Raw genomic sequence first — 135,229 nt, forward strand, 5'->3', positions numbered from 1 at the left:
ACACGCTCATCTACCACACTACAACCCATCACACACACTCACTACCCCGTTAAACCACAACCACCGCAACAAACACACTCACTCATACACCACACTACAACCCATCACACACACTCACTACCCCGTTCAATCACCACCATCACAACAACCACACTCACTCATCCACCACACTACAACCCATCATCACACTCACTACCCCGTTCAATCACCACCATCACAACAACCACACTCACTCATCCACCACACTACAACCCATCACACACACTCACTACCCCGTTCAACCATCACCACCACAACAACACACTCACTCATCCACCACACTACAACCCATCACACACACTCGCTACCCCGTTCAATCACCACCATCACAACAACACACTCACTCATCCACCACACTACAACCCATCACACACACTCACTACCCCATTCAACCACCACCATCACAACAACCACAATCACTCATCCACCACACTACAACCCATCACACACTCTCACTACCCCATTCAACCACCACCACCATCACAACAACACACTCACCCATCCACCACACTACAACCCATCACACTCTCACTACCCCGTTCAACCACCACCATCACAACAACACACTCACTCATCCACCACACAACAACCCATCACACACACTCACCACCCCATTCAACCACCACCACCATCACAACAACACACTCACCCATCCACCACACTACAACCCATCACACTCTCACTACCCCGTTCAACCACCACCATGACAACAAACACACTCACTCATCCACTACACGACAACCCATCACACACTCTCACTACCCCGTTCAACCACCACCATGACAACAAACACACTCACTCATCCACCACCACACTACAACCCATCACACACTCTCACTACCCCGTTCAACCACCACCATGACAACAAACACACTGACTCATCCACCACACGACAACCCATCACACACTCTCACTACCCCGTTCAACCACCACCATGACAACAAACACACTCACTCATCCACTACACTACAACCCATCACACACTCTCACTACCCCGTTCAACCACCACCACCACCATCACAACAACACACTCACTCATCCACCACACTACAACCCATCACACACACTCACTACCCCGTTCAACCACCACCACCACAACAACACACTCACTCATCCATCACACTACAAACCATCACACACACTCACTACCCCGTTCAACCACCACCACCACAACAACCACACTCACTCATCCACCACACTACAACCCATCATCACACTCACTACCCCGTTCAACCACCACCATCACAACAAACACACTCACTCATCCACCACACAACAACCCATCACACACACTCACTACCCCGTTCAACCACCACCACCACAACAACAACACACTCACTCATCCACCGCACTACAACCCATCATCACACTCTCACTACCCCGTTCAACCACCACACTGCAGCTCACAACAAAGATTCCTCGTGTAGCCTGAACAGGCTGTTGGGGAAATTGCTGTGAGCGACCTTCTATGAAGGCCGGCACGACACACGAGGGGCTTGGTGGCCAACACCACGCCCGACCGCCTTTGTCTCCCCAGTGGCGACGTTTACACACCGCACCAGGTACTCATTTGAGGCTGAGTCGACCTAGGGGAGGCCCATGACCGGTTCCGATAATTGCCACAGGTGTTAGCCGTGAGCGGTAATCTTACACGACCGCTCCCCACGCACACTCAAAGTCACCCACTCGCTCACCCACTCACCCACCCACTCACCACCCACTCACCAGCCCACTCACCCACCCACTCACCCACCCACTCACCACTCACCCCGCACTCACCCCCCACTTACCCGCCACTCACCACCCACTCACTCACCCACCCACTCACCACCCACTTACCCACTTACCCACTCACTCACTACTCACCCACTCACCACTCACCACCCAATCACCACTCACCACTCACCACCCACCCACTCACCACTCACTCACCACCCACCCACTCACCACCCACCCACTCACCACCCACCCACTCACCACCCACCCACTCACCACCAACTCACCCACTCACTCACCCACCCATCCACTCACCACACTGCAGCTCACCTCACTTCTCAGTCCGCTTCTTCACTCGCACCGCTCCGCTGTATAATTATTCACACTCCCGTTGTCGTCGTCATCATCGCTGTCTCTTCACACCCCCCGCCGCCGCCCCCAAAACTCTTAACAACAACAATAATTTAGCTCAATTAAAGAAACGCGTTAACGTTTAGCTTCAAAAACTTCACCCCGCCGTGACGATGCCGATTTCTCAAACGTCGGTGGCTTGGCGCTGACGTTGCGAGGGCACTCGGCCATGAGAACCACGGCCACCTGAGTTCGACTACACACCACGGCCACCCGAGTTCGACTACACACCACGGCCACCCGAGTTCGACTACACACCACGGCTACCTGAGTTCCACTACACACCACGGCCACCCGAGTTCGACTCCACACAACGGCCACCTGAGTTCCACTTCACACCACGGCCACCCGAGTTCAACTACACACCACGGCCACCTGAGTTCCACTCCACACCACGGCCACCCGAATTCGACTACACACCACGGCCACCTGAGTTCCACTCCACACCACGGCCACCCAAGTTTGACTACACACCACGGTAGCCGCCATCGAATCGCAAACGTGAGCCGGAGAGGGCTCGATAATTATTGCTTACATTTAAACAACAACATACTCTTTGGCTCTTTCGGTAAAGTCACGTAGGTATAAAATAAATTAAATTAAATCACGACGTTTCGGGCGCAACACAAGCATCCGTCATCGGGTGGGGCAACCACAGCAAGAAACAATTTGCTGAAATTGTTTCAGCAGCCCCCTTGTGCCCACTCCAGCAATTGTTTCTTGCTGTGGTTGTCCCATTATTTTCTACCTACGTGACTTTACCGAAAGAACCAAAGAGTATGGATCCCTGCAATCACGAAAACTTCAAATCTAACATCAACAACAACACAAATCGCATAACGTGTACACAGACACGTACGGAAACAAACGCAGCCGCTTTCTGCATTGATGTGCAATGTGCAGGATATATCTACAGTAGGCACGCTGTATATCAACGTGCATACATTGTGCACGACGAGACGGTGGTGTCGCGGCGAAACACGCCCGGCCGCCTTTGTCTCACCGGTGTTGATTTGCTGACGCACGGCGCCCCCAGGGGCACAACCAAAGGCCCCATGGCGCTCCGGGCGATAATTTGAGTGCCGCGTAAAAGTACAACGCCACATACTCATAGTTCTATCGGTAAAGTCACGTAGGTAAAAAATGAAATTAAAATTAATAAAAATAAAACAATAAAATCACGACGTTTCGGAGGCAACACAAGTCTCCGTCATCAGGTGAGACTTGTGTTGCCTCCGAAACGTCGTGATTTTATTGTTTTATTTTTATCAATTTTAATTGAATTTTTTACCTACGTGACTTTACCGAAAGAACTAGGAGTATGTATCCTTGCAGTCACGAAAGCTTCAAATCTAGAATTACAAGGCCACAACCACAACACGGACTAACAACCACAACGCATCACCCACAACACGGACTAACAACCACAACGCATCACCCACAACACGGATTAACAACCACAACGCATCACCCACAACACGGATTAACAACCACAACGCATCACCCACAACACGGACTAACAACCACAACACATCATCCACAACACGGACTAACAACCACAACACGGACTAACAACCACGCCAACCACAACGTACCCCACTAAGCATTTACCGCAGGTTCACCGCACTGTAAACCAAATCCATCTCATTCGCGAAGCACTCCCCCTTCTTTTGGGTTTTTTTGTTTGTTTAAAAAAAGCGAACCCAAAAATAGGGAGAGGGATGGAATTGGAAACCCCCGGGGAAAAGTCCATCCCGTCAAAGGCCAACGAGAGGATATCATTTCCAAAGTAATTAATGCCACACACACACATCGCCGTTTTACCTCTGACAGATTCCCTGCAGCTATTAAACTACACTGTCAACTTAACTATATTTTTTTATTTTACCAGTTAAAGGCCCACTGAGCTACCATTGTGATTTTTCATAAGCGTCCTGGCTATCACAAATAATAGCTCAACGTGGGTGGCTTATCATGTGTGGATATGTATAGCAGCCAAATACTCTAAAGGCGTGATATCGCTTGTAAATGTGGAGTTTGTTCTTTTAGCTTGGCAAGGTTACAGCGACAATTATTGCTCAGTAGCAGCGCGCGTGGGCAAGTGCAGTGCCCCCGAGCGGGTAATGTATGTGCTGCCAGGAAGGGACATTTTCTAAAACGTCACCTGTTGTAAAAATTTACTTTATTTAATATTTTAAGACCACTGTTATTGACGAATGTATTGACTTTGCGTTGATTTTTTTTTAAGAAGGGTCACTTTGAAGCGATCTCAGATGAAGTTCTGTGACATCTCCTTCCGCGGGCCGTTTTCGCTAACACCGTGTGACGATGGCATTGTTTGCTGCCAGAGTCGCGAACTTACCCCCACCATCCGCGTGACCGTGTTATAGGGTGTTGCCGAGATCACAGCGTTTTCTATAGATGCATGGGAGGAACGGGAGGTGGGGGGTGGGGGGTGTCTATGGGCTTTTGGGGATGCCGGTGAATCGCTCCGCACCCCACCACCTCCACACACGTACACACACGTACACACACGCTAGACCAGCCCGGGTGCATTCCACCCAGCAGCGACGGCACGATCACCGCTGTCGACTCAATCGCTCAACTCCATCCCCTCCCCGTTCTCTCTGCGGTCACAGTCGGTCCCCGAACTCCCACCCGCTCTCGGCGAATGGGCCCTTTGCGCCAGGTTCTCTCGATGGTGCAAGATTCCGAATGACCACACCCCCCCCCCCACATTCCTCCTCTCCCTTAATTCATCCGTAGTCTGGCGTCTCAAGCGTCTCTCCGGTAACCTTTGGCCTCCGTCCCGTGCAGCTGCACCGTCTGCACACTCGACAGCGACCGCCAACTGGGTCTCCATCCAGCGGCAAAAGGGGAATCAAACCGCGAGGGCGATGTGATGAAATGTGTCCAACCCTGGTAAAGGACCATAGCCCGAAACGTTCGTTTTTCCGCAAATAGGTGTACACGTATAGATATATTGTCAATCGTACGTGCGGATCGTGGGGGATTATTATGAATGATTTGCGACTTTCATGGTGGTTTTCTTTAATTCTAGATTTGAAGCTTTCGTGACTGCAAGGATTCATATTCTTAGGTTTTTTCGGTAAAGTCACGTAGGTAAAAATCAAAATTAATAAAAGTAAAATAAAAATCACGATGTTTCGGAGGCAACACAAGCTTCCGTCTTCAGGTGGAACCGTCACAGCACGATTGCTGTATCACTTGATATTTTAATTTAGATTTTTACCTACATGACTTTACCGAAAAAACCTAATAATATGTTTTCTTTAATACAAAAAATCTATACATTTTAGGGACTAGAAAGTGCTGCCCCCGACTGCGTTAACCAGAGGTCACTTGAATGGAACTTCGAAGTAGCTCTGTTATATCCACTTCCGTGGGCCGTTCTCTAACAGGCACAGGGTTACCAAAATTCAGCTCTGGTGACTTGCCAAGCTGCGACGACTTTCTATGTTCACCAATTCACTCCCATTCAAATACAAATTACAGTCGTTTCACGCTTCACGCGCCAGATGATTGTTAAACACGTCTCTGCCACGTGACGTGCTTAAGCAATTAACGCCGGGACACTTTTAAACGCACACACACACGTGGAACACGTGTAGCTACACCCACACGCTGAGATATCAATCTTCATCTGAATCGGGCCCCCTCTAATCGCTTAATAATCATCGTGCGCGTACAGCGTGGAACGATTGTAATTTGCATTTGAACGGAAGTGGATCGGTGAACGGAGAAAGTCGGAGTGGAGTAGTTGGTGTGCGGCTCTCGCAAGCGAAGGGGGAAAGGGGTACCTTGGAGGCCAGGGCATTTCACATCCGTCATACAAACGATGGCAACGTTTCTTAAAATCCACCGGTCACTGTCCCCAGCTGTCTTATTGGGGCAAAACCTCCACCGCAGTTAATCGTCCGTGGGTGGAGTAGGCCAAGTACCCTCTATTAGAGAGGGGGGGGGGGGGCTCTCTACGTGTGTTCTCTACGTGTGTTCTCTACGTGTGTTCTCTACGTGTGTTCTCTACGTGTGTTCTCTACGTGTGCTCTCTACGTGTGCTCTCTACGTGTGCTCTCTACGTGTGCTCTCTACGTGTGCTCTCTACGTGTGCTCTCTACGTGTGCTCTCTACGTGTGCTCTCTACGTGTGCTCTCTACGTGTGGCCCTTCCGCCAGCAGGTGCTTGAGGAAGCAATTGCAGGACTGCGCCTTTCCTTTGTACTGCATCGTAGCGCATAATGAAGGAGCTGTGTTTTGTCGCGTGCAAGTGCCCGGGGCTCATAGGGTCAGCGTCTGTCTTGTGTGAGTGCGAGGCGCCGCCTTTCCATCGTGAATTGAGCGCGAGGCAACGTTTATATCAAAGTCGCGGCCTCGAGACAAACTGGAAATTCCACATTCCTATGACGGGGGTTATAGAGGGGGTGGTAGAGTGCCTCGCCGGAGACAGATATGCAGACGGGCAAGTTCTGAGACTCGGGTTGGACATCGCGGCGGTTTTCCGTGTTGAGCGCAGTGCGCGAATTGGCGAACATCATCAGTTGACGAGCGATGTCTAAACCGGTTCGGAGCGCCGTATCACCGCTCATTCGCCCCCCCCCCCCCCGCAAGTTTGGTCGGACAACCACCGAGGAAGACCCCGCGCGTGTCCGACTACTGGAAGCTCGCTTCATAGCGATGGAAGACGAGCTGCTGCGTGTGCCCATGCGCTTGGCGGTGTCAAATGTAACGGAGGCTGGAGCCAAGGTTGGATCGGAGTTGGGGGGATAACGCTCCCGGACTGGAGGCGGTCAGACCAAAACTAAAACGAAACGCACAGGGTTTGTTGTACTGTACCGCTCTGTTCCCGCGTCTATGCGCGATTTTTCATCAAAAGCTGTCCTGCCCGTCATGGTGAAGTATGGTCAAACGCGACAGCCATCATCATCATACAGAAGTTGATAAAACAGTGGGTTGTTAATTATTAAGTACTGTGTATTTACTTTGGGGGTGGAGGGCATCGCCTGTAACAGACTTGGGGCAAGTGCTGTTAGCGAGCACCTATGAAGGCCGGCACGGCTCACGAGGGGGTGGGTGGCCAACACCACGCCCGACCGCCTTTGTCTTCCCAGTGGTGATATTTCTTTTTTACACCGCACAAGGTACTCAATTGAGGCTGAGTCGACCTAGAGGAGACCCGGGACCGGTTCAGTTAATCGTCACTGGTGTTGGCCGTGGGCGAGAATCGAACTCGGGCCGCCGGGTTCGTAGCACAGCGTGCTAACCGCTACACTACCACTCATTGTCTCGTTTATCCGATTTACGACTATAATGAGCCAAGAATATCGACTTAAAACTTTCGTGACTGCGGGAATTCATACTCTTTGGTTCTTTCGGTAAAGTCGCGTGGATAAAAAAAAATAAAGTGAATAAAAAATATCACGACGTTTCGATCGCAACACAAGCGGTCGTCATCAGGAAAAGGGGTTATCCTCTCTCAAGGCAAACTGTTCATAAAGGTTTGGAGATGGACGTAGCCCAAGTGTATCAGCAGCACCAGCAGCATGGGGCAGCAATGCCAATGCAGCAACAATGCTAATGCAGCAGCAATGCCAATGCAGCAGCAATGCCAATGCAGCAGCAATGCCAATGCAGCAGCAATGCCAATGCAGCAGCAACGCCAATGCAGCAGCAACGCCAATGCAGCAGCAATACCAATGCAGCAGCAACGCCAATGCAGCAGCAACGCCAATGCAGCAGCAACGCCAATGCAGCAGCAATGCCAATGCAGCAGCAATGTCAATTCAGCAGCAATGCCAATGCAGCAGCAATGCCAATGCAGCAGCAATGCCAATGCAGCAAAGACTTTGACTTGTGTTTTCTTGTCAATAAACCTCCACCGTCAGCAGTGTGGTGCGTGGAGCGGAGGGTGTAGTGATTTCCTGGCGACCCTTTGCTGCATTGGCATTATTTTTTTTCATTATTTTTTTCATTATTATTTTTCTATCGACGTGACTTTAACGAAAAAAACAAAAATTACGAGCCAAGAATGTCTGTGTGTCCCGTGCGTGACGTCACTCCACGTCAGCCAGCCCCCCTCATTAATACTCATGAACAGGTGACGTCCTCCACATGGACCCCCCCCCTTATTAATAATCATGAGCGGGTGACGTCACTCCACATGTAGCATCCCCCCTCATTAATAATCATGAACAGGTGACGTCACTCCACATCGAACAGCCCCCCACATTAATAATAATTTGGAGGTGACGTCTTCCAAATGTACACCCCCCCTCTATTAATATTAATTAGCGGATGACGTCACTCCACATGGGGGGGGGGCGAGACGCCTCCTCCCCCCTCCCCGGCGTCAACTCACAACCCTCACGACAAAGGCAGAAGAACCCTCACGTCACGTGATCTCCGTCACGCTGTTGTTGAGACATCAAAGTAAAAAGGACATCATGATGGACAAGGGATTATAACCTTCAAATGAAATAGGTCTGTGTCACCGCGCCCTTACAAACTGCACGCGAATGGATGCAATGAATATCACGTCGCGGTCTGCTTTTCACTTGCAGGTTTCAGATTTACTGCAATACACCCGTCCTTGGACGGGCAAAATGCTCGTGCAAGAAATAGTCTACAAGTGAGTGCCTGCAAGTAATAGTGTACAAGTGAGGACACAATAAATTGTATACAAATTGTATTTAAGTGAGCATTGCTGCCAGCACGCAACCTACCAGCACACAAACAAAACCACCGTTTGATGTTACACACACAGAGTCGAGTAAACAGATAATGGCATTTATTTTATTACAACCAGCGATGGTCACACGAGGGTCATGCTCAGGGCTTACATTTCTCACCCAAATATTCTCCGAGTCGCTTGTGGGAGGCTGGAGTAGGTAGGCAAGGCTGGGGAGTAGGTAGGTAGGCATATAACTCGTAGCCAAAAGCGAGAGGCACATATACTGGAGGTAGTGTGCCGGGTCTGAAAATATATCCCATCCCAATGTGGTCGGGCCAGACACACCCGGCTGCAATACAGCCCTCCTCCTGCTACATTGGGATGTTTGGTCAAATTACTTTTAGTCAACAACGAGTATTTGACTTCGGGGTGTGAGAAGAAACTGGAATGCCCAGAGAACACCCAGGAAAGATAACACGCCGCTTAAACAGACGGCTTAAGAAACCCACTCGCTGGAGGTCCACTGCCATCGCCCAGCCGGTAACAATGACGATACTAATTCCCTATTTATCCATGAGAGCCACACTTAATCGTATTCAGGAGGGTCCTGCCTCTACATTGGGTGTTTATTTGCAAGATGCGTTCGTCCAATTAACGATGACTGTTTTATCACACAAGTGGTAGCAAAACAGGCAACACCCCGAGGAAACCCACGCTCGCGAGAGGGTGACGCTCTATCCCCGTACAGATGGAAACAGATGGCGATTAGGCCACTTCTCCTGGCGAGCCAGCGTATGGCACCTCTACGCCGACAGGAAGGCAGGTTATGATTATTATTATTTTTGCGTATCTTTAGTTTATTGTTCTTGCCCCGCACCGCCGATTAGCAAGGATGACTGCGTACGGTGCGAAAGACGTTCAACATACATACATCTCGAGGTGATCCACCAACCCTTGCCTCCAAGGTACCCCCTTGCCCGTGACAATTGACATCTCAAGCGTACGGTACACGGAAAGTGATGATCTCGAACGGGGCCGAAACCTGTGCCCCGGTTGTCTCATTGGCTTACAACGGCCTGAGCCATCACCACAGCAGGGTGGACTTTTGGTGATCTAAAACCACGGCATAGCTGTGGCGGGGGTTGAGAAAAACGCTCCTTAACAGCAACAATAACTGAAAAATGTAACAACACATTCATGGAGATATGCATGCCTGGAATTCCATGGCGAGACGGAGAGAGGGAGCACGTGAGTTAGAGGACACGCGCGGGTTAAGGACGCAAAGTCAACCTGCTGAATGGGATTGGGGCAGGGCACACAACGGCGAGAAGGGTGGACGGGGTGGCACGGTTGGCTACGTACGGTGCGAAAGAAGTTCAGCATACAGTACGTGCGTACAGCCGCGAGAAACGGGAGGTGTCTGAGCGCTCGACGGCCGCGGAGATGGAGCGATGAAGTCAGATCGTGGCGCGGCTGCTCGCCGGACTGTTACATCGAGATGGCGACGGTTTGAGGGAGGCCTTCATCCAGCAGTGGATTGACCACGGCCGATGGGGGTGATGATGTTGTTGAGGTCACGCGGCGTGCAATGCACGCTGGACGGATCCGATATTGTGGGTCACAAGGTGCGCTTGTGCCGTCCAGCAGCCGCCTTCACGCGTGGGTAAGGGACATTCCGTTAATTGGGGGCTCATTAGGTAGATGAATGATTTCAAAAGCTGCTGCGCCCATGTGGACGGGCTGATAAACGCGCTCGTGTATCATGGCGTTGTTGCTAACAGAGGCTGCAGTCCAAGCCTGACAATCCATCGACTGAGCCCTCGTCAAGTTCCGCACGGTGTGCGCGTATCGTCGACTGACATCTCACGCGCGATTACACGCGGTTTTGTACAGCTTTAGCAAAATATATACTCATAGACACACTGAAGAATATATATTGAGTTCCACACGTAGTAGGCTTTAGCGACTAATGTTATTCATCATCAAGTTATTTTGGTTAGATCGCGTAAGTATAAATGCGTCGTTAACCCATCCACTTATTAAGGGGTTGTAACGTAACCAAAATGTGCCAATTAGTTACTGCTTCAGCACACCGGTGTGTTGGAGAGTAAACCCACAGCATTTACAGTTTGAGTATTGTGACGTTTCGCTGGCGATTACAACCGGCTTCATTCTGGCAAATTATTTACATGTGCCTAGAAAGTTGCCAGTTTTTTATATGTAAAAAAAAATCAAACTCGATGTGTTATCCCGTGTTACGGATCTCATGTCTTCAGAATCAAAATCTTTATTTATCCTGGAGAAATCTGATGAGCTATGGAGCTCTTTTTCAGAGATGTCCAGCAGGGGCGGTTAAGAAAGTTACAACAACAAACAGTACACAAACACGATGGCAGTGCAGGGTATCGGGAAGGTAAGAAAATCACTACAAATTAATAAAGTAGAGACGTTCAAATTGCATAAGTACACCAATTCGCAAGCTTGAGCAAGACATAAAAACAACAGCAAACAGCCCCAGACGACACCAAGACAACACACAGTCTCTCAATAAAGTTTCACATTAACATTGAACTATCGATACACAGGTAAGGATCAAAGTTACACATTACATTGGCAAATGTGGTTGTGCCCAGCACTAATCTTCTGCTTCAGGAAAGGCTCTGCGACCTATTCACATTTCTGTTCTTGGGCTAGTTTCAAAGGCAATTAGATTGACGATTGTGTCCGCGCGGTCATTCACGTGGCGACTCTGAGCTATGGACGGGTGGGTGTTCACCGGCCGGTTGTGAATGCTGCCCGCTGACAAGAAACGGATGACTGTGCTCAGGGTGTGCCTGGGCACGTGCTACCTACGTCAGTACCACGAGCCCGGCTGGCAATTACAGGATAGCTGTAAGGTAACCTGTACGCCTGGGTGGTTTGCGCACTGCGCTCTGCTGAACCCGACCACCCGAATTCTATTCCAGGTTACAGTTCACTGATGATATCAGTGGCGAGTGATATCAGAATCGTCCCTCAGAGCTCCCTCCCACCGGAGTACCCCCCCTTCCCCCTCCCGATGCAAACCCTGCGTGGTGAAGTATGGTCAAAACAACCCCAAAACTGTGTGGAGAAGGCTGAATCCAGCAATTGGATTGACAACAGACTGAATTTAGAATAATAATTATTCCTGTGTGTGTGTGGGTGTGTCAGTGTGTTAAGTGGGAGCGGTGGTGTAGCGGTTAGCGCGCTGCGCTATGAACCTGGCGACCCGGGTTCGATTCCCGCTCACGGCCAACACCAGTGACGATTATCTGAACCGGTCCTGGGCCTCCCCTAGGTCGACTCAGCCTCAAATGAGTACCTGGTGTGATGTGTAAACATCGCCGCTAGGGAGACAAAGGCGGTCGGGTGTGGTGCTGGCCACCCACCCCCTCGTGTACCGTTCCGGCCTTCATAGGTGCTCGCTAACAGCACTTGCCCCTACAGTCTGTCAAGGCTATACGGGGGATCTTTGTCTTTGTCTTGTCAGCGTGTTAAGATAACTTATGCCAAAAGTCTGTTAAAGGGGGGGGGGGGGGGTCTTTGTCTTTGTGGCACAGTCGGGAGAACAGGTGGTGCATCTGCCATTCATCTCAACTTGTCACCCATTAACACCTGGGGCTGTCCAGTTACTTGTCGGCATCGGGTCTTTGAGGCTATCACGTGATAGCCTCAATGCGCCAACTAGCCTGGCAGACACGCTGTGGCGACGTCCCTGTCGCACGGTGGCGAATAGCGGCTGTTGTTGCGTGTGTGTGTGTTGCAGGTGTGTACGTGTGTGTGTGTGTTGTGGGGAGCGGTAGTGTAGCGGATAGCGCGCTACGCTCCGAACCTGGCGACTCGAGTTTGATTCTCGCTCGCGGCAAACACCAGTGACCAATATCTGAACCGGTCCTGGGCCTCTACTAGGTTGACTCAGCCTCAAATGAGAACCTGGTGCGATTTGTAAACATCGCCACTGGGTAGACAAAGGCGGTCGGGCATGGTGCTGGCCACCCACCCCCTCGTGTGCCGTGCCGGCCTTCATAGGTGCTCGCTAACAGCACTTGCCTCAACAGTGTGATAATTTGATACGGGGGGGGGGGGTTGTCTTTGGTGTGTGCATGCATGTGCTTGTGCGTGTGTTTCTGTGTGTGACGTGGTGGTCAGCGCTCCATGCTACGAACCCGGCTACCCGAGTTCGATTCCCGCTCGCAGCCAACATCGGTGACAGATATCTGAAACGGTCCTGGGTCTTCACATGCAGGTCGACTCATCCTTAAATTATTGTGGTGGGGGTTAGCAAAAATCAGCCTTGGGGAGACAAAGGTGGCCGGGCGTGGTGCTACCCACACACACCTTCGTGCGCCGTGCTAGCCTCAATAGGTGCTCGCTGACAGTACTTTCCCCAACAGTCTGGCTAAGGCTATATGGGGGATCTTTGTCTTTGTTGCGTTTGCATGTGCTCGCACGCTTATTCGCACAGTGAAGTTTGACACAGTGGGGGGGGGGGGGGGGCACAGTCATCTCGGTCAGTTAACACCCGAGTCTGTGTCCTCCTGCTAGAAAGGGCCTTTGACACTTCACGTGATGGCCTCAGAGCGCACCTCGCCTGGCGCGAGCGGTGGTGGTGGTCGCCACTTCGAGTGTGTTCATGCAACTGCTCAGTCACCCCCCCCCCCGCCTACGATGCACGTTGTACGAGAATCGATATCTGAGGTATCTCCAAACTTGTGAACCCCTTATCAGCGCCCTACCTGATTACAGACCAATTCAGACGTTATTGGTCTCCCCGTGCCCCTTATAAATATCAACGTTCGTCCGACAAAGTCCCATCATCACAAGGGAGAAACACAAACAAGTAGACACTTTTGTTGTTACATTTTGACTTGAAACTTTCGTGACTGCAGGAATTCATATTATTGGTTCTTTCGGTAATGTCACGTAGATAGAAAATCAAAGATAATAAAATTAAATAAAAATAATGATTTTTTTATAATAAAAGCAAAAAAACCCACGACGTTTCGATCGCAACACAAGCGGTTTTCATCAGGCCTGGGTTCTTTGCTTTTATTATTAAAAATGCATTATTTTTAATTTTTTATTTAATTGTATTATCTTTTATTTTATTTTCTAATCTACCTGACTTTACCGAAAGAACCAAGAATATGAATACTTGTGTTGTTGTTGCCGGTATTGAAACGGCCGTACGTCGTATGGACCAAGACATAAACCGTATGGGTTTACAGCGATGCATCTCCTGGGTTGACTCAGCCTTAAATCAGCGACTGGGACGGTGTCAATGAATAATACCGTGCACAATAACGCCATGTCGCTGGGTTGACGCATATCCAGCCACGCCACTGCCTCGCTTGCCGCGCCAGCCTGAAGCATAATAGTGCTCGCTAACTTGACATCACAGTCGACGAAACGGGTCGCCAACCTGCGGCTCCAGAGCCGCGTGCAGCTCTTTAAGGATTGCTCCGTGACGTCATTCATTGAGGCCCGTCTCGTATTCACCACAGTGCATTGCGGATCTTAAAATATTGAGGGCTTTTTAAAAAAATACCAAATAAAAATAAAGGCTCTCCTTGTTGTTTCGGTTGCCGACCCCTGGTCTAACAGGAAATTTATCTTTGTGCTACAAATCCTGATAACCAGAGGAGTTCCAAGGCAAATATCCTCCCATTCAGTCTTGACAGATTATTGGGAGGAAGTGATGTTCGCACGACTTCGTCGTGGACACTTGTTGTGCTGGGCCACGCGGGAATTCGAACTCGGGTCACCGGGTTCGTGCGCTAACCACGACACTACCGCTTCTCAACAAATTAACCAAAAACTGCGAATTTTTTTTCCAGGTAAAGCCCATCGAGCCCTTAGCTCTTTTTTCAGAAGCAACCTGGCCACAAATGATAACTCAACGAAGTGGCTTGCCATGTAGAAAATTTAATCAGGCGAATAGTCTAAACGCGTGATTCTTATTGTGGAGGGAAAACCGGAGGAAAACATCCACGCGACCACGGGGAAAACACGCAAACTATATACAGCAGGCGTCAGGGTCGGGGTCGGACTAACGACCTCCTGCATATCAGGCGAGGGAGTTAACATCTCGCCACCGCGGCGCCCGGAAACTCCAAATATAAGGTTCACAAAGACAAAGATCGTAGACTAAGCACACTTTTGGAGCAAGTGTTGTTAGCGAGCACCTACGAAGGCCGACACGGCACACGAGGGGGTGGGTGACCACCACCACGCCCAGTCGCCTTTGTCTCCTTAGTGACGATCTTTCTACGCACCGCACCAGGTACTCATTGGAGGTTGAGTCGACCTAGGGAAAGGCCCAGGACCGATTCAGATAAGCGTCACTGTTGGTGTTGGCCTTGAGCGAGAATCGAACTCTGACCGCCGGGTTCGTAGCACAGCGCGCGGACCGCCATCCCACCGCGCCGGGACACGCGCGCACCGAGACACACACCGCACATCAATCCGCACACAATCACAGAGCCCGCGCACGCATCTGTCGCGCTAAAATTACCACTTGACGTTTTTTATCGCTAATCTGGGTTATCCGCGCCGAGAACGGAGGTTCGTGACCGCCTGGACTTTGGTGTCTGTGTTCACGGAGTGCGTGACAAGGCGAATGAGTGAAAGAGTTAGTGCGTGCGTGAGATGGTGAGTGAATGTTATGAGTGAGAGAGTGAGATGGTGAATGAGTGAAATAGTGACAGAGTGAGTGAGATGGTGAGTGAGTGAAAGAGTGAGAGAGTGAGTGAGATGGTGAGTGAGTGAAAGAGTGAGAGGGTGAGTGAGATGGCGAATGAGTGAAAGAGTGAGAGGGTGAGTGAGATGGCGAATGAGTAAAAGAGCGAGAGAGTGAGTGAGATGGTGAATGAGTGAAAGAGTGAGTGAGATGGTTAAGTAACTGTTAGGAGTGAGAGAGTGCGTGAAATGGGTGAGTCAAAGGGTGAGATCGTGAATGAGATAGTGAGTGCGTGATGAAGTGAAACGAAACACTATTTAAACAAAAAGTAAACTAATGAGTGAGAGGGCGAGTGAGTGAGTTTTTGCGTGACAGGATGAGTGAGATGGTGAGTGAATGCGTGATGAAGTGAGTGAGAGGGCGAGTGAGCGCGAGTGAGATATTTGTCAAGAAGCTGTGGGTGGCGCCACTCGTGGCGAAGTGGTCCCTTGAACGCGAATCGCCGAGGCGACCGACTGCCACCCCCAACCCGCCACCCCTCACACAGCCTCCCGCACTGACCTGACCGGTGTCAGCCTTGGCAGGCAGCCCCGACCGTCCACCCGGGAGCCATCACCACCTGGGTAGCGGTCCCGGTGAAAACGGACACCAAGATTGTCCTGCGAGCACGCGAACTTCTGGGTTGAGGCGAATGATGATGATGATGACGGTGGTGGTGGCGGTGGTGAATTTTTGGCAAACTCGTTTCTCTCTGCGTCTCTCCGTCGCCTCTTGCTCCCACTCGCGTCTCTTGCCAGGTGTGACGCAGCGTGATTGGCCAATCGTGTCCACGGAGCCCCGCCCATTTACACACCTGGAATTCAACCCACGCAAACCGACCCCTCCCTCTTCACACACAACAACAATGACAAAGATGCCCCGTGTAGGCTTTTAACAGGTTGTTGGTGGGCAGAAAATGGTGTCAGCGAGCGCCTATTAAGGTCGGTAACGTCCACAAAAAGGTGATGTGGCCATCACCACGCCCTTTGATAATTGGTTCTTTACCCTTCTATCTGGCAACAAAACTGACACCTTTTTACAAGGAGTCATGTTTGCATAGACCGCAATACCTGCAGTCATAATACAAACAAAAGAACATAACTCTGATAATGTGCACTGTCCTTTATTTATTACGGGGCTGATGTTTACTAATTTCATGCTGAGTCGACCTAGGGGAGACCAATAGCGGGATTGTAGCGCAGCGCGCTCAAGACAAGCTGTTGTTCATACAACACAAACACAAGTCCACGTACAGACACACAGACGCACCTAACACACACGCATACCTAAACAACATACACTACTTTTTTTAAAAGTCACAAATACACACAGATCATCCGTTTTAGCCGGAAAAAAAATGCTGCGGCAAGTGCTGTTAGCGAGCGCATCTTGAAGCTGGCACAACACACCATATATCGTTTAAGTCTGAGTCCACATACCAGAGGACCAGAACTGGTTCAGACCAGTTATTATTGGGAATCGACCATGAATCGCCGCTATCCACGACATTCATAAACATATACACAGTTCGCACAAAGACAAAGATCCCCCGTATTGCCTTCACCAGACTGTTGGGGCAAGTGCTGTTAACGAGCACGGCTCAAAGAAATACCGCACAAAGCTTTTTAAAGAATGGACGCACTATACACACAAACACACATAACCAACATACGCTAACCACTGCGCCACCGCTCCCCGTGGCGTGACGCGACGAGGCATGCGGCTCTTTGAGACGCTGAGAGCAGGGCGAGGCCAGGTCCAAGAAAACAGAGAGAGAGGGGGGGGGAGGAAATCAAAACAAAATCGGAAACCCGAGGAGACATTGCATCGGACTGACGTCACGGGCAGTGCCGCTCCCTGCCGATCTGCTCGAGTTGTGTGTCAATATACCGCTGCGAAAACGTAGAGATCAGCCGACTATGGTCGACCCATCATTCACAAGACAAGACTGTGATGTTGCTGACTTGTGGGAGACAGAGCCGTCCGCAGCCAGGCTCCGCGATTGTGGAAACTCCTGTCTCGGTCCATGAGGGATTCTGAGTTAAACTTTTTAAATCATTGTCTTAAAACTCACCTATTTGTGGAACAGCCTTTCCCCGTAACATGAGATTTGAAAAACAATGTCGTTGTCTGATTGGATTACTCTGTATTTATAATAATAATTAATCGCTTCAAGCAGAGTTATTAATTTAATTTAAATTTAGAGGTTAGTCATTGATATTGTTATTTTCAGATTTCTCATTTCACACAGATACTATCTTTACTTGTGAGTGTAGTTGTTTTACGTACGTCACCTTGAGATACTTCAATATGAAAGGCGCTGAATGAAAGTTTTTTTTTTATTCTCTACTTTTATTATTGTTATTATCATTGTTCTCGTTTATCCATGCATGCCTCACTGAGTCGCAAGACTCATTTTCAGGAGGGTCCTGCCAGGTTTCCTCACTCGTCCTCCTCTCTCGATGTCCACGTTTCCACCCCGTGCGTAGCTGCGCTCCACGCCAATGCGGGCGGACCAAGATTCAGCGATAGAACTCCGTGGGGTCCTCTCTCAAGTCTACGGCGGCGTTCTTCATTGCACGCCTCGTGGGCCGCTGACGGCCCCCAGGTGGCCTTGAGTGCGGCCCCTGGTGGCCTTGAGTGCGGCCCCTGGTGGCCTTGAGTGCGGCCCCTGGTGGCCTTGAGTGCGGCCCCGGACAATACACAGCACGTGACACCCCCCCCCCCCCCCCATCGTCATCGTCGTCATCGTGCGACATCTAAGGGACATTTTTTCCAGTATAAAACTAATGAAACAATAAGACTAGGTTTTACCCTTCCTGGCAATAAAACAGGAGCTGTTAAGATGATCAAACGCCACAAATCGATGCGTTGTGCAAGGCACCAGGTCTGCGTTAACCACACGCGGTGCTTGTGGCAAAACGTGCAAACAAACGGGATCTGAGGATATAATATTTGCGTTATCTTTGAAACGGATTGGCCGACACCATCGTGCTGCTGTCAAACACAGCGATTGTTTCAAATGTGTGGCGGCCCTCACACACACTGATGATGTCTTATCGGCGAAAGAGCCCCCCCCCCTCCTCTGAAAATTAGTGAAGAACACTGCTCTGTGGGGCTGTCTGTAAGTATAGGGGTTCCTGTATATTGTACCTGCGTCTCGGTGTGAGTTTACTGTTTTGTTATTCATTATTCTGATCGTTTACACCCAGGTCAACCTCATTGAGCATCATAAAAACAATGTTTACAGGCCGGTGCTGCCAAGTTAGTTTTGTGGTATTGAACGATCATTGCTGTGTGTGCTGTGTTCCCATCGAGTAACTTGTGGTGTAATGTTTGTGTTTTTTAAACTTGGAAAATTTTGGATGGGTCATCGGCACACGGTGGCCTCACTGTTGCGAAGGAAGTCACGGGATGAATCGGTAACGTGCACTGTGAAGCAGACGCGGGTGTCGTCCATTTACGATGAACACAACTCCAATATTCATCTGAACTAAACTTTTTTCTATTTGACCAGGTAAGGCCCACTGAGCCATATCGGTCTTATTTTCAGATGCGACCTGGGCATAACTGATAGCGCAACGAAGTAGCTCATCACGTGGAAATGTATCGCAGCCAAATACTCTAAATGCATGTTTATTCTAAATGTGGGGGGGGGTGGGACCGGAGGACTCGGGATCGAACCCATACCCTCCTGTATACCAGGCGAGGTAGTTAACATCTCGCCACCACGACGCCAAGGCGGCAAATGGAATGTAACCGTGAACGTCTGCAATAGGCGAGGCCATGTCACTGGGATACGGGATTCAAACTCTTTGGTTCTTTCGGTAAAGTCACGTGGGTAGAAATAAGTTCAAGTTCATTTATTAGGCATAGCCTGTGAGCCATTCGGCTCTTGAATCGGGTGCAACCGCAACAAACAAAAAACAAAAACATGAACAAAAAAACATCTTAAAGTGAATATGTGACTGAGTGCAAACAGAAAATCCAAGAAAAGACAGTAAAATATTGCTCCGTACTAATCACACACAGACAAAAACGAAAGAAAAAAAAACAACAACCGCTGTTCTCCACTAAGTGGCGGTGAAGTGTTGAACGCCCGATGGCAGGAGGTCACGGGGCAGACCCAGCAGGTGCCATGGGTCGACTGATTGAGCTGACTGGCCGACTTGCTGTCTTTTATCTACCCGGCGCTCCGCTCGTTGTTGTGAGCGTCGCTCCTCCGCCCTCCGTTGTTGTTGGAGGGCGACTGCCTCCAACTGCCGAATAGCGTCCTTCACGAGCCTCTTCCACAGAGGCCGATCTTGACACCGCTGGTACCAGTCATCGGCAAGTCCACTCAGCTCCACATCCTCCTGTACCACATCACTCTCTCTCTTTTCTAGCCCGTGCCGCGCCCGTTTAGCCCCCTCTATCCGGCCGAACAACAGTTGTTTAGGCATGCGGTGACTGGGCATGCGGGTTACATGACCCAGCCAAAGACAAAGACACACACAGACACACACATACGTGCGGCCACAACGATACAGCTCTATGGTAGGCCGGAGAATTCGACACCACACCTCCAGGGGTCAGCAACCAAAATAACAAGAAGAGACATTGTTTTCGAATTCGGTAAAAAAAACTCCCACAATGCGATGTGAATTCGAGACAGTCTTTAATAAACGACGCTACGAAGCAGTCTTTAAAGAGCCGCATGCGGTGCACGAGCCGTAGGTTGCCCACCCCTTGGTCTGTAGTGACCCAGAGGTGGGGAACGTCCGGCCCGCGGGCCGAATGAGCCCCGCGAAATCATTTGGTGTGGCCCTGCCAAGGCAACCGCAGGCGGGACTCGAAACTCAATAAATCTAGGAGCAAACCTGGAAAAGCAGTTGTGAGTAGCAACATCATCAATAACAGCTAACATCACACACCTCGCCAAAGAGAAGCAGTTCCAGCCATCGCATTAGGGGTGAGTCAATTAAATGTTTGACCAAATATAACAGGCACATTTTTTAGTTGATAATTTTGTATGGCCCGTGAATGATGTTATAAATATCCAAATGGCCCTTGGCAGAAAAAAGGTTCCCCACCCCTGGTCTATACGCTCCCCACTGTCAGCAAACCCGCACTGACCAACGCGGTCAAATAACCCCCCCACCCCCACGACCCGCACGGAGTGGGCAGGCCCTCATCCAGCAGTGGACTGACACTGCACGTAAGTAAAGCCGCGCGTTTGGTGGGGCACGTGGCCCAGAGGGACGATGATGAGCGGTGGCCAAGAGGAACAGCGGAGCGGCAGCCAGGGGACGGAACGCGTCAGAGAGGGCGCCCAGCGCGGAGGAGATGGAGCGATGGAATCAGTTCGTGTGCAGCTGATGGGTAGATTGTTGCATCGAAGGATCGTGGGGGGGGGGGGGGGGGCTTGGGGGAGGCCTTCATCCAGCAGTGGATTGGGCTGACAAAAGGAACTGCACGTGGGCATGCTCCGAGCACCGCTGTGAGTGTGAACCTGAGTTCAACATGAAGGTCTCAGCCGCCTGGTCAAGTTTAAGCGTATTCTGTGAGCCCAGGTGAGACCTCAAGAGACCAGGATGTGTCTCGTTTACAAGAGTGGCCTGTCTGTTGTGACAAACCCCATCATCATATAAAGCCACTCTACTGCTCTGGCCTCCGCTATGTGCTGTGGAGAAGGGCCATACCTCGAAACGTCGCCAATTCTACATTCAAGGCAGCGCTGTTGATACAATCGTATGATCACCGATGACTGCTCAAAATGACCCCACATCATCATATTAAGTTTGATTTGCGAATTCCAGCTCAAAACATTTCAAAATATTCGGTTTTGTCACACGAACATTTCTCTGTAGCAGTGCGTGTGTGAATATACAACCAATAATATAGTGTGCTGGGTACAATGGTTCATTCAAAAAGCTCAATAGCAGTTCTGTAATATCACATTCCGCGGGCGGTTCTCTACCACGCATGATGATCAAATCTGTAAAATGACGGGGAAAAATGATCATCGTCGTAACAAGATAATAGGGTAGACTGGAATACCACGAGTTTCACACAGCACACAGACACGCGCACAGAGCACACACACAGCCTTTGTGCATTCTGCAAAAAACATCAACAGTTCATGAAGAACTGCATTATGGTCCTCGTTCATAAGGCCACCATGACGATAAATGTGACCGACTGACAGCAGCAGTGGTAGCAGCACTCCCCTGTCAGAATTGGCAATGCACGCGTGGAGATGCACGGCTCTGTGAGAGTTGGTGATGTACGCGTGGAAATGCACGGATCTGTGAGAGTTGGTGATGCACGCGTGGAGATGCACGGATCTGTCAGAGTTGGTGATGTACGCGTGGAGATGCACGACTCTGTGAGAGTTGGTGATGTACGCGTGAAGATGCACGGATCTGTCAGAGTTGGTGATGTACGCGTGGAGATGCACGGCTCTGTCAGAATTGGTGATGCACGCGTGGAGATGCACGGCTCTGTGAGAGTTGGTGATGCACGCGTGGAGATGCACGGATCTGTCAGAGTTGGTGATGTACGCGTGGAGATGCACGGCTCTGTGAGAGTTGGTGATGTACGCGTGGAGATGCACGGATCTGTCAGAGTTGGTGGTGTACGCGTGGAGATGCACGGCTCTGTGAGAGTTGGTGATGTACGCGTGGAGATGCACGGCCTTGTCAGAGTTGGTGATGTACGCGTGGAGATGCACGGATATGTCAGAGTTGGTGATGTACGCGTGGAGATGCACGGCTCTGTCAGAGTTGGTGATGTACGCGTGGAGATGCACGGATCTGTCAGAGTTGGTGATGTACGCGTGGAGATGCACGGCCTTGTCAGAGTTGGTGATGTACGCGTGGAGATGCACGGATCTGTCAGAGTTGGTGATGTACGCGTGGAGATGCACGGCTCTGTCAGAGTTGGTGATGCACGCGTGGAGATGCACGGCTCTGTGAGAGTTGGTGGTGCACGCGTGGAGATGCACGGCTCTGTCAGAGTTGGTGATGTACGCGTGGAGATGCACGGCTCTGTGAGAGTTGGTGATGCACGCGTGGAGATGCACGGCTCTGTGAGAGTTGGTGCTGCACGCGTGGAGATGCACGGCTCTGTGAGAGTTCCAAGTGGATCTGTTCATTTCACGACAAGACTCCGATAACGCAATTGGCAAAATAAATACGACGACAAAACGTCTTCTGCACATAACCGTCTCTCCACGTGAAACAAGTTTACAATTCACATCCCATCAGACGCACACACACACAAACACGCGGCCTTGTCGGAGTGCATAATTCCAGCAGCATTTATTCACGACAAGAAAAACTCTGGGCCGGTTTCGACACGCAACGTTAATTTTGTGTTTGCATCAACGGAGTCGGGCTTTGGTTGTGAGTGAGTCAACGCTGGTATAACTGCCAATCTCTTCCTGTCCGACGCGACGTTCTATCTACGTGATGATACACAACTCAGAATCGTCACTGGCGCCCGAGTGGAAAATATAGTTGATATAGTTGACACAAAAAACGAGCAGAGACGATGCTCCTTATCCACACATCGGTCTCTCCGCATAGAAAACCTTGGGAGGAGTGGCGTAACGAGCGTAGGGGCTTGGGGGGCCTTGCCCCCTCCCCCCCCGGTGGCCAAAGCTACGAGTTGGGGCCCTTGTTCAACCACCAACAACAGTGTAAAAGAACAATAACTGATTTAACACGCGGTTTAAAATTAATATATTTTTTGTTAAATGAAAATGATTTCATTTACGTTCCACGTGTTATTTAAACGGGATTACAGCAGTAACGTTTGGCTTCCGCAAATTGCGCAAATCAAAATATTAGGGCCCCCACCTGACCGATTACCGCACCCTCTGAGCTGAAAATGACGTTACTACGCCACTGATAATGTAGTCACTACGTCACTGATAATGTAGTTACTACGCCACTGATAATGTAGTTACTACGCCACTGATAATGTAGTCACTACACCACTGATAATGTAGTTACTACACCACTGATAATGTAGTCACTACACCACTGATAATGTAGTCACTACACCACTGATAATGTAGTTACTACAATGATAATGTAGTTCCTACACCACTGATAATGTAGTCACTACGCCACTGATAATGTAGTTATTAAGCCACTGATAATGTAGTCACTACGCCACTGATAATGTAGTTACTACGCCACTGATAATGTAGTTACTAGACCACTGATAATGTAGTTACTACACCACTGATAATGTAGTTACTACACCACTGATAATGTAGTTACTGCACCACTGATAATGTAGTCACTACACCACTGATAATGTAGTCACTACACCACTGATAATGTAGTTACTACACAACTGATAATGTAGTTCCTACACCACTGATAATGTAGTTACTACGCCACTGATAATGTAGTCACTACACCACTGATAATGTAGTTACTACGTCACTGATAATGTAGTTACTACACTACTGATAATGTAGTCACTACGCCACTGATAATGTAGTTACTACACCACTGATAATGTAGTTACTACGCCACTGATGATGTAGTCACTACGCCACTGATAATGTAGTTACTACACCACTGATAATGTAGTTACTACGCCACTGATAATGTAGTTACTACACCACTGATAATGTAGTTCCTACACCACTGATAATGTAGTTACTACGCCACTGATAATGTAGTCACTACACCACTGATAATGTAGTTACTACGTCACTGATAATGTAGTTACTACACTACTGATAATGTAGTCACTACGCCACTGATAATGTAGTTACTACACCACTGATAATGTAGTTACTACGCCACTGATGATGTAGTCACTACGCCACTGATAATGTAGTTACTACACCACTGATAATGTAGTTACTACGCCACTAATAATGTAGTTACTACGCCACTAATAATGTAGTTACTACACCACTGATAATGTAGTCACTACACCACTGATAATGTAGTTACTACGCCACTGATAATGTAGTCACTACACCACTGATAATGTAGTCACTACACCACTGATAATGTAGTTACTACACGACTAATAATGTAGTCACTACACCGCTGATAATGTAGTTACTACGCCACTCATAATGTAGTCACTACACCACTGATAATGTAGTTACTACGCCACTGATAATGTAGTTACTACGCCACTGATAATGTAGTCACTACACCACTGATAATGTAGTTACTACGCCACTGATAATGTAGTTACTACACCACTGATAATGTAGTTACTACGCCACTGATAATGTAGTCACTACACTACTGATACTGTAGTTACTACGTCACTGATAATGTAGTTACTACACCACTGATAATGTAGTCACTACGCCACTGATAATGTAGTTACTACACCACTGATAATGTAGTCACTACACCACTGATAATGTAGTTACTACGCCACTGATAATGTAGTTACTACGCCACTGATAATGTAGTCACTACACCACTGATAATGTAGTTACTACAGAATTGATAATGTAGTTACTACGCCACTGATAATGTAGTCACTACACCACTGATAATGTAGTTATTACGCCACTGATAATGTAGTTACTACACCACTGATAATGTAGTTACTACGCCACTGATAATGTAGTCACTACACCACTGATAATGTAGTTACTACGCCACTGATAATGTAGTTACTGCACCACTGATAATGTAGTTACTACGCCACTGATAATGTAGTCACTACACTACTGATAATGTAGTTACTACGCCACTGATAATGTAGTTACTACACCACTGATAATGTAGTTACTACACCACTGATAATGTAGTTACTACAGCACTGATAATGTAGTTACTACGCCACTGATAATGTAGTCACTGCACCACTGATAATGTAGTTACTGCACCACTGATAATGTAGTTACTACGTCACTGATAATGTCGTTACTACACCAACACCTCGTCCAAGCCATCTGCACGGCACCCGCGTCTCGATTTGCCCCACGTGCAGGAAGCGTTCCACAGACATGGAGCCCCGGAGCAAGAGAGTACAGTCGAGCGGGTCAAGGCTACATCAGCATTATTGGTCATATTTTCCATCATCATCATCATCATCATAATTGTTAAGGGCATAATTATTGCCACTTCGTAAAGTCAACTTGTTTGACGCACAGTGTTCCGCTCCTCGTTCTTGTAGAGACTTGACTTTTAAACAGCTTTTATTGCCGCCAGCAGCAACAGCACTGGAGGCGATTTCGGTATGAAATACACAAAGTCACCAGCAAACAAATGAAAATAAACGCTTCGAATCCACGCGCTGTGGCGCTAAAAGCACCGCGCACAACACGAAAGACCACGTCCGTCGTTCTCGTCGAAAGAGAGAAGTACAGCCGAGCGGGGAAGGCAGCCGGCGCCAACTTCCCCATCTCCAAGCTCTGCGGTCCTCTATACATGAAGGTGTTATCGGCCAATGCATACACGTTCACATCATCTCCCACTCGTTAACTTCCACCTCACCCAGTCGTTTAATAACTCACTCGCTCGCTAGCTCATTCAACCACGAACACCCAGTCACCCACACTCACTCACTCCGTCACCCGGCCACAAACACACCCAGGTATTTAACAAGCGAACGCATACACACCCACACACCTTCCACACGTCAGCACCAAAGAGCCTTAACAGACTGTAGGGGCAAGTGCTGTTAGCGAGCAGCACCTATGAAGGCCGGCACAGCGCACGAGGCGGTGGGTGGCCAGCACCACGCCCGGCCGCCTTTGTCTCCCTTCGTGACGGTGTTTACACACCGCACCAGGTGCTCATTTTAGGCTGAGTCGACCTTGGAGAAGTCCAGGGCCGGTTCAAATAATCGTCACTGGTGTTGAACTCGGGTGGCAGTGATCGTAGCGTAACGCGCTAACCGCTACACGACCGCTCCCCACCACGTCACCACCACCACGAGACAAAGACAAAGATCCCCCGTATAGCCTTAACAGACTGCAGGGACAAGTGCTGTTAGCGAGCACCTATGAAGGCCGGAACCGGTATACGAAGGGGTGGGTGGCCAGCACCACGCCCGACCGCCTTTGTCTCCCCAGTGGCGATGTTTACAACACCGCACCAGGTACTCATTTGAAGCTGAGTCGACCACGAGGAACACACACGCACACGCGTACACACACACCTGCCCGCGCGTCTGTGTACCCAATTAAACTCTCGTATCGCTCCCTGCTCGAGCGAGCAAACGAATCGGAGTCAATTTCCTGTAGCCCAGCGCTGGTCACTCAACTCTGGGCAATCGTCTCTCGCACTCTGCCTCCGTAAGACGGTCACTGCCGATCATTGTGTGTGTGTCTTCGACAAACACAAACAACGCCCCCACCCCTCCCCCCTCCACTCGCCACGAGGCGATGGCGGTGACGTCTCCACAGCGCCTGTACCAGGCTAGGTGCACCTCGAGGCTGTGGCTTGCTGGCTGAAGTTACGGGACAGACCCCAGGTCTCGTGGGGGTTGATTGATTTGAGATAAGCGGCAGATGCACTCGGGGAAAATACACAAAGACGGAGGTAGACGTTAGGGGCCGTCCATAAATGACGTCACGCGATTTTGGACGATTTTTGCATCCCCCCCCCCATCGGCATACGGCGTCACAAAAAGTCAGACCCCCCCTCAAATATGACATCACAAATATTTTTCTGTCTTTTCTTGGATTTTCTGTTTGCACTCAGTCGCATAGTCACTTTAAGATGTTTTCTTGTTCATGTTTTTGTTTTTTTGTTTGTTGCGGTTGCACCCGATTCAAGAGCCGAATGGCTCACAGGGTTATACCTAATACATGAAACTTGAAAACTCGTTTCGGGTTCATGAGTCGATTTCGAGGACGGCTTAGAAGGCCGGCGCAGATATCCGTCCCAGGTGTTGGCCGTGAGCGGGAATCGAGCTCGTGGCGGCCGGGTTAGGAGCGCAGCGCGCTCAGCAGCAATGGCCCCGCAGCTCCCCACACCTAGACACGAAACAAAGGCGAAGATCCCCCGTGTAGCTTTAACAGGCTGTTGGGGCAAGTGCTGTTAGCGAGCTCTTATCAAGGCCGGAACGGCGCACGAGGGGGTGGGTGGCCGGCACCAACCCCCGACCGCCTTTGTCTCTCCATCGCACCAGGTACTCGTTTGAGGCTGAGTCGACCTAGGGGAGGCCCAGAACTGATTCATATAAAAGTCACGGGTCGCGCGCTAACCGATACACTACTGCTCCCACATCCACAAAGCCATCCACACACACACACGCGCGTAATCACACATCCCTTGCCCTGCACTGCTTCGTGCGTTGTGGATGTGAAACGACCCGATGACGATTCGATTCAATGTCCGATTGTCCGCGTCTCGCCCGCGTCGTCTGCCCCACTCTCGGCCCGGCAGCCGCCTCCTCGAGCCTCAAGGAAGGTTTAGCCACTTTCGTGGTTTGCACGAAAGCTGCGTTGTGTGGGTGGTGAGGACGCTCGCACGTGGCCCCCAAAGTGCACTTAACCAATCATTATGACCCAACATGGTGTAGGGAAGATGTCTTCCATCCAGCAGTCGATACACGGAGAGGTATAGATGATGAGTAACGTCTGATCGCATGTATGTTGCACTTCTTTCGCGCCGTACGTGGCCAACCGCGCTTATCTGTAAGGGTTGGTGGGTCACGCCGAGATTTGTGAAAACCCACGCATCCGCTCGGGCCCAAGCTCTGCGGTCCTCAATATATCGCAGGCGTCGTCCGCCACCGAGCGAGTGGTCCTACACGTGGGACGAAGAGATGACCCCCCCCCCCCACGCGTGTCAGCGGTGCGGCAGTCTGGGGCCAGAGCTCTTCCTTGCGAGGCCCGTGGCCTCCTGGGTGGCCCTTCAGTGCGGCCCCTGGCAATACGCAGCACGTGGCAACACCCAACAATTGTTGATAATTGTTTTTTTACCCTTTTATCTGGCAACAAAACTGACACCTTTGTTTTGTTGCCAGATAAAAGGGTAAAAAAACAATTATCATATTTTTTACTGGCAAATGAGGTTCCAATGGGGTCAACAATTGTTTTTAAATGTGTGGCGGCACACACACACACATACACACACAGACACACATACACACACACATACACACATACACACACATACACACACACATATATACACACACACATACACACATACATACACACACATACACACATACACATACACACACATACACACACACATACACACACACATACACACACACACATACACACACACACATACACACATACATACACACACACATACACACACATACACAACAACAACAACCGCCATTCGCCACTAAGTGGCGGTGACGTCACCACGACGCTTGTGCCAGGCCATGTGCACCCTGAGGCCACGTGAAGTGTCGAACGCCCGCTGGCAGGAGGTCACGGGGCAGACCCAGGTGCCACGGGTCGACTGACCGAGATGACCGAGATGACTGGCTGATGCACCACCTGTGCCCCCTACTGTGCCAACTTGCTGTGCTTTAGCCACCCGGCGCTCCGCTCGTTGTTGTGAGCGTCGCTCCTCCGCCCTCCGTTGTTGTTGGAGGGCGACTGCCTCCAACTGCCCAGTAGCGTCCTTCACGAGCCTCCTCCACTGAGGCCGATCTTGACACCGCTGGTACCAGTCATCGGCAAGTCCACTCAGCTCCACGTCCTCCTGTACCACATCACTCCATCTCTTCTCTAGCCCGTGCCGCGCCCGTTTAGCCCCCTCGATCCGGCCGAACAAAAGCTGTTTAGGCATGCGGTGGCTGGGCATGCGGGCTACATGACCCAGCCAACGCAGCCTTGCCTGCCGGAGGAGCTCACTGATGGGACTTTGCCCAGATCTTTCAAGGACTTGTGAGCTCCTCACACAATCCAGCCTGGTTAAACCCAGAATGGATCGTAGGCAGGCCAGCCTAAATGTTTCCAACCGGCGAAGATGCTCCACTAGGGGGGTCCACGTTTCGCAAGCGTAGAGAAGGGAGGGAATGACCGTGGCCGAGAAGACCTGAAGCTTCGTGCGGAGCGACAGACCAGGTAGCTTCCACACAGCGTTACGCAACCGATGAAAAGATATTGCCGCTCGACTGATTCGGAGTGAGACCTCTGCTGATAAACTGGAGCCGGTCATAAGCACACTGCCCAGGTATGGGAAACTCTCCACTCTCTCCACAACTGCCCTATCACCGATTGGGAGTTGTGGGGGTGGAGTGCCCGATGGTACAAAATACCCAGGCAGGTGCTTAGTTTTGGTGGGGCTGATGGTAAGGCCCCACCTCTTAGTGGCACGCTCCAGTCTCAGCAGCAGCGTCTCCAACTCCTCTTCTGAATGAGCAGCTATTACCAAATCATCGGCATACATAACGTGGTTGACCAATAGGGAGCCATCCCTTGATCGCACCCGGGCGTCGATCAGCCTCCCATTATATCTGTACCAAATGGTAATTCCCCCGGTACAGCTATTGAAGGCTTCACGAACTACGCAGTCGAAATAGATGTTAAATAATGTGGGAGCCAGAGGACATCCCTGTCGCACCCCAAGGTGTACAGGGAAAGGCTCCGACTCCCGGCCACGTAGTTTTACCCGGGCCCGCTCACCATCATGAAGGTCCTTAATGATCGTGAGCAGAGGGTCAGGGACTCCGAAAGCACGAAGAACAACCCAGAGCCCAGTCCTACTGATGGTATCATAGGCCTTGACCAGGTCAATAAAGCAGAGATGTAGGTCTTTTTGGAATTCCCTACACCTCTGCTGGAGCAGACGGACAGAAAATATGGCATCTGTGCAGGACCGCCCTTTCCTGAAACCGCATTGGGGCTCCGCAAGCCTCTCCTCAGCGTGCCTAGCAAGGCGATGTTGAATAATCCTTGCCAGGACCTTACCCGGCACACTGAGGAGTGAGATGCCCCTGTAGTTGTTACAGTCGGTACGGTCCCCCTTCTTAAAGAGGGGGACCACCAGGGCATCCTTCCAGTCCTGCGGAACCCGTCCAGTGGTCCAGACTGTTGTTATGATGTCATATAGGGCAGTCTGTGCACAAACGCCACCCTCCCTCAGCATTTCGCTTGGGAGATCATCTCTGCCCGGTGCCTTCCCTGGTCTCAGACTCCGGATCGCCCTCAGTACTTCCTCAACAGCTGGCACCTCAGCCAGCCACTCACAGGGGGTGACCTCTTCCAATATTTGAGGCACCGCAGCCTCAGCAGGGTTATCCCCACTTTGTGCCATGATGTTTTCCTGGCTGAGAGATTTTCCCTCCCCCAGGACCTCGCAGAAATGCTCAGCAAATCTGCAAACCTGTTCCTGGGGGTCGGAGATTGGATCACCGTTTTTTCCTCTAATGATGGTAATAGGTGTGGCGCTGCAGGTTACTTTTTTGATGGAATTAAATAGTGATTTGTGATCGCGGGCCACTGAGGCAGACTCCATCTCCTCAGCAACCTGCGACCACCACCTATCCTTACAGCGCCTTACGGCTCTCCGAACCTCCGAGCGAAGGCTGCGGTAAACCTCCTCATTCTCCGACGTGGGATGCTGTAGGCGATGAGAGTGGGCCTGTCGCTTTTTCTCAATTAACCTGAACACCTCCTCTGTCAGCCAGGGTTTCTGGGGAGGTCTGGACCGCGTACCCAAAGCAGCCATTGCGGCTGCATGAGTCACAGTCTTAAACCTCGCCCATTTACCCTCGACATCAGGTGGAGTGGGGGACGATGCCAACCCCAGCTGCAAGCAATGATGAAATTCTCGCTTGCAACTTTCATCAGCTAGCTGAGACCAGGCCACTTTTGGTTGGAATGGGGTCCTGGGTGTACACCCACCACCGGAGTGGAAGAATGGCAGGCGCATCTTACAGATGACTAGTCGATGGTCAGAGGGCAGATCAGCTCCACGGTAGGTCCTGGTGTCAAGGACATGGGCTCGCATCCGCTGGTCCGTCACTATGTAGTCCAGCAGATGTTCTTGCTTGGACCCGGCATGTATCCATGATGTTGTGTGGATGCGCCGATGCCGGAAGAGCGTGTTGGTAATTACAAGCCCATGGGCTGCACAAAAATCTAGCAGCCTCCTACCGTTATTATTGAGCTGATCTGGCCCATGCCTTCCAATCACTCCAGACCAGGTGCCAGCATCATGACCAACTCGGGCATTGAAGTCACCCAACAAGATGACTCTGTCCCGAGTGGCCACTTTAGCCAGCACCTGTGACAGGAGGTCATAGAAAGCGTCTGACTCATCGGCTTTGCCTGCATCCCTCCACGGATGTTCGTCTTCGGTGGGGGCATAAGTAACCACGACCACCACTCCTCGCCTCTGGTTGATGGGAAGGCGAGCCCAAAGTATCCTGGGGCTTACAGCTTCCCACAACTCACCGCCACGCTCCCACGCCCCCTTCATTTTTTTGTTCAGAAGAAGAGCCACACCCTGTTGTTTGGCAGTCTCCTGCCCCGAGTAGAGGACTGTCCACCCCTCATGGTGGCAGGAGCCAGAACCGGTCCACCGGACCTCCTGAATGCCACAGAGATCCAGGCGGTATCGGTCCAGCTCCCGACAGAGGAGTGGTAGCCTCTCCTCCGCAGTGAGCGTTCGAACATTCCACGTGGCCATCCGCAATGGTTTTTCGTTGTTTCTGGAGGAGCCCCGAGGGTGAAAATTCAATCTCCTGGCTCCGCCAAATGGGGTTTGGCCAGGAGACGTCATAAAAGCCTGACCCCCCGGGGCCTCCGGCACAAGCTTATTAATTACAGGTTTATGTTTAATTCGTAGTTTAGTGGTGGTTAATTGAAGGTGGAGGGGTTACCAGCCCCTCGCACCCGTCCAGAGCCCCCGTTTAGCCACTGTGGTGGTCACAGACGCCATGAGGGGAGAGGCCAATGGGCATTGGCCCTCCCCCCACAGCACATACACACACACATACACACATACACATACACACACACATACACACATACACACACACATACACACACATACACACATACGCACACGCACACACACACACGATGATGATGATGTCTTATCGGCGGGAGTGGCCCTCCACTGAAAATGAATGAAGAACACCGCTCGCTCTATGCCAATGGTTCTCAACTCTTTTGTTGGCGACTGGTACCCCCCCCCCCCCCCACTTGTTGAAGTTTGTTTCACCCCCCCTTGCCTTGCCCGACCCAACATGTTGCTGAGAAATAAATGTATGAATGACGGACATCGATCTTTTAAACAATTGTCGATTTTGTGGGGTATATTCGAACCAGCTGGTAACCGAGAGCGAATTAACAAAATTAATTAAACGGACGCTCTGCACGCGTGACGTAGGTTGTTGGCGCTCGCAGGTGACTCTGGGAAACCACCAACGTCGTGGGCGAGTTTTTAAAGGTCCTTCATAGCGTTCGACGTTTGCATATGGGGCCGTCCATAAATGACGTCACGTACCTAGGGGGTGGGGGGGTCAGACATTTGTGACGATGTGTGACGATGGTGGGGTGGGGTTGAGAAATGTGACGCCGCATCAAAATGCGCAACTTTAAATAAACATAGACAACACGTTCTACTTAATTGTTTTATTTTGGGGGAGGGGGCAGAGCTTTGTGACGTCATATTTGAGAGGGGGTCTGACTTTTTGTGACGCCGTGTGACGAAGGGGGGGGGGGTCAAAAATAGTCAAAAATCGCGTGACGTCATTTATGGACGGCCCCTATGGATTGCCACGTGATCGTAGTTATTTTATATTGGCAGACTCACACACGGCCATTCACCAATGACTCTCCCAGCATCATATAACTTCACACATTTATGAAAATCACTTCACCTACCCCCTGGGATATTGCCACGTGCACCCCCAGGGTTCAGCGTGCCCCCCCCCCCGCCCTCCCTGGATGAGAACCGCTGCCCCTACCGACCTCGCCACTGACGCAACAGGCCGAGTCCTCATTGGCGCTGTACCGCCATCTCCTGGCCAACCAGGGTACCGCCCACGGTAAATGGAGGTCTCATACTTTTTGGTTCGTTCGGTAAAGTCACGTAGGGTGAAAAAATAATAAATAATACATATAAAATCAATAAACAAGAAATAAAAAATATAATAAAATCACGACGTTTCGATTACAACACAAGCAATCATCATCAGGTGTGAAAACCACAGCAATATTTTTTTTTACTGAAGTGGGAGAGATGCCGAGGTTAAGGAGGTTATATAAGTCAGAGAGTGGGGGGGAGAGGGGGGCGTTGCGTGGACGTTAGGGACTGTGACGTGAGACTGGAGGTTTCACCAACAACATCTGTGTTGTGTGTGCGCGGTGATCCAGCAACCCCCGCTGCCGACTCCACGGTGCTGGATTCGAGGCAGCCAATGTGCTGGAGCCACTACCGCCCTCCCACACAAAGTAACACAACTCCCCGCGGCAAGCATGATGTATATGTACGTGCCGTTTGTTGAACTTCTTTCGCACCGTACGTAGCCAACCGTGCTAATCGTACGCGCGGGGCAAGGACAACAAACTGAACACCAAAGGCAGTTCTAAACAACTTCGTTTTCGATCTAGATCACTTAAAAGTGCATCGCTCCAGCGACTTCCTAACATCGGAAGAGCGTTCCAGACGGCCGCAGTAGCGCATCTGAAAGCGCCGCGCGATGCGGTGACCGCCGTCTGTTCGATGGCGAGCAGCAGCTGCTGCTGTTGCTGCTGCTGCGAGGACGACCGGAGTTGGCGTGATGGTTGATGCTCCTTGACGAGACGAGCCAGGCGAGTGTGGTTCATATGCGGCCAAGCCCTCTGTGTGTAACGAGTGCGACCTCGTAACGCGTTCGCTCGGCAACTGGAAGAACAATGCAGCTCGACGACCCAACAACGTTGAGCCGACGTTGTCGCACGGGGCCTCCCCAAGGAGCGGCTTGGAATGAGGCCGTCGTAGTCCAGCACGGGAATTGATCTTTCTCCTGATTTATGACGGGTGAATCGATCCTTCTCGCATTCTCAGTGGCGATGTCGAAAGTCTGTCCACTCGCCACTACTCACGAGGGAGGAGGCGTCTCGTGTCGTCTTCGCCGTTCTCGATCCTTCGGAGGAGGAGGGCAGCACTAGAGCAGAGTGGCATCACCGTCACGGTCCAGAGTTTGCGTTGCATGGCCACAACCGCACGGCTGCGGCTCGCGTCTTCACATCCCTGACCATTGGAAGTCCAGTTCACCATGGAAGTCCAGTTCACCTTGGAAGTCCAGTTTACCATGGGAGTCCAGTTCACCATGGGAGTTCAGTTTACCATGGAAGTCCAGTTCATAATGGACGTCCAGTTCCACGTGTGAGCCGAGTTTACCATGGGAGTCCAGTTCACAATGGACGTCCAGTTCCACGTGTGAGTCCAGTTTACCATGAAAGTCCAGTTTACCATGGGAGTCCAGTTTACCATGGGAGTCCAGTTCATCATGGGAATTCAGTTCACCATGGAAGTCCAGTTCACCATGGGAGTGCAGTTTACCATGAAAGTCCAGTTCACCATGGGAGTCCAGTTTACCATGGAAGTCCAGTTTACCATGGTCAGGTGTCGACAAACCTGCGGATACGGAGCCGCATGCGGCTCGCCAAGGACTGTCTCGTGACACAATTCATGAAGGACCACCGCCGTCTCGCATTCACCACACAGTGCGTTGCTGCTCTTGAAATATTGAGAGTTTTTTTTTTGGACCGAATTCGAAAATAGTTTTTTCACTTCTTGTTGCTCTTGCTTGCTCTGGGTCGGGATGATGATGATGATGAGAAATCGCTTAATGGACTCGCGGCTCGCTGTATCGCTGCTATATCGCCGTGGTGGGGTGGGTGGGGGGTCGTCTCATGTCGGCTGGACGTTGGCTCACGCGCGCACGAGGCGTGAAAACCGTCAGTCACCAACTCCAAACGACCACTTCGCTCCGGACTCTCCTTCCTCTTCCCGACACCGCCACCGTCGCCGCAAGCGCAGTTTGGGGCCTCGGCATCCGTGAGCCGCGATCCTCAACTCCGTGTGCCGGCGTGAGGGAGGGGGTCTCAAAGCCATCGATCCACTGCTGTCCCTGACACGAGAGAGAGAGACAGGAGGGGGTGAAATGGCGAAACCACTCAAGAGACAGGATTCTGGTACCGCCTTGCTATGTCACATGAGTGGCCCTCTATCCCCTTACCAAGATCCCACTGTACCCCCTTACCAAGATCCCTCTCTATCCCCTTACCAGGATCCATCTCTATCCCCTTACCATGGTCCCACTCTATCCCCTTACCACGATACCACTGTACCCCCTTACCAAGATCCCACAGTACCCCCTTACCACGATCCCTCTCTATCCCCTTACCAAGATCCCACTGTACCCCCTTACCAAGATCCCACTGTACCCCCTTACCAAGATCCCTCTCTATCCTCTTACCAAGATCCCACTATACCCCCTTACCAGGATCCCACTGTACCCCCTTACCAAGATCCCTCTCTATCCCCTTACCAAGATCCCACTGTACCCCCTTACCAAGATCCCACTGTACCCCCTTACCAAGATCCCACTGTACCCCCTTACCATGATCCCACTGTACCCCCTCACCACGATCCATCTCTATCCCCGTACCACGACCCCTCTCTATCCCCCTACCACGATACCACTGTACCCCCTTACCAGGATCCCACTGTACCCCCTTACCACGATCCCTCTCTATCCCCTTACCAAGATCCCACTGTACCCCCTTACCAGGATCCATCTCTATCCCCTTACCAGGATCCCACTGTACCCCCTTACCAAGATCCCACTGTACCCCCTTACCAAGATCCCACTGTACCCCCTTACCAAGATCCCACTGTACCCCCTTACCAGGATCCATCTCTATCCCCTTACCAAGACCCCACTGTAGCCCCTTACCATGATCCCACTGTACCCCCTTACCAGGATCCCACTGTACCCCCTTACCATGATCCATCTCTATCCCCGTACCACAATACCTCTCTATCCCCTTACCAAGATCACTATGTACCCCCTTACCACGATCCCTCTCTATCCCCTTACCAAGATCACTCTGTACCCCCTTACCACGATCCCTCTCTATCCCCTTACCAAGATCCCTCTCTATCCCCTTACCAGGGTCCCTCTCTATCCCCTTACCAAGACCCCACTGTAGCCCTTTACCACGATCCTTCTAACCCACCTTACCAAGATCCCTCTGTACCCCCTTACCAAGACCCCTCTCTATCCCCTTACCACGACCCCTCTCTATCCCCTTACCCCTCTGTACCCACTTACCAAGATCCCTCTGTACCCCATTACCAGGATCCTTCTAACTCACCTTACCACGACCCCTCTCTATCCCCTTACCCCTCTGTACCCCCTTACCAGGGTTCCTCTCTATCCCCTTACAATAATCCCTTTGTGTCCCGTTGCCAAGATCCCACTGTACCCCCTTACCAGGGTTCCTCTAGAATCCCTTACCAAGATCCCTCTGTACCCCCTTACCAGGGTCCCACTGTACCCCATTACCATGATCCGTCTCTATCCCCTTACCAAGATCCCTCTGTACCCCCTTACCATGATCCCTCTGTATCCCCTTACCAAGATACACTTGTACCCCCTTACCAGAATTCCTCTGTACCCCCTTACCAGGGTTCCTATGTACCCCCTTACCAGGGCACATTTGTACCCCCTTACGACTATCTCTCTGTATCACCTCACCAGAATCCCAGTCTATCCTTGTACCGAGGTCCATATCTACCTCCGTACCACTATCCCTTTGTATCCCCTTACCAGAGTCCCTTTCTATCCCCCTACCAGTATCCCTGGGTAGTCCCTTACCAGGGCCCCCCTGCATCCCCTTACGCCGTGACCCCCTTCCCTTTCCCGCCACTCCACAACAGCAACCCCCGCGCCCACCTCTGCCTGAGATCGAACCGGGAGCCTCCGAACTCCGCGGCTCCTCCTCGTGGCGACGGCGCGAGAAGCCGCCAGAAATTGCCGACGGAGGTGCACGCAGAGTGGCTATCATCATCAGCAGCAGCAACAGCAGCAGCATCAGTAGCCGATGCATCAGCAGCAGCATCATCATCAGCAACATTATCATCATCATCAGCAGCAGCAACATTATTATCATCATCATCAGCAGCAGCAGCGTCGTCGTCGGTATCAGCAGCGTGTTCGCGCAGGCGGAACATCTCCATACGTCCACCCGGCCCCCCAGAGGTGGGGGGCTCACGTGGCGCGTGGAGGGTCCGGGAGAGGTGGCCGAGTCGTCCCCTCAGCACGGACAGCGCGGAGCGGCCAGGGTGCTTCTTTACGTGAGGGCACCGACAATCATCATCATCATCAGCAGCAGCAGAATAATCATCAGCAGAATAACCATCAGCATCATCATAATCATCTAATCATCATCACGACCATCATCACCCTCATTATCTACACCCCGTCATCCTCATAATCATCACCACCACCATCACGACCGTAGTCACGATCACCGCAACCACCAACCTCCTTGTTCGACATTTCCACGTGGCGTACATCACCATCGTCGTCGACAGCACTGTCTGTCTGCGGCACTTTGGCGGCAAGGGTTGGCGGGTCACTCACACGTGTGAGGGGAGCCAGGAGATGCCACGACATCGACTGTATTTTTGAGGACACGTGTGCGAAGCTTTTGAGTATGATCATCTCATAAGCGTGCTGGGGTTTTAAATCTTCTGGGAATTCGGGTTTCCTCCCGCAGAGCAGAGCACCCGATGGACAAAAAAATAATCGGCCACACATCCCAAAGCATCTGGACCAGACGTTGATTCCAGCCAGGGTCTTACCTGGTCGGCGACCCGGAAATAATTCGGCAGACGGCACACCACGTCAAGTATGCCTCTTGTCGATGTGCCTGTGGCTACTGGTCACGTGCCTTCTCTAGTCTTACCGGTGACTAGGAAAGACACATTGAGTGACAACGTAAGTCCTGAGCATGATGTAATTTTTAAAAAATCGTTTTAAGACCTCAACTCAGCCTTTCCTATCACGGTAGCGGGATGTTAACTACCTCGCCGGGTACGCAGGAGGTCGTGGGTTCTATCCTGACCCTGACGCCTGCATATTTGGAGTTTGTATGTTCTCCCCGTGGTCTTGTGGATTTTTCTCCGGGTCCTCCGGTTTTTCCCTCCACATTTAGAATCAAAGTGCGTTTAGGGTATTTGGCTGCTTTAAATTTCCACGTGATAAACCACTTCGTTGAGCTATCATTTGTGGTTAGGTCGCTTCTGAAAAAGAGCCATATAGCTCAGTGGGCCCTACCTGGTCAAATAAAAAAATAACATCTTCATCGTCGTTGTTGTTGTTAGGTCAATGAAGCAAAATGAGGAGGAGGAGGAATTGGTGACGCTTGGAAACGCGCGTGGAGCAGGTTCAGCGGTCATGTGGTCGCCCCTTCTCGCCCCCTCCTGGGACCTGGACCCGATGTGGAGCGCGGACCCACGCCACGGTCAGCAAGGCAAACGAGCCCCTTGAATCCTGACCCCAGTTCCAGGACCCATATCCCATAGCCCTGCTCCCAGGACCTTAACTCTGCCGCACGGCTGCACAAACACTGCACCAGCCTAACCCTGATTATTGTGCCGTGTGGTTGGGGTTCGCTCAGCAATGTTTCCTTTCAATCTTGATTTGAAGCTTTCGTGACTGCAGGAATCTATACTCTTTGGTTCTTTCGTTAAAGTCACGTAGGTATAAAATAAAATAAATCACGACATTTCGGGCGCAACACAAGCATCCGTCATCAGGTGGGAAAGCGTGGCCTGCAGTAGCAGGCCATGCTTATTTTATACCTATGTGACTTTACCGAAATAACCAAAGAGTATGTTTCTTTTCCTCATCTCGAGGTTGGCGAGTGACGCGTGTTGCAGAGGTTCACGGTTCAAATCTAGTGGGCCATCCTGGTTGTTACTCCGGTTTGTAACAAAAACGTAATGCTCCTACACGCGGTCTGCTTCGCAGTGGACGTCAAAGATCCCATTGACGTCATTCGCAAGAGTAGGCCACTGTGTGGCGATGTCACAGCTCAAATTCGAAAAAATACAAATTACTCAATTGGTTGGGATCGCAAACAGGAGCAGCAATCATCGCCCCCCTACCGGCAGAATAATTCCCCAGGTCACTCTTCCGAATGAGATTCATCCTGGCCTCTTGAGTTCCTACCCGGTCAAACTAAATCAACGTGCCACTCTAACTGGAGCCAGTGGTGTACGGCTCCAGGAGTAGCCGCGTGGTGAATATCTGAAATGCTGCCAGCGAATGATGGAAGGAGAGCAGTGGCGTCTTTTCTGTGGTGAGTCCACAAACTCAGCTCGACTAACCTAGCCCTCCCGACTCCGAATACTAAATAATGTGTCAGTGTCCCCACTCTCAACCCTGAGCTGCCCAGCCGCTTTCCCACCAACCGCTGGCTCCCACCCCCTGTCCTCTACCCCATCTCCGCCCCCCATCCCTAAGTCCCAGGGCCCCCTCCACTCTGAGAGACGCTATAAAGGCACGTGTAGCTACACACGCCAAAGACCCAAATGAATCGTCTACACGCCGGATTTCTACATATCCCGTAAACGGGAGCAGTCAATAATTATTAACCATGCTCATTATCAGCGTCATCTGACCACCAACACTAACCACCATGATCAATCGAATGCGCCAGTAACTTGGATGGCAGATCATATCTGGTGGTGCCAGGTAGGTGTGCACTGCGATGTGACCAGAAGATGGCAGGAGTGTAATGGAGTATTGCCTGTTCGCAGAGCGTTGAGTATACTCCCCTAGTTCGAACGGGTGGGTGGGTGGAAGCGAACCACTCACGAATGCATGAGGTTTTTTTGGGGTTATTACATATAGAAATGTGTCGTTAAACCCACCACCACCCGACACAGCCAACTAGTAAGGTTTGTCACGTAAACAGAACATGCCAATTCGTTACTAGTTCAGCACGCCGGTGTGTTGGAGAGCAAAGCCACGACATTTACAATCTGTACTGTTTGGTTCTTTCGGTAAAGTCACGTAGGTCTAAAAATCTGACAGATACAGCAGTTCTACTGCAGTTCTACTGCTGTATCTTTCTACCTGACAACGATTGCTTGTGTTGAGATCGAAACGTCGTGATTTATTTATTTTTCTACCTACTTGACTTTACCGAAAGAACCAAAGAGTATGGATTCCTGCAGTCACGAAAACTTAAAATCAACATTTACAATCTGAGTACGACGTGCAGCTCGTGTTAAACTCACTCACGAATTCTAGATTTGAAGCTTTCGTGACTGCAAGAATTCATACTCTTAGGTTTTTTCGGTAAAGTCACGTAGGTAAAAAATAAAATAAAAAATAGAAATAATAATAGAAATAAAAGAACAAATCACGACGTTTCGGAGGCAACACAAGTGTCCGTCATCAGGTGGGACCGTCACAGCTGAATTTACTTAATACAGTAATTATAATTTATATTATTAAAAAAATTTTACCTACGTGACTTTACCGAAAAAACCTAAGAGTATCACTCACGAATGGTTGGCATTGGCCTCATAAGACGAGTGTTGACAATCAGCGAGGCTTACCAGAGTTACGATTGGACATTTTTATTATTAAACGGAGACAGATGTGGGGACAGAATATATCGTGCAACAAAGAGAGACGCAAAGACCCCCCCCGCCTCCCTATAGCCTTTACAGACTGTTGGGGCAAGTGCTGTTAGCTAGCAGCACCTATGAAGGCCGGCACGGCACAGGAAGGGGGTGGGTGGCCAGCACCACGCCCGGCCGCCTTTGTCTCCCTCGTGGCGGTGTGGTGGAGGTGCAGATGCTTGGGGTCGGGTTGGACGGCGGGGGGATTGAGGGGCCCCCCAGGGATGTTGGTTGAGATGAAGCCGTGAGAAGCAACAGCGGCGAGCGATCAGCAGAAGGCTCCTCATCTCGGGCTTTGAAACGAGTACTGCAAGTCGTCGTTTAACGCGGTTTGAGTGCCACGTATGGCAGAAGCAATTTCTCCGTAAACGATTGAACGATCAAGTTTGTCGAGCTGGTACGCACACACAGCGAGACGGCAGGACAAATAACTGGGGGTACGCCGCCGTGTTACTCTTATCAGCCTCGCAGCTCAAGGAAGTAGTTGGTCATCGACCGCTCAGATCCACGTTGTGACGGTGCATTTCCCCGCGTTATAGCGGCGTGCGTTCCGCGCTTTCGCGGTGCATGTTCCGCGACGCGCCAAAGGCGTTCCCGAACGGAACAACCGCGTTGAAGTTCAAACGCGTTGCGCGAGCACGCATCAAGCGACGAGTTGCCGTACAGTCCACCGGGGTAAGCCGGTGACCATTTTCAGAATCGGTTATCGGTTTACCGAAACAAACTAAAAAAATCAGGAGGCTAAATCCGTTTGCGGTGGTAGTTAAGCAGCGAACATGGCCCGAGCAGTGGCACGCGAGCTTACACACCGCACGGGGGGCTAAGTCACCCACCGCGTGGTTACATTCCCACTTGTTTCTGTGTTGCACGTGTATTGTTAGACATTGCTATATGTGTGTGCAGACACCGTTTCCTTTTTCATTCGGTTACCGGGGAATGCGTATAAAAAAAAACGATTGCTATGATGGATGGTCATTGCCCGAAACGTCGCCTATTTATATACTTTGTCCTGTTAAGGCGTACCACACGCAGCGTCGTTGACGAATGCGTTGAGGTTTAATTGTTGTTTAAGTTGTTTGTTAATCGTGCTTGCACATCGCTGCCAAATGCAGCAACGGTGAGCATCACCACGACGAGTCCCTTCTTCGTTCTCGTTTCAGAAACCGCTGGAGCCAAGGCGCGGTGGGAGGACGAGCGGCCTGGAGCCCGGCGAGGCCTCGGGAATGGCACCAAGGAGCGACCCCCATCGCGGGCCGATGCGGGGGGCCCCGAGGAAGAGGGGGCGTGGGAGCCTCCGGGCACAACGGACTCGCTCCCCAGCGGACGGGCGGCGGGCACCGAGATGGCCGGGCGGTCACGCGCCAAGGGGGGTGCGCCACGCCAGAAGACGAAGAAGTCGAGCCGGGAGACGGAGGGGTGGCCACTGAAGACCAACAGGTCACTGAGGAAGACGCAGAGGTCGCCTCGGGGGCTCGGCAGTTCACCGAAGATGCTGAAGAGCCCTGGCCGGAATAGCAAGAGGTCACGGCAGGTGATCAAGAAGTCACTCCAAAACGCCAACAGGTCAGGCCAGAAGAATGAGTTGTCAAATGAAGAGCTCGTAATGCCTGGCCAGGAGGTTATGTGGCCCGGTAGTTTACCTGCGGAGGAGTTACCTCGACAGGAATCACTTGCAGAGGAGACACCTGTAGAGATGTTATCTTTTGAAAAGTTACCAAAGAAGGAGCCTCTTCTGCAAGATATGTCCGTGGACGAGTTATTTGCAGAGATTCTATCAATGGAATTGTTTCCCGTGAAGCAGGTACCTGTGGAAGGGTTACCTGGGCAAAAGTTATCTGTGGACGCGTTACCTTTACAGGAGAAACTTGCAGAGGAGTCACCTATAGAGATATTAGATTTCACAAAGTTATCTAAGATCGAGTCTTTTCTGCGAGACATGTCTGTGGATGAGTTATTTGCAGATATTCTATCATTGGAAGTGTTACCTGTGGAAGAATTAACTGTGGAAGGGTTACCTGGGCAAGAGTTACCTGTGGAGGAGGTACGTGCGGAGGATTTACCTGGGCAAGAGTTACATGTAGAGGAGGTACCTGCAGAGGAGGTACCTGTGCCTAAATGGCCGGTACCTGTAGCGGCATCACCTTCAAAAATATCCGTTACGAAGCCACCACCAGTGGAGGAGCCATTGGCCGTGTCACCGGTAAGGCGGTTGTTGGAAAAATTACCTGCGGAGGACGCGTTACCATTGGAGTCATCTCACATGGAAGAATCGCCTGCAGAGCGGTTATTGAAGGGCACGCCCGTCAAGGATCTACCGGAGGGACTCCCTGTGCGAGAGTTATTGGACAATTTACCTGCGAAGGAGCTGTTGGAGGAATTTCCCACGCAGGTGCCAGCAGGAATATCACCCGTGGAGCGCACGTCGAGAGCATCGTCACCTGTGGGAAATGCATCGCAAACACCTGTGCAGCTGTTGTTGGGACCGCCTCCCATAGGCGACTCATTGGACTCACCTGTGCAGGAGCCGTTGATAGAATCACCTGCAGAGCAGTCATTGGAAGGTTCAGCAGTCAAGAATTCATTGAAAGCATTACTTGTGCAAGAGTTCTCGGCAAAGTCACCTGTGAAGAACTCCCTGGAAGAATCACACGTGGAAGGCTCATGGCAGTCACCTGTACAGATGTCAACGGGATCGCCCCCTGCGGATGACTCAAGGGCAGAAGCACCTGTGGAGCTGACATTGAATGCGATCCTTGTGAAGAATGCATTGGAAGCATTCCCTGTGCCAGAGTCATCACTAGCATTTCCTGTGGAACGATCACTGCAAGACTCAGCTGTGAAAATGTCATTGGAAGAATTGCCCGGGGAAGCCTCACATGCACATAGGACAACAGTGGCGCTGCATCCAGGCGATGGTGGTGTTGGCCATGGTGGTGGTGGCGATAGCAGAACAGAAGATGGTAATGATGTTAAAGATGATGATGAAGATGGTTGTGTTGGTGGCACTAAATGTGGTGATGAAGATGGCGGTAATGGTAAAAAGGAAGATGGTGTTCACGGGGGCAATCAAGATGGTAGTGATGTTGAAGATGGTGATGATGTTAAGGATGATGCAGATGATGGGGATGGGGACACTGAAGATGGTGGTAATGGTAAAGATGATGAAGATGGTAGTGATGAGGGCACTGAAGATGGTGGTGATGGTAAAGATGGTGGTGATGGTGGAACAAAAGATGGTGGTGATGGTAAAGCTGAAGATGATGAAGATGGTGGCACTGAAGATGGTGGTGATGGTAAAGATGATGATGACGATGGTGTCACTGAAGATGGTGGTGATGGTAAAGATGATGAAGATGGTGGCGATGGCGGAACTAAAGATAGTGGTGATGGGGACAATCAAGATGGTGGTGATGTTAAAGATGATGCAGATGGTGGTGATGGTGGAACTCAAGATGGCGGTGATGATAAAGATGAAGAGGGTGGTGATGGTGATGCTTGGGGTGCAAGTGAACTCTTCACGCAGAGGAACAAAGGGGGATCACGTGGCTCCAGCAAGCCTCACCAACATCCTGACGGCCCCACTCCTCCGTCGGGGGTCACGCGTGGTCTGAAGACCACGGCACGACCCCGGGGCGCCAGGGTCGGGGTCACAACCCGCAGCGCGGGACGCGAGAGGGCGAGGCTTCGGCGGAGCGATCGGCTGCTGAGGAAATGACTTTTCACGTTTGCCGATGTTGTCAGCGAAGATCCGAATAAAGTGATTGCACTCTACACGAGTTTGATGATTGCTCAACAGAAGCCCCGCGGGGTGCAGAGAAAGCATTGAGTGCAGTGAAGATTGAGATTGGGCACGCGCGTGTCAACGTGTGCGTGGGGAGCGGGAGTGTAGCGGTTAGGGCGCTGTGCTACGAATTCGGCCACTTGGGTTCGATTCCCGCCCACGTCCAACACCAGTGACGACTATCTGAACCAGTCCTGGGCCATCCTCTAGGTCGACTCAGCCTCAAATGAGTACCAGTTGTGATGCATAAGCATCGTTACTAGGGAGAAAGAAGGACGCCGGTCGTGGTGCTGACCACACCACCACCTCGTGTGCAGTCGCGGCCTTCACAAGTGCTCGCTAACAGCACAGTATATTTAGGTCATACGAGGAATCTTTGTCTTTGCATAACGCATGTGTTGCGACTGTGTCATGGGAGGAAAAACCGCCATCGCCACAAATTCCACAACTGGCCATAAAGGTCCATTACCCCTTCTCGAGGTCGCTCACTTTTGCGGGTGCGTTGACTCCGACAGAGTTAACCGGCCTCTAACCCTCACGCGATCAGATAGAGGACGGCTGAGAGACCAGAATGCTGGCCTTGACACTTTTGAGATTCTGGATTCAGATTATGGGGGGCCTCCCGTGATTAAACCGCTTCCCCAGGTTCAGTGCCGCGGTGGCTCGGAGATGTTAACTACCTCGCCTGGTATACAGGAGCGCGTGGGTTCGATGCCGACCGTGACGTCTGTATATTTTTGGAGTTTGCGTGTCTCTCTCCCTGTGGTCACGTAGATTTTTCTCGTTGCCCCGGTTGTTCCCTCCACATTTAGAAACACGCGTTTCGAGTATTTAGCTGCTTGAAATTTCTACGTGATAAGCCACTTCATTGAACTGTCATTTGTGGCAAGGCCGCTTCTAAATGAGGTCTATATAGCGCAGTGGTCCTTAGCTGATAAAATAAAAAATATTCTTGGTTCTTTCGGTAAAGTCACGTAGAAGGGAATAATAAAATAATAAAACTAAAACAATACAATTCTCACGACGTTTCGATTGCAACACAAGCAAGAAAAATTTCTTGCTGTGGTTTTCACACCTGATGATGATTGTTTAGTTGAGAGTGAATGGTCTCTGCCCGCCCGTACCCAATAACCGACACGCGCACATAAATAAACCATCCCATTACATTTGATTCTGCACCTTCGTTATTTCTCGCAAATCATCGCGCTTGGCCATTACACGGATCGGTTCGACTTCGTGGCAGGGCGGAGAGTGGCAAAGTGCCGCTGCCTCTGGCTGGGCAACAGAGGGCACTTGCGCGGATATCTCAGGGGTAGCTCTGCGAGATCGCCTTCCGCGCACCACACGCGAACCATTCTCTTAACAGCCCTTCCGAGGCGATAAATTCCGGCGAGATGCCACGTTTCATGATATAATGAAAGTAAAAAATAGAAATAATGCACACTAAACACCGCCTTGGAGCGGGCGTAAATCGCGTTGTCTGGAGTTCATCATTAACTCGGCTGTCGTCGGTAAGGGGTCACGGCCACGGATGGCTCACAGTCGTGGGAGATTAGGGTTGTTATGCCCATTGTTGGATTGGCCACGGTGCATCGACCCCCGCGCGTAATCAGTGCCGCGTGCGACAACAGCCAATGGCTGGTGGGTCACGGAGAGATTCCGCACAGCTCCCTAACGTCCACGTGGTGTGCCGCCTTCTCCTGGCGAGGCAGGGTTAAGTCTGCTTCTCGACTCCCACGGGATCGGAGTTTGACAGCATCTGTCTGTGATCCATCAACCCTCGCTGCTTCCTCCACAGTGCTTGATTGCAGGCTACGTGCATAGCCACCTTTGTCTCCCCGGTTCCCGTATTTACACACCGTGTCAGATACTCATTTAAGGTCTGAGACCACCTAGGGGGAAGCCCAGGACCGCTTCGAATCGTCGCCATTGTTAAAGGTCGTGATAGGGAAGCGAACTGGAATCGCCTCCCCGTTGCATCGTACACACACACACACCGTACACACACACACACCGTACACACACACACACCGTACACACACACACACACCGTACACACACACACCGTACACACACACACACACCGTACACACACACACACACCGTACACACACACACCGTACACACACACACCGTACACACACACACACACCGTACACACACACACCGTACACACACACACACACCGTACACACACACACACACCGTACACACACACACCGTACACACACACACACACCGTACACACACACACCGTACACACACACACCGTACACACACACACACCGTACACACACACACACACCGTACACACACACACACACCGTACACACACACACCGTACACACACACACACACCGTACACACACACACACACACCGTACACACACACACACCGTACACACACACACACCGTACACACACACACACACACCGTACACACACACACACACACCGTACACACACACACACACCGTACACACACACACACACACCGTACACACACACACACACCGTACACACACACACACACCGTACACACACACACACACCGTACACACACACACACACACCGTACACACACACACACCGTACACACACACACACACACCGTACACACACACACACACCGTACACACACACACACACCGTACACACACACACACACCGTACACACACACACACACCGTACACACACACACACACCGTACACACACACACACCGTACACACACACACACACACCGTACACACACACACACACCGTACACACACACACACACCGTACACACACACACACACCGTACACACACACACACACCGTACACACACACACCGTACACACACACACCGTACACACACACACCGTACACACACACACACCGTACACACACACACACACCGTACACACACACACCGTACACACACACACCGTACACACACACACACACCGTACACACACACACACCGTACACACACACACACACCGTACACACACACACACACCGTACACACACACACCGTACACACACACACACCGTACACACACACACACACACCGTACACACACACACACCGTACACACACACACACACCGTACACACACACACCGTACACACACACACACACCGTACACACACACACACACCGTACACACACACACACACCGTACACACACACACCGTACACACACACACACACACCGTACACACACACACACACCGTACACACACACACACACCGTACACACACACACCGTACACACACACACACACCGTACACACACACACACACACCGTACACACACACACCGTACACACACACACCGTACACACACACACCGTACACACACACACCGTACACACACACACACACCGTACACACACACACACACCGTACACACACACACACACCGTACACACACACACCGTACACACACACACCGTACACACACACACCGTACACACACACACCACACACACACACCGTACACACACATACCGTACACACATACACACACACCGTACACACACTCACCGTACACACACATAGTGTACACACACACACCGTACACACACACACATACACACACACCGTACACACACACATACACACACACCGTACACACACACAGTGTACACACACACACCGTACACACACACACATACACACACACCGTACACACACACACCGTACACACACACACCACACACACACACCGTACACACACACATCGTACACACACACCGTACACACACACACCGTACACACACACACCGTACACACACCGTACACACACACACCGTACACACACACACCGTACACACACCGTACACACACACACCGTACACACACACACACACCGCACATGCACACCGTACACACACACACCGTACACACACCATACACACACACCGCACACCCACACACCGCACACACACACCGTACACACACACACCGTACACACACACACCGTACACACACACACCGCACACACACACCGTACACACACACACCGCACACACACACCGCACACACACACCGCACACACACACCGCACACACACACCGCACACACACACACCGCACACACACACCGTACACACACACCGCACACACACCATACACACACACCGCACACACACACACACCGCACACACACACACCGTACACTACACATTGTATACACACACACCACACACACACCGTACACACACACCACACACACACCGTACACACACACCACACACACACCGCACACACATACACCGTACACACACACCATACACACACTGTACACACACAACATACACACACCGTACACACACTCACCGTACACACACATAGTGTACACACACACACCGTACACACACACACATACACACACACCGTACACACACACATACACACACACAGTGTACACACACACACCGTACACACACACACATACACACACACCGTACACACACACACCGTACACACACACACCACACACACACACCGTACACACACACATCGTACACACACACCGTACACACACACACCGTACACACACACACCGTACACACACCGTACACACACACACCGTACACACACACACCGTACACACACCGTACACACACACACCGTACACACACACACACACCGCACATGCACACCGTACACACACACACCGTACACACACCATACACACACACCGCACACCCACACACCGCACACACACACCGTACACACACACACCGTACACACACACACCGCACACACACACCGTACACACACACCGCACACCGTACACACACACCGCACACACACACCGCACACACACACACCGCACACACACACCGTACACACACACCGCACACACACCATACACACACACCGCACACACACACACACCGCACACACACACACCGTGCACTACACATTGTATACACACACACCACACACACACCGTACACACACACCACACACACACCGTACACACACACCACACACACACCGCACACACACACACCGTACACACACACCATACACACACTGTACACACACAACATACACACACTGTACACACACACACCGTACACACACTGTACACAGTACACGGATACCGGCGCAGGCGATACAACGACACCAACAACTCTGTACGAGACCTTGGCAGGCGACAATTAAAGTGAATTCCATTGCAACGGACCCGGGACCCCGGGGGATCATTAACCACAAATGCCTCCTTGGGGTTACCGACCCTGACGCAGGTATCCATTACCACCTTGGCCAAGCTGTTTGTTTTATTTTTCTATTGAAAGCTTTCGTGACTGCAGGGATTCATCTTCTTGGTTCTTTCGGTAAAGTCACGTAGAAGGGAAATAATACAATTTTATAAATATAAAACAATGCAAATTCTCACGACGTTTCGACTGCAACACAAGCAATCATCATCAGGTGTGAAATCCACAGCAAGAAAATTTGAAAAAAAGTGGCGGTTTTCAAAATTTCTTGCTGTGGATTTCACACCTGATGATGATTGCTTGTGTTGCAGTCGAAACGTCGCGATTTATTTTTATTGTTTTATATTTATATTTTATTATTTCCCTTCTACGTGACTTTACCGAAAGAACCAAGAATAAATTCAACAAAGACAAAGATCCCCGGTATAGCCTTAACAGACTGTAGGGGCAAGTGCTGTTAGCGAGCAGCTAAAACGGCCGGCACAACACACGAGGGGGTGGGTGGCCAACACCGCGCCCGACCGCCTTTGTCTCCCTAGTGGCAATATTTACACATCGCACCAGGTACTCATTTGAGGCAGAGTAGACCTAGGGGAGGCCCATGACCGGTTCAAATAATCGTCACTGGGTGTTGGCCGTGAGCGGGAATCGAACCCGGTTCGCCAGGTTCGTAGGGCAGCTTAGCGCTAACCGCTGCACCGCTGCACCACCGCTCCCCACTGGTTGTTGCAATGTCCCAGTGTGTTCATCATCAGCCGCTGCAGCTCTGAAATTCCTCTGATCATCCCCCTGCTGGATAAAGACCAAGCCGACGGGAGGGAGGGAGGAGGGGCCCTCAAAGAAGCACGTGGCTCTGGACAAACGCACCTGGTCGCATGAATCGTCATGAGTAGACGTGGTCTATCCACGGCTGGATGGATGCCTTCCCCAAGTCGTCGCAATCGCTCACGGTGGGGGGTGTCGGGCGGGGGGCAGGGGGTTGGGTCTCGCGATTCAAAGACAAAGATCCCCCGTATAGACTTCACAGAACTGTTGGGGCAAGTGCTGGTAGCGAGCACCTATGAAGGCCGGGACGGCACAAGAGGGGGTGGGTGGCCAGAACCACGCCCGGTCGCCTTTGTCTCTCTCGTGGCGATGTTTGCACACCGCGCACACGTACGCAATTGAGGCTGAGTCGACCGAGGGAAGGCCTACGACCGGTTCAAATAATCGTCACTGGGTGTTGGCCGTGAGCGGGAATCGAACCCGGGTGGCCAGGTTCGTAGGGCAGCTTAGCGCTAACCGCTGCACCACCGCTCCCCCAGCAATCCCTCCAGCACACGCACACCAGCTGATTTCATCGCTCCATCTCCACGGTGTACATGGCCCTCTGACGCGTACCAATCTCGCGTCTGCCACCCGCCCCAACGGCCGCCAACCCTCCAAACCTCTGAAGCGTGCGTTCTATAAACGCACGTGGTCCTCCCTCTCTCTCCGACCCACGATGGATATCATCGATACACATATATACGTTGTGTCTAATCGATAACAGTACATGAATTCTCAAGACTTGCACATTCCTCGTGGCTTGCTGTTAAACCAAAAAAAACGTTAATCATTATTGGGAAAGGCTGTAAAAAGAAAACACTTGTTTATTTTGCTTCGTATCACCTCATACGGAGATAAGAGAACGCAGCACGGGTTAAGGTCCCCCCGTAAGGGCCGCGACCAAGTGGAGAGCATCAGATACCCCCACCCTCCCCGGGGCACTGTGACGTCGTGTCACGTGGGCAGCGGACCGTATAAAAAGGGTGAAGCGAGCCCCCCTCGCCCATTCGCCGTCTTTGCCAAGTTTGGGTAACAGATCTCTTTTACTGCCCGCCGCGTGAGAGAGCCGAGACGACACAGCGAGTAGCGATGGACCCGCCTGCAGAAGACGTCAACATGACGGACGCCGTTCTGGAGGTCGACGGCTGCCTGTTCCCCGGGGACGTCATCTCGCGAGAGGGGCTCGCGTACACCAAGAACTTCCCTGTGCGCGAGGACGACGTCTTTAACGTCACCTACCCCAAGTCCGGTAAGGAGGGACGCACACGCAGTGGCACAGAGGGACAGAGGCATCTTGTACAGAGAGAGAGGTGGGGGGGGAGACATACAAAGAGACACACAGGGGCACGGAGGGACAGCGAGACATGCACAGAGAGAGAAACACACACACACAGGACCCACATGCATAGAGACGCATTCACACGCACGCACATAGGGGCACGCACACAGAGGGAACGTTAAACATCCTGTACAGAGAGAGTAGGGGGAGAGAGACACACACAGGACCCACATGCATACAAAGAGACACACACAGAGAGACACACACAGAGAGACACACAGAGAGACACACACAGAGAGACACACACAGAGAGACACACACAGAGAGACACACACAGGGACCCACATGCATACAGAGAGACACACACAGAGAGACACACAGAGAGACACACACAGAGAGACACACACAGAGAGACACACACAGAGAGACACACACAGGACCCACATGCACACAGAGACACTCAATAAACTACAGGCATTGCCGAGCTACAAAGACAACGCACCCCCCCCCCCTCGTGTCGTACACGACGGCTGATGGTGAAAGCGCTGTTCGCGAGCCACCTGCGAGGTCTGGAACGCCGCGCAAAGGGGTTGATGGGTGGCCACCACCACGCCCAGTTTGCCTGTGTGGCCTGAGTAAATGAGTACCAGGTACTCGTTTAAGGCTGAGTAGACCTAGGGAAAACCCAGGACCGGTTTAGATTATCGCCACTGGTGTTGACCGTGATCGAACTCAAGTCGCCGGGTTCGTAGCGCAGCGCGCCAACAACTGAACTATCGATTTCTATGATGTGCAGACACAGAGATACACAAAACTGCATACATACACAAATACAAAGACAAAGACCCCCGTATAGCCTTAACAGATTGTCTCTCTAGCGGCGATGTTTACGCACCGCACCAAGTACTCATTTGAGGCTGAGTCGACCTAGACGCAGACACACACGTGTGCGTGTACACATAGCGACATGCAGAGAGAGATATACAAACAGAGGTACACACAGAGACCATACACACACACACGTACGGCCATACACACTGGCAAAAACACACACACACACGTGTGCGACTCTACGACGCAAGCACACACACACAACAACAATGCCAACAACAAAGCCACAGCCATTCGCCACTCAGCGATGGCAATCACGACGCTTGTGTGCCAGGATGGGTGCACCGTCAAGTGACACTGGTCCCCCCACCCGGGCACGAAGATTGCAAACACATTTTAGATTGACAGCACATGTCTTTAAAACTGCTTTTGTGTACTCTTAGTTCTTTCGGTAAAGTCACGTAGGGAAAAAATGAAATTTAAATTAATAAAAATAAAATAAAAATCACGACGTTTCGGAGGCAACACAAGTCTCCGTCATCAGGTGGGACCGTCATGACGGAGACTTGTGTTGCCTCCGAAACGTCGTGATTTTTATTTTATTTTCATTAATTTTAATTTCACTTTTTTCCATACGTGACTTTACCGAAAGAACTAAGTATGAATCCTTGCAGTCACGAAAGCTTCAAATCTAGAATTAATACCTGCTTTTGTGTGTTTAGTTTATTGTCCGTCCCCCGCACGGTTGGCTACGTACGGCGCGAAGGAAGTCCAACATGCGCACATACATACATCTCCGATTAGCACCGTAGGCTGCGTACAGTGCGAAGTTCAACACACACACAGAGACACACTGAGGCATGCAGAGGGCGCGTCCGGTGTCAACATCGCGGCACGCACGCATCTCGCAGCACAGCATCTGGATCTCATCTCCCGATCGTGTCCTCAACTCAACCCCACCGCCCCTCCCCCCTCCCTCCCTGCCCCCCTCCCCCCACCCAGGCACCACGTGGATGCAGGAGATCCTGAGTCTCATCTTGAACGACGGTGACATCTCAAAAGTGGAGTCGGTGCCAAACTGGCAGCGCGCGCCGTGGCTCGAGCTGGCCACGGCCCCCGGCTACCTGGACAACCGCGAGTCTCCTCGGCTGGCCACCACCCACGTGTACGCTACCTTCGCGCCGACCCAGATCATGCAGGGCAAGGGCAAGGTGAGCGCGAACGTGCGTGGGTGTGCGTGGGTGTGCGTGGGGGTGTGTGGGGGTGTGTGGGTGTGGGGAGCGGTAGTGTAGCGGTTAGCGCGCTGCGCTACGAACCCGGCGACACGGGTTCGATTCCCGCTCACGGTCAACACCAGTGACGATTATCTGAACCGGTCCTGGGCCTCCCCTAGGTCGACTCAGCCTCAAATGAGTACCTGGTGCGGTGTATAAACATCACCACTGGGGAGACAAAGGCGGTCGGGCGTGGTGCTGGCCACCCACCCCCTCGTGTACCGTTCCGGCCTTCATAGGTGCTACTCGCTAATGGAACTTGCCCCAACAGTCTGTTAAGGCTATACGGTGGATCTTTGTGGGTGTGTGGCACGGGCTAGAGAAGAGATGGAGTGATGTGGTACAGGAGGACGTGGAGCTGAGTGGACATGCCGATGACTGATACCAGCGGTGTCAAGATCGGCCTCTGTGGAGGAGGCTTGTGAAGGACGCTGCTACTTGGGCAGTTGGAGGCAGTCGCCCTCCAACAACAACAGAGGGCAGAGGAGCGATGCTCACAACAATGAGCAGAGCGCCGGGTGGCTAAAGCACAGCAAGTTGGCACAGTAGGGGGCGCAGGTGGTGCATCAGCCAGTCATTTCGGTCATGTCAGTCAGTCGACCCTTGGCACCTGGGTCTGCCCCGTGACCTCCTGCCAGCGGGCGTTCGACACTTCACGTGGCCTCAAGGTGCACATAGCCTGGCACAAGCGTCGTGGTGACGTCACCGCCACTTAGTGGCGAATGGCACTTGTTGTTGTTGAGTGGGGAGCGGTAGTGCAGCGGTTAGCGCGCTACGAACCTGGACGACCCAATTTCGACTCCCGCTCACGGCCAACACCGGTGACGATTATCTGAGCCGGTCCTGGGTCTCACCTAGATGGCCTCAGCCTCAAATGAGAACCTGGCGCGGTGTGTAAGCATCGCCACTCGGGAGACAAAGGCGGCCGGGCATGGTTACTAACCACTCGCCCCTTGTGTGCCGTGCCGGCCTTCATAGGTGCTCGCTAACAGCACTTGCTTCAACAGCCTGTTAAGGCTGTTACTGGGGGATCTTTGTCTTTGAATGAGCTAAACAGGCAAGGCCCGTGCTAGAGAAGAGATGGACTGACGTTGAACAGAAAGATGTGGAGCTGAGTAGACTTGCCGATGACCGGTACCAGCGGTTTCTAGATCGGCTTCTGTGGCAAGTAGGGCGCTGGGCGGCTAAAACGCAAAACAAGTTGGTACAGTGTGGAGGACAGTTGGTGCATCTGTCAATCATTTTAGAAAACCCCGTGACACCTGGGTGTGTCCCGTGACCTCCTGGTAGCGGGCTTTCGATGCTTCACGTGGCCCTCAAAGCGCACCTAGCCTGGCGCAAGCGCCATGGTGACGTCACCGACACTTAGTGGTGAATGGCGGTTGTGTATAAAAATCAGCACTGGTGAGACAAAGGCGGCCGGTTGTGGCGTTGGCAACCCGCACACTCGTAGCTGTGCTGGCCTCCGTAAGTGCTCGCTGGCAGCACTTGCTCCAATAAGCTGCATCAGCCTATAGAGGAATCTTCTTGTGTGTACACTACACGTGGATTATCTGACACATCACCACCACTACCCCGACGCATGACCATCATCACGACCATCACCACCACCACCCGCACACCTACATCTTTGTTTTCTCCACGTGTCGCGGTTCCCCAATGTACATTTTGGAGGTGGTGGGAGACGGAGGGGGGAGGGTATCCTGACTGCCCCCTTACATTTTTATGAACCCCCCTGTCCCTCCTCTCTGCGGCCTCCCTATCCCTCAGGTCGTCTACGTGTACCGCAACCCCAAGGACACGCTCATATCGTTCTACCACTTTCACAACATGGCGAAATTCCTACGCAAGCCGGAGTCGTTCGAGGGCTTCGTGTCGGACTTCATGCACGAAAAACGTGAGCACGCGGAGGGATTGCGAAAGGGAGAGGGAGTGGAGAGGATGGGGAGTGGAGTAGACAGGGAGGGAGTGGAGGGAGAGAATGTGGAGTGGAGTAGAGAGGGAGGGAATGGAGGGAGAGAATGTGGGGTGGAGTAGAGAGGGAGGGAGTGGAGGGAGAGAATGTGGAGTGGAGTAGAGAGGGAGGGAGTGGAGGGAGAGAATGCGGGGTGGAGTAGAGAGAGAGGGAGTGGAGGGAGATAGAGAATGTGGAGTGGAGTAGAGTAGAGAGGGAGTGGAGGGAGAGAATGAGGAATGGAGTAGAGAGGAAGGGAGTGGAGGGAGAGAATTTGGAGTGGAGTAGAGAGAGAGTGGAGTGAAGGGAGAGCTTAAAGAGATTTGTATAAATCTGTAAAAACTTGATTTGGCTGCCCGATGTCACGATTGTTGAAGATAAACTTAGCCGATGTTGTTGTCACTGCCTAACTCAAGTGCCCAGCTGAACACCTTCGCTTGAGTGGCATGGATAGAAGCAGTAGGGCAAGAGTTTGTTCACCTCATTTGTGCTCCGTGTGCAACTGCTCCCAGCACTTTACCCACCCCACGCATGATCCCAGTGTGTCGGAAAACCATCACGCCTCTGATTAGCATGGCTGGCCACGTAAGGTGCGAAGGAAGTGCAACATACATGCACGGATAATTGTGATCAGACGTTACTCGTCATCCACACCTCCACTGCTGGATGGAAGGCGTCTTCCCCACACCACGTTGGGTCATGAGGATTGTTTAAGCGTACATCATCACGCTGGTCAGTGACGTTTGGCGGATCTATTATCTTATATATATTTTAAAAAGTTTATTATATAGTGCCTTAATCGAAGGCGCTTTACAATACTCTAATTATAAAATAGTAATACAGTGGTACCTCGGTATACGTCGTTAATTAGTTCCAGAAGGTAGGACTTATACCGTAAATGACGTTTACCAAACGAATTTTTTCCATAAGAAATAAAGGGAAAGGAAATAATCCGTTCCAGAGTATAAGAAATTATATTTTATATGGCATATTATACATTAATGGGGGTTGTATAAAATAATTTAGACACTATTTATTACTAAAATGCATGCATAAATTAAAATAAATGCATAAATAAATACAAATAAAGTGAAACTAAAATAAAATCACTTTACCTTGCTGAGAGGAGTTGATAGCCTACGAGGATGGTGATGAGTCGTGAACAGGGCACGCGGTGACTCATCCTGACCCATACAAGTTCTAGCAAGCGCGTCGTATCCCAAGCAAGACGTCGTATCCCAAGACAATTTTTTTTCGTCAAAACACGACGTATTCCAAATTCGACTTATTCCAAAGCGGTCATATACCGAGGTATGATTGTACTATGATAGTGGTCAAAATAAAGAGTGGGGTTATTGCAAGTGGTGGGGTAGTTATGGTGACAGGAGAGCAACGTGAGCATATATTCCGAGACAAACCTGATTCTGATGAGACCCTGCGCCGTCGAAACCAAACCACTTGGGCTTCTCCTGAAAGCAATGCTACCGCTGACTCCTAGAAGGCCGTGCGTGTGCGCCTGGTTTGGATGTGTAAAGAACACTGCGATATATTTTAATGTGAAGAGATGGATATTTGATGGACGCGTACTGGCCACGTATGAGTTTCGTCATTTGTATTCTCCAACAACCAGGCGATTTATTGTTTCGCGGTATCATCTAAAAAGCACAAAACATAAATATTTCAATCTTGATTTGAAGCTTTCGTGACTGCAGGAATCCACAGTGAAACTGTTAGATTATTTTTTCCTCCTGAGGTCGACCGCTTGTGTTGCGATCGAAACATCGTGATATATTATTTTTATTTTGTTTTATTTTTCTACCTACGTGATTTTACCGAAAGAACCAAAGAGTATAAATATTTCAGTTGTTGGATCTTGTGACCGAGAGCGTGAGTGATTTGAGGCTCACTTGTAACGGTAATGAGTTTGTATCTATGTATGTGAAACTTTTTCGCAACCTACGTAGCCAACCGTGCTAACCTCTTCCTCCACATTTTGCTGATGATGCAGTTTCCTTTGGGTCCTGGTTCGAGCACATCAAGACCTGGATGGACGTGAGAGACAAAGCCAACATAATATTCATCGCCTATGAAGACTTGCGCAAAGTACGATATACTCCCTCGCTCGCTCGCTCACTCACCCACCCCAATCACTCAATCAACAGCTCAGCCAGTCACTTGCCCACACATCTGTAATGCGGGCGTAAACGGCTTCGCGGATATGACGTCATGGGGGGGAGGAGTTAGGTCACGTGGGAGAGAGGGGTGAGGTCTTAAGGGAGAGATACCGGAAGAGACGGGAGAGTGTGGGAGATAGAGTTAGAGTGAGGCTACGCAGGGCGGAGGTCGAGGAGTGGCGAGATCGCCACACACACGGAGAGTAAGACTTGGCACCGTCGGCCAGCGGTGACCAAGCGCGGGAGAAACGACGGGCAGCAGTGGAGCTGCAGTGAGGGCAGCGGTGGAGCTGCAGTGAGGGCAGCCGGAGGACTGCACAGGGGATCTGCAGCGGAGCTGCAGAGGTGTGGAGGCTACGGGAGCGAGGGCAGCTATGGAGCTGCCAAGGGGAGAGCTCTGAGCGAGGGCCGTGTGGGAAAAGTGTAAGAACCCGAATAAAGGACAACGGAGACAGACCCAGGATCGAGTCCTTTATTACACTGGTGTCAGAAGTGAAACGGCATGTCAAAACAGCTCAGAAGAAAGAATATTCCTGCGCCATCATCTGCTACATCATCCGACGACGACGACCTTCCTCGGGCGGTCGACCTGCCTGCGATGGAGGAGGAGATCCGTGCGGGAACAAGTGCGGGTCCGGGAGTCCAAGATGTCGCCGCGTCGGTGGACCCGTCTGCACCGGAGGACGCGGATGGGCGATGGACGCAGATGGCGGCGCAGCTGGAGACACTGAAAATCGTGCTCGCGCAATTGTGCGAGCTCGTCACGCCGAGGACGGCATTGGGGAGAGCCGATGGAGGTCCGCACGTCGCTGCCTTGCCTCCGCTGTCGGCGCCATTGGCCACGCGGCAAGAAGATGCTATCTTGGGCGTGGCAGGAGAAGAACGGTGGGAAGCCGCCATCTTGCGCTCTCCGCGGCGAGAGGCCGCCATCTTGAACACGTTGCGATGCGACGCCATTTTGAATATGCCGCCTGGTGAGTCATCGGCTGAGGACGGTGCAACAAGGAGTCGGTCGTCATCTCACGACCGTCAAAAAATTCTCCATCGGGGGCGATTGGAGTGCTTTCGCCTGCAGATTTCTGGTGGCGGTACGCTCAGCAAGGTGGATGGACACTGAGGCATTGGAGGTTTTACCGACTCTTCTCAATGACGAGTCGGTGAGATTCTTCCGCTCCATAAAGGCCGAGAAGAAGAAAACATTGAGAGGAGTTTTCGACGAGATGGCAGATGCATATGAGCCAACGGATGATGCTCATCGCCGGTTTGTTCAACGTCAGCGAGCACCCGAGAAGTCGCCGGTGGCATACAGGGGTGCGGTATTGGAGTTGGCCATGGCTGCATACCCGGAGACGGAGCCTGACCTGCTCGAACCTCTCATCTTGGGTAAGATGCTCGAGCTGTCCCGGGATTTGGGGATTCCTATGCCGGTGTGTGGCCACGAAAAGCTTACGTCCCGGGCGGCCGCTAAATGTCTTGATGCCCAGTTCAACCTGCGCCGTTGGAAGCAAGTCACGGCGTGGACGGGGGGGCCCATCGTCGATGGAGGTGCCGCGGGATGGGATCCCAAGAAGGCGGTGTACGTTCCTGACGGGGGGGGCCCGCAGGAGCTGACAGCCGCCTCTGCTCAGTGGTCGGCCCGCAGTACGCCGGGGCCACGATCTGCGCCACCGCCACGGGAGCGTCGGGACGGGGTGCCTGCGGCACGGCGCAACAACATCGACTGCTTCCGCTGCGGCCGTAAAGGCCATTACACCAGGGACTGCTGGGCCCGCGTCCCGGGTCCGCCCCAGCAGGAGGCCTTGTCAGCGGACGTGCCACGGAAGGATCCTCCAGGACAGACAAGCCGGCCGTGACATTGCTGGAGACAGGAGACTCTGCTCGGGGTGTGCCTACCACGGCTGCGGGGACTCCGAGCCCCGCCGCCCTTCCGACCCCGTCGCAGACACGATCGCGACGCACCCCCGACGCTGGGCCTTCAGGGACACGGGACCGGGACGTTGACGGGCCTCCAATAGCGACAGGAGGACTTCATCCTGTCGCTTCTAAAACCCCGTCACGTTCCCGGTCTGCAGGAGGGCCGCCGCCCGTCCGGGACGGACCGGCGACCCGAACGCGCTCAAAGTCCCTTACATTTCGTTGAATTTTACTGTTGTGTTTGTTGTTGTTGTTATATTTATTGTATGCTTCGTTGTCCTTGAATGTGTGATGGTTGTGTTCGCTCGCATTACTTGTCTCGTTATTGTTCAGCCGAGGTCGGCTGGATTTTCTCTACGGGGGAGGGTGGTGTAATGCGGGCGTTAACGGCTTCGCGGATATGACGTCATGGGGGGGAGGAGTTAGGTCACGTGGGAGAGAGGGGTGAGGTCTTCAGGGAGAGATACCGGAAGAGACGGGAGAGTGTGGGAGATAGAGTTAGAGTGAGGCCACGCAGGGCGGAGGTCGAGGAGTGGCGAGATCGCCACACACACGGAGAGTAAGACTTGGCACCGTCGGCCAGCGGTGACCAAGCGCGGGGGAACGACGGGCAGCGGTGGAGCTGCAGTGAGGGCAGCGGTGGAGCTGCAGTGAGGGCAGCCGGAGGACTGCACAGGGGATCTGCAGCGGAGCTGCAGAGGTGTGGAGGCTACGGGAGCGAGGGCAGCTATGGAGCTGCCAAGGGGAGAGCTCTGAGCGAGGGCCGTGTGGGAAAAGTGTAAGAACCCAAATAAAGGACAACGGAGACAGACCCAGGATCGAGTCCTTTATTACACATCCACTCAGTCACCCACCCACCCACTCGTATGTGGTCACTCATAATAACCGCCCACTCGCTCACTCCCCACTGCACTCACAACTCACATACAGTACGTATTCACCCACTCAATCGCCCATCCAATCACACATTTCTTCACTCCCGCAAATCTGATTAGCAAGGTTGGCTTGGTGCAGTCATAAAGAAGTTCAACATACATACATACAACCATCCACTCACTGGATTACACATCGACTCACTTAGGCACTCAACGACGAAGATCCCCTGTATGTCTTTAACACATTGCTAGGTCGAGTGCTGTTTGCGAGCACCTATGAAAGCAGGAACGGTACATGGGGGGAAGGTGAGTGGCCAATGCCACGCCTTGATCGCCTTTGTCTTCTCAGCGCTGATGTTACATCGCACAAAGTAATCATGTATAAGGCTGAGTAAACCTAGGGGAGGCTACTAACGAACCAACTATTTGAATATTTCCAGGTAGGACCCACTGAGCTACATAGCTCAACGAAGTGGCTTATCAATGTGGAACTGTATAGCAGTCAAATACTCTAAACGCGTGTTTCTCAATGTGGATGGAAAAACCGGAGGACCCGGAGAAAAATCCACGCGACCACGAGGAGAGAGAAACATGCAAACTCCAAATATACAGCAGGCGTCGGGGTCGAACCCTCGACCTCCTTCTGTACACCAGGCGAAGCAGTAAACATCTCCCCACCGACACATCCACTCGCTAAACCACAAACCACCCCCGCCACCCCCAACCCACCCGGACCCCCCCCCCCCCCCCCCCCAGGACCTGGCAGGCTCGGTGACTCGCATCGCCACCTTCCTCGGCAAGAAGCTGGACGCCGAAAAGCTGAAGGCCGTGGTGGACCACTGCAGCTTCTCCAGCATGAAGAACAACAACATGGTCAACTACAGCGAGGTACGAAACCTACTGCAAGCCATGATCTCGACCCCGATCCTAACCCCAGTTCTGTTCGACTCGTGCGCATCACGGCATCGGCAATACGTTCAGGAGCGAGACGCCAACGTCGAGGTCTACGTCGAGGAGAGAGAGAGTTCGTGTCGTGTTTTGCTGTTCCTCATCCTCCATTGAAGGAGCGTAGATCACATTGGTTTGTTATGCGGTCCAGAGTTTGGGTTGTATGGCCACAATCGCTCTACCATAGCTTGCGTCTTTAAATTTTCCATTCGTTAAGGTGGGGTGGCGCATCCGCCTGCTGTCGATGTCCTGATGCAGCTGATGGTTTCACCACCAGTGTTGTTTGAGTAGGTGGTTTGAGTAGGAGGAGGAATGTTATTTCTATTATATTTATTTTTACCTACGTGACTTTACCGAAAAAACCTAAGAGTATGAATCCTTGCAGTCACGAAAGCTTCAAATCTAGAAGGAATGTTAAAGGCAGCAAGTTGGGTGGAGTGTTGTTTGGGTCTGGGTGAGATTCTAGGACGATGAGCAATTGATTCGCGGCTCGCTGTATCGCCATGGGTCTCTGTCGAGTGACGTTGGCTCACGCGCGCACGACGTGGCTCGGCTGTCGATGTCCTGATGCGAGTGATAGTCACACCGGTGGCTTCGAGCACGCGGCGGCGGCGGCGCACGCTCCATCCTCCCAACGTTTGTGAAGACTCTTCTCGCGGGGTTGTTGAGAGTCAACGTGAGCCGGGCCCTGCCCCTTGACCGGTCCGGCACGGCTCTGGTCTGCGTCCTCGTGAGCGTGGGAACGCAGCAGGAGGCCGACGAGTCGTCGTAATCGCCTGGGTTGCGGTTGTCTCGGAGACTCAGTTTGCGTGAAAATAAAATGTTTATCTTTCTCATCCTCAGGTACCAACCACCTACTTCGACAGAGGGCAAAAGTTCATGCGCAAGGGTGAGTTTTGGTGCGCGGAGGTGCACCGATGGATGTGTGATTGTGTGTGTGTTAGCGAGTGTAAACATCGCCACGAAGGGAGGCAAAGGCGGCCGGGCGTAGTGCGGCCACCTACCCCCTCGCGTGCCATACCGGCCATTATAGGTGCTCACTAAAAGCACTCGCCCCAATAGTCTGTTCAGGCTATACGGGGGATCTTTGTATTTGTGTTAGCGAGCACCTCTGAAGGCCGACACGGCACACGAGGGAGTGGGTGGCCAACACCACGCCCGGCCGCCTTTGTCTCCCCATCGGCGATGTTTACACACCGCACCAGGTATTTCTTTGAGGCTGAGTCGACCTAGGGGAGGCCCAGGACCGGTTCAGATAATCGTCACCGATGTTGGCCCGTGAGCTGCGTCGCTAACCGCCACCACTACCGCTTCCCGTTTAGCGAGCACCTCGCATGCTCGTACAACGCTCACATTTACGTCACGGCGGTCATATTGCCACAACGACAGCCATCTTGCGTCAGCATTGTTTTTCTGGCAGCCGATTGGCTAGTTGCAGCGGGAGCGATGACGTAATCTCCAGCAACCACTGATTTTTTGGGGGGGGTGGCGGGGCTCACGTACAGATACTCCGTGTTGCTCACTTCACACTTTTTGGATCTAAGCAAACCTCTGGCTGGTAGGATTTACGAAGTTTTTTCTCAATCTATATCCAGCTCCCAGGTATTTTTGTATTTTATGTTGAACTTACTTTCACGTAAAGTTTCCAGCAATTATATTGGGGGGGGGGGTGGTTGTGCCACTATGTGTTTTGTACAGCGCCGATGTTCCAACGTTTCGCACCACATGCTTGAGCTTGAGTGGGTGGGAGCTTCTTAGGGCAGAGCGGCTGTAACGATGGCACCTTCACTCGCTCGCAGGGACCGTGGGCGACTGGAAGACGATGTTCACGGTGGCGCTGAACGAGGAGTTCGATGCTTTCGTCCGGGAGAAGATGAAGGGATACGAACTCGACGACAAGTGGACCAGCGTGCAGTGACTGTCACGACACCCGTCACCTTCGTCGTCACCTTCGTCGTCATGTGCGCAAAGTGGCACCGGCACATGGCAGAACAGCAACTAGGCTACGGCACGGCACGTGCACTAGCATGGTTTTGTCGAGAGAGAGAAAAGCACACAATCCTGCCTAATGCTGCATAGAGAGTTTTAACGTTTAATGTCACCTGATTATGAGAGTAACGAGGTAATGTGTCGACTCATTATACACCTTAGGATTCCATATCATTTCATATATTATTGGTGGGAGTTACCACAACTCGAGCACATAAGCAGGAAACCACGCCACAAGTATTGAATGGCAATGTATATTTCACTGTGTTCTGAATGCTTGTACAGCTCTTTGTTTCAAAGAAAAAAATAAAGCAATGCCGCAGGAGCTGCTTCCAAAGTTGAATTGTGTCTTTGTTTTCTAGCCGCCGGTGTAATCATAAACACTCCCGACTATGAAGAAGTGCCACGGCCCGAAACGTCGCCTATTACAGGCATACCCCTTACAGTGCTGCCTCTTATAACGCTGTTTCATTATACCGTTCTTTGTCCTGGAGGAAATAATCCTTTCGTGGATCAGCCCATATCTAGAAGAGGGCATGGAGTTGCCTTTGGGGCTTGTCTTTGCCCATTTATGATCTTCTGGAACCTGATTCGAGGTCTTCTTGGTTCTTTCGGTAAAGTCACGTAGAAGGAAAGTAATAAAATAATTAAAACTAAACAATAAAATACAATTCTCACGACGTTTCGGCCACAACGCAAGCAGCCGTCCTCAGGTGAAGAACAGATCTGTCGGAAAGACAGCGTCTGAATGAACACCACCAAGCTTGGCAGCGTATATTTAAGCTGGGTTAGAGGAGGAGGGCGCCTTGACAAAGGAATTTCATATCAACAGAGGGATTTAGCATATTTATGGCAAATGCAGATATGGGATTAGTCACTACTTGAGGAATGTGTAGGTGATGGGGGGGGGGAATCAAAGTCATATTATGCTCGTGTATTATGTAGGATTAGCAGTGCTGTTAGCGAGCAGCTAAAACGGCCGGCACAACACACGAGAGGGTGGGTGGCCAACACCGCGCCCGACCGCCTTTGTTTCCCTAGTGGCGATATTTACACATCGCACCAGGTACTCATTTGAGGCTAAGTCGACCTAGGGGAGGCCCTTGACCGGTTCAAATAATCGTCACTGGGTGTTGGCCGTGAGCGGGAATCAAACCCGGGTCGCCAGGTTCGTAGGGCAGCGTAGCGCTAACCGCTGCACCACCGCTCCCCACTGGTTGTTGCAATGTGCCAGTGTGTTCATCATCAGCCGCGGCAGCTCTGAAATTCCTCTGATCATCCCCCTGCTGGATAAAAACCAAGCCGACGGGAGGGAGGGAGGAGGGGCCCTCAAAGAAGCACGTGGCTCTGGACAAACGCACCTGGTCGCATGAATCGTCATGATTAGACGTGGTCTATCCACGGCTGGATGGATGCCTTCCCCAAGTCGTCGCAATCGCTCACGGTGGGGGGTGTCGGGCGGGGGGCAGAGGGTTTGGTCTCGCGATGCAAAGACAAAGATCCCCCGTATAGACTTCACAGAACTTTTGGGGCAAGTGCTGGTAGTGAGCACCTATGAAGGCCGGGACGGCACAAGAGGGGGTGGGTGGCCAGCACCACGCCCGGCCGCCTTTGTCTTTCTCGTGGCGATGTTTGCACACCGCGCACACGTACGCAATTGAGGCTGAGTCGACCGAGGGAAAACCCACGACCGGTTCAGATAATCGTCACTGGGTGTTGGCCGTGAGCGGGAATCGAACCGGGGTGGCCAGGTTCGTATGGCAGCTTAGCGCTAACCGCTGCACCACCGCTCCCCCAGCAATCCCTCCAGCACACGCACACCAGCTGATTTCATCGCTCCATCTCCACGGTGTACATGGCCCTCTGACGCGTACCAATCTCGCGTCTGCCACCCGCCCCAACGGCCGCCAACCCTCCAAACCTCTGAAGCGTGCGTTCTATAAACGCACGTGGTCCTCCCTCTCTCTCCGACCCACGATGGATATCATCGATACACATTGTGTCTAATCGATAACAGTACATGAATCCTCGAGACTTGCACATTCCTCGTGGCGTGCTGTTAAACAAAAAAAAACCATTAATCATTATTGGGAAAGGCTGTAAAAAGAAAACACTTGTTTTTTTTGCTTCGTATCACCTGATACGGGGACCACGTGGAGAGCATCAGAGACCCCTCCCCCCGACCCTCCCCGGGGCACTGTGACGTCGTGTCACGTGGGCAGCGGACCGTATAAAAAGGGTGAAGCGAGCCCCCTCGCCCATTCGCCGTCTTTGCCAAGTTTGGGTAACGGATCTATTTTACTGCCCGCCGCGTGAGAGAGCCGAGACGACACAGCGAGTAGCGATGGACCCGCCTGCAGAAGACGTCGACATGACGGACGCCGTTCTGGAGGTCGACGGCTGCCTGTTCCCCGGGGACATCATCTCGCGAGAGGGGCTCGCGTACACCAAGAAGTTCCCCGTGCGTGAGGACGACGTCTTTAACGTCACCTACCCCAAGTCCGGTAAGGAGGGACGCGCTCGCAAACGCAAGGGCACAGAGGAACAGAGACACATCCTGTACAGAGAGAGAGGTGGGGGAGGGGCGTACAGAGAGAGACACGCAGGGGCACAGAGGGACAGAGGCATCCTGTACAGATGGAGAGGTGGGGGGGGCATACACAGAGAGACACAGGGGCACAGAGGGCCAGAGAGACATACACAGAGAGAGAGGTGGGGGGGGCATACAGAGAGACACACGCAGGGGCATAGAGGGACAGAGGCATCCTGCACAGAGAGAGGTGGGGGGAGAGAGACACACACATGACCCACATGCACACAGGGACACTCAATAAACTACAGGCATTGCCGAGCTACAAAGACAACGCCCCCCCCCCCCCCGTGTCGTACACGACGGCTGATGGTGCAAGCGCTGTTTGCGAGCCACCTGCGAGGGCTGGAACGCCGCGCAAAAGGGTCGTTGGGTGGCCACCACCACGCCCAGTTTGCCTGTGTGGCCCGAGTAAATGAGTACCAGGTACTCGTTTAAGGCTGAGTCGACCTAGGGAAAGTCCAGGACCGGTTCAGATGATCGCCACTGGTGTTGACCGTGATCGAACTCGGGTCGCCGGGTTCGTAGCGCACCGAGTCAACCACTGAACTACCGATATCCATGATGTGCAGACACAGAGATACACACAACTGCATACATACACAGATATAAAGACAAAGACCCCCCGTATAGCCTTAACAGACTGTAGGGACAAGTGCTGTTAGCGAGCACCTATAAAGGCCGGCACGGCACACGAGGGGTGAGTGGCCAACACCACGCCCGGCCGCCTTTGTCTTTCTAGCGGCGATGTTTACGCACCGCACCAGGTACTCATTTGAGGCTGAGTCGACCTAGACGCAGACACACACGTGTGCGTGTACACATAGCGACTTGCAGAGACATATACAAACAGAGGTACACACAGAGACCATACACACACACACGTACGGCCATGCACACTGACAAAAGCACACACACACACACGTGTGCGTCTCTAGACGCAAGCACACACACACACAACAACAATGCCAACAACAAAGCCACCGCCATTCGCCACTCAGCGATGGCAATCACGACGCTTGTGTGCCAGGATGGGTGCACCGTCACGTGACACTGGTACCCCCCCCCCCCCCCTCCGGGCACGAAGATTGCAAACACATTTTAGATTGACAGCACATGTCTTTAAAACTGCTTTTGTGTGTTTAGTTTATTGTCCTTCCCCCGCACGGTTGGCTACGTACGGCGCGAAAGAAGTCCATCATGCGCACACACATACATCTCCGATTAGCACCGTAGTGTACTCAACTCAACCCCACCGCCCCTCCCCCCTCCCTCCCTGCCCCCTCCCCCACCCAGGCACCACGTGGATGCAGGAGATCCTGAGTCTCATCTTGAACGACGGTGACATCTCAAAAGTGGAGTCGGTGCCAAACTGGCAGCGCGCGCCGTGGCTCGAGCTGGCCACGGCCCCCGGCTACCTGGACAACCGCGAGTCTCCTCGGCTGGCCACCACCCACGTGTACGCCACCTTCGCGCCGACCCAGATCATGCAGGGCAAGGGCAAGGTGAGCGTGCACGTGCGTGGGTGTGCCTGGGTGTGTGTGGGTGTGGGGAGCGGTAGTGTAGCGGTTAGCGCGCTGCGCTACGAACCCGGCGACACGGGTTCGATTCCCGCTCACGGTCAACACCGGTGACGATTATCTGAACCGGTCCCGGGCCTCCCCTAGGTCGACTCAGCCTCAAATGAATACGTGGTGCGGTGTGTAAACATCACCACTGGGGAGACAAAGGCGGTCGGGCGTGGTGCTGGCCACCTACCCCCTCGTGTACCGTTCCGGCCTTCATAGGTTCTACTCGCTAACGGCACTTGCCCCAACAGTCTGTTAAGGCTATACGGTGGATCTTTGTGGGTGTGTGGCACGGGCTCGAGAAGAGATGGAGTGATGTGATACAGGAGGACGTGGAGCTGAGTGGACTTGCCGATGACTGGTACCAGCGGTGTCAAGATCGGCCTCTGTGGAGGAGGCTTGTGAAGGAAGCTACTGGGCAGTTGGAGGCAGTCGCCCTCCAGCAACAACAGAGGGCAGAGGAGCGATGCTCACAACAATGAGCGGAGCGCCGCGTGGCTAAAGCACAGCAAGTTGGCACAGTAGGGGGCGCAGGTGGTGCATCAGCCGGTCATCACGGTCATCTCAGTCAGTCGACCTGTGGCACCTGGGTCTGCCCCGTGACCGCCTGCCAGTGGGCGTTCGTGGCCTCAAGGTGCACATAGCCTGGCACAAGCGTCGTGGTGACGTCACCGCCGCTTACTGGCGAATGGCGGTTGTTGTTGTTGTGTGTGTGGGGAGCGGTGGTGTAGCGGTTAGCACGCTGCGCTATAAACCCGGACGACTCGGGTTCGATTCCCGCTCACGGTCAACACTGGTGACGATTATCTGAACGGTCCCGGGCCTCCCCTAGATCGACTCAGCTTCAAATGAGAACCTGGCGCGGTGTGTAAGCATCGCCACTCGGGAGACAAAGGCGGCCGGGCGTGGTTACCAACCACTCGCCCCCTTATGTGCCGTGCCGGCCTTCATAGGTGCTCGCTAACAGCACCTGCTTCAACAGCATGTTAAGGCTGTTACTGGGGGATCTTTGTCTTTGAATGAGCTAAACGGGCAAGGCCCGAGCATAGAGAAGAGATGGACTGACGTGGAACAGAAGGATGTAGAGCCGAGTAGACTTGCCGATGACCGGTACCAGCGGTTTCAAGATCGGCTTCTGTGGCAAGTAGAGCACTGGGCGGCTAAAACGCAAAACAAGTTGGTAAAGTGTGGAGGATAGTTGGTGCATCTGTCAATCATCTTAGTTAACCCGCGATACCTGGGTGTGTCCCGTGACCTCCTGGTAGCGGGCTTTCGATGCTTCACGTGGTCCTCAAAGCGCACCTAGCCTGGCACAAGCGCCATGGTGACGTCACCGGCGCTTAGTGGTGAACGGCGGTTGTGTGTAAAAATCAGCACTGGTGAGACAAAGGCGGCCGGCTGTGGCGTTGGCAACCCGCACACTCGTAGCTGTGCTGGCCTCCGTAAGTGCTCGCTGGCAGCACTTGCTCCAATAAGCTGCATCAGTCTATAGAAGAATCCTCGTGTGTACACTACTCGTGCATTATCTGACCCATCACCACCACTACCCCGACGCATGACCATCATCACGACCATCACCACCACCACCCGCACACCTACATCATTGTTTTCTCCACGTGTCGCCGTTCCCCAATGTACATTTTGGAGGTGGTGGGGAGGCGGAGGAGGGAGGGTATCCTGACTGCTCCCTTCAATTTTTATGAACCCCCCTGTCCCTCCTCTCTGCGGCCCCCCTATCCCTCAGGTCGTCTACGTGTACCGCAACCCCAAGGACACGATCATATCGTTCTACCACTTTCACAACATGGCGAAATTCCTACGCAAGCCGGAGTCGTTCGAGGGCTTCGTGTCGGACTTCATGCACGAAAAACGTGAGCACGCGGAGGGATTGCGAAAGGGAGAGGGAGTGGAGAGGATGGGGAAAATGTGGAGTGGAGTAGAGAGGGAGGGAGTGGAGGGAGAGAATGCGGGGTGGAGTAGAGGGAGAGGGAGTGGAGGGAGAGAGAGAATGTGGAGTGGAGTAGAGTAGAGAGGGAGTGGAGGGAGAGAATGTGGAGTGGAGTACAGACTTTTATATAAGTTTATTCACCAGCGGCAAATTGCCCTGGAATTTTGCAATATTCAAGCCTTAATGGCCACACCAAAAAACACAGCTCACCATCCCACCGCCGCCCCGCGACGCGCAACGCCGGCACCACAATCCCCACGCACCGGCCGCGCAACAGCATCCGACGCGCTGTGTCATTTCGAGCTTTGGCACCTCTTTGCTTGGCAGGGCCCCCCCCCGCTTATTCCACACTTCCTCCCCTGATGGTTCGAGGTCACAGTCATCGGTAACATCACCACCGCTAGACAACGCGGCCCGTGCGCCACGCCACCGCGCGAGCCACACCGCCACGTGCACATTCATCCACGTCACGTGTGCCACACAGCTGCGCGCGCGCCACCACCCCGCGAGATTTCCGCGACACGTGTGTCACACCACCGCATGCACCATACTGCGACGCGCACGTCACGCCACAGGTACGCGTGCCACAACGCCCTGCGCCACACCACGGCATGTGCGCCGCACCGCCTGGTGCGACACACCGCCACGCACGTGCGCACATTTTCGGTCCGCCGCGTGCGCCACACCTCAGCACATGTGCCGCGCCGCCAAGTGCGTCACACCGCTGAGTGAGTGCCGCACCACCGCGCGCGCTACACTATGCCACGTGCGTCACGCCGCCTCACTCCGCGTGACACACCGCGGCGCGTGTCCCGTGCCGCCAAGCGCGCCACACCGCCGCGCACACACCACATTATTTAGACCGCCGCGTGCGCCACACCTCAGCACATGTGCCGCACTGCCAGGCGCGTGCGCCGCACGGCCGGACTGTCACGCGCTCCGCTCCACCACGCGCGCTGCACCGCCGCATACGTCCTGCCCGCGTCGCCGCGTCTAACGGCCGTTTCGACTAGATCATTAAAAAGTGAAGGTCAATTCACCATTCGTGTTGGTGCAGAGGGCCTGACCGGCCCCCCACCGCTCCTGGAACACGGCGTGCGCATCTCCAACCTGGGAAAAGTACGCGTGCTCCAGCCGGAGCCTCGCTTTCAGCAGACCTTTCAGCGTTGCCTCCGCTGAACAACTATCGTCCGTGTCACCTCGCAGTTTCTTTTTTCGCGTTTTGTATACTGCCATCTTGGCTTGCGCGCAGACAAAGTTTGCCAGGATGTGGCGCTTGTCCGCCCGGTACGGTACCCCGCATATAAAAACGCTCTTGTAGAAGGGCACCCCCAATTTCTTAAAAACGGCTCCCAGGAGTCTGAACAGCGGGTCCAGCCGCGAGCACCCCACGTACTGGTGGGCGAGGTCCTCCCTCGCGCTACAGAACACGCACAGGTCTGATGCCCCCGGGGTGACCTTGCTGATCCACGCCGCCGAGGGCAGCGTCCAGTGCGCCAGCCTCCACTGGAGGTCCCCGCTGCGCTTTGCAACGGGGGCCTTGTAGAGCTGTTTCCACTGGGGGGTGGTGTCGATCAAGGGAGAGGAGAACTCCCTCCACTTCGTGTCCGGTAGGTTTTCCAGCTCTCGACACCGCAGTGTTTTGACGCAGCAGTCGTACAGCACCCGCTTGGAGGCGCCCTTGAGGGCCACGTCTCTGCAGTTCGCGAGCTTGAGAAACCTCCCTGCCTCACAGCGCCCGGGGGGCTGGATGCAGGAGACGCGCAACTCCTGGAAAACGGGGGGAGGGGAGGGGGGGGAGGAGGAGGGCGGCGGCCGTGCGGCGCCGCTGTCTCCTGGCGTTTCTAGCTGCAAACGCAGCTTCCGCATCGCCGCGATCGCCTCTCGCAACAACTTTTCTCCGGCCATCATGGAGCGGAGCCCAGCGGCGCCGCTCACCTCAGCCGCGTTCTTCCATTTGGAGCGGCCGTCCTGGCTCTTCACAAGATCCCTAACCGTTCGCACTCCTGCCGAGGCGAAACGGAGGGCCAGCGTTCCCTCCTCCCTGATTCCATCGTGGAGGCTATTTGGGAACAGGGGTTCGGTCATGAAGCCGTTAAGGCCGTGGTGCGGGCTTGCCCTGCTCCATTCCAGGCTCCGCCACGCCTCCAACAGGCTCTGGTAATAGCCCGGCAGTCCGGTGCAATCGACTCGGGTCAGGTCCATAAGGAAGAGCTCCCTCCCATATCCCAGCCGCCCGCCCGCATTTCTCAGCAGGGCGAGGGCCAGCGACGTCCGGGGCAGCTCTTCTTGTTCATATAGCAAGTTTCTCACAGCCTGGAGCCTGAAGCTCATCACTCGAGCGGTGACGTCTACCAGGCCCTGGTCGCCCTCACCCACCGGCAGGCAGAGGACCCCTGGCCTCATCCAGTGCTTTCCGTTCCAGACAAAGTGGGCAAGCGACCTGTTCGCCCTCGTGAGTAACCAGCCCGGGGGTTGGAGGGCCTTGGCTCTGTGCCACAGCACCGAGGCTGCCAGGTTATTCCCTATGAGCACTCTCCCCCTGAAGGACGTTTGTGGGGCGAGATGTGCCCACGCTCTCAGTTTAGCATCAAATACGTCGCTCATCTCGGTCCAGTTTTTGTGAACGACTTGGGGCTTCCCTAGGTACACTCCGAGATACTTCACACCCTCACCCTGCCAGGTGACTCCGCCTGGGAGGAGCACGGAACTCACTGCACCTTGTGACCCCATCCATAACGCCTCACACTTCCGCCAGTTGACTTTGGCGCAGGAGGCCTTTTCATAGACCTCCACCGCCCGGCAGAGTGCAGCGACGTCCTGCGCGTCGTTGATCACGGCGCATACGTCGTCCGCATATGCGGAGAGCTTTATGACTGCGTTCTCCGGCCCCGGGACCTCGAACCCGGACAAGGTGTTTCTCAGGCGTCGCAAGAGCGGCTCAAGGGACAGGGTGTAGAGGAGCCCCGAGAGAGGGCACCCCTGCCTGACTCCTCTTGTCATGGGAACAGGGCAGCCAAGCCTTTGATTGATTTTTATGAGGCTGGATATGCCCGTATATAGGAGGTGCACGTGTGCCGTGAAGTTCTGGCCGAACCCGAAGGAGAGGAGCAGTCTTCTCAGGTACTCGTGGCTTACCCTGTCGAACGCCTTTTCCTGGTCCATGAATAGGAGACCTGCATCCACGTCGTGCATATCCGCGAGGGAGATCACATCCCTGACCGTGCCGATGTTGTCATAGATGCAGCGGCCGGGGATGCAATACGCCTGCTCGGGTTGCACGAGCTGACCCACCACCTCTTTGAGGCGGTTTGCCAGCGCCTTGGCGAATATTTTATAGTCGGCGCACAGGAGGGAGACGGGACGCCAGTTTTCTATGCGACGCAGGTCCCCCTTCTTAGGCAGCAGGGTGACCACCGCCCTCCTGCAGCTCTGCGGGAGTTCCCCGTCCCGCAGGCTCTCCTCCAGCAGCCCCAGCAGGCAAGGGCCGAGTACATCCCAGAAGGTTTCGTAGAACTCAACTGGCAGCCCATCGATCCCTGGGGATTTGCCAGCTGCCAGACCTTTCATGGCAGTGTGCAGCTCCTCCAGGGTGACGGGGCTTTCCAGTTCGTCTCTCTCCGCGTCCCCCAGAGTAGGGCCCGCAGCTAGTAGTTCTTCAACCGCCTCGTCCTGTACGTACTCAGCCTTGAACAGGTGTGAATAGAAGTCCTTCGCGATCCTAGCAATTTCCCCCTCGGCAGTTGCTGTCTCCCCCTCTGGGGTAAGCAACCCTGAAATGTTGTTCTCATTGCTCGAGGGTCTATTGCCTAGCCTAAATAAATACTTTGAGGGAGAATCCGTCTGTGCCAGGTGTTGCACCTTTTGTGCACAAACGAACTATGTGCCTGTTGGTCCGTGACGGCCCTAAAAAGTCGCCGCTTCTCCAGCAGCACCTCGCCCTCGTTGTTGTGCGCGTCCTGGGCCGAGCCCATCTCAGCCTCGAGCAGCAGCAGCTCGCTCGCCAGGTGTTTCACCGTCTCCTCCTTGGCGGCGGCGTGCTGGCTCGAAAGCTGTAGACAGAGGGCCCTAATTTGCGCTTTAGTGTGTTCCCACCATCGCTGACCAGAGCTGAAACTGCTCCTAGTTGCTGCCCAGTGTGACCAACAGGCCCCGAATGCCTCCGTGAAATTTTCGTCCTCAAGCAGCTGCACGTCGAGTTTCCAGTAGGGGCAGCGACGCCTCTCCCTGGGGACTCGCAGCAGTGCTGAGACCAGTTGGTGGTCAGAGAAACCGGACGGGGTGATGTTGCTGCCCCCGAGCCGGTTAGCGCTGTCCGCACTGATGTACAGCCGGTCCAGCCTGGCGAGGCTCATCCTCCCCTGCAGGCCCGCGCGGCACCAAGTGTATTGCCTCTGGCCTGGGTGTTGCAGTCGCCACGTGTCGAGCAAACCCAGTTGCTGCACCATGTCGGCTAATGGCCGTGCGGTTTCCGGTTGGGCTCAGCACTATTGCGGTCGAGAGCCGGGTCGAGGGTGCAGTTCCTATCTCCCCCCACGACCGTGAGCACCCCGTCCGCACTGCCTGCCTCCAAGGCATTCCGCAGTGTGCCAGAGAAAAAGCGTTTCCTCTCACTGGTCTTACTCGGCGCATAAACGTTGAAACACCGTAGCCTCGTGTTGTTTAACACGAAGTCTACAGATATCAGATGGCCTTTTTGGATCTCTCTGAAGGCCACGCCTTCCGGGAGAAACTTTGGACTAAACACAATTGCAACCCCAGCGCGGTTGTCTTCTCCGTGACTGAAGAAGGTCTGGCTGCCCAAGAGGTGCTGGCGCTGGGCCTGCAGAGTTGCGTCAAGGTGCATTTCTTGCAGAAACGTCACATCCGCTTTCTGCTCGCTAATGAAGCTGCAGATGCGGTGCCACCTCTGATCGCTTCGAGCTCCGTTGCAGTTTAAACTCGCGATCCTTACACCTGAGGAAGCCATGGCTTTAGGCGTCGGCTTCAGCAACAGCATCAGCGGGGGGGCACTCCGGTTGGGACATGCTCCCCTTTCTTGCTTTCTGCATGAAACCCCTCAGCCGATTGCCTTCCTGCGGGGTGCATTTGTGCTTTTCCATGTCGCTCATGATTGTCTGCGCGACCTTCAAGAAGGCCTGCGCATCAGGGAAAGAATCTCCAACGTCGACCCCCCGCTTCTTGTAACTAGTTCGGAGGAATTCGACAATCTTGCCGGGTGTGTAATCCCATTTCTTCTTAACATGTAAGTAGCTCCCCTCACTCAAGTTGTCTTCTATCTATAACTCCGACTCTCCGTCCTCTGAGTCTCCCGGCACGCTCGTGTGAGGCTCGGTGGTTACCTCTTCCAACGCACCGTGCCGATCGGAGGTGTCTTCCAACTCGGGCCGGCTCCCCTCTGCGGCCTCTGCCTCCCTCACCTGGTCGGGTGAGGAGGTGAGCTGGTCGTCACCCCCGAGCGCCGTGTCATCGGCGGGCTCATCGGTGGCTTCCAGCACCCCCCCCCCCTTCCGGGGCAGCCGAGTCCGGGTCTGGTGGTCGCCCCTCAGCCTCGGCATCAACCGGCGGGTGGGCCTCGTCAATGACGATAACCTTACCCTGTGGCTCGGCCTCACCGCCGCGCCCTGCTGTTGCGTTTGGGCGGTTGTCCCATTCGTCACTGTCGCTGTTGTCTTTCTCGGCGGCGGCGGCCACGCGTTTTGGAAGGGTGCCACCGCGCCCCCCCCCCCCGCATTGCCTCCTCTCGCCTTCCGCTTTCTCGACTCAACGACGGTGAAACCATCTTCCCCGCCGTCAGTCATTGGCTGCGCGTGGCCATCAGCAGAGTCGGTGGAGGTCTGCTGCTGCTGCCGCTGCTGCTGCCGCGGTGGTGGCGCCTGCTGCTGCTGCAGCTGCTGCCGCGGCGGCGGCGCCTGAGGCTGCTGCTGCTTCTGCTGCTCCCGCACTTCTGCTGCTGCTGTCTGCGCAGGCGGAGCTGCTTTTCCCCTTTCCTGTTTGTTTGCCGTGCACTGTTTTCGGGGTGGAGGGAGATAATGTGGAGTGGAGTAGAGAGGGAGGGAGTGGAGGGAGAGAATGTGGAGTGGAGTAGAGAGGGACGGAGTGGAGGGAGAAAAATGTGGAGTGGAGTAGAAAAAGAGGGAGTGAAGGGAGAGTTTAAAGAGATTTGTAGAAATCTGTAAAAAACTTGATTTGGTTGCCCGATGTCACGATTGTTGAAGAGAAACTAAGCCGATATTGTTGTCACTGCCTAAGTCAAGTGTCAAGCTGAACACCTTCGCTTGAGTGGCATGGATAGAAGCAGTAGGGCAAGGGTTTGTTCACCTCATTTGTGCTTCGTGTGCAACTGCTCCCAGCACTTTACCTGTGAACGCCCCACGCATGATCCCAGTGTGTCGGAAAACCATCACGCCTCCGATTAGCACGGCTGGCCACGTACGGTGCGAAAGAAGGGCAGCATACATGCACGGATAATTGCGATCAGACGTTACTCGTCATCCACACCTCCACTGCTGGATGGAAGGCGTCTTCCCCACACCACGTTGGGTCATGAGGATTGTTTAAGCGTACATCATCACGCTGGTCAGTGACGTTTGGTGGATATATAATTTGATATATAAAAAATATATATATACTGCCTTAATCCAAGGCGCTTTACAATATTATAATAATAAAATAGTATTTACTAAGATAGTGGTCAAAATAAAGAGTGGGGTTATTGCAAGTGGTGGGGTAGTTATGGTGACAGGAGAGCAACGTGAGCATATATTTCGATACAAACCTGATTCTGATGAGACCCTGCGCCGTCGAAACCAAACCACTTGGACTTCTCCTGAAAGCAATGCTGCCGCTGACTCCCAGAAGGCCGTGCGTGTGCGCCTGGTGGGATGTGTAAAGAACACTACGATATATTTTAATGTGGAGAGATGGATATTTCAAAGATGCGACTGTCCACGTATGAGTTTCGTCATTTGTATTCTCCAACAACCAGGCGATTTATTGTTTCGCAGTATCATCTAAAAAGCACAAAACATAAATATTTCAATCTTGATTTGAAGCTTTCGTGGCTGCAGGAATCCATACTCTTTGGTTCTTTCGGTAAAGTCACAGTGGAACTGTTAGATTATTTTTTTCCTCATGAGGACGACCGCTTGTGTTGCGATCGAAACTTCGTGATATATTATTTTTATTTTGTTTTATTTTTCTACCTACGTGGCTTTACCGAAAGAACCAAAGAGCAGTGGCGGCTCCTGCAAAATCTCTCAGGGGGGGCAAATGTCTGGATGATTGATAAGGATAAGGTCCACCCATGCAATGGATAAATTAACAGCATAAGCATGTAAAGGCAACTTCACTTCTTTAATATTAATGAAAAATAAAGTGACTCTTTCAATACATCTTGTTTGTTTCTATCTCACTATTATTACAATCCACTTAGTTTCTTTTATTAAAGATTCCACTAGGTGGCGACAAATAACATTGTTGACTGAAACGTGCTTACGTATGATGACGTAAGCACGTTAGTGCGAGCCCTCCCGGAAGCCATAGAGAATGCATTGCAGCGCCCGCCTTTCGAAAAAAAACATCTTTGAATGTAAGTCTATGGGACCACACGGGGCGATTCTCAGCCAGAGGGAAATCGCCCTAAAAGAGGCGGTACTCCACAGAACGTGACATGACGCTGATTGGACTATATCCAGAGGCACAGTAACGGCTGAGATTGGTGGTGCGTCGCCCAATCGCCCTAATGAAGAAACCGCCCCTGCCAAAGAGTATAAATATTTCAGTTGTTGGATCTTGTGACCGAGAGCGTGAGTGACTTGAGGCTCACTTGTGACGGTAATGAGTTTGTATGTATGTATGTGGAACTTTTTTCGCAACCTACGTAGCCAACCGTGCTAACCTCTCCCTCCACATTTTGCCGATGATGCAGTTTCCTTTGGGTCCTGGTTCGAGCACATCAAGACCTGGATGGACGTGAGAGACAAAGCCAACATAATATTCATCGCCTATGAAGACTTGTACAAAGTACGAGATGCTCCCTCGCTCGCTCGCTCACTCACCCACCCCAATCACTCAATCAACAGCTCAGCCAGTCACTTTCCCACACATCCACTCAGTCACCCACCCACTCGTATGTGGTCACTCATAATAACCGCCCACTCGCTCACTCCCCACTGCACTCACAACTCACATACAGTACGTATTCACCCACTCAATCGCCCATCAAATCACACATTTCTTCACTCCCGCAAATCTGATTAGCACGGTTGGCTTGGTGCAGTCCGAAAGAAGTTCAACATACATACATACAACCATCCACTCACTGGATTACACATCGACTCACTTAGGCACTCAACGACGAAGATCCCTTGTATGTCTATAGCACATTGCTGGGGCGAGTGCTGTTTGCGAGCACCTATGAAAGCAGGAACGGTACATGGGGGGAACGTGAGTGGTCAATGCCACGCCTTGATCGCCTTTGTCTTCTCAGCGCTGATGTTACATCGCACAAAGTAATCATGTATAAGGCTGAGTCAATCTAGGGGAGGCTACTAACGAACCAACTATTTTAATATTTCCAGGTAGGGCCCACTGAGCTACATAGCTCAACGAAGTGGCTTATCGATGTGGAACTGTATAGCAGTCAAATACTCTAAACGCGTGTTTCTCAATGCGGAGGGAAAAACCGGAGGACCCGGAGAAAAATACACGCGACCACGAGGAGAGAGAGACACGCAAACTCCAAATATACAGCAGGCGTCGGGGTCGAACCCTCGACCTCCTTCTGTACACCAGGCGAAGCAGTGAACATCTCCCCACCGACACATCCACTCGCTAAACCACAAACCACCCCCGCCACCCCCAATCCACCCGGACCCCCCCCCCCCCGGACCTGGCAGGCTCGGTGACTCGCATCGCCACCTTCCTCGGCAAGAAGCTGGACGCCGAAAAGCTGAAGGCCGTGGTGGACCACTGCAGCTTCTCCAGCATGAAGAACAACAACATGGTCAACTACAGCGAGGTACGAAACCTACTGCAAGCCATGATCTCGACCCCGATCCTAACCCCAGTTCTGTTCGACTCGTGCGCATCACGGCATCGGCAATACGTTCAGGAGCGAGACGCCAACGTCGAGGTCTACGTCGAGGAGAGAGAGAGTTCGTGTCGTGTTTTGCTGTTCCTCATCCTCCATTGAAGGAGCGTAGACCACAGTGGTTTGTTATGCGGTCCAGAGTTTGGGTTGTATGGCCATAATCGCTCTACCATAGCTTGCGTCTTTAAATTTTCCATTCGTGAAGGTGGGGTGGCGCATCCGCCTGCTGTCGATGTCCTGATGCAGCTGATGGTTTCACCACCGGTGTTGTTTGAGTAGGAGGTTTGAGTAGGAGGAGGAATGTTATTTCTATTATATTTATTTTTGCCTACGTGACTTTACCGAAAAAACCTAAGAGTATGAATCCTTGCAGTCACGAAAGCTTCAAATCTAGAAGGAATGTTAAAGCCAGCAAGTTGAGTGCAGTGTTGTTTGGGTCTGGGTGAGATTCTAGGACGATGAGCAATTGATTCGCAGCTCGCTGTATCGCCATGGGTCTCTGTCGGGTGACGTTGGCTCACGCGCGCACGACGTGGCTCGGCGAAGGAGATGTGCGCGATCGGCCTGCTGTCGATGCCCTGATGCGAGTGATGGTCACACCGGTGGCTTCGAGCACGCGGCGGCGGCGGCGCACGCTCCATCCTCCCAACGTTTGTGAAGACTCTTCTCGCTGGGTTGTTGAGAGTCAACGTGAGCCGGGCCCTGCCCCTTGACCGGTCCGGCACGGCTCCGGTCTGCGTCCTCGTGAGCGTGGGAACGAAACACGAGGCCGACGAGTCGTCGTAATCGCCTGGTTTGGGGTTGTCTCGGACACTCTGCTTGTGTGAAAATAAAATCTTTATCTTTGTCATCCTCAGGCACCAACCACCTACTTCGACAGAGGGCAAAAGTTCATGCGCAAGGGTGAGTTTTGGTGCGCGGAGGTGCGCCGATGGATGTGTGATTGTGTGTGTGTAAACATCGCCATGAAGGGAGACAAAGGCGGCCGGGCATAGTGTGGCCACCTACCCCCTCGTGTGCCGTACCGGCCATTATAGGTGCTCACTAAAAGCACTCGCCCCAATAGTCTGTTCAGGCTATACGGGGGATCTTTGTATGTGTTAGCGAGCACCTCTGAAGGCCGACACGGCACACGAGGGGGTAGGTGGCAAGCACCACGCCCAGCCGCCTTTGTCTCCCCTAGTGGCGATGTTAACACTTCGCACCAGGTACTCACTGGAGGCTGAGTCGACCTAGGGGAGGCCCAGGACTGGTTCAGATAATCGTCACTGGTGTTGGCCGTGAGCGGGAATCAAACTCGGGTCACTGGCTTCGTAGCGCATCACGCTAACCGCTCCATTAACGCTCTCCACTATCACACATACACAGAGACAAACAGTATCACAAATACGGAGACAGGCACACAGACACACACCCAACACACATAGACACGCGTGCACAATCACACACACATACGTAGTCACGACAAATAGACGGAAAAAAACATCTATTTAGCTTTTTAACATACTCTTAGCGAGCACCTTTTAAGGCTGACAGCACACGATACTCACACACAAAATGCACTTTCTCACACGTGCAAATGGAGACGTTCCCACGCAGGGTAATACTCCAATATTTACACACCAAGACGTAGATCCCCCATATAGCCTTAACGGACTGTTGGGGCAAGTGCTGTTAGCGAGCACGTATGAAGGCCGACACAGCACACGAGGGGGTGGGTGGCCGGCCAACACCACGCCCGGCCGCCGTTGTCTCCCCATCGGCGATGTTTACACACCGCACCAGGTATTCATTTGAGGCTGAGTCGACCTAGGGGAGGCCCAGGACCGGTTCAGATAATCGTCACCGATGTTGGCCCGTGAGCTGCGCCGCTAACCATCACCACTACCACTCCCCGTTTAGCAACTCTCACGCTCGTACAACGCTCACATTTACGTCACGGCAGTCATATTGCGCAGGAGACTTGATACCACAACGACAGCCATCTTGCGTCAGCATTGTTTTCCTGGCAGCCGATTGGCTGGTTGCAGCGGAAGCGATGACGTAATCTCCAGCAACCACTGATTTTTTTTGGGGGGGGGGCGAGGCTCACGTACAGATACTCCGTGTTGCTCACTCCGCACTTTTTGGATGTAAGCAAACCTCTGGCTGGTAGGATTTACGAAGTTTTTTCTCAATCTATATCCAGCTCCCAGGTATTTTTGTATTTCATGTTGAACTTACTTTCACGTAAAGTTTCCAGCAATTATACTGGGGGGGGGGGGGGATGGGTGGTTGTGCCACTATGTGTTTTGTACAGCGCCGATGTTCCAACGTTTCGCACCACATGCTTGAGCTTGAGTGGGTGGGAGCTTCTTAGGGCAGAGCGGCTGTAACGATGGCACCTTCACTCGCTCGCAGGGACCGTGGGCGACTGGAAGACGATGTTCACGGTGGCGCTGAACGAGGAGTTCGACGCTTTCGTCCGGGAGAAGATGAAGGGATACGAACTCGACGACAAGTGGACCAGCGTGCAGTGACTGTCACGACACCCGTCACCTTCGTCGTCACCTTCGTCGTCATGTGCGCAAAGTGGCACCGGCACATGGCAGAACAGCAACTAGGCTACGGCACGGCACGTGCACTAGCATGGTTTTGTCGAGAGAGAGAAAAGCACACAATCCTGCCTAATGCTGCATAGAGAGTTTTAACCAGAGGCAGTTTCTTCATTAGGGCGATTGGGCGACGCACCACCAATCTCAGCTGTTACTGTGCCTCTGGATATAGTCCAATCAGCGTCATGCTACGTTCTGTGGAGTACCGCCTCTTTTTGAGCGATTTCACTCTGGCTGAGAATCGCCCAGAGTGTTCCCATAGACTTACATTCAAAGATGTTTTTTTTCGAACGGCGGGTGCTGCAATGCATTCTCTATGGCTTCCGGGAGGCCTCGCACTAACGTGCTTACGTAATCATACGTAAGCACGTTTCAGTCAACAATATTATTTGTCGCCACCTAGTGGAATCTTTAATAAAAGAAACTGAGTGGATTGCAATAATAGTGAGATAGAAACAAACAAGATGTATTGTAAAAGTCACTTTATTTTTCATTAATATTAAAGAAGTGAAGTTGCCTTTACATGCTTAAGCTGTTAATTTATCCATTGCATGGGTGGACCTTATCCTTATCAATCATCCAGACATTTGCCCCCCTGAGAGATTTTGCAGGAGCCGCCACTGGTTTTAACGTTTAATGTCACCTGATTATGAGAGTAACTAGGTAATGTGTCGACTCATTATACACCTTAGGATTCCATATCATTTCATATATTATTGGTGGGAGTTACCACAACTCGAGCACATAAGCATGAAACCACGCCACAAGTATTGAATGGCAATGTATATTTCACTGTGTTCTGAATGCTTGTACAGCTCTTTGTTTCAAAGAAAAAAATAAAGCAATGACGCAGGAGCTGCTTCCAAAGTTGAATTGTGTCTTTGTTTTCTAGCCGCCGGTGTAATCATAAACACTCCCGACTATAAAGAAGGGCCACGGCCCGAAACGTCGCCTATTACAGGCATACCCCTTACAGCGCTGCCTCTTATAACGCTGTTTCATTATACCGTTCTTTGTCCTGGAGGAAATAATCCTTGCGCGGATCAGCCCATATCTAGAAGAGGGCATGGCGTTGCCCATTGGGGCGTGTCTTTGCCCATTTATGAGCTTCTGAAACCTGATTTGAGGTCTTCTTGGTTCTTTCGGTAAAGTCACGTAGAAGGGAAATAATAAAATAATTAAAACTAAACATAATAAAATATATGTCTCACGACGTTTCGGCCACAACGCAAGCAGCCGTCCTCAGGTGAAGAACAGACCTGTCAGAAAGACAGCGTCTGAATGAACACCACCAAGCTTGGCAGCGTATATTTAAGCTGGGTTAGAGGAGGAGGGCGCCTTGACAAAGAAATTTGCATATCAACAGAGGGATTTAGCATATTTATGGAAAATGCAGATATGGGATTAGTCACTACTTGGGGAATGTGTAGGTGATGGGGGGGGGGAGAATCAAAGTCTTATTATGCTCGTGTATTATGTAGGATTAGCAGTGCTGTTAGCGAGCAGCTAAAACGGCCGGCACAACACACGAGGGTGTGGGTGGCCAACACCGCGCACGACCGCCTTTGTCTCCCTAGTGGCGATATTTACACATCGCACCAAGTACTCATTTGAGGCTAAGTCGACCTAGGGGAGGCCCTTGACCGCTTCAAATAATCGTCACTGGGTGTTGGCCGTGAGCGGGAATCGAACCCGGGTCGCCAGGTTCGTAGGGCAGCGTAGCGCTAACCGCTGCACCGCTGCACCACCGCTCCCCACTGGTTGTTGCAATGTGCCAGTGTGTTCATCATCAGCCGCGGCAGCTCTGAAATTCCTCTGATCATCCCCCTGCTGGATAAAAAACAGGCCGACGGGAGGGAGGGAGGAGGGGCCCTCAAAGAAGCACGTGGCTCTGGACAAACGCACCTGGTCGCATGAATCGTCATGATTAGACGTGGTCTATCCACGGCTGGATGGATGCCTTCCCCAAGTCGTCGCAATCGCTCACGGTGGGGGGTGTCGGGCGGGGGGCAGGGGGTTGGGTCTCACGATGCAAAGACAAAGATCCCCCGTATAGACTTCACAACTGTTGGGGCAAGTGCTGGTAGCGAGCACCTATGAAGGCCGGGACGGCACAAGAGGGGGTGGGTGGCCAGCACCACGCCCGGCCGCCTTTGTCTCTCTCGTGGCGATGTTTGCACACCGCGCACACGTACGTAATTGAGGCTGAGTCGACCGAGGGAAGGCCCACGACCGGTTCAGATAATCGTCACTGGGTGTTGGCCGTGAGCGGGAATCGAACCCGGGTGGCCAGGTTCGTAGGGCAGCTTAGCGCTAACCGCTGCACCACCGCTCCCCCAGCAATCCCTCCAGCACACGCACACCAGCTGATTTCATCGCTCCATCTCCACGGTGTACATGGCCCTCTGACGCGTACCAATCTCGCGTCCAAACCTCTGAAGCGTGCGTTCTATAAACGCACGTGGTCCTCCCTCTCTCTCCGACCCACGATGGATATCATCGATACACATACATACGTTGTGTCTAATCGATAACAGTACATGAATTCTCGAGATTTGCACATTCCTCGTGGCGTGCTGTTAAACAAAAAAAAAACGTTAATCATTATTGGTATCACCTGATACGGAGACCACGTGGAGAGCATCAGAGACTCCTCCCCCCCCACCCTCCCCGGGGCACTGTGACGTCGTGTCACGTGGACAGCGGACCGTATAAAAAGGGTGAAGCGAGCCCCCCTCGCCCATTCGCCGTCTTTGCCAAGTTTGGGTAACGGATCTCTTTTACTGCCCGCCGCGTGAGAGAGCCGAGACCACACAGCGAGCAGCGATGGACCCGCCTGCAGAAGACGTCAACATTACGGACGCCGTTCTGGAGGTCGACGGCTGCCTGTTCCCCGGGAAAGTCATCTCGCGAGAGGGGCTCGCGTACACCAAGAACTTCCCCGTGCGCGAGGACGACGTCTTTACCGTCACCTACCCCAAGTCCGGTAAGGAGGGACGCGCTCGCACACGCAAGGGCACAGAGGAACAGAGACACATCCTGTACAGAGAGAGAGGTGGGGGGGGGGGGTGCATACAGAGAGAGACACGCAGGGGCACAGAGGGACAGCGAGACATACACAGAGACAGAAACACACACACAGGACCCACATGCATAGAGACGCGCTCACACGCACGCACATAGGGGCACGCACACAAAGGGAAAGTTAAACATCCTGCACAGAGAGAGGTGGAGGGAGAGAGACACACACATGACCCAAATGCACACAGAGACACTCAATAAACTACAGGCATTGCCGAGCTACAAAGACAACGCCCCCCCCCACCCCTCCTGTCGTACACGACGGCTGATGGTGCAAGCGCTGTTCGCGAGCCACCTGCGAGGGCTGGAACGCCGCGCAAAAGTGTCGTTGGGTGGCCACCACCACGCCCAGTTTACCTGTGTGGCCCGAGTAAATGAGTACCAGGTACTCCTTTAAGGCTGAGTCGACCTAGGGAAAGTCCAGGACCGGTTCAGATTATCGCCACTGGTGTTGACCGTGATCGAACTCGGGTCGCCGGGTTCGTAGCGCAGCGAGTCAACCACTGAACTACCGATATCCATGATGTGCAGACACAGAGATACACACAACTGCATACATACACAGATGCAAAGACAAAGACCCCCTGTATAGCCTTAACAGACTGTAGGGGCAAGTGCTGTTAGCGAGCACCTATAAAGGTCGGCACGGCACACGAGGGGGTGAGTGGCCAACACCACGCCCGGCCGCCTTTGTCTCTCTAGCGGCGATGTTTACGCACCGCACCAGATACTCATTTGAGGCTGAGTCGACCTAGACGCAGACACACACGGGTGCGTATACACATGCAGAGAGAGACATACAAACAGAGGTACACACAGAGACCATACACACACACGTACGGCCATACACACTGACAAAAGCACACACACACACACGTGTGCGTCTCTGCGACGCAAGCACACACACACACAACAACAATGCCAACAACAAAGCCACCGCCATTCGCCACTCAGCGATGGCAATCACGACGCTTATGTGCCAGGATGGGTGCACCGTCACGTGACACTGGTACCCACCCACCCCGCCCGGGCACGAAGATTGCAAACACATTTTAGACAGCACATGTCTTTAAAACTGCTTTTGTGTGTTTAGTTTATTGTCTTTCCCCCGCACGGTTGGCTACGTACGGCGCGAAAGAAGTCCATCATGCGCACACACATACATCTCCGATTAGCACCGTAGTGTACTCAACTCAACCCCACCGCCCCTCCCCCCTCCCTCCCTGCCCCCTCCCCCACCCAGGCACCACGTGGATGCAGGAGATCCTGAGTCTCATCTTGAACGACGGTGACATCTCAAAAGTGGAGTCGATGCCAAACTGGCAGCGCGCGCCGTGGCTCGAGCTGGCCACGGCCCCCGGCTACCTGGACAACCGCGAGTCTCCTCGGCTGGCCACCACCCACGTGTACGCCACCTTCGCGCCGACCCAGATCATGCAGGGCAAGGGCAAGGTGAGCGCGTACGTGCGTGGGTGTGCGTGGGTGTGCGTGGGGGTGTGTGGGTGTGGGGAGCGGTAGTGTAGCGGTTAGCGCGCTGCGCTACGAACCCGGCGACACGGGTTCGATTCCCGCTCACGGTCAACACCGGTGACGATTATCTGATCCGGTCCCGGGCCTCCCCTAGGTCGACTCAGCCTCAAATGAGTACCTGGTGCGGTGTGTAAACATCACCACTGGGGAGACAAAGGTGGTCGGGCGTGGTCCTGGCCACCTACCCCTTCGTGTACCTTCCCGGCCTTCATAGGTGCTACTCGCTAACGTCACTTGCCCCAACAGTCTGTTAAGGCTATACGGTGGATCTTTGTGGGTGTGTGGCACGGGCTCGAGAAGAGATGGAGTGATATGATACAGGAGGACGTGGAGCTGAGTGGACTTGCCGATGACTGGTACCAGCGGTGTCAAGATCGGCCTCTGTGGAGGAGGCTTGTGAAGGACGCTACTGGGGAGTTGGAGGCAGTCGCCCTCCTGCAACAACAGAGGGCAGAGGAGCGATGCTCACAACAACGAGCGGAGCGCCGGGTGGCTAAAGCGCAGCAAGTTGGCACAGTAGGGGGCGCAGGTGGTGCATCAGCCAGTCATTTCGGTCATGTCAGTCAGTCGACCCGTGGCACCTGGGTCTGCCCCGTGACCGCCTGCCAGTGGGCGTTCGTGGCCTCAAGGTGCACATAGCCTGGCACAAGCGTCGTGGTGACGTCACCGCCGCTTACTGGCGAATGGCGGTTGTTGTTGTTGTGTGTGTGGGGAGCGGTGGTGTAGCGGTTAGCACGCTGCGCTATAAACCCGGACGACCCGGGTTCGATTCCCGCTCACGGTCAACACTGGTGACGATTATCTGAACCGGTCCCGGGCCTCCCCTAGGTCGACTCAGCCTCAAATGAGAACCTGGCGCGGTGTGTAAGCATCGCCACTCGGGAGACAAAGGCGGCCGGGCGTGGTTACTAACCACTCGCCCCCTTATGTGCCGTGCCGGCCTTCATAGGTGCTCGCTAACAGCACCTGCTTCAACAGCCTGTTAAGGCTATTACTGGGGGATCTTTGTCTTTGAATGAGCTAAACGCGCAAGGCCCGAGCATAGAGAAGAGATGGACTGACGTGGAACAGAAGGATGTGGAGCCGAGTAGACTTGCCGATGACTGGTACCAGCGGTTTCAAGATCGGCTTCTGTGGCAAGTAGAGCACTGGACGGCTAAAACGAAAAACAAGTTGGTACAGTGTGGAGGATAGATGGTGCATCGGTCAATCATCTTAGTTAACCCGCGATACCTGGGTGTGTCCCGTGACCTCCTGGTAGCGGGCTTTCGATGCTTCACGTGGTCCTCAAAGCGCACCTAGCCTGGCACAAGCGCCATGGTGACGTCACCGGCGCTTAGTGGTGAACAGCGGTTGTGTGTAAAAATCAACACTGGTGAGACAAAGGCGGCTGGCTGTGGCGTTGGCAACCCGCACACTCGTAGCTGTGCTGGCCTCCGTAAGTGCTCGCTGGCAGCACTTGCTCCAATAAGCTGCATCTATATATATAAAATCGCAAATCTGTCTGTCTGTCTGTGTGTGTGTCTGTGTGTCGCCGGACCATACGCAGTTTCATTGGACGGCGGTTGCCCCTGGCAACGGGTATCGACGCATTCGCTGCGGGGTGGACGCCATTTTTAATTCCCGTTAAAAATATGCGCACGCATTTACACGCGACTCTGAGATAAATTCATCAAAGTTTCACGTCCTCTTCACTCCCCTCCCACCCCAATGTGTGCAATTACTATTATAGGGTCGGTAGATAATAAAATATAGCGATTACACAGTATTATTGTAGCGCGGGGGGGGGGGGGGGGAACGCCACCCATACCCAGCCTCAGTCGGGTGGGCAATTTAGGCGAGGCCGGAGGCTCTGCACGGTACTAGGCCTCGACACCCACCACGCGACTCTGAGGTAAATTCATCAAAGTTTCACGTCCTCTTCACTCCCCCCCCCCCCCCCCCCCACCTCAATGTGTGCAATTACTATTATAGGGTCGGTAGATAATAAAATTATAGCGATTACACAGTATTATTGTAGCGCGGGGGGGGGGGGGGGGTAACGGCCCCGTACCCAGCCTCAGCCGGGTGGGCAATCTAGGCGAGGCCGGAGGCTCTGCACGGTACTAGGCCTCGACACCCCACCACACTATAGGCCGTACATATTACTGCACAGCGGCCGAGGAGATCGTGGCTGGGGGGGGGGGGCAGGGGTAGCAGCCCATCTGTGTATATATGTAAGGTTATTAAGAAATATATTTTTCACCCGGGCAACGCCGGGTACTTATGCTAGTCAGTCTATAGAGGAATCCTCGTGTGTACACTACTTGTGCATTATCTCACCCATCACCACCACTACCCCGACGCATGACCATCATCACGACCATCACCACCACCACCCGCACACCTACATCATTGTTTTCTCCACGTGTCGCCGTTCCCCAATGTACATTTTGGAGGTGGTGGGGAGGCGGAGGAGGGAGGGTATCCTGACTACCCCCTTCAATTTTCTGCGGCCCCCCTATCCCTCAGGTCGTCTACGTGTACCGCAACCCCAAGGACACGCTCATATCGTTCTACCACTTTCACAACATGGTGAAATTCCTACGCACGCCGGAGTCGTTCGAGGGCTTCGTTTCGGACTTCATGCACAAAAAACGTGAGCACGCGGAGGGATTGCGAAAGGGAGAGGGAGTGGAGAGGATGGGGAGAATGTGGAGTGGAGTAGAGAGGGAGGGAGAGAATGTGGAGTGGAGTAGAGAGGGAGGGAGTGGAGGGAGAGAATGTGGAGTGGAGTACAGAGGGACGGAGTGGAGGGAGATAATGTGGAATGGAGTAGAGAGGGAGGGAGTGGAGGGAGAGAATGTGGAGTGGAGTAGAGAGGGAGTGGAGGGAGATAACGTGGAATGGAGTAGAGAGGGAGGGAGTGGAGGGAGAGAATGCGGGGTGGAGTAGAGAGAGAGGGAGTGGAGGGAGAGAGAGAAAGTGGAGTGGAGTGTGGAGTAGAGTAGAGAGGGAGTGGAGGGAGAGAATGAGGAGTGGAGTAGAGAGGGAGGGAGTGGAGGGAGAGAATGTGGAGTGGAGTAGAGAGGGAGGGTGTGGAGGGAGAGAATGTGGAGTGGAGTAGAGAGGGACGGAGTGGAGGGAGATAATGTGGAGTGGAGTAAAGAGGAAGGGAGTGGAGGAAGAGATGTGGAGTGGAGTAGAGAGGGAGGGAGTGGAGGGAGAGAATGTGGAGTGGAGTACAGAGGGACGGAGTGGAGGGAGATAATGTGGAATGGAGTAGAGAGGGAGGGAGTGGAGGGAGAGAATGTGGAGTGGAGTAGAGAGGGAGTGGAGGGAGATAACGTGGAATGGAGTAGAGAGGGAGGGAGTGGAGGGAGAGAATGCGGGGTGGAGTAGAGAGAGAGGGGGTGGAGGGAGAGAGAGAAAGTGGAGTGGAGTGTGGAGTAGAGTAGAGAGGGAGTGGAGGGAGAGAATGAGGAGTGGAGTAGAGAGGGAGGGAGTGGAGGGAGAGAATGTGGAGTGGAGTAGAGAGGGAGGGTGTGGAGGGAGAGAATGTGGAGTGGAGTAGAGAGGGACGGAGTGGAGGGAGATAATGTGGAGTGGAGTAAAGAGGAAGGGAGTGGAGGAAGAGATGTGGAGTGGAGTAGAGAGGGAGGGAGTGGAGGGAGAGAATGTGGAGTGGAGTAAAGAGGAAGGGAGTGGAGGAAGAGATGTGGAGTGGAGTAGAGAGGGAGGGAGTGGAGGGAGAGAATGTGGAGTGGAGTAAAGAGGAAGGGAGTGGAGGAAGAGATGTGGAGTGGAGTAGAGAGGGAGGGAGTGGAGGGAGAGAATGTGGAGTGGAGTACAGAGGGAAGGAGTGGAGGGAGATAATGTGGAATGGAGAAGAGAGGGAGGGAGTGGAGGGAGAGAATGTGGAGTGGAGTAGAGAGGGAGGGAGTGGAGGGAGATAATGTGGAGTGGAGTAAAGAGGAAGGGAGTGGAGGAAGAGATGTGGAGTGGAGTAGAGAGGAGGGAGTGGAGGGAGAGAATGTGGAGTGGAGTAGAGAGGGACGGAGTGGAGGGAGAAAAATGTGGAGTGGAGTAGAGAGAGAGGGAGTGAAGGGAGAGTTTAAAGAGATTTGTAGAAATCTGTAAAAAACTTGATTTGGTTGCCCGATGTCACGATTGTTGAAGAGAAACTAAGCCGATATTGTTGTCACTGCCTAAGTCAAGTGTCAAGCTGAACACCTTCGCTTGAGTGGCATGGATAGAAGCAGTAGGGCAAGGGTTTGTTCACCTCATTTGTGCTTCGTGTGCAACTGCTCCCAGCACTTTACCTGTGAACGCCCCACGCATGATCCCAGTGTGTCGGAAAACCATCACGCCTCCGATTAGCACGGCTGGCCACGTACGGTGCGAAAGAAGGGCAGCATACATGCACGGATAATTGCGATCAGACGTTACTCGTCATCCACACCTCCACTGCTGGATGGAAGGCGTCTTCCCCACACCACGTTGGGTCATGAGGATTGTTTAAGCGTACATCATCACGCTGGTTAGTGACGTTTGGTGGATATAAAATTTTATATATAAAAAAAATATATATATACTGCCTTAATTCAAGGCGCTTTACAATATTATAATTATAAAATAGTATTTACTAAGATAGTGGTCAAAATAAAGAGTGGGGTTATTGCAAGTGGTGGGGTAGTTATGGTGACAGGAGAGCAACGTGAGCATATATTTCGAGACAAACCTGATTCTGATGAGACCCTGCGCCGTCGAAACCAAACCACTTGGGCTTCTCCTGAAAGCAATGCTGCCGATGACTCCCAGAAGGCCGTGCGTGTGGGATGTGTAAAGAACACTGCGATATATTTTAATGTGGAGAGATGGATATTTGAAGGATGCGTACTGTCCACGTATGAGTTTCGTCATTTGTATTCTCCAACAACCAGGCGATTTATTGTTTCGCAGTATCATCTAAAAAGCACAAAACATAAATATTTCAATCTTGATTTGAAGCTTTCGTGGCTGCAGGAATCCATACTCTTTGGTTCTTTAGGTAAAGTCACAGTGGAACTGTTAGATTATTTTTTTCCTCCTGAGGACGACCGTTTGTGTTGCGATCGAAACGTCGTGATATATTATTTTTATTTTGTTTTATTTTTCTACCTACGTGACTTTACCGAAAGAACCAAAGAGTATAAATATTTCATTTGTTGGATCTTGTGACCGAGAGCGTGAGTGACTTGAGGCTCACTTGTGACGGTAATGAGTTTGTATGTATGTATGTGGAACTTTTTTCGCAACCTACGTAGCTAACCGTGCTAACCTCTCCCTCCACATTTTGCTGATGATGCAGTTACCTTTGGGTCCTGGTTCGAGCACATCAAGACCTGGATGGACGTGAGAGACAAAGCCAACATAATATTCATCGCCTATGAAGACTTGTGCAAAGTACGAGATGCTCCCTCGCTCGCTCGCTCACTCACCCACCCCAATCACTCAATCAACAGCTCAGCCAGTCACTTTCCCACACATCCACTCAGTCACCCACCCACTCGTATGTGGTCACTCATAATAACCGCCCACTCGCTCACTCCCCACTGCACTCACAACTCACATACAGTACGTATTCACCCACTCAATCGCCCATCTAATCACACGTTTCTTCACTCCCGCAAATCTGATTAGCATGGTTGGCTTGGTGCAGTCCGAAAGAAGTTCAACATACATACATACAACCATCCACTCACTGGATTACACATCGACTCACTTAGGCACTCAATGACGAAAATCCCTTGTATGTCTTTAACACATTGCTGGGGCGAGTGCTGTTTGCGAGCACCTATGAAAGCAGGAACGGTACATGGGGGGAAGGTGAGTGGCCAATGCCACGCCTTGATCGCCTTTGTCTTCTCAGCACTGATGTTACATCGCACAAAGTAATCATGTATAAGGCTGAGTCAACCTAGGGGAGGCTACTAACGAGCCAACTATTTGAATATTTCCAGGTAGGGCCCACTGAGCTACATAGCTCAACGAAGTGGCTTATCGATGTAGAACTGTATAGCATTCAAATACTTTAAACGCGTGTTTCTCAATGCGGAGGGAAAAACCGGAGGACCCGGAGAAAAATCCACGCGACCACGAGGAGAGAGAGACACGCAAACTCCAAATATACAGCAGGCGTCGGGGTCGAACCCTCGACCTCCTTCTGTACACCAGGCGAAGCAGTGAAGATCTCCCCACCGACACATCCACTCGCTAAACCACAAACCACCCCCGCCACCCCCAACCCACCCGGACCCCCCCCTCCCCCAGGACCTGGCCGGCTCGGTGACTCGCATCGCCACCTTCCTCGGCAAGAAGCTGGACGCCGAAAAGCTGAAGGCCGTGGTGGACCACTGCAGCTTCTCCAGCATGAAGAACAACAAGATGGTCAACTACAGCGAGGTACGAAACCTACTGCAAGCCATGATCTCGACCCCGATCCTAACCCCAGTTCTGTTCGACTCGTGCGCATCACGGCATCGGCAATACGTTCAGGAGCGAGACGCCAATGTCGAGGTCTACGTCGAGGAGAGAGAGAGTTCGTGTCGTGTTTTGCTGTTCCTCATCCTCCATTGAAGGAGCGTAGACCACAGTGGTTTGTTATGCGGTCCAGAGTTTGGGTTGTATGGCCACAATCGCTCTACCATAGCTTGCGTCTTTAAATTTTCCATTCGTTAAGGTGGGGTGGCGCATCCGCCTGCTGTCGATGTCCTGATGCAGCTGATGGTTTCACCACCGGTGTTGTTTGAGTAGGAGGTTTGAGTAGGAGGAGGAATGTTATTTCTATTATATTTATTTTTACCTACGTGACTTTACCGAAAAAACCTAAGAGTATGAATCCTTGCAGTCACGAAAGCTTCAAATCTAGAAGGAATGTTAAAGGCAGCAAGTTGGGTGCAGTGTTGTTTGGGTCTGGGTGAGATTCTAGGACAATGAGCAATTGATTCTCGGCTCGCTGTATCGCCATGGGTCTCTGTCGGGTGACGTTGGCTCACGCGCGCACGACGTGGCTCGGCGAAGGAGATGTGCGCGATCGGCCTGATGCGAGTGATGGTCACACCGGTGGCTTCGAGCACGCGGCGGCGGCGGCGCACGCTCCATCCTCCCAACGTTTGTGAAGACTCTTCTCGCGGGGTTGTTGAGAGTCAATGTGAGCCGGGCCCTGCCCCTTGACCGGTCCGGCACGGCTCCGGTCTGCGTCCTCGTGAGCGTGGGAACGCAGCAGGAGGCCGACGAGTCGTCGTAATCGCCTGGGTTGCGGTTGTCTCGGAGACTCAGTTTGCGTGAAAATAAAATGTTTATCTTTCTCATCCTCAGGTACCAACCACCTACTTCGACAGAGGGCAAAAGTTCATGCGCAAGGGTGAGTTTTGGTGCGCGGAGGTGCACCGATGGATGTGTGATTGTGTGTGTGTTAGCAAGTGTAAACATCGCCACGAAGGGAGGCAAAGGCGGCCGGGCGTAGTGCGGCCACCTACCCCCTAGCGTGCCATACCGGCCATTATAGGTGCTCACTAAATGCACTCGCCCCAATAGTCTGTTCAGGCTATACGGGGGATCTTTGTATTTGTGTTAGCGAGCACCTCTGAAGGCCGACACGGCACACGAGGGGGTGGGTGGCCAACACCACGCCCGGCCGCCTTTATCTCCCCATCGGCGATGTTTACACACCGCACCAGGTATTTCTTTGAGGCTGAGTCGACCTAGGGGAGGCCCAGGACCGGTTCAGATAATCGTCACCGATGTTGGCCCGTGAGCTGCATCGCTAACCGCCACCACTACCGCTTCCCGTTTAGCGAGCACCTCGCATGCTCGTGTAATAAACCTCCTTGAGACGGCTTCCGGAATCAGTCCTTTTTATTTTCAACTTCCACAGTTACACTTTCCACACAGTCCCCGTTGCTGGCAGACAACGGAGAGAGGGCAGACTTCTCGCCAAGTCCCCACCGCGCACGTGGCACCCAGAGCCCCGTACGCGCGTGACTCTTGCTCTTGTCAACCCCAAGTCTGCTCACGACTGTCCTCTCTCTCTTAATCCCTTCGTTACGTGGTACCCTCCAGCCAATCATCTATAGACAGCGTTGACCGTTCCCGATGATTCCCTGTCAATCCCGGGACCACGCCTCTGATCCGGCTCCACATTAGCTGAGGCCCCGATTGGCCAGGCCAATCACCCCTGCTAACACGCCGCGATCACGCCGAGGCCATGCTCCCTGGCTCATCCCTTATTGGCTACAAAGCAGGACCGGCAAGCCAATCCCCACGTGAACCCTCTATGGCTGTTATTACATCACCCCCCCCCCCGGTGAAAAAAAATCAGCCGTCTCGGCTGGGAAAAGGGTGATCAACCAATTCCGTAAAACATCTTATTAGGGCACCAAGGTGCGTTTAACAATAAAGGGTGACGGCGTCCCCGCGCCGAACAACACTTAAAAACAGTCACCCATGTAAAACCCGACATACATTAGGGCGCCCCTGCAGCGCGGTAACAACAGGGAGAACAGCTAGACGATCAAACGTTAACGAAACGGGAGAGATTTCGATCGCGTACGCGACGCGGGACCCTCTCCGCTTCCGGCGCATGGTCGCTTCGCTTTCAGATCGACAGGAGGTGGTAGACTTGAAGAAGAAGAAGGTTGTTGGTTCTCGGTCATGTCCAGGGCAGGCCCTGTTGGAGGGGGGTCAGCGGGGGCTTCCTCAGCCCTCAGAACCTGTTCATCTGTAGGAGGCACAACACAGTCCCCCTTGGGATTAACGGGTGTGGCAATCGGCGTAATCGGCCCGGCAGACCCCGGCAGGTCAGCTAGTGGGGATGAAGGACCGACACGCGCATCAACATAGGGTTTAAGTCGCGAGGAATGAACATACCACCGACGGTTTCCGTATTGAACGCGGATACTCTGTGCGTTCCGAACATCTATCAGTGTCACGGGCCCCCGCCATGGCCTGTGCAGTTTAGGGGATGTTCCCACCGGTACCTGGGGGCAGTGGAGCCACGCCAGGTCTCCCACTGACCAAGGCATGCGAGTATGCGATCGACGCGCATACCGTTCGTTCCTTGCCTGGGCACGGGCCGTCGCACACCTGGCAGCGTCTCGCGCCTCCTTAACTCGTTCAAGCGAGTCCCGCATGTGATCAGGCAAGGAGCGAGACGGTTGTTTACTCGGCTTACCCAGTTGCACATCGATGGGTGGAACATTCTCACGGCCATACATCAAAAAAAATGGTGAGTATCCCGTGGACGTGTGTGGAACCATGCGGTATGCCGCTAAGACGCCTGGTATGTGCAAGTCCCAATCGGTTTGCTTTTCACTGACCGTGTGACAAAGCATAGCCGAGAGGGTACGGTTGAATCGTTCCACCATACCATCTGTTTGCGGATGGTATGGGGAAGTGCAAATTTTCTTTGTACCCAGCGCGTCGCAAACCTCCTTAAGCAATTTAGAGGAGAAGTTCCGCCCTTGATCTGTGAGCAGCCTCTCAGGTGCCCCTTTATCCATGACATACCCGTTCAAGAAAGCGTCGGTGATGGACGCAGCCGTTTGGTCGGGCAGAGGCCAGGCCATCGGCCATCGAGAAAAATATTCCACCCCAACGAGAAGGTATTTATTGATTGCCCCTAGCCGACGGGGGAAACGGGCCCAGAATGTCCAGAGCAACCAATTCGTTGATGCGGGACACCTCAATGGAACGTAACGGCGGTACATAGTGGTTCCGAGGCGGTTTCCTCTTCGCACAATCATGGCATGAGCGGACAAAGTCATTGACGTCTGCCGTCATACCGGCCCAAAAAAAATCCTTTTGCATCGCGGCCAAAGTCTTTTGGACGCTGAGGTGCATCAACTTATCTGCGTGCAGAGCGCGAAGCAGGTCGTAGCGAAGCGAAGTAGGCACGACCAAGCGTGGTCGGTCAGACAACCCGTCGGTGCACATTAACAATCCAGACTTGCCTCGGAACATCTGCCACTTCCATCCCGCCAATTGAGATTTTTGTTTCCCTACCAATTTCCGTAGCGGAGACAGCGAGGCGTCAGCCTCCTGCTCACGTAACCAGACCGCATGCGGCAGCCGTAAGGTATCATCGGTGTCCACCGACACCTGCTGGTCGTCCTCATTCGCTTTCGCCCCTGTATCGTCCTCATTAGCTATCGCCCCCATAACCGGGCAGGGCGAGGTGGGCGGTGCCGCGCAGCGGTGCGTGCCTGTCAGGCAAGTGCACGGAGGAACGGGTGGCAGCCTCGAGAGCGCGTCAGCGTTCGCGTGACGGGCCCCCTTTCGATATGTAATATGGAAGGAAAATTCCTGTAACGATTCCAACCACCGAGCCAATTGGCCTGACGGCTTGTCCAATTTCAAGGAGTATTGCAAAGCCGCATGATCAGTGCGAACAAGGAATTTCCTTCCATACAGGTACGGCCGGTACAATCGAACAAAATGCACAATTGCCAAAAGTTCCCTCCTCGTCACGCAATATCGCGTTTCCGCATGGGACAGAACCCTGCTGCCGTACGCCACCACTCGCTCAACAACGTCCTTACGTTGCGACAAAACGGCCCCAATGCCGATGTCACTAGCATCCGTATCAAGGATGAACGGCTGTGAGAAGTCTGGGTAATATAGCGTAGGTGCCGTGGTGAGGTGGTCCCGAAGCGCTCTAAAATAATTTTCTTCCTCAACTCCCCATTTAAACCTTTGATTTTTGCCCGTTAGAACGTGTAATGGTTTCGCCAACGTCGCAAAGTTCTTAACGAAGTGGCAATAATAGGAAGCGAATCCTATAAACCGCCGAACATCACCCACGGAAGTGGGTGTGGGCCACTCTCGAACACATTTTGTTTTCAGAGGGTCAGTGGACACGCCGTCCGAGCTGACAATATGACCCAAGTAACGGACGGAGTGTTGCAAAAGGTGACATTTCCTAGGTTAAAATTTGAGGTCAGCCGCCCGCATTCTTTGAAAAACCGTCTCTAGGCGTTGGAGGTGTTCCTCGAACGTGCGGCTGAAAACAATGATATCGTCTAGATATATGAGGCACGTTTCCCATTGTAGTCCGGCCAACACCAATTCCATGAGCCGTTGAAACGTCGCCGGAGCCGCATTCAAGCCCATAGGCAACCGATTAAATTCAAAGAGACCTTGCGGCGTGCGGAATGCCGTTTTGGCTTTTGACTCGTCATTGAGGGGAAGCTGCCAAAAGCCCGAGGACAGATCAAGGGTGGAAAAGAATTTAGCACCCGATAAAGCATCCAATGAGTCATCCATCCTCGGTAAGGGGTACGCGTCCGCCACCGAAATCTTGTTCAACCAGCGGAAATCAACGCAAAATCTTGTACCACCATCTTTTTTCTTAACCAGAACAACGGGCGCGCCCCAAGGGCTGTTGGACGGCAAAATAATCTCCGCCGCCAGCAATTCATCTACTGCCCCGCGCACGTGCTCCCTTTCCGCTGGGCTCATGCGATGAGGGTGCATACAGATGGGAGGTGCCGCACCGGTGTCAATATGGTGCGACAAAAGCGATGTGCGGCCGAGGTCCAAATCATTTTTGCTGAAAACATCAGCGTACCGTAGTAATAGTGAACGCAGAGCGTTCCTTTGTTCATTCGACAAGGAAGAATTTTCCCCGCATAAATCTGCGAACGATCGTGTGGGGGCCCACCAGCGGGCATCCGGGCGCGCAGCGTTTTGTCACAAGAGGTGAAATCGGTAGTGGCGTGAGCCAGCACCGATCCCTCCGGAACAACAACGCGGTCAGGTCCCTCATTCAACACCTGTATGAAAGGTGCCTAACCTGGTCGCACGATCGTTTGTGCCGCCGCCAAAGAAAAGGATTTAGATACCGAATTCGATGGGGATAATAGCACGCCCTTCGCATCCCTTCCAATCTGAAGGGGTTTTCGGTAACGCAGCGGAATGAGCATTTGAGCTCCCGACGGAACCTCCACCGTAGCAGTGACTACGGCCGTAACTGCGTTACCTGTAGGCGCACTGGCCAGCAGGGAAGGCGGGAAGGCAGGAACGCCATTCTACGACCCCCCGGCATTTCCAAACAATCCTGGTCGACCCGTATATTCAGCGGCATCCGGCGCAGGAAATCAGTACCAAGCAAGCATGGGACAGCCAGCGAGCGAGAGATCAACACAGGTCCTGCGGCGGTAATATTTCCGATAGCGATGCTCACATCTACCTGACCACAGATACCCATGCTTCCCCCATTCGCGGCAACACACGCATCATTAACCTTGCGTATCCGCGACGCAGGAATGGACAACAAATGAAAAATAACATCTGAAATGATGGTAGCAGATGCGCCAGTGTCCACCAAGATACGGACGTCAACGCCGTCGATGGTACCCCGTACCCTCGACGAGCCCGACGCCGCAGCCACAACCCTGCGAGCCAATTTCTTCCACTGTGTAGCAGAGAGTGTAAGTGGTGCAGGAGAAGTGAAATTATCCTTAGGGGTGTAAGAATGAGTGCGAGTGGATGAGTGATGTGACACGACCTGCCGGGTGTCCGATTTGTGCCGACTCGCCCGAGGTTGTTGCAGTTCCGCAGCAGGTGGAGGAGATGGAGGTCCCCTTGGCGGAAGAGGCGACAGCAGAGGTCGGCAGTGGCAGTCACGGGCGAAATGGCCTCGTCTGCCACACTTGAAACACGCGGCCGTCGTCGGCCGGCGGTCGGAAGACTCGGCCCCCGCACGTGGACGGCCTGCGTAGTCGCCTCGCTGGTCGCGCAGCCGCCGTCCCGGAACCCTATGCGGAACAGCAGCAGCCAGCATGTCGTCGTCGCCGGAGTCGTCGGAGCAGTGGACAACCAGTCGTGGAGACCACCCCAAGGGCGGCCCGTCGATTTCAGCTTTCCCCGTCCACGCCGCCATCTGGTCCCAACGCTTGATATTAAACTTAGAGTCCAGGCAGCGCGCCACCCATCGCGATGTGAGCGGTTCATGGCCGCAGACTGGTAGAGAAATGTTGAGCTCCTGAGACAACTCCAGCATACGGGAAAGGATGAGAGGATCCAATTGATCGGCTGTCGCGTCGGAGTAGGCAGCCATGGCCAGCGCCATCAACGCCCCCCGATAAGCCAAAGGTGACTCCTCCGATCCTCGGCGACGCGACATACATTTTCTGGTGGCTGACTTCGGTGGGTCGTAAAATTCCGCCATCTCTGCGAACGCATCTCGCAGTGTCTTCTTCTTGGACGCTGGGATGGAGCGGAAGACCCCCAGAGAAACGTCATCAAGCAGTGTAGGTAGCGCTCCCAGCCGACTCGAAGCGCCACGTAAAAGCACTCCAATCGCCCCCGGCGAGAAATTCTTTGATCTGTCGAAGGCGATGTCCGCGGTGGCAAGCGCGCGCCGCGGGGGTCTCCGACTGCTGTTCCCGCGTCCCACCCGTCGCAGGCAAAATGGCGTCCGGCGGCGCGTGTTAGCAGGCGCGCCCAAAATGGCGGCCGACGGCTCCCGCGCAGCCGGGCCGCCCACAACGACGGCTTCTTCCCGCGTGGCAGGAGCAATGGCGGACCCAGTTTCTTTTTCAGGACCCCTTCCCGCGGCGTCCAGCTGATCCGCAATCTGGCGACCCACAGCTGGAGCGGACGCCACCGCGGTCACCAGACTTAGCAGAATGGCGCGTAACGATTCGATCTGCTCCGCCATCAGCCGCCATCCGTCTTTTGTTCCTGCGGTGGTCGCATCTTCTCCCAGTCGACGCGGAGAGGCGTCGAGGAGAGAAGTATCAGCAGGCGGCATAGGGGATGTAGCCCCCAACAGCTCATCTTCATCCGTCTCGACCTCTTCCTCCGATGGAGGCACGGGCAGGTTCTTTTTTCTGAGGTGTTTGGACATCTTGACGATCGTCCCAACGGTCGCAGAAGGACTTCTGACACCAATGTATTAAACCTCCTTGAGACGGCTTCCGGAATCAGTCCTTTTTATTTTCAACTTCCACAGTTACACTTTCCACACACTCCCCGTTGCTGGCAGACAACGGAGAGAGGGCAGACTTCTCGCCAAGTCCCCACCGCGCACGTGGCACCCAGAGCCCCGTACGCGCGTGACTCTTGCTCTTGTCGTCCCCAAGTCTGCTCACGACTGTCCTCTCTCCCTCTCTCTTAATCCCTTCGTCACGTGGTACCCCCCAGCCAATCCTCTATAGACAGCGTTGACCGTTCCCGATGGTTCCCTGTCAATCCCGGGACCACGCCTCTGATCCGGCTCCCCATTAGCTGAGGCCCCGATTGGCCAGGCCAATCACCCCTGCTAACACGCCGCGATCACGTCGAGGCCATGCTCCCTGGCTCATCCCTTATTGGCTACAAAGCAGGACCAGCAAGCCAATCCCCACGTGAACCCTCTATGGCTGTTATTACACTCGTACAATACTCACATTTACGTCACGGCGGTCATATTGCCACAACGACAGCCATCTTGCGTCATCATTGTTTTTCTGGCAGCCGATTGGCTAGTTGCAGCAGGAGCGATGACGTAATCTCCAGCAACCACTGATTTTTTTTGGGGGGGGGGGCGGGGCTCACGTACAGATACTCCGTGTTGCTCACTTCGCACTTTTTGGATGTAAGCAAACCTCTGGCTGGTAGGATTTACGAAGTTTTTTCTCAATCTATATCCAGCTCCCAGGTATTTTTGTATTTTATGTTGAACTTACTTTCACGTAAAGTTTCCAGCAATTATACTGGGGGTGGGGGGGGGGTGGTTGTGCCTCTATGTGTTTTGTACAGCACGATGTTCCAACGTTTCGCACCACATGCTTGAGCTTGAGTGGGTGGGAGCTTCTTAGGGCAGAGTGGCTGTAACGATGGCACCTTCACTCGCTCGCAGGGACCGTGGGCGACTGGAAGACGATGTTCACGGTGGCGCTGAACGAGGAGTTCGACGCTTTCGTCCGGGAGAAGATGAAGGGATACGAACTCGACGACAAGTGGACCAGCGTGCAGTGACTGTCACGACACCCGTCACCTTCGTCGTCACCTTCGTCGTCATGTGCGCAAAGTGGCACCGGCACATGGCAGAACAGCAACTAGGCTACGGCACGGCACGTGCACTAGCATGGTTTTGTCGAGAGAGAGAAAAGCACACAATCCTGCCTAATGCTGCATAGAGAGTTTTAACGTTTAATGTCACCTGATTATGAGAGTAACTAGGTAATGTGTCGACTCATTATACACCTTAGGATTCCATATCATTTCATATATTATTGGTGGGAGTTACCACAACTCGAGCACATAAGCAGGAAACCACGCCACAAGTATTGAATGGCAATGTATATTTCACTGTGTTCTGAATGCTTGTACAGCTCTTTGTTTCAAAGAAAAAAATAAAGCAATGCCGCAGGAGCTGCTTCCAAAGTTGAATTGTGTCTTTGTTTTCTAGCCGCCGGTGTAATCATAAACACTCCCGACTATGAAGAAGGGCCACTGCCCGAAACGTCGCCTATTACAGGCATACCCCTTACAGCGCTGCCTCTTATAACGCTGTTTCATTATACCGTTCTTTGTCCTGGAGGAAATAATCCTTGCGCGGATCAGCCCATATTTAGAAGAGGGCATGGCGTTGCCCATTGGGGCGTGTCTTTGCCCATTTATGATCTTCTGGAACCTGATTCGAGGTCTTCTTGGTTCTTTCGGTAAAGTCACGTAGAAGGGAAATAATAAAATAATTAAAACTGAACATAATAAAATACAATTCTCACGACGTTTCGGCCACAACGCCAGCAGCCGTCCTCAGGTGAAGAACAGATCTGTCGGAAAGACAGCGTCTGAATGAACACCACCAAGCTTGGCAGCGTATATTTAAGCTGGGTTAGAGGAGGAGGGCGCCTTGACAAAGGAATTTGCATATCAACAGAGGGATTTAGCATATTTATGGCAAATGCAGATATGGGATTAGTCACTACTTGGGGAATGTGTAGGTGATGGGGGGGGTATCAAAGTCATATTATGCTCGTGTATTATGTTGGATTAGCAGTAATAAAGGGAGGAAGTAAGATTAGCAGTAATAAAGGGAAGGAATTTTTTATAGTAAGGAGCTGCAGCAGCCAAACCACCACGTAAAAAAGCTAAACTATAAACTACATCAATATACTCAATATACTCTCCAATAAGCTGAGCTACTAACAGTAAGTCATACATTACAATTCTATGTCACAAAAATATAATATGCCTCCAGCTAAACTTTTTTCTTACATCACACGGATATATCCCGTACTATATACTGGCATAGACAAACCCAACCTTAAATTATACACTGCATTACTATACACCACCTTAGACTATACATTGTAATATTACACTATGTATTATTCTACTTACCCTACCAAGCTTGGTGATGTTCATTCAGACGCTGTCTTTCCGACAGCCCTGTTCTTCACCTGAGGACGGCTGCTTGCGTTGTGGCCGAAACGTCGTGAGAATTGTATTTTATTATGTTTTATTTGTATTATTTTATTATTTCCCTTCTACGTGACTTTACCGAAAGAACCAAGAAGATGAATCCCTGCAGTCACGAAAGCTTTAAATCGAAATCTGATTCGAGGTGTCTATTATATCGATTCTGTTCATAGGCGATACCACAGCCGCTTTAGAGTATCGTTTCATTAAGGGTTAATCACTGCGTCGATTAATTGGCGATCCATGGATCGAGTTTCTGACCCGCCCCGACTGGAAATCTGCGATAAAGAGCTTCATAGCTCATCGGATTTATCCAGGATAAATAAAGATTCTGATTCTGTGTAATCCCATTTGTTAGTATAACTTCCCGTGCAACGTGTGTTTACGGCAGACAGTAGTTAATCTTAAGCAAACTCCGACTTAATGCACTGGTGGGTACATAACTTATTGTATTGTTTAATGTCATTATTATTAAAAGTTATTATTTTTATTTATAAAATGCCTTTATACATTTATCATGTGCACAGTATCATTATTAAGGCTTTTACCGATACTCCAATGAAGCCCTCAGATACTGTATTTCTCATTGGTAAATTATAGCGCTGTTGGAAACGCATCTCTAATGGAACCATGTTATAGTGACCTCCTATAGCGCTGTTTCATACAGCACTCCATCAATAACGCATCCTGAGCGCTATAAGAGATATGCCTGTATATATGATTTCAAGATCATACCCAGTTTTGTTATTTGTGCTTGTGCACCACTGCCAGTGCAGCAGCATCGCTGAATAATCTTGTTCAACTCCAAGTATAAGAAAACGGAGCTTCGTTATCAATGTGTAATAAACCTTCTTGAGACGGCTTCCGGAATCAGTCCTTTTTATTTTCAACTTCCACAGTTACACTTCACACACTCCCCGTTGCTGACAGACAACGGAGAGAGGGCAGACTTCCCGCCAAGTCCCCACCGCGCACGTGGCACCCAGAGCCCCCGTCCGCGCGTGACTCCTGCTCTTCTCGTTCCCAAGTCTGCTCCCGACTGCTCTCTCCCTCTCTCTCTTAATCCCTTCGTCACGTGGTACCCCCCAGCCAATCCTCCATAGACAGCGTTGACCGTTCCCGATGGTTCCCTGTCAATCCCGGGACCACGCCTCTGATCCGACTTCCCATTAGCTGAGGCCCCGATTGGCCAGGCTAATCACCCCTGCTAACATGCCGTGATCACGCCGAGGCCATGCTCCCTGGCTCATTCCTTATTGGCTACAAAGCGGGACCGGCAAGCCAATCCCCACGTGAACACTCTATGGCTGTTATTACATCACCCCCCACCCCCGCCCCCGGTGAAAAAAATCAGCCGTCTCGGCTGGGAAAAGGGTGATCAACCAATTCCGTAAAACATCTTATTAGGGCACCAAGGTGCATTTAACAATAAAGGGTGAAACGGCGTCCCCGCGCCGAACAACACTTAAAAACAGAGTCACCCATGAAAAAACCCGACATACATTAGGGCGCCCCTGCAGCGCGGTAACGACAGGGAAGAAACAGCTAGACGATCAAACGTTAACGAAATGGGAGAGATTTCGATCGCGTACGCGATGCGGGACCCTCTCCGCTTCCAGCGCATGGTCGCTTCGCCTTCAGATCGACAGGAGGTGGTAGGCTTGAAGAAGAAGGTTGTTGGTTCTCGGTCATGTCCAGGGCAGGCCCCGTTGGATGGGGGGCAGCGGGGGCTTCCTCAGCCCTCAGAACCTGTTCATCTGTAGGAGGCACAACACAGTCCCCCTTGGGATCAACGGGCGTGGCAATCGGCGTAATCGGCCCGGCAGAACCCGGCAGGTCAGCTAGTGGGGATGAGGGACCGACACGCGCATCAACATAGGGTTTAAGTCGCGAGGAATGAACATACCACCGACGTTTTCCGTACTGAACGCGGATACTCTGTGAGTTCCGAACATCTACCAGCGTTACGGGCCCCCGCCACGGCCTGTGCAGTTTAGGGGATGTGCCCACCGGCACCTGGGGGCAGTGGAGCCACGCCAGGTCTCCCACTGACCAAGGCATGCGAGTACGCGATCGACGCGCATACCGTTCGTTCCTTGTCTGGGCACGGGCCGTCGCACACCTGGCAGCCTCTCGCGCCTCCGTAACTCGTTCAAGCGAGTCCCGCACGTGATCAGGCAAGGAGCGGGACAGTTGTTTACTCGGCTTACCCAGTTGCACATCGATGGGTGGAACATTCTCACGGCCATACATAAAAAAATGGTGAGTATCCCGTGGACGTGTGTGGAACCATGCGGTATGCCGCTAAGACGCCTAGTATGTGCAAGTCCCAATCGGTTTGCTTTTCACTGACCGTGTGACAAAGCATAGCCGAGAGGGTACGGTTGAATCGTTCCACCATACCATCTGTTTGCGGATGGTATGGGGAAGTGCGAATTTTCTTTGTGCCCAGCGCGTCACAAACCTCCTTAAGCAATTTAGAGGAGAAGTTCCGCCCTTGATCTGTGAGCAGCCTCTCAGGTGCCCCCTTATCCATGACATACCCGTTCAAGAAAGCGTCGGTGATGGACGCAGCCGTTTGGTCGGGTAGAGGCAAGGCCATCGGCCATCGAGAAAAATATTCCACCCCGACGAGAAGGGGGAAACGGGCCCAGAATGCCCAGAGCAACTAATTCGTTGATGCGGGACACCTCAATGGAACGTAACGGCGGTACATAGTTGTTCCGAGGCGATTTCCTCTTCGCACAATCATGGCATGAGCGGACAAAGTCATTGACGTCTGCCATCATGCCGGCCCAGAAAAAATCCTTTTGCATCGCGGACAAAGTCTTTTGGGCGCCGAGGTGCATCAACTTATCTGCGTGCAGAGCGCGAAGCAGGTCGTAGCGAAGCAAAGTAGGCACGACCAAGCGTGGTCGGTCAGACAACCCGTCGGTGCACATTAACAGTCCCGACTTGCCTCGGAACATCTGCCACTTCCATCCCGCCAATTGAGCTTTTTGTTTCCCTATCATTTTCCGTAGCGGAGACAGCGAGGCATCAGCCTCCTGCTCACGTAACCAGACCGCGTGCGGCAGCCGTAAGGTATCATCAGTGTCCACCGACACCTTCTGGTCGTCCTCACTCGCTATCGCCTCCACATCGTCCTCATTCGCTATTGCCCCCATAACCGGGCAGGGCGAGGTGGGCGGTGCCGCGCAGCGGTGCATGCCCGTCAGGCAAGTGCATGGAGGAACGGGTGGCAGCCTCGAGAGCGCGTCAACGTTCGCGTGACGGGCCCCCTTACGATATGTAATATGGAAGGAAAATTCCTGTAACGATTCCAACCACTGAGCCAATTGGCCTGACGGCCGGTCCAATTTCAAGGAGTATTGCAAAGCCGCATGATCAGTGCGAACGAGGAATTTCCTTCCATACAGGTACGGCCAGTACAATCGAACAAAATGCACAATTGCCAAAAGTTCCCGCCTTGTCACGCAATATCGCGTTTCTGCAGGGGACAGAACCCTGCTGCCGTACGCCACCACTCGCTCAACCCCGTCCTTACGTTGCGACAAAACGGCCCCAATGCCGATATCACTAGCATCCGTATCAAGGATGAACGGCTGTGAGAAGTCTGGGTAATCTAGCGTAGGCGCCGTGGCGAGGTGGTCCCGAAGTGATCTAAAAGAACTTTCTTCCTCCGCTCCCCATTTAAACCTTTGATTTTTGCCCGTTAGAACGTGTAATGGTTTCGCCAACGTCGCAAAGTTCTTAACGAAGCGGCGATAATAGGAAGCGAATCCAATAAACCGCCGAACATCACCCACGGAAGTGGGTGTGGGCCACTCTCGAACACATTTGGTTTTCAGAGGGTCAGTGGACACGCCGTCCGAGCTGACAATATGACCCAAGTAACGGATGGAGTGTTGCAAAAGGTGACATTTTCTAGGCTTAAACTTGAGGTCAGCCGCCCGCATTCTTTGAAAAACCGTCTCTAGGCGTTGGAGGTGTTCCTCGAACGTGCGGCTGAAAACAATGATATCGTCTAAATATATGAGGCACGTTTCCCACTGTAGTCCAGCCAACACCAATTCCATGAGCCGTTGAAACGTCGCCGGAGCCGCATTCAAGCCCATAAGCAACCGATTGAATTCAAAGAGACCTTGCGGCGTGCGGAATACCGTTTTGGCCTTTGACTCGTCATCGAGGGGAACCTGCCAAAAGCCCGAGGACAGATCAAGGTTGGAAAATAATTTAGCACCCGATAAAGCATCCAATGAGTCATCCATCCTCGGTAAAGGGTACGCATCCGCCACCGAAATTTTGTTCAACCGGCGGAAATCAACGCAAAATCTTGTACCACCATCTTTTTTCTTAACCAGAACGACGGGCGCGCCCCAAGGGCTGTTGGACGGCGAAATAATATCCGCCGCCAGCAATTCATCTACTGCTCCGCGCACGTGTTCCCTTTCCGCTGGGCTCATGCGATGACGGTGCATACAGATGGGAGGTGTCGCACCGGTGTCAATATGGTGCGACAACAGCGACGTGCGGCCGAGGTCCAAATCATTTCTGCTGAAAACATCCGCGTACCGTAGCAATAATGAACGCAGAGCATTCCTTTGCTCATTCGACAAAGAAGAATTTTCCCCGCATAAATCTGCGATCCAGCGTTCTTGTGAACAATCGTGCGGAGGCCCACCAGCGGGCATCCGGGCGCGCGGCGTTTCGTCACAAGAGGCGAAATCGGTAGTGGCGTGAGCCAGCACCGATCCCTCTGGAACAACAACGCGGTCAGGTCCCCCATTCAACACCTGTATGAAAGGTGCCTGACCTGGTCGCACGATCGTTTGTGCCGCCGCCAAGGAAAAATATTTAGCTACCGAATTTGATGGGGATAATAGCACGCCCTTCGCATTTGCGCTCCCGTCGGGACCTCCACCGTAGCAGCAACTACGGCAGTAACTGCGTTACCTGTAGGCGCACTGGCCAGCAGGGAAGGCAGGAACGACATCCTACGACCCCCCGGCATTTCCAAACAATCCTGGTTGACCCGTTTTTTCAGCGGCATTCGGCGCAGGAAATCAGTACCAAGCAAGCATGGGACAGCTAGCGAGCGAGAGATCAACACAGGTCCTGCGGCGGTAATATTTCCGATAGCGATGCTCACGTCTACCTGACCAGAGATACCCATGCTACCCCCATTTGCGGCTACACACGCATCATTAACCCTGCGTATCCGCGACGTAGGAATGGACAGCAAATGAAAAATAACATCTAAAATGATGGTGGCAGATGCGCCAGTGTCCACCAAAATATGGACGTCAACGCCGTTGATGGTACCCCGTACTGTCGACGAGCCCGACGCCGCAGCCACAACCCTGCGAGCCAATTTCTTCCACTGTGTAGCAGAGCGTGTAAATGGTGCAGGAGAAGTAAAATTATCCTTAGGAGTGTAAGAATGAGTGCGAGTGGATGAATGATGTGACACGACCTGCCGGGTGTCCGATTTGTGCCTACTCGCCCGAGGTTGTTGCAGTTCCGCAGCATGTGGAGGAGATGGAGGTCCCCTTGGCGGAAGAGGCGACAGCAGAGGTCGGCAGCGGCAGTCACGCACTTGAAACACGCAGCCGTCGTCGGCCGGCGGTCGGATGACCCGGCCCCCGCACGTGGACGGCTTGCATAGTCACCACGCTGGTCGCGCAGCCGCCGTCCCGGAATCCCGTGCGGAACAGCAGCAGCCAGCATGTCGTCGTCGCCAGAGTCGTCGGAGCAGTGGACAACCCGTCGTGGAGACCACCCCAAGGGCGGCCCGTCGATTTCGGGTTTCCCCGTCCACGCCGCCATCTGGTCCCAGCGCTTGATATTAAACTTAGCGTCCAGGCAGCGCGCCACCCATCGCGATGTAAGCGGTTCGTGGCCGCACACTGGTAAAGAAATTTTGAGCTCCTGAGACAACTCCAGCATACAGGAAAGGATGAGAGGATCCAAATGATCGGCCATCGCGTCGGGATAGGCAGCCAGGGCCAGCGCCATCAACGCCCCCCGATAAGCCAAAGGCGACTCCTCCGATCCCCGGCGACGCGACATAAATTTTCTGGTGGCTGACGTTGGTGGGTCGTAAAATTCCGCCATCTCTGCCAACGCATCTCGCAGTGTCTTCTTCTTGGACGCCGGGATGGAGCGGAAGACCCCCAGAGAAACATCATCAAGCAGTGTAGGTAGCGCTCCCAGCGCCTCCTCCTCCGTCCAATGCACGGATCTAACGGCTGACTCGAAGCGCCACGTAAAAGCACTCCAATCGCCCCCGGCGAGAAATTCTTTGATCTGTGGAAGGCGATGTCTGCGGTGGCAAGCGCGCGCCGCGGGCGTCTCCGACTGTGGTTCTACCCGTCGCAGGCAAAATGGCGGCCGACGGCTCCAGCGCAGCCGCCCCGCCCAAAACGTCGGCTTCTTCCCGCGTGGCAGGAGCAATGGCGGACTCCGATTCTTTTGTAGGACCCCTTCCTGCGGCGTCCAGCTGATCCGCAATCTGGCGACCCACGGCTGGTGAGGACGCTACCGCGGTCACCAGACTCAGCAGAATGGCGCGTAACGACTCGATCTGCTCCGCCATCAGCCGCCAACCGTCTTTCGTTCCTGCGGTGGTCGCATCTTCTCCCAGTCGACGCTGAGAGGCGTCGAGGAGAGCAGTATCAGCAGGCGGCATAGGGGTTGTAGCCCCCAACAGCTCATCTTCGTCCGTCTCGGCCTCTTCCTCCGATGGAGGCTCGGGCAGGTTCTTTTTTCTGAGGTGCTTGGACATCTTGACGATCGTCCAAACGGTCGCAGAAGAACTTCTGACACCAATGTAATAAACCTTCTTGAGACGGCTTCCAGAATCAGTCCTTTTTATTTTCAACTTCCACAGTTACACTTCACACACTCCCCCTTTCTGACAGACAACGGAGAGAGGGCAGACTTCCCGCCAAGTCCCCACCGCGCACGTGGCACCCAGAGCCCCCGTCTGCGCGTGACTCCTGCTCTTCTCGTTCCCAAGTCTGCTCCCGACTGCTCTCTCCCTCTCTCTCTTAATCCCTTCGTCACGTGGTACCCCCCAGCCAATCCTCCATAGACAGCGTTGACCGTTCCCGATGGTTCCCTGTCAATCCCGGGACCACGCCTCTGATCCGGCTTCCCATTAGCTGAGGCCCCGCTTGGCCAGGCCAATCACCCCTGCTAACATGCCGTGATCACGCCGAGGCCATGCTCCCTGGCTCATCCCTTATTGGCTACAAAGCGGGACCGGCAAGCCAATCCCCACGTGAACCCTCTATGGCTGTTATTACAAATGTATATGCCCCGCCGGGTTCAGATAGCACACGCAACTGTACATTAACTGTGGCCGGGTAATGTATCTCACTTGGGCTGGGTTCGTAGCGCAGTGTGCGAATCAACAGGCATGTCATGCGCACGTACGCACACGGATGTACATCCCAACGGCACCCCACCTTGGCAATCAATCATTTACTTTGGATAAAGCCACACAAATGTACACAAAGACAAAGATCCCCCGTATAGCATTGAATCGTCTGTTATGGCAAGTGCTGTTAGCGATCAGCTATACAGGGGGTTGTGTGGACAGCAACCCACACCCAGCCGCCTTTGTCTCCCCAGTGGCGATGTTTACACGTCACACCAGGTATTAATCAAAGGCTGAGTCGACCTAGGGGAGTCCCAGGACCGGTTCAGGGGTTATTCGCCACCGATATTGACTGCGTTGTGGTATTGCGACTCGGGTCGTCGACTTGGAAGTGGAGTGCGGCAGGATCAGTGTTCTTCGTTGCACGCCACGTGGACTACTGGCAGCCCCTGGTAGCCTTGAGTGCGGCCCCTGGTGGCCTTGAGTGTGGCCCCTGGTGGCCTTGAGTGCGGCCCCTGGTGGCCTTTAGTGCGGCCCCAGGTGGCCTTTAGTACGGCCCCAGGTGGCCTTTAGTGCGGCCCCTAGTGGCCTTGAGTGCGGCCCCTGGTGGCCTTGAGTGCGGCCCCCGGTGGCCTTTAATGCGGCCCCTGGTGGCCTTGAGTGCGGCCCCTGGTGGCCTTGAGTGCGGCCCCAGGTGGCCTTGAGTGCGGCCCCTGGTGGCCTTGAGTGCGGCCCCAGGTGGCCTTTAGTGCGGCCCCAGGTGGCCTTTAGTGCGGCCCCTGGTGGCCTTGAGTGCGGCCCCAGGTGGCCTTGAGTGCGGCCCCTGGTGGCCTTTAGTGCGGCCCCTGGTGGCCTTGAGTGTGGCCCCCGGTGGCCTTTAGTGCGGCCCCTGGTGGCCTTTAGTGCGGCCCCTGGTGGCCTTGAGTGCGGCCCCCGGTGGCCTTGGGTGCGGCCCCCGGTGGCCTTGGGTGCGGCCCCCGGTGGCCTTGAGTGCGGCCCCAGACAATACACAGCACGTGACAACACCCCCCATCGTCGTCATCGTTCGACATCTATGGGACATTTTTTTTCTAGTATAAAACTATTGAAACAATAAGAATAGGTTGTAACCTTCCTGGCAATAAAACAGGAACTGTTAAGATGATCAAACGCCGCAAATTCGCTGCCTTGTGCAAGGCACCAGGTCTGCGTTAACCACACGCGGTGCTTGTGGCAAAACGTGCCCTGAGAATTTAATATTCGCGTTGTCTTTGAAACGGATTGGCCTACACCATCGTGCTGCTGTCAAACCCAGCAATGGTTTCAAATGTGTGGCGGCCCCTCACACAAACCTATGACGTCTTATCGGCAAAAGTGACCCCCCCCCCCCCCACTTTTGAAGATTAGTGCAGAACACTTTGATGTGCCGCACACAAACAGAGCGTGCAGCAGCGGTTCAAAGGTTACAGTCGGCCAGGCTCTCTGCAATGGTGAGTTCGAGGACACGAGCAAAAAACATATTCTCATAAAGTACGTGGGCCGGTGGGATTGGGGGAGTTGAGATAAAGAGAGAGCTGTGTTTGTGTTAGGCTGCTTCCCGGATTAGATTACAGGCCGTGCACGATGGCAGGCATTCCGCACTGATGAAAATGGAACCAGGGTTTTACCTCTTGCTGGTGTAGCGTCGGGAGCACGTAGCACACGCTGCCCTATGGACACTTACCTGTAGTTGCGGGCACGGGTCTGTAGGCGGTGCCACCCTGAGATAGAGAGAGAGAGCCGGACCGTTGAGAGGCCGAGTCCCCCGACCCCAGGTGAGGGGTTGGGGGGATTCTTCCAGAGCCCCCTGGAAGGTTCCAGAAAGGGGGCGGTACCGGGGGAGGAGACTCCCTGGGGGGGTGGGGTATAAAAGACGGACCTCAGGACGGCTCGAGGCAGTGCTCTGAAGACGAAGACTGAAGGCCAGCTAGGCTCGGACCCTGGGAAACCCCGGGACTAGGCGTCCTTTGAAGGGTCGGGGCCGAGCGCGGACCAGTGGTTGAGACCCGCACCTTGGCTGGGTTGGGTCAGCGTAGCCTCCCCTAGGTCACCATTAGGCGGAGGACTGAGAGGCCGTGGTCCCAGTGAAGGGCATGGAAGCCCGGAGGTCGTACCTCCCCAGGTAGAGGGAGAAAGGGCCTTTGTGTTACGGTTAATTTAAATAAACGTGTTGCCTCTAAAGCTACGTCTCCGTGGGAACCCACTACACTGGCAAGAACACGGCAAGTGTGGCCTTGAGCCCCCAAATAGACACCGGCAGTATTTGGCAAAGCATCGATACTGCATTAACCACACGTACCGCACCTCTGATTAGCACGGGTGCGAAAGAAGGTACATACACAGCTGTGGTAAAACGTGCAAACAAACATGCGCTTTACCCTTTGGTTCTTTCGGTAAAGTCACATAGGTAGAAATAAAATAAAATAAAACAAATCACGACGTTTCGATCGCAACACCAGCGATCACTCATCGGGTGGGACAGCCACGGCAAGGAAATGCTGAAGTCGCCGGGAGAGCTGCCGTGGCAGGATGTTATATAGGTAAGGAAGGGGGGAGGAGGCAAGGGGGGAGATAGGGGGGGGGGAAACATGCTCTTATAATTATATATAATTATATATTATATATATTATATAATTATATATGTGCATTGTCTTTAAAACTGATTGCACGACACGAGAGAGACATCCTTCTTTATGGCCTCGTTTCGCCAGCATTAGACCGAAGAATAACGCCACAAGGCGAACAGGACAAAGGCAACGCAGGTATCCAAATGTAATGCGAGCATAAACGGTGTTTGCTGCTGGGCTCTGGCCCAATCACACGGCCCGGGGTATTAGGGGGCGGAGCCCAGTATGGGAGGCATGTGAATGGGGGTGGAGCCAGCAGGGCAGTATGGGAAGGCCGGATCTGACGATCCGGAAGGGGAGGAGTCAGGATCACGTGGGAAACAGGATATAGGTGGGAGCCCGTAAGGGATCGGAGTCAGTTGCGGGAGTAAAGAGGCTGAGCCACGTTGGGTGGCCGGAGGGGATCCGCGCCATCGGCCACGTGGCTGAAGGTCCTTCGGCACGCCGTCGGCCAGCGTTGTGCGGAGTGAGGCAGTGGAGGAGCTATTGGAGGAGCACGCGTGGGCGCGCGCGAGGAGACGCTGGTCCGCTGTCGGGACCAGCGGGGTGCGAGGAAGAGCGGAGGAGCTGACGAGGGAGCGCGTGCGGGGTGTGTGCGAGGAGAGGAGCCGACGAGGGAGCGCGTGCGGGGCGCGCGAGGAGACGCTGGTCCACGGTCAGGACCAGCGGGGTGCGAGGCCGAAACTAAATAAAAGACCAACGGAGACCAGCAGTGCCTGACGAAGTCTTTGATTACATTGGTGTCAGAAGTACTTCGAGATGTCAAAACATCTCAAGAAGAAGAATCTACCTACGCCATCTTCAGAAGACGAAGAGGACCTTCCTCCGGCGGTGGCAGTCCCGACCACAGAGGGCGCGGGCGAAGCGGCGGTGAGCGACACGACAGGGGTACAAGATGTCATTGCGGCAGCCGGGCCGTCTGCGTCGACGGGCACCGAGGACGGCTGGCGGCTCGTGCCGGAGCAAATTGATTCGCTACGGGCCGTTTTGCTGGATTTGGTCACCCTGTTCGCGCCAGCGACGATGCCGGGACAGCCACGCGTCGGGCCTCTACGGGAGGAAACTTCGGGTGGGGCCGAGCCATCCACTATTGCGGCCTCTGCTAGGCTTCCCGCCTTTCCAGACACACGGCAGGACGCCGCCATCTTGGGAGCGGCCACAACTGAATGGCGGGAAGCCGCCATCTTGTCACCGTCACATGGGGCGCCCGCTACGGATGACAGCAGCTCGGGGACTCGCAGCCACCGTCTGACGACTATTAAAGGATTTACAGTCGGATGGGATTGGAGCGCATTCGCTTGGCGTTTTGAGTCGGCTGTCCGATCCGCCAAGTGGACGGATGCGGAGGCTTTGGAGGTTCTGCCGACGCTCCTGGACGACAAGTCCTTGAAATTTTTCTGCTCCATCGTGGCTGCGAAGAAGGCAACGCTGAAAGGGGCGTTCGACAAGATGGCGGAAGCATACGAGCCTCCGGACGACGCACACCGTAGATTTGTCCAGAGACAACGGGCGCCGGAGGAGTCACCTGTCGCGTTCCGCGGCGCTGTGGTTGAGTTGGCCATGGCCGCGTATCCCGAGACCGAGCCCGACTTGTTGGAGCCCTTGATACTGGGTAAGATGTTGGAGCTGTCCAAGGACCTGGGCATTCCGCTGCCCGTGTACGGCCACGAGCAGCTGACCTCCCGGTTGGCTGCCAAGTGCAGTTCAACTTGCGCCGTTGGGCGCAAATGGCCACCTGGACGGGGGGTCCGACCGTGGAGGGAGACGCCGTCGGTTGGACACCGTCGAAGGCCGTCTTCATCCCGGACGAGAGGGGGCCTGGCGATCTAACTGCGGCGGCGGCCCAGTGGGTTCCTCGAGGGAGAGCGGTGTCGCGCTCGGGACCCCCGTCGACGCATCGCCGGGACACCGGGGGAGCCGGGCGGTGGGCCGACTTGGCGTGTTACCGCTGCGGACGTCTTGGACATTTCGCGCGTGACTGCCGGAGTCGCCCTCGTCCACCTCTTCGCCCGGAGTCCCCGACCAGGGACGCGCCATCCACGTCGGAGGGTCGCCCGTGTCAGACGGCCCGACGGTGATCCTGCCGGACAGATGGATTCCTGCACCGGGTGGGCCTACCACAGCGACGGGGACACCTGGCCCTGCTCCCCCTCCAATCCCGCCGCGGTTGCAGTTGCAGGGGGCCCCGATTACGGACCTCTCTGGGGAACGGGGTGCTGGGAAGGACAGGCCTCCACCAGCGGCAGATGATTCCATTTCCGCCGCTCCTCAAACCCTGTCAGGACTGCGACCTTCGAGGGCGCCGCCTCTCGAGAAGGACGGGCCGGCGACCCGCACTCGTTCCAAATCCCTTCCCTTTCGTTGATTGTGTTCGTCATTTTGTGCTCTCCGTTGTGTCTGGTGTGATTGCTGAATGTGTTGCCGTCGCTCGCATTATTTTATCCTGTTTCAGCCGGGACGGCTGGTTTTTACATCAGGGGGGGGGGGGGTCATGTAATGCGAGCGTAAACGGGGTTTGCTGCTGGGCTCTGGCCCAATCACACGGCCCGGGGTATTGGGGGGCGGAGCCCAGTATGGGGGCGTGTGGGAGGCGCCGCCATTCACCTCGGGTCCAATTGGAAGCGAGGTGAATGGGGGTGGAGCCAGCAGGGCAGTATGGGAAGGCCAGATCTGATGATCCGGAAGGGGAGGAGTCAGGATCACGTGGGAAACAGGATATAGGTGGGAGCCCAGAAGGGATCGGAGTCAGTTGCGGGAGTAAAGAGGCTGAGCCACGTTGAGTGGCCGGAGGGGATCCGCGCCATCGGCCATGTGGCTGAAGGTCCTTCGGCACGCCGTCGGCCAGCGTTGTGCGGAGTGAGGCAGTGGAGGAGCTATTGGAGGAGCACGCGTAGGCGCGCGCGAGGAGACGCTGGTCCGCTGTCAGGACCAGCGGGGTGCGAGGAAGAGCGGAGGAGCTGACGAGGGAGCGCGTGCGGGGTGTGCGCAAGGAGAGGAGCCGACGAGGGAGCGCGTGCGGGGCGCGCGAGGAGACGCTGGTCCACGGTCAGGACCAGCGGGGTCCGAGGCCGAAACTAAATAAAAGACCAACGGAGACCAGCAGTGCCTGACGAAGTATTTTATTACACAAGCATGAATATCTCAAGACGATATCTCAATATAACATCTCAATATAATATCTCAATATCCCAAGTTAATACCTCAAGGCATTAATAACTCAAGCCATTAATATATCAAGTTAATATCTCAATATAATATCTCAATATAATATATCAAGTTAATATCCCAAGTTAAAATCCCAATATAATATCTCAATATCTCAAGTTAATATATCAAGTATTACATCATTCATATCTCGAGTTGAGCGATTGAATATTCCAACCCTGGAGAGGACGGATCTCTATACAGCAGTACCTCTGTACAGCGACAGCTTCGGACTCATAGACTCCCCAATCAGATGAGTCTCTGTGCAGAGTTCGTGCCATAAAACGACGGTCAGTGCATGAGATCGGACAGCGGGGAGTGAGTGAACTGGTGGAGCGGTGGTGCAGTGGGTTAGCGCAAACTTAGTTGCACCTATGCACGCGCTATGAAAAAGTGCCATTGCCTGAAACGTCGCCTATTATATATTCGTTTTCTTTTTAACGTCGTTGAGTGTTCTTTTTTTGTTGGGGTGTGCTTGTGCACCGCAGCCAGCGTAGGGTAGCATCATCATCATCTCCTGCTGTTGTGGATTGTGGAGTGACTCATGCAGCAAGCTATGGCTGCAGGGTTTTGGTAGTACATGTTGTTTATGCCATTTATTGTGAAAATTCCGTCACAGTTCCTATGATCACTGTTTCATTGCTTTCATGGCTTTATTTTTGTGATTTCAAAAAGTGTTTGGTTTAGCCATGTTTGTTTGTTGTAGTACAGAGTTAGACTGATGGCCTTAATCTAAGTTGTCTTGTGGTTGTTGTTGGTTGTTTGACTTGCATCCCACTGGGATTTTTGCATACAGCGTTGGTGTACGGTGATTTTTTTTCTGCAATATTTTGCTGTCTTTTCTTGAATTTTCTGTTTGTACTTAGTCACATATTCACTTTAAGATGTTTTTGTTCATGTTTTTGTTTTTTGTTTGTTGCGGTTGCACCCGATTCAAGAGCCGAATGGCTCACAGGGCTATAGCTAATAAATGAACTTGAACTTGAAATAATTTATTTTCATTTTTGAGGACGTCAAGTTCGACTCCAATGCCACGGCTGTCAGGGGCGAATTCTATCTGGATCCGTGGGAGTGGTGGAGTCTACACCACGCCCGGCCCTCTGAGTCTCCCCAGTGTTGAGTGGAGTGGGAGAGAGTCAATGCGAAGAGGGGAGGAAGGGGATGATGGAGAGAGTTCAAGGGAGAGAGCGAATGGGAGGGCGGGGTGAGGGAGGGGGGGTTTACGAAGGAGTGGAAGGGGAAATAACTGAAGGAAGGTGTTAGAAGTGAATTAAGGACTGCGGGGGAAGGAGTGAATGAGGAATCGGTCAATACGTTGTGAGAACGCTCGCTCTCTTGCTTGACTACCTTGAGATTTAAATACTGGGCGCCACGGTGGTTCGGTGATGTTAACTACCTCGCCTGGTATACAGGAGGTCGTCGGTTCAACCCCGACCCTGGCGCCTGCTGTATATTTGCAGTTTGCGTGTCTCTCTCCCTGTGGTCGCGTGGAATTGTTTCCGGGTCCTCCGGTTTTTCTCTCCACATTTAGAATCATACGTTTAGAGTATTTGGCTGCTATAACTTTCCATGTGATAATGATAAGCCACTTCGGTGAGCTATCATTTTCAGCCTATGTCACTACTGAAAAAGAGCTAAATAGTTCAGTGGGCATTTACCTGGTAAACAAAAAATAAATTTTGATTTAAAGCTTTCGTGACTGCAGGGATTCGTATTCTTGGTTCTCTCGGTAAAGTCACGTAGAAGGGAAATAATAAAATAATACAAATTATAAGCAATAAAAATAGATGTTTTATATTTTATTATTTCATTATTTCCCTTATACGTGACTTTACCGAAAGAACCAAGAATATAAAAAAGAAATAGTTTAGTTTTTTCGTTTTGAGATACGCGACGTGGTCGGGTCACACACACACACACACCCCACGTCTCCCTTGTAAGCCAGCCCCTCTATCAGAACGGACTCTCACCCGGGTTCTAAACAAAGATAACCTTTGTGACACACATTCAGCCACCTCCCTCCCAAATAACAACAACAACAAAAAACAATCCGAGTCAACGCCTCTGCTGAAATGAGCAACGCAACAGCGTTCATCTCCGTTGACGGGCGTGTGGAAATTCCACATTCTCCAGAGTGTGGGTCATGTCAATCCATAGGATGGCCACCGTTGACTCCCACCGCCACCCCAAGACTTGTAATTATCGACCCTGGAGTGACAGTAACGACGTTGGCAGTGATCGTGATCTTCACGACAATGATGCCGATCAGTTGAACACGTCGTAGGCTTTCGTGACCGATATCATCCATAATACAGGTTTTTTTTTGGGGGGGGGGGGGTTAGACCGCACAATATATAATTGAGTTGTTAAACCCGCCACCACCCGTCGCAGCTAATTAGCAAGGTTTGTCAGTAAACATAACGTGCCAATTCGTGACTATGATAATTGTTTTTTTACCCTTTTATCTAGCAACAAAACTGACACCTTTTTTAAAAGGAGTCATGTTTGCATAGACCACAATACCTGCAGTCATAATGTAAACAAAAAACATAACTCTGATAATGTATGCACTGTCCTTGAAGTTGATTGGGCCACACCCGAGGCAGCTTTCCTTAGAGCCTAGTCTCACATGGTGTTGGACCAGATGACGCCAAAAGGCGTACGATGTAAATTCGTGACTAGTACAGCGCGCCGGTGTGTTGGAGAGTAAAACCAACAACATTTACAAGTCGAGTCTTACTCTTCAACGCACCGGTGTGCTGTACTCGTCACGTGTTCTGGAATGCGACCTCAAACAGGGAGACATAAAGAGGTCGGGCGTGGTGCCGGCAACCCACCCACCCACCCACCCCCTCGTGTGCCGTTCCAGCCTTCAAGCTTGCACTTGGTGTTGAAACACCGGCAGGAATTTATGCTTTTATGCAACTTGTCCTTATATTTATTGTTTTATATTTTTATTATTTTATTATTTCCCTTCTTCGTCACTTTACCGAAAGAACCAATAATATTTGTCCTCATATTGTAAACGTTGTTGTAACTCGCTTACCCCTTCCCTATTTTGCACTCGTTTTTGCTGTTGTATTGTTTGTTGCTGTAACATGCTCACCCACCCCGACTGGACGTTCTGTGAAAAAGAGCTTCAGTGCTCGCTAATCAGCCTGAGGTCGGCATTGGGATGCGAGCCCGAACTGCGGCGAAGTCAGCGGCGGGAACTCCGGGGCTCGTAACCCGAAAGCCGGCAGCCAACTCGAGCGGGCTTCGCTTGGGACGGAGGTCAACGAATCGAGGACCACGTCGACCTCTTTAAAACTCATTTATTTAGAGCTGCTTTGTTGTGTCCAGTTCCGTTTCCCTTTCCCCCCGCACCTCCGACGAGCAAGGTTGGCTAGGTACGGTGCGAAAGAAGTTCAACATGCATACGCCACCGATGAGCAAGGTTGGCAACGTACGGCGCGAAAGAAGTTCAACATGCATAGTTTAACAAACGTACGCTCATGGGAATTCGGTATCTACAGATGAAATGCGGTGGTGGTGGTGGCAATGCTAAGTTGGGAGACGTCTCGCTTTTGCCTTTGGCATGGACCTAGGCACCGCAAGGAGGGGTTCAACCTGGGCGGCCTCCAATTCCTACCACAGCGGAGCTGCGGTCACTGCACGCCCATGCTCACACACACTCATCATCATCCACTCACTGACTCATATCTACCAATCCCCGCTCCCTCTCATCCCCCTCACTGATTCGAGGCCTCTGGTTCGAGCAAGGGGGTGTTGGAAGGATTCACTGCAGCGTGACATAATCACCGCCACCACGATCACGACAACAACCATCAGACTCGCCGCCATCGCCTCCAGCTATACATAAAACTCCACCACCAGGCTATCTCTTGACATACGTGGTGGTGGTGGTGGTGGTGGTTGATGTGGTAGTTGTGGTGCTGGTAGTGGTTGGGGACGTTGGTTTTCAAGTGGTGGCGGTGATGGTTGTCGTGGTGGTTGTCGTGGTGGAGGTTGATATGGTATAACAGCGGCGTCATCCCCTCACTGCCTCATATCTTCCAATCCCCTCGCCCTTTAATCACCTCACTGACTCATCGCTTCCAATCCCCTCGCCCTATGAATCCCTCGCCATGACGCCGCTGTTATACCACAGCAACCTCCACCACTTGCAAACCAACGCCCCCAACCACTACCAGCACCACAACTACCACATCAACCTCCACCACGACAACCACGCATGTCACAAGAGAGGCTGGTGGTGGAGTTTTACGGATAGGTGGAGGCGATGGCGGCGAGTCTGATGGTTGTTGTAGTGATCGTGGTGGCGGTGATTATGTCACGCTGCAGTGAATCCTTCCAACACCGCCCCCTTGCTCGAAGCGGAGGCATCGTGGCAGCGGCTCCCACTGCTGGCTCGGTGCCAGGTCTGGCGATCACCTCGCTCAGACGTTCCCCCTTGCAGTGTCGCCTCGAGCGAGGCTCCTCCACTCTCATCGCGCTGACATCATCTGTGTAGGAGCGGGGGGGGGGGAGATCTCGTCAAGACCAACACCGTTGACAAGGTGCACATCAACAGACCCTTTGGGGAGTCAGTGCTGGGTGAAGGTGGTGATGATAATGGTGACAGTGATGGAGGTCTTTACCGACGATGACACGTGGGTGGTGGTGATAGTGGTGAAGTTGATATTGGTTATGGTGACGGTGATGGTGGTGGTGATGATGATGGTGATGATGGTGGTGGTGGTGGCGGTGATGGTGGTGATGGTGGCGGTGATGATGATGGTGGTGTTGGCGGTGATGGTGATGGTGGTGGTGCTGGTGGTGGTTGGTAGTGGTCCTGGTGGTGCTGGTGGTGGCGGTGCTGGTGGTGGTTGGTAGTGGTCCTGGTGGTGCTGGTGGTGGCGGTGCTGGTGGTGGTTGGTGGTGGTGCTGGCGGTGGTTGGTGGTGGTCCTGGTGGTGGTGGTGCTGGTGGTGGTGGTTGGTGGTCTCCACGAGTCACCACATCGGTCACCAACCGCATCGCGCGCTTTCAGATGATCTTCTGCGGCCGTCGGGAACGCTCTTTCCTTCCGATACTAGGAAGCCACTGGAGCCGTGCACTTTCAAATCACCTAGATTGGAACGTAATTGATTTAGAACTGCTTGCTTAGTTTGTTGTCCTTCCCCGCACCTCGGATTAGTACGGTTGGCTACGTACGGTGCAAAAGAAGGTCAACATACAGTACATACACTGAGCAAAGGGAAGACCTGAGAGTCAGATGGTTGGACAGTGTTCTTGCAGATCTCGGGGTAATGTTGCCCGCCACTTGCTCGGGGTGGTTGTGGCCACATCCACCCCCTCACGGGGGTCCTGTGCTGTTACCTTCACAGGTGCTCGCCAACAAAACTTGCCCCAATAGCCTGAACAAGCTACACGGCGGGGCTTTGTATATATGTGCACGTGTCTGTGTATCCCGTGGGGAGCGGTAGCGTAGCGGTTTGCGCTCACGGCCAACACCAGTGACGATTATCTGAACCGGTCCTGGGCCTCCCCTAGGTCGACTCAGCCTCAAATGAGTACCTGGTGCGGTGTGTAAACATCGCCACTGGGGAGACAAAGGCGGTCGGGCGTGGTGCTGGCCACCCACCCCCTCGTGTACCGTTCCGACCTTCATAGGTGCTCGTTAACAGCACTTGCCCCTCCAGTCTGTTCAGGCTATACGGGGAATCTTTATCTTTGTATCCCGCGTGGGGAGCGGGAGCGGTAGCGGAGCGGAGCGGTTTGCGCGCCGCGCTATGAACCTGGCGAGCCAAATTCGATTCCCGCTCACGGCAAACACCAGTGACGATTATCTGAGCAGTTCCTCGGGCTCCCCTAGGTCGACTCAGTCTCAAATGAGTACCTGGTGCGGTGTGCAAACATCAAGTGGGAAGATCGCACCACCGATGCGAGTTGTCCTCCTCCAAGCTGACACCATCAGCATTGAAGCAATACTTTTAATCATTCGAGATTTGAAGTTTTCGTGATTGCAAGGATCCATACTCTTTGGTTCTTTCGGTAAAGTCACGTAGGTGAAAATGAAAACAAAAATAACTCAATTAAATCACGACGTATCGGAGGCAACTACAAGCTTCCGTCATCAGGTGGCACAACCACAGCAAAAGAAACAGAATTACAGTAATTGACTTTACCGAAATAACCAAAGAGTACACTTTTAAATTTTGATTTCAAGCTTTCGTGACTGCAGGGATTCATATTCTTGGTGCTTTCGCTAAAGTCACGTAGAAGGGAAATAATAAAATAACAAAAAATATAAAACAATAAAAAATATCAATCATCATCAGGTATGAATTCTTTTTTGTTTTATATTTATATTATTTTATTATTTCCCTTCTACGTGACTTTACCGAAAGAACCAAGACTATAGTACACTTCTAATCAACCAACTTCGATGGACCGGGCACTTGCATCCGCATGCCTGAGAACCGCCTTCCCCGCCAGATCCTTTTCTCCCAGCTCTCCGATAGTCAGCGGACAAGGAGGGGGGGGGCACAAAGAAAGCGGTTCAAGTACACCTTCAAGTCCCCCATGATGCGCCGAAAAAAACAGCCTTCAAGAGGAGGAGGAGGAGCAGCAGGCAGGCTGCCCGCCGACTCGGGCGGCGGCCGCTGCATCCTCCAGGCCACGGCCCCCCTTGTAGACTCGCAACGTGTCGATGCCCCCAACAGAGAGAAAGGAAACGAACCCTGCACTGCGGAGCCCGCTGCCATCTGGGATCAGCGCGTGGCGCCCTCAATAATAATAATAATAGTTCCATTTGTAACGCGCGCAAATTTGCAGACGTAGTGGCCGCAACTCAGAGGCGCGGAGCCAAGCTCAGAGTCGCTCGAAAGCATGATTGTAGAGGTGAGTTTTTAAGTCTCTCTTGAAGGAGGCGATTGAGGTGATGCTGCGAATGTGCAGAGGGATATCGTGCCAGACTGTTGGGGCTGCCACCGAGAAGCGGCGCATAGACGTGATGACCATCCTGGATCTTGGTATCAAGAGGAGGTCGTGAGTCGCGCTGCGCAGGCATCTGCCGTGTGCTGAGCTGCAAGTTGTCAATAATGAAGAGAGTTACGGCGGGCAGGCAGATGTGAAGGCATTGTGGCCAATGCTCAATGATCTGCGGATCCAGCATCGGACTCCTCAGCCAGCTCAAGAGCCACCACGAAGCCTGATGAGCCGTTCATCGTCTAGCCCCGAGGGACTGCCGACGACGACGTGAACATCGCCACCAAGAGAGACAAAGGCGGCCGGGCGTGGCGCTGGCCACCCACCCCGTCATGCGACGTATTCGCCTTGCTAACGGCACTTGCCCCAACAGTATATTAAGGCAATGCGGGGGGGGGGGGGATCTTTGTCTTTGTGTTCCGCGTGACGTCGAGGGAGCGCTCTTCGTTTCAATCGGCGTGTTCACGCAATCATTGGGCACGTCCGGCGAGTCCACTTGCTATTTGAACGGAAGAGAATATTGGAAAACGGGTGACGGGTCTCGTGTTTGTCTGGAGTTTTGCCAATCCTTGGCACACGGAGAGTTAAGGCGTTAAGGGGGTTTGTAAGGAGGAGCAAGAACAAACGGAGGAGGTGGAAGAGGTTGAGGTGGGGGCAGAGTAGCAGGACGCTCGCGACGAGAACGTCGAGGAGGAAGGAGTGATATTTAAGGACTCGAGGAAGAGGATGAGGAATCAAGATACGGGATGTTTGTAGGAGGAGTGAAGGTTGAGATGTAGGAGGAGCTCGGCCGAGGTGAAAGAGGAGGAGAAGGAGGAGGTGAAGGATGTGAAAGTATAGGAGGTGAAGGAGGAGGTGCAGTGGGTGAAGGAGGATGTGAAGGATGTGAAGGAGGAGGAGGTGTAGTGGGTGAAGGAGGATGTGAAGGATGATGTGAAGGATGTGAAATGGGTGAAGGAGGATGTGAAGGATGTGAAGGAGGAGGAGGTGCAGTGTGTGAAGGAGGATGTTAAGGATGTGAAGTGGGTGAAGGAGGATGTGAAGGATGTGAAGGAGAAGGAGGTGCAGTGGGTGAAGGAGGATGTGAAGGAGGAGGTGAAGAAGGAGGTGAAGGAGGAGGTGCAGTGGGTGAAGGAGGATGTGAAGGAGGATGTTAAGGATGTGAAGTGGGTGAAGGAGAATGTGAAGGATGTGAAGGAGGAGGTGCAGTGGGTGAAGGAGGATGTGAAGGAGGATATGAAGGAGGAGGTCAAGGAGGAGGTGAAGGAGGAGGTGCAGTGGGTGAAGGAGGATGTGAAGGAGGAGAAGGATGTGAAGGATGTGAAGGAGGAGGAGGATGTGAAGGATGTGAAGGAGGAGGTGCAGTGGGTGAAGGAGGATGTGAAGGAGGATGTGAAGGAGGAGGTGAAGGAGGAGGTGAAGGAGGAGGATATGCAGGATGTGAAGGAGGAGGTGAAGTGGGTGAAGGAGGAGTAGGAGGTGCAGTGGGTGAAGGAGGATGTGAAGCAGGATGTGAAGGAGGAGGAGGAGGTGAAGGAGGATGTGAAGGAGGAGGAGGATGTAAGGAGGAGGTGGTGTGTGCTTGAGTCGTGGTTGGGGCACGGCAAGAACGCGGCCGCTCCCTGGCTCCGCCCGCCCGCCCGGCCGGTCGAGCCGCGTGCCTCCTCCCTCGCCTCGTGCCACGGTCTCTAACGCCAAGTGCGCTCAAGCGATCCAACAGTCCGGGTCAACACGAACATTCAAGCCCCATTTCCCGTGTAACCACACGAGCAATGTGCCGTGCGTGTTAAGCCTGAGTTGTCGTCTTTGGGCGATAGCACGACGTTGTTGCCGAACTTGAGAGCGTCTATTTGTTGATCAGTTTATTTTTTTATTTTTAAAAGAGTAAAATAAATGAATAAATGTAATTCTTTACACAAACAGGCGACGAATGTTGAGTGATTTGTGATGAATGCGTGGCCAATGTGGGCGTGGTTGTCTGCGTGTGTGTATGTGAGAGTGAGTGGGAACGTGTGTGTATGTGGGTACGTGTGTGTGTGGGTACGTGTGTGTATGTACGCGTGTGTGTGGGGGTACGCGTGTGTGTGTGGGTACGTGTGTGTGTGTGGGTACGTGTTTGGGTGGGTACGTGTGTGTGTGTGTGTGGGTACGTGTGAGGGGCGGTGGCGCTGCAGTTAGCGCGCTGCACGACCAACCCGGCCACCCGAGTTCGATTCCCGCTCACGGACAACACCAGTGACGATTATCTGAACCGGCTCTGGGCCTCCCCTACGTCGACTCAGCCTCAAATGAGTACCTTGGCCGGTATGTAAACCTCGCCGCTAGGGAGGCAAAAGCGGCCGGCCGTGGTGCTGGCCACCCACCCCTTCGTGTGCCGTTACCGGCCTTCGCAATGCGTCAGCCACGACACCACAGTTCAAGCCCCAGACATCGTCCCCTCTCACTCCACCGTCACCCGTCCTGCTCCCACCCCTCCCCTCTCCCCGTCTGGGGGGGGGGGGGCGTCCTGAGCCCCCCCTCCCTCCCCTCTCTCTCTCGAGGGTGGAGTTGGAATGAGGAGTCGCACCCCGTTGCCTTCCTCGGCAGTGCCTCCACGCCCTCCACCGTGCAGGTACAGCGCACGCGCGCCGAGTGCGGCCCGTGAACTCGGCGTTCCCAGGCCGGTGGACCGGAAGATCCCAGGCCGGTGAATTCGGCGTTCCCAGGCCGGTGGGCCGATAGATCCCAGGCCGGTGAACTCGGCGTTCCCAGGCCGGTGGACCGATAAATCCCAGGCCCGTGAATTCGGCGTTCCCAAGCCGGTGGACCGATAGATCCCAGGCCCGTGAATTCGGCGTTCCCAGGCCGGTGGACCGGTAGATCCCAGGCCGGTGAACTTGGCGTTCCCAGGCCGGTGGACCGATAGGTCCCAGGCCCGGTGCTTTCCCCCCCTCCCCCGCCTTCTTCCCCTCCTTCTAAATCAAACGCCGCCGTTGGCGGGGGCCCCTCTCTCGATGGCTGACCGCGAGGAGCTAGGTCGACAGTACGCGGAGGGACGGCGCCACCGCCTCTCGTCCGTGTGCCCCAGCCCGATTGGCTCGGGGCAATTCCCGGGCATCGGTTTCCCCCCCGGGGTAGCTGCCCCCCGTAAGGGCCGCTCGCTTCGCCGCCTGTGCTGCTGTTGCCTGCCCGCGCGGCGTGCCCCGGGAGGCGAGGGCGACTACACGGCACCGCTCAGCTCCGGGAAGAATCAGCACGCCGCCGCCGCGGAGGAGGAGGCCGAGGAGGAGACCGAGCTGCGTGAGTGTCGAGGGATGCTCGTCGAGACGAGTCGTTCACACGCACGCTCGCTCGTGCGTTCGATCGTGCGCTCGCTAGCCCACGCGTTCTGTGCAGTGCACGGCTTCGTCATCATTCACCCAATGTCTTCATTCGCGAAGTCAAGACAGTCGCTTAGCGGTCAGACAATCAAGTGCTTCGTCGTTCGTTCAGTAAATCTTATGGTTAGCAAATAAGTCGGTCGATCGCGTAGTTACTGATTCATTCACTCAGCGGCGTAGTCCTTCATTCCATCACATGGTTACTCAGTCATTCAGGCTTTCACTTTGTCACTCATTCAGTCAGTACGTCGCGTAATTAATCGGTTAGTTACTTAATCAATCGTGCAGTCATCCCGTCACTTGGTCATTCATTCAGACAGTCTATCACATTCAGCGAATGACTCATTCTGTCATTGCATCGCCCACTCTATCGCATACTGCTCTCGCTTGAACAGGGACTTACTCATTCACGCACTCCATCATTAGGTCAATAAATACATCACCCCATTCAAGGCTCACACCCACTCACTCTGATTTCATCACTTCTTCATTCATTTATTCACTCACTCAATAGATCAATGCATCTCTCACTCACCCATTAATTTATTGCATCGCTCACCCGCCCATTCCATCATTTAATTACTCATTTATTCCATCATTTCATCGCTCACCGATGTAATCACTCACCAACTCACATTTTCTTTGCAAAACTGACTCACTCAATACATTATTTATTTACCCCTTCGCTAATTCAGTCACTGGATTACTGTATAACGCACTCATTGCGTCATTCACTCGCTGACTTGCTCCATAATTTCTATCACTCAAACACTTACTCGCCCATTCATCACCCTCGTTGTCCTTCCCCCGCACTTCCGATCAAGCACGGTTGGCTACGCACGGCGCGAAAGAAGTTCAACATACATACATCACTCACTCACTGCATCACTCCGTCCTTCACTAATTCAATCACTGCATCACCCGCTCACTCACTCGATCCGGCCATCTATCTACATAGACAATCCATCACTCACTGCGCCATCCACCTCAGCGCCACGACATCTCGTATCCCCATCCACGCCTCTCCCTATCCCTTCCTCCACCGGTGAATCCCCCACCCGTCCCAGCCCGCATCCCTTCACGAGCACCTGACAGCTTCACTGGCGCTGCGCCACCAACGGAGACGAAACACCGGGTTCTACAAACACTTTGCCCAAGGGGCTTGTGCTGTTTTCTCTCTCTCTCTCGCTGTCAAGCATATCGTAAACGCGCTGTCAGTTACAAGCCACGACACGAAGCAGTTTGCAATACTGCAAATACATCAATAAAAACCCTCGCAGCTCAGCAGTGCACCAGCTTGTGTGCATGTGTATTCGGGGAGCGGTGTGGGTGAGCGGTGGTGCAGCGGCTAGCGCGCTGCGCTACGAACCCGGCGACCAGAGTTCGATTCCGAACACAAGTGACGATTATCTGAACCGGTCAGGGGCTTCTTGGAGGTCGACTCAGACTCGAATGAATACCTGGTGTGATGTGTAAACATCGCCACGAGGGAGACAAAATGCGGCCTGGTCGTGGTGCTGGCCACCCACCCCCTTGCGTGCCGTGCTGGCTGTCATAGGTGTTGGTGGACTAAACTTGTCCCAACAGTCTGTTAAAGGCGATACGGGGGGGGGGAGGTCTTTGTATTTGTGTGTGTGTCAGAGAACAGGCTGTAGATGGTCACCTTTATAGCCGCGTGTCCCCCGAAACTCGAGGGGCAAGCTGCTCCCTTGTTAGCCTCTGATCTCCTGCATACCTTGCCAGGTTTTGCGTGTGAGTCAAAGTTGTCATTCGTCGATGTAAGTACATTTTGAGGGCATACGGCTAGGGCAGGGGTCGGCGGCTCTCTGAAATATCGTGAAACAGCAAACGACCACTCGTTTGCGATGTCGCATTCAGTGCTATAGAGGGATATGAAATGAACGTCAGTGGAATACACAATAAGTTCACTCTCCAATGAGAGTTTACCTTACTTGCAAAACAGTCGATCGATTTACATTATTTTTTAAACTGACTTCAGACCAGATTAAGAGATCATGGCTAGCCAATTACAATACAGTTAAGACACATTCAAATAATTTTGACATGCTGGAACTACCACTGTCCCATGAAGTGCTAAAATATACAACACAAATTAAAACAAACATGTAATTCACGTATGAACACTTAAATCTGGTTACTATCTTGCAGGCATATTCTAAAACCAACCCTTTTAAACATATCGATAGAAAAAGGTTCGTGTTTGACGTTACAATACTCGACGGTAAGTCATTCCTTCTCTCGTATTTAGAGAAAGACTTAACTCCCGCGTGTATTCTCATCGTGACCTCCCCCACGCATGTCCCCGTGTGACACCACATGCATCCCCTTGTGAACTCCCCATGTGTATCCTCACCGTGACCTCCCCCTACCTCCCCACGGGACCTCAGTGGGCGAGCGCCTGGTCGTGTTGCGCGTGGAGAGCGCGGGGAAGGAGGAGGCGGCGCGCGAGCACCGCACCGGCGGCTTCGCGCAGGCGCAGCTCGTGCTGCGGCGCGGGGCCCCGTTCCGCCTGCGCCTCAAGCTGAGCCGCGCCGTGCAGCGACACCGCGACTCCATCGTCCTCGAGTTCAGCACCGGTAGGTGGACAGCGACGGGGCGTGGCCAGTGGGGCTAAAGTTCAGCACCGGTAGGTGGACAGCGACGGGGCGTGGCCAGTGGGGGCAAAGTTCAGCACCGGTTGAGTGGACAGCATCTGGGCGCGGTGCGTGGGGGTTTTAGAGTTCAGCACCGGTTGGTGGACAGCGACGGAGCGCTGTGGGTGGCGAGGAGGGGGTAGTAGAACTCAGAACTGGTGAGTGGACAGCGACGGAACGCGGCGGGTTGGAGTGGAATCATTATAATGATAGAGGTAATGGGCGAAAGCGATGATGAGGGTGGTAATGGTCTGTCGTATACCAAGGTGAAATTAGAAACGTTATCGATGTGTGGATATCGAGGTTATTAAGCCATTCAGTGGCCTCACTGGAGGCGAAACGGGCAGTGTGGGATCAGCTGATTCATGGTCTGGCTCCGGTGGCCGCAGCAGTCACATTTCGGACTCTTTATTCATTTTCCATTGATGAAGGATGTTTTGGATGGTGATAGAATAACGGTAATGATGCTGGGGAATGAGATGATAAGGCGTTCATGGGGGTGATAATGATGAAGTTGATAGGATGATGGGGGTGGTGATGCTGGTGGATCATGGAGGTGATTGTGGGAATGATCGAGGTGTTATGGGGTTAATTACCGCATGCAGTAAATTGAGTGAGGTTGGGATGATGATGGGGGTGAACATATTTTGAGGATGATAGGGATAATTGTGATAAAATGATTGGAATTATGTTAATGGTGATGATGTTGGTGACAAGGATGATGATTACGCTGTTGCTAATACTGATGAGTATTATGACGCTGCTGCTGATGACTAGTAAGTTGCTACTGATGCTGATGATGCGGAAGCTCCTACTGATGATGATAATCACGACGCTGCGGATTCTGACGACGCCGCTCACGAACAATAACGGCACTCAACACACGAATGCAGAAGATTTTACTGGCGGTGGTGGTGGTGGTGGGTAGCGACGATGCTGATTCTGCTGATGATGCTGCTGATGATGCTGATGATGATGATGCTGCTGATGATACTGATGATGCTGATGATACTGATGATTATAATCCCCCTCTCTGTGGCCGTACCCCTCCCCTCCACTCACTCCTCATCCTACCACACAGGTCTGTCCCCGCAGCTGCGCAAGGGGACACTGATCCAGGTCCCCTTGCGCTGGGAGCTGCCGCCCGAGCAGCAGGACGACGCGGGAGCCCAGCAGGACGGAGGCGCGGGAGGCCAGAGCCAGGAGGGTGGGGGCCAGGAGGGTGGGGGCCAGGAGGGTGGGGGGGAGGAGGGGGGCGGGTGGAGCGCCGTGGTGGAGCGCGAGGAGGAGCGCGCGCTGCACGTGCTCGTGTGCTCGTGCCCGCGCTCCGTGGTGGCGCGGTACGAGGTGGCAGCGTGCGCACACAGCGACACCGCGGCGGCGGAGGAGGAGGTGCGCTCCAAGCGAGAGCCACTCAGCGTCTACATCCTCTTCAACCCGTGGTGCCGCGGTGAGGCAGTGGGGCGGTGACGTGGGGTGGGGAGGTGGGGTCGAGGGGGAGGGGGAAATGTGTGTGTGGGGGGGTGTGTGGGGGTGTGTGTGTGTGGGGGGGTGTGTGTGGGGGGTGTGTGTGGGGGGGAGGTGTGTGATGGTGTGTGTGTGGGGGGGTGTGTGTGTGGGGGTGTGTGTGGGGGGGTGTGTGTGGGGGGGTGTGTGGGGGTGGTGTGTGTGGGGGGGTGTGTGTGGGGGGGTATGTGTGGGGGGGGGTGTGTGTGGGGGGGGGGGTGTGTGTGGGGGGGGTATGTGTGGGGGGGGGTGTGTGTGGGGGGGGGTGTGTGTGGGGGGGGTGTGTGTGGGGGGGTGTGTGGGGGTCAACAACTATGAGATAACTATTGAGGATGCACGGGGATGACGAGGGCGGGTGGAGGAGTGGGGAAAGTGAGGGAAGGGAGGGGGAATGTGCAGGAGTGAGGACGGGGAGGAGAAGGAGGAGGAGCAGGGTGAGGGGGAGTGAGGGCGGGAGGAGAAAGGAGGAATGTGGAGAATTGGGGAAGAGTGAAGGAAGATGAAGTTGATGATGATGCTGATGACAGTTAAGGAGAAGGGGCAAGAAAGAGTGGGGCGTAGGAGGAGGGTCAAGGCAGAGCATGGAGGGACGGGGAGGAGGGTGGAACGATGGTGGAGATCCAATGCGGATGGCGGTGATGTCCGAGCGGATGACGATGCTGATGCTGCCACCGCCGCCGCTGCGTAGAGGATACGGTGTACATGGAGAGCGAGGAGGAGAGGCAGGAGTACGTGCTGCGGGAGACGGGGCTCATCTACTACGGCAACAAGGAGCAGATCAGCGCGAGGCCCTGGGTCTTCGGACAGGTCTTTCTCGTCATCATCATCATCAGCCACCACCGCCACCATTGTCACCACAACACACCGTTATCATCATCAGTCTTATCCATCGAGCGCCACGGTGGTGAGATGTTAACTACTTCGCCTGATATACAGGACACCGTGGGTTCGCTCCCGATGCTGACTCCTGTATATTTGGAGTTTGCGTGTCCTCCCCGTGGTCGCGTCGATTGTTCTCCTTCGGGTTTTACCTCTAGATTTAGAAACTTGCGATTCGAGTACGTGGCTGCTATATATATCAACAAGATAAGACACTTCTTTTGGGCTATCATTTGTGGCGAGGTCGCTTCTGAAAAAATACCTCAGTGGGTCTAACCTCGTGAAATAAAAAATAGTTTTTGTTTTGTTTTATACTTCACTATCATCACCAACTTTTTCTTCGTCCACCTCCCCCTCCTCCTCCCAACCTCCCCTCTTCCCACCTCGCCCCCTCTCCTCCTCTCCCTCCTTCCTCCTCCTCAGTTCGGTAAGGACATGCTTGACACGTGCCTGCACCTGCTGGACCGCGCCAACATGCCGCTGTACGGACGCAACGACCCCGTGAACGTGGCGCGCGTCGTGTGTGGCATCGTGAGTAGAGACACGAGATTCACGCCCCCCCCTCCTCGCCTTCCCCCCAACGTCTGAACACCTCAATAAGCCCTCCCCCCCCCCCACAGTCTACGGGGACCCCCAACAGCCATTGTTGTCCTGAAACTACGCCCGCCGCCTTCGTAAACCCGCGCTGACCGGCGCCGTCAAGTACACCCCCAGGGAGTCCAGCATCCAGCAGTGGATTGACAAAGCGGACCGGCACGTGTGCGCGTCGATTGCACGTCCTGCATCACGCCGCATATGCAGGACGCGCGCCGCGAGACCATACTTCACCGCGCTGGTCACAATTGGTGAAGGGGCGGAGCCGAGGACCGGGTCGAATAAATCCCACGGCGCTGATGTTTGTGAGCCCTGCCTGGGAATCGAACTCGAGAATGTTTTGGTTCGTAGTTCAGTGCTCGAGACCCTTCTCGGGTGCCAATACTGAGTCGGAGCTCCCTAATGCACACGCGTGGAGAAAGTAGCTGTCAGCGAGCGCCTATTAAGTCCCGACGTGGCACGCGGTGCGGTTGTGTGGCCAGGAACGACGCCCCGGCCGCCTTTGTCTCCCCAACCACCGATGTATGTGCTGCCCTCTACACACTAGGTGCCCACTTCAGACCGAGTCGACCCAGAGGAGACTCGGATCGTGGCGCTCGTAGCGCGGTGCGCCACCGTCTCTCACTTGGCTCACAAAGCGCGCGCTCGCTGCAGGTCAACTCGCAGGATGACAGCGGGGTGCTGGAGGGGAACTGGTCCGGGGACTACACGGAGGGCACCTCGCCGGCCGCGTGGACCGGCAGCGCCGAGATCCTGCAGGGCTACCACAAGGGAGCACGCCCCGCGCCCGTGCGCTTCGGCCAGTGCTGGGTCTTCTCCGGGGTCACCACCACCGGTGTGGAAGCAGCCGTGCCTCGCTGCACCACGCCGCACCACCACGCCACACCGCACCACACCGCACCTCGCCCCACCTGGCCTCGCCAAGCTCAACCACAACCGCGCCGCACTGCATCGCACCACGATCCACCGCGCCGTTACGACATTAAACTCCACCGCGTCACGCGGCACCTAAACGACGTCGCAACCTCCAGCGCCGTGACCCGCGCTGCACCGCTCCGACCATGTCCACCACCGCCGCCCTGCCCGCCCTAAACCACTGTCCACCCTGCCTTGCCTCTGCCCGCCCTAAACCACTGTCCACCCCGCCTTGCCCCTGCCACCCGTGCCCTGTCCACCCGTGCCCCCGCCCGCCCGCACCGTGCCCACAGTGATGCGCTGCCTGGGCATCCCGTGTCGCAGCGTCACCAACTTCTGCTCGGCGCACGACACGGACGTCAGCCTCACGACCGACGTCTACGTGGACGAGAAGATGAAGCCGATAGACGACCTCAACACGGACTCCATCTGGTACACGCATACCGACTGCCTGTCTGCAGATGTCTTTGCCTGTTGGATTGTATGTCTCGTCCCCGTGTCTGTCTTTCGAGTTGGTTGTCTGTCTGTGCGCTCGTTGTGTTGTCTGCGTATCGAATTGTATCTTTATGTCTCCAACTGATCCTTGTCGATTTAGAATTAATAATAGTAATGCAATTTATAACGCGCGCAAACTTGCTGACGTAACGGCCGCAACTCAGAGGCGCGGAGCCAAGCTCAGAGTCGCTCGAAAGCACGTGGTTGTAGAGGTGAGTTAGTAAGTGTCTCTTGAAGGAGGCGATTGAGGGTGATGCTGCGAATGTGCAGAGGGGTAGCGTTCCAGACTTTTGGGGCTGCCACCGACGTGACCATCCTGGATCTTGGTATCAAGAGGAGGTCGTGAGTCGCGCTGCGCAGGCTTCTGCCGTGTGCTGAGCTGCAAGTTGTCAATAATGAAGAAAGGTAGGGCGGGCAGGCAGATGTGAAGGCATGGCGGCAGAGGCTGGCGATCTTGTAATTGACCCGACTGGCGATGAAGCAACTGTTACTGCTCCTGTAACAGCTGCTGAAAGTGTTGGTGCCGCTTTTACATTTGATGCTACTGCTGCTGATGGTGATGCTAATACTGTTGCTACTGCTGATACTGCAGCTGATGATGATGATGTTGGTGCTGCTACTGATGATGCTGATGATGCTGATGCGTCCTCGTTTTACAGGAACTTCCACGTGTGGAACGAGTGCTGGATGGCCCGGCCTGACCTCCCGATGGGATACGGGGGGTGGCAGGTGATCGACACGACCCCCCAGGAAACCAGTCTAGGTGAGCCCCCCACAACAACAACAAAGCCCCCCTCAACCCCACCCCGTCCCACCCCCATCTCTCACCCCCTCCCACGTGGCCCTAAATCCTCCCGTGACCCCCACAGTTGCCCCCACGTGGGCAATCATAAGGGGGGCGTTTTGCCAGTTCTGAACATCCACGGGCACTGGACTGATATCTGCACCGGCCCTGGATACTTGCCACGTTGGCTGGCGTGGTGAAGTATGTACACCATACGCGCCACTGATTAACCAATCATTGTCACGAGTACGTTGGCACATTTTTAGTCTAACAGCTGCGAAGAGTGAACCACTCGCTCCATATACAGTACAGATTCATGCTGAACTACTCCCCTCACTCCCCGCACCCCCCTCCTTGCTCCCCTCCCTCGCTCCCCCCCCCTCCTCTCCCTCCCCGCACCCCCCCTCCTCCCCCTCCCCGCACACCCCTCCACTCCCTGCACCCCCCTCCCCTCCCTCCTCTCCCTCCCCGCACACCCCTCCCCCCACTCCCTGCACCCCCCTCCTCCCCCTCCACTCACCCCCCTCCTCCCCCTCCACTCACCCCCCTCCTCCCCCATCCACTCACCCCCCTCCTCCCCCTCCACTCACCCCCCTCCTCCCCTCCACTCACCCCCCTCCTCCCCCTCCACTCACCCCCCTCCTCCCCTCCACTCACCCCCCTCCTCCCCCTCCACTCACCCCCCTCCTCCCCCTCCACTCACCCCACCCCTCCTCCCCCTCCACTCACCCCCCCTCCTCCCCCTCCACTCACCCCCC

The 135,229-nt window shown here is 53.3% G+C and overlaps 3 protein-coding genes and 1 pseudogene across 3 annotated transcripts; all 4 read left to right on the top strand.

The window, feature by feature from the left end:
- Window positions 1-52,030: 52,030 nt before the first annotated feature.
- Window positions 52,031-64,563, top strand: LOC144942201 (sulfotransferase 2B1-like). Its single transcript, XM_078868958.1, has 7 exons — window positions 52,031-52,256; window positions 54,120-54,328; window positions 56,162-56,288; window positions 58,354-58,448; window positions 62,065-62,196; window positions 63,100-63,145; window positions 64,056-64,563. The coding sequence occupies exons 1-7, from the start codon at window positions 52,097-52,099 to the stop codon at window positions 64,172-64,174; spliced, it is 888 nt and encodes a 295-aa protein (XP_078725084.1). The 5' UTR covers window positions 52,031-52,096; the 3' UTR covers window positions 64,175-64,563.
- A 2,026-nt stretch (window positions 64,564-66,589) lies between these two features.
- LOC144942202 (3-beta-hydroxysteroid sulfotransferase-like) lies at window positions 66,590-82,105 on the top strand. The gene is made up of 7 exons (XM_078868959.1): window positions 66,590-66,749; window positions 68,132-68,340; window positions 70,148-70,274; window positions 78,282-78,375; window positions 79,241-79,373; window positions 80,303-80,348; window positions 81,846-82,105. Exons 1-7 carry the CDS (start codon window positions 66,590-66,592, stop codon window positions 81,962-81,964), a joined length of 888 nt encoding a protein of 295 aa, XP_078725085.1. The 3' UTR covers window positions 81,965-82,105.
- A 2,760-nt stretch (window positions 82,106-84,865) lies between these two features.
- On the top strand, window positions 84,866-102,021 carry LOC144942203 (3-beta-hydroxysteroid sulfotransferase-like). Its single transcript, XM_078868961.1, has 7 exons — window positions 84,866-85,025; window positions 86,364-86,572; window positions 89,162-89,288; window positions 91,980-92,074; window positions 92,942-93,073; window positions 93,989-94,034; window positions 101,514-102,021. Exons 1-7 carry the CDS (start codon window positions 84,866-84,868, stop codon window positions 101,630-101,632), a joined length of 888 nt encoding a protein of 295 aa, XP_078725087.1. The 3' UTR covers window positions 101,633-102,021.
- A 23,656-nt stretch (window positions 102,022-125,677) lies between these two features.
- LOC144942204 (protein-glutamine gamma-glutamyltransferase K-like) overlaps window positions 125,678-135,229 on the top strand; it is a 28,876-nt pseudogene continuing 19,324 nt past the window's right edge.

The sequence above is a fragment of the Lampetra fluviatilis genome, chromosome 26 (genome assembly GCF_964198595.1).
Source record: "Lampetra fluviatilis chromosome 26, kcLamFluv1.1, whole genome shotgun sequence".
NCBI lineage: Eukaryota > Metazoa > Chordata > Hyperoartia > Petromyzontiformes > Petromyzontidae > Lampetra > Lampetra fluviatilis.

Excerpts from the sequence above, each read along its gene's own strand:
- LOC144942202 (XM_078868959.1), top strand. The coding sequence starts at position 66,590 with ATGGACCCGCCTGCAGAAGACGTCGACATGACGGACGCCGTTCTGGAG. Across the intron at positions 66,750-68,131 it reads CGTCACCTACCCCAAGTCCG|GCACCACGTGGATGCAGGAG; the intron begins GTAAGGAGGGAC and ends TCCCCCACCCAG. Across the intron at positions 78,376-79,240 it reads GCCTATGAAGACTTGTACAA|GGACCTGGCAGGCTCGGTGA; the intron begins AGTACGAGATGC and ends CCCCCCCCCCCC.
- LOC144942203 (XM_078868961.1), top strand. The coding sequence starts at position 84,866 with ATGGACCCGCCTGCAGAAGACGTCAACATTACGGACGCCGTTCTGGAG. Across the intron at positions 86,573-89,161 it reads TCATGCAGGGCAAGGGCAAG|GTCGTCTACGTGTACCGCAA; the intron begins GTGAGCGCGTAC and ends CCTATCCCTCAG. Across the intron at positions 93,074-93,988 it reads AGATGGTCAACTACAGCGAG|GTACCAACCACCTACTTCGA; the intron begins GTACGAAACCTA and ends TCTCATCCTCAG.
- LOC144942201 (XM_078868958.1), top strand. The coding sequence starts at position 52,097 with ATGGACCCGCCTGCAGAAGACGTCAACATGACGGACGCCGTTCTGGAG. Across the intron at positions 52,257-54,119 it reads CGTCACCTACCCCAAGTCCG|GCACCACGTGGATGCAGGAG; the intron begins GTAAGGAGGGAC and ends CCCCCCACCCAG. Across the intron at positions 58,449-62,064 it reads CCTATGAAGACTTGCGCAAA|GACCTGGCAGGCTCGGTGAC; the intron begins GTACGATATACT and ends CCCCCCCCCCAG.